Source organism: Phyllopteryx taeniolatus, chromosome 12, assembly GCF_024500385.1.
Source record: "Phyllopteryx taeniolatus isolate TA_2022b chromosome 12, UOR_Ptae_1.2, whole genome shotgun sequence".
In the NCBI taxonomy this organism is placed as follows: Eukaryota; Metazoa; Chordata; class Actinopteri; order Syngnathiformes; family Syngnathidae; genus Phyllopteryx; species Phyllopteryx taeniolatus.
Window position 1 is genome coordinate 19,997,704 of NC_084513.1, and position 129,560 is coordinate 20,127,263.

General features: G+C 42.6%; 3 protein-coding genes across 3 annotated transcripts; 2 read left to right on the plus strand and 1 right to left on the minus strand.

The window, feature by feature from the left end:
• Positions 1–3,673: 3,673 nt before the first annotated feature.
• Positions 3,674–84,377, minus strand: LOC133486909 (NALCN channel auxiliary factor 1). Its single transcript, XM_061792745.1, has 3 exons — positions 83,093–84,377; positions 11,230–11,401; positions 3,674–9,580 (listed from the first exon to the last, which is right to left on the minus strand). The coding sequence occupies exons 1-3, from the start codon at positions 83,816–83,818 to the stop codon at positions 9,279–9,281; spliced, it is 1,200 nt and encodes a 399-aa protein (XP_061648729.1). The 5' UTR covers positions 83,819–84,377; the 3' UTR covers positions 3,674–9,278.
• Positions 84,378–102,619: 18,242 nt separating this feature from the next.
• On the plus strand, positions 102,620–109,358 carry abhd13 (abhydrolase domain containing 13). The gene is made up of 2 exons (XM_061792393.1): positions 102,620–102,850; positions 104,429–109,358. Exon 2 carries the CDS (start codon positions 104,462–104,464, stop codon positions 105,512–105,514), a length of 1,053 nt encoding a protein of 350 aa, XP_061648377.1. The 5' UTR covers positions 102,620–102,850; positions 104,429–104,461; the 3' UTR covers positions 105,515–109,358.
• Positions 109,359–110,007: 649 nt separating this feature from the next.
• Positions 110,008–116,331, plus strand: tnfsf13b (TNF superfamily member 13b). The gene is made up of 6 exons (XM_061792394.1): positions 110,008–111,035; positions 112,676–112,769; positions 112,872–112,928; positions 113,620–113,744; positions 115,738–115,888; positions 116,019–116,331. Exons 1-6 carry the CDS (start codon positions 110,811–110,813, stop codon positions 116,129–116,131), a joined length of 765 nt encoding a protein of 254 aa, XP_061648378.1. The 5' UTR covers positions 110,008–110,810; the 3' UTR covers positions 116,132–116,331.
• Positions 116,332–129,560: the final 13,229 nt, after the last annotated feature.

The window sequence follows — 129,560 nt, forward strand, 5'->3', positions numbered from 1 at the left end:
AGTTTTTGTTATTTGGATTTGTAATTAAAAAAAAAAAAAAAATCTCTTTTATCTATATCTCACTGTTACGGACTGAAATAAAGCGATTTATACTGTAATTCAATTGAGATTGGCACGAAACCAATATTTATATAACCTCTCAACTAAGAAGCTACCTTTCATTTCAAATTAGAAACCAATTTGGGGGCTGTTAAAGATACGATTGGGGGGTGTTTAGATCAGGGGATGCCGCTGACCTTTGTCAACTGTGGGCCAGTGAAAGCATAGATGTCTACTCTCTGAAAGCATAGATGTCTAATGCATGTTTTTATCATAACAATAATCATAATAATAATATGAATAAGTTCTCCACACCTGCGGGCCAATGCGGAAGCACCAGTAGGGGTCAGTGTCTGCATGTCTATACATATTCTGTATATGCACTGCCTTTCTCGTTCATTTTTGTCTCTCGACATAATCTGAGTCACTTTGGCATCAGGCCCAGCTACTAAATCTATTCTACAAGGGCATAGTAACCAATAAATTGATTGTTGAGAATGCTATGGTTTGTGTGGAATTGATTGACATGAGGATTTGCCATTGTAAATACTGAGCAGGTTTGACATTTACGATTGTCGGCCCCTGACCGTTTTCTTAGTAGATCGGACAGGAAAAATAACTCCTATCACATCCCACACCGCAGGCTAATCATTCAAGATATCTTTCAGAAACATTTGACGATCAGGCCTTTGCTGAATTTAATCAGAGGAGAGGGAAAATGCTCAAATTATGCCCAATTATCGGCGTCCATGTACCTCGTTTACTGGACGACATGTCATAGATGGGAAGTTGAGCTTACACCCACGCAGACCTCCTGCCTGGTATTACGCGCAGTTGGATAACTACGCACTGCCGGGCACTATAAGAGGAAATACAGCAATTATTTTTTCCTACAATGTACATATTTTTGTTCTTTAATGTGAGCTTATGTGTTGGATCATCCTCATTAGAGCATTGACATCTTTGACCATCTGTGGTGTTCGTTAAGAAAAAACAAAACAATGTGCTACTGTCATTTTATGGGCCAGATTCCCTCTGGCTGATGATGGTTCATTACTTTGTTCATGAAAGAGAAACTTACAAAAAAACTACTAACATGACATCTCCAGGTAGATTGTGGGGTCACTTCTAATCAACCCCCGCAAAAAGTCCATCATTTCTACTGACCAATGAATTTAAAGGATGGAGTTGCACAATATTTGAAAAACGCCGTGATTACTTCTTTTTGCCAAGTCTACGACTGGAAAATAAATAAATAAAAAAGTCAAAACTGCTGAATTTCTGTCAAATTAATGCCAAGTTAAAGATAAACGCATTTATCGGGGCAGAACAGTGGAATAGCCTCACAGTTCTGAATCTCAGCTTGGCTTTCCTGTGTGGAGTTTCCTGGAGTATGTTGTCCCGGTGCTTGCGTGGCTTTTCTCTGGGTACGCTAGCTTCCGTCAACATATTCACTCCCCGCCCCTTGGCGTCTCTGCCCAAACAAACACCCCAGCTCACTAACACGCGTGCACATGCTAGCATGATTTATTCACGAGGGAGTATTGACAAACATGATATGTTACCGTTTTTTTTGGTATAGAAATGTAATGAATAATATAAGAGAGGTCATCAACTTACTTGATGACCTGGTGAGAACGGTGACATTGCCGGCGGTCTCCCAAACTCTGCATATAGGACGTCAGGTTTTTTATTTGTTTAACAGCAAACTTGGAATATGAGTGTGAATTGGCTAGTGACCAGTCCAGGGTGCCCAAAGTCAGCTGGTATCGATACAGCTCACCCGTGACTCGGATGAGGATATAGAAAATCGGTTGATGGAGGACTGAGTATAATATCTGACCATTTCACGCTCCATTTTCTTCCAAACTATATCACTTGAAGCAGCACACAGTTAGCAGCCTTGAGCCATACGTTGACTTTTGCATGCTGACTATTGGCAGGCTAGTTGAGGATTAGTCAGATGAGCGCTTCATCCATCCCAACAAACAGCAACAGAAATGAGGGCTTTAATCCGAGTCGGAACAGCGGAAGGCGAATCCCAATGTGCAATTTTGCATTATTATACTTCCGGTTTATAATCTTACTGGAACTAGTGTGCAAAGCAAACCGAACCAGAGCGAACCACTGCAGAGGCAGCCCATCTCGGTGACACATGGTATTTAGAACAGAAGAGCGCCGATGGACTGATTGATTATTGGGCTGGAAAAAGTGTGGCCTGGCTTCATTAACATGCAAACTCATTGGCTCACTGGTGCGTGTCCCTTATGCTGCATATAAAAGGCATAAGCGCAAAGTCATATAAAACCTCACATTATATTTTTGGGACTGATTTAAACATGACGTGGTCATACTTACCGAGGAAAACAATCACCAGAATTAATTGCTCCATTCATTCATTCGTGATCACTTCACCGTTACATGCAGTGCTTCTTTTGTGCAGCTGCATTGTGATTTATATTTATATTTATAGGGTAATGCAACACATAATCCAGGTAAAGAGTTGAGGCTGCCATCTCCTGGTATATATAGAAATGACATGCACCCTGCTTTCGAGCACAGGTGCCACAACTTGTCAAACAGCTTGCTCTTGTGGCAATTTTTATGCATTGCAGTGTATAGATAAAACATGATCTTGCATTGTTATGTTTCCACTTGTATGAGGCAGGTCAGAAAAGTAAAAAAAAAAAAAAAAAAAAAGGCTTATTTCACACCCAAACTCCAAGTTTTCACCTTCACTTTTTCCAGCTTTCTCTGCCTCGGCATCATACATTGCTGGAAGTATTCTTCCGGGATCCTCCACAGCTCCATCAGCTCTTGACGCTGTCCTTTATGGCCCCCTCTGAGATTGGCAAGGGGAATCACACGGCGGCAGGTCGATTGAGTACAGAGCTCGGGTGATGTTCCTCTCCGACCTTTTCACACTGAACTTGCTCAGTAGGAAAGGTCGGCGCAGCAACGTGCAAGGGCAACTTTTTGAATTGAACTACAGAAATCATCTTACATCTTCCACAGTATTCTGATGACTGTGTTACACTATATGACTCCCCTTTTGCCTTGTGAAAAAGAAGGTGCAGCGTTTCAAGTGGATTGACAAACTCCACACATTTATTGCACGGGTGTCAAACCCGAGGCCCGTGGGCCAGATTCGGCCCCCAGCAAGTCGTGTGTGTCGACTTCCATGATTCTTGTTAAAATCTGCACCAACATTTTCAAATTGGCATGTCATAAATAATAACACAGAGTTATTGCAAGCATTGTATTTTGTTATCTTACCCCTTTTTACATTAACTTGAAGAAAAGAGGAACAAACTATTATCCTTGCCTTCTGATTTCAAAACTAGTTACCCATAAATGTTCTGTGTATGTGTAAAAATATGATGAGGTGATTCAACATTATTGAGATTTCATAGTCATAACGGCAATCTGAGTAAAAAAAAAAAGTAACTACATCGTGGCCCACGACCAAAATGAGCTCGACATCCTGAAAAAACAAAACAAAACAAAACAAAAAAACATCGTTCAACATCAGTAGACAATAGCGTACAAAAAGCAAAAGAGTTCTTGGAGGGACCGATCCCTCGAAGTACATTTCTTCCGTACTGTTCACAAAAGACATGAAAAGACAGCAGAGGAACAGATAATATGTCTGTATTTATTTTCATCGGAACACAGTTTTTTAATCATTGTAGCAGTTGTTTTTCATACTTCTCGAAAAGATCGTGACTTGTCAGACTTGTTTTTATAAATCATTTCATCAAAGTCGTTTGTAAAAAAATTAAAGAAGTTAGTCCAACTAAAGCATCTATAATATTACAATATACTGGTAGTGTAATAGTAATCATAATAATCATAATCGCAATGATACTTCTATATGCCTCCCCCCCCCCCCCCCCTCCCGATCTCCATTTCTAAAGTCGATAAAATCTTTTCCGCATTCACACGCGCACACGGAACCACAACCTTTCTCGTTTTCTTGACAAAGCTGAGGACTAAACACATTCTCTTTAACATGAATGATTTCAGGTGCTTGAAATAACAATAATAATAATAAATACAAAAAGAAATCAGAAATACAATAAAAACAAAACAAACAAAAACAACCCGACATCTTGACATCAACTGAATACACACAAAGAGGAGGCGAGGACACACATTGTTCGGCATACCAGGGAACATATTTACAACCAAAACAAAAGCAAAAAACATGAATGGGCTTCTGCATAGATCCACAGGAGAGAGAAGAGAACAAGTGCGAGACACGTGGGCAATAATTGAGGTACTTGCACAATACAAACCTGCAAGTCAAAAAACCAAAAACATTGTTTTTTTTCCGTGTGTTATGGTGTGAAATAGTGGAAAACGAGCGTTAGCTACAACTGCTACAGGCCTCAATCATCATCTGAGCTTGAAACTGAATTAAAAGGGCCGTACACAGCTAGTTGTTTGCACACACACAAAAAAAAAAACATGTCCATCCATGACACACACGTCTTCGACACTTCCAAACATATTTTCAATGTGCTTCTGGTGAGGTTTGTTGATGTTTATGAGGTGAGAGCCAAAGGTTCAAAGACCCTGACCGACCCTGTTTACTTCCTGTCGCTCTTTACACTTTCAACACCTTGTGCCAATTCAGCAAATGGCACTGCGTGGAGGCGGGGGGGGGGGAATAAGTGTTTTTATGCCATATATCAGTGCTGTCCAATGGAAAAGCACATATATTCGAATATTGCAATAAAAAAGTTTGCGTGTGTGTGTGTGTATATATATACACACACACAGATTCATTGTAAAATAAAATAAGTGTTATAGTAACAATATAATAAATAATAGAGATTATTATCACATTAGTTGTATGTAGCACTTTTCTTTTGTACAAAGACTGATAGAAAATAAAAGAGAAAACAGTAATCAATAAAAATAAAAAAAAACTTGGAGGTACATGCTTTACACTGGACAGCAATGATATGTATTATGTATTTAACACAGACTAGGAAGTAAACATAAATGCATATAAATAAATGTCAATAAATAAATGTGTCAACCTTTTGACGCTCTGTGTTCTCCCTGTCCTTTCTCTGGTTTTTGGTGCTAGTCCTCATTAAACAACGCCCATCCCTACGCTTTTTGAAAACTTTCCCCCGTACGTTTTACAATGTAAGTAGTGACCATGAATAGGAATCTAAGAAAGTGTGTTGATCTGGGTTGCTGCGTCTACTCGCTCACTCCAATTTCATTTTATGTGACAATTTGTTGTCTGTGTGGCTTGAAGCTTACATCGAGGCAAGAGTGAGTGTCAATTCAATGGAGGTGGGGGGGGGGGGGGGTCTTCCCTGTCTCTCAAAATGATGTCACCCAATAGAATGCACACACAAAAAGCACATGTTATGTATCTGATATAGATACATATTCCCTCATCAGCAGCAGGGACAACAGCAAAGAGGATCAACACTACCATCTAGTGGTTGCTAAATGATTAGCAGCTTTTTTTGGGGGGGGGGGGGGGCTGTCTTTTTTTTGTCTTGCAGGGAGTGGAGGGATTTAAAATGGGTGGGTCATTTTTTATTTTTTTTAAATAATCTTTCTAGTGTAAGCTGCTTCTTAGGATGGTAGACATCAGTTATCGGATCGGACATCTCTGAATCTCTGAATGAATGTTGTATTATTATTATTATTATTATTTTTAATACCTGATCCCTTAAGTTGTGGAGCGAATTAGAAATCAATGAACACATTGTGAGTAACGTGAAATAAAATGAGGTCAGCCCTTCCTGTGGTCAACATTTACGTCTACACGACACTAATGTCTGCTGGCTGACATGATTATCCAGCTTAGACATGTTTTATCTGGTGGATGACGTGGTTTCTGTTAATTAACACGGTATATATAATAGCTGTGACTGAATGAGAAAATAATCATGAGGTGCATTTTGGAAAAGCCCTTTACTTAATGAAATTTTCTGTCTTCAAGAGAAAAATAACAAAAAAACGGTCAGCAGGCTGTGGCTGCCGATTCTGGGTTGCGGTGTTTCAAACACATACGCTACAAAAAAAAAAAATGACATTGAATATATGATCCAGTGGTGGAGTTTGGCAATTCATCTTTTGAAGGGTGACATTTTCCTTCACACAATTTTTTTGACACCCCCCCCAACCCCACCCCTTTGGATGATTGACAGTTAATGTTTAGCATAACCACACAAAGCTAACAGCTTACAGAGAATCAGAGAGAAAACCCAGTCATTAGGTCGCCTGTGAATGAAAAGGCCTGAGTTACATTACTAATATAGTTTTGGTTCAGGTGTGAACAGAAAACAACATTTTGAGACATTGTGACAAAATGGACACGAATCAAAGCTCACAGGGGTGGGAATAAAGCGATAAGAGACAGAAGCGATGGAATGTGAGACTGCAGGCATACTGGACTGGCTGGTACCTTTTTAAAAATAAATATATATATGAAAAGATGACTTCAACACATTCGTATAGATCAGTGTTGGAATTCCAAAAACAAACAGAACCTGAATGGTCGTTAAATGAGTCCGATCGCATCTTTGGTTAAGACGGGGCTTTGTTCTGTGAGATATAATAATAATAATAATAATAATAATAATAATAATAAGTGCAGCAGCAAGTGGTTTTGCAAATACAAATATACACTTGCTTACCCAAATCCGAATCACAATTTTAGCTTTAACGTTAAGTTACAAGATCAATCTGTCGGACTGTGTTCTCTTTTGGACATCGTTCGCAACTATTTGCTGTCGTTGAAATTTTGATCATTTTGGCTCACGTTGAAAGGATAACTCTCGCCTTACAACTCTCCCTGTTTGTTTTTTTTTGTAAACTGTAAGCTGTGATGATGGCAAAGTCGTTTAAGTAGAATAGATTGTAAAATGGGATTTCACAAACAAGAAGTTCATGTATTTAAACAAGTCAGAATGGATGCAACCAAAACTCATTGCATAAATTGTGCACACGAACACAATCTTAATGCAATGCGGGTAATTGTTGTTTCCAACCACAATTTATGTCATTTTGAGAAGAAAGCAAAAGTACTGTGTAAACATCTGATGTCGAAAAGCATCCAGACTGGTTTTTTTCCCCCCTTGATAAGAAGTAATTGAAATATGTGTCCGGGTCAAACTGTAGTCATCATAAAACCATTTTAAGTAATGTTTTAGGTAACAGTTTAACTGTCTTAACTGTCCATACAAGTGTAAAAAAAAAAAAAACCCAAACAAACGTATAATAATGCAAGATAGTACAAATGGCTTAAAAATGAGACTTGAGTTGTAATAAGCAGGATTTATCCTTCCTGAACATTATATAAATGCAGTGATCCGTGAGAAGGCGTTAGTTTTTTTGTTAAATATCTCACAAAACAAAGAGAGAGAAGAAGCATAAATCTGTGTTTAAACACTGAGGCCCTTCGATGACGACATTTCTTTGGTGGTGTGATCACGTGACACTTCCCATTTTCCCGCTATTTGTGCGCAGTGGGAGAGAGCAATCAGCTGTATGTATTGCCATGTTGTTGCAGTGGATATAAAAAGTCTATATACACCTGTTAAATGTTGTTCTTTAATTTTGTATATTTTTTTTGTGATCGAAAAAAAATGAGACCAAGATACAGCAAATTATTTCAAAACGTCATCCACCAGTACTGTAACCGATTACCTGTACAACTCATTTCAATTTTTAAATCAGTTCAAGGTGGGAAATAAAAAGGAAAAAAAAAGAATTAACCAGTCGTCAAACTCAGGTTCAATGGGAGTCAGCACACGGTTGTCACCATTTAGAGCCGCCATTTACATATATATATATATATATATATATATATGTATTACTTTCTTGCAAGAGGCAGAATGCTATTTCAAACTTTTCATATTTTTAGCCACCTGTCGAAGGCCCCAGTTCCAATTGGAGGAGAAAAAAAACAAAACAAAACAAACAAAAAACAAAAAAAAAACAACAGCCCCAAAACATGATGCGGCCGCCACCACCATAACAAAAATCTCCCAAACCAAAATGTGGGAAAATGTGTTATGGTCCGATGAAACCGAGGTTCAACTTATTGGCCATAATTCCAACACTACTCATCGCCAAACAATAAATAATCCAAAATCTATTTTAAAAAATATCTACAATGATGCGTGGTGGTGGTGCAGCGTGTCGCTGAGTTGGAACTAGGGCCTTAGAAAAGGGGGATGGAATTATGAAAAGGAAGCATAATGTAAGGGAAAGCCTACTAGAACAGCTGAACGTTTGGGAGGGGATAAGCAGAGGCACTTTTTTCCTCCTATTTAACATGAGTTTGAATGCGACTTATTTCATTTTTTTTTCTTTGCCTCCCAAATAGAAAAAAAAGTTCTATAGGTAAGAGTGGGAAAAAGGCTTGAAATGATTTGTCATGGTCTCATTATTCTTCTTTTTTTTTTTTGGACCACAAAGACCTGGCATTTGAACAGGGATGTGTAGACTTTTTCTATCGACTGTACCTGTACAACATTGGGCAATAAAAGCCCCTTTTACACTGCGCGAAAGGGTTTGCGATCAGATCACCAAAGATGGAGTCCTAAAGCGGGCCGGGAGCTTGCTCACTGAATTTGAATACCCTGTGTTGTTTAACAGACTGTCAGCGAAATAGAATATAATCAAGTCATAAAACAAACAAACAACAAAACAAAGAAAAAACATCACACATGACTCTTTTTGTTTGTACACGTCATCTCTCTCAGTACTTTTTTTGCTGTACGCCAAACAAACACAAAAGATGAGGAATATGACTGTGGTGGTTCATTTTCAGGCAGTGCAACCGAAAAGCGTGAATGGGAACACAGTGTAAGAAAGCTTCGGTGAGAGAAACTCAGCCAGCAGGAAGCTGAACGTTCCCACTCCAAGGCTGCGGCATTGTCCCCCCGTTCCTACCTACCCGGCTCAACGAGACCCTTCCCGCTTTTTATTTGTGTGTCTTGATTGGGTTTGTGTGTCTCTTGTGTCAAAGCGTCCCAATGTTTGTTTGGTTTTTTTTTTCTTTTCCATTTGGCTAGGAAGTGTTGCCGCACAGGCGCACAGCTCCAGCAGAAAAAAACAAAAAAAAGAAAAAAAACAACTGTGGCTGTATTTTTCCATAGTGGTGGTTGCCATGGTGAGGGAATCCCAACGCCCCTTTTTCTTTGATCCCCCTCTCCACCGCGCCACCTCCACAACCTCACCTCCTCCTGGCAGCTCCGTCACTCCTCATTGGCAGGGCTCTCCTCCAGAGGCGCGATGGTGGGGAGGCCCAAGCCCGTTGCATTGTGGGATGCGGTGAGGCTGGCGACAGTGTGTAGGAGGACGAGCACCAGCAGGCAGAGTTTGAGGCGGCTGTTGCACAGTCTGCACGCCGCCGAGGAGCCGAGGGAGGTTCGGTGCTGGCACGGCGGGTGAGTTCTTTTCAGCGTCCCCCGGGAGCGGTTGTCCGCTTTCAAGTCCCACCGCACGTCGCAGCACTCTGCGTCCGGGTCCACGCCTGACGGGCGCTCCTCCAGCAACCCTGTCCGCCGGGGTGGGCGCCAGAGAAACACATTCAACGTTAATCCGCTGCACTCGCTCCGTCAGGTACAGTAGGTACAATGCACATCTTTCAACAGGAAATACTCTATGTGTCGCTTTTTCTCTGAACGTTTCCCCTCGCGGTCCTCTTTATGCGGACGGACTGTACATACTGGAAATCAAGAAACAATACATCTATGTTTCGAATCTACTTCAAGGCATGTACAAGGTCTGTCCCTTGACAACTCTTAATGGCTCACAATTTACAATCAATCCTCTTCAAACCTTAAGGGATGATTATTCCGTGTCCGAGCAAGAAACTTATCGATCTTTTATCGTCGACTGGTCGAAAAGCAGCGTTATTATTTGTGTACAGGCTCGGATCGCATTCAATTGTGCGGGTGTGCCCTCACGTGCAGCAATACAGCGAAAACGTCTCGCGTGCAACGGGACCGGTCGCATTTGTCACAGCGCAGTATGACTAATTGCAGCGCCATTTTTTTTTTTTTGCACGTTTCTCTATGACAAGTGACAACATGACAACACGCACGCACGCACGCGTCCTGTTGATGCAAAAACACTCGGAGCTGTGACAACTGTCGCGACTTCACTCACTGTACTTGCCTCCCTAGAACCAAAAAAATAATAATTTATAGAATTATTATATTATATTAGCCTCAGCTACATGTTTAATTTTTGATGTAACTACTGCTACTACTTCTACTGATGATAAGACTCAATCAATCAATAAATCCCAATTATTATAATAAAAATGACTGTTATATTACAATGGTAATCAATGTTACGATAGTTACCTGATCACATAATAATAATAATAATTTCATATTATTAAATAAATAAATGAACAATGGAAATCGTTGTTGTTGTTGTTGTTGTTGTTATTATTATTAAAATCCATCCCATGCCTGTTACTCTCTAAGGTTGAGTAAATAAATGCCCGCTAGCCACTAAATGAAGAAATATGAGATTAGAAGCAATTAGACAATTAGATCCGCACAAAATATAACTAAGTGGAAAATTCAATATAAAAAAGGCTTTTAAAACGTCAGAAAAATATCAAAATGTATACAATGTAATATGATCAAAAACTGTATTTGTGCAAATAAAAGTTTCCGCCTCTTAATAAATGCCTTTGCCCTATTCCGCAATTGAGTAAACACAGTCCCCTGGCCACATACAGTGTCTATACAAAATTACAGCATACAAAGCATGGTCCGCAAAAAACACACCTTTTCAAATTTCCAGCTGTCCAAGGAACTAATTGAGCCCAAACACTTAATACAAAAAAAAAAAAATCTTATACCATAATGTGTCAGTACTTTACTGTGCTGCAAAAAAACCAAACCCCGCATGATTGTCTTTCTGTCCACCAGAGGGCGTCACGCTATGGCTGCTATACAGTATTTACAGCAAACGTGTCTGGTCGTACCCAACACACAGTGGGAGCAATAAACATTCAAGTCATTCTCTAACATGGAAGATTGTATAGCTCTTGTAATGGACTTGAAATGGTGCGAGTGTCGCTAATGAAGTGTCTGGAAAATAGAATATATGTTGCTCATCTGTCATACAGTACTTTTGATTTTATTTATTTATTTTTTTTCCCTAAAAGATAAGCGAGAAGCATACCTGTACATATAAAACTGGGGCTGCCTCCGTGAATGAGATCATCATTGTCGGGCAGGACAAAGGGGCACCGCTGCTGCACCTCCAGGCAGTGTTGCCCACAGGGGATTCTCTTCGTGCAGTGCAACTGGGTGGTCTGGAAGTACTGAGAACACAGCCACGGCTTGTACGCCAACTACAGACACAGAGAAAAGATCAATGACTTACAGTTTGATTTTGACAGGCCTCATCCAGATTTTGTTTCCTATTCAAGATAGCAAAATGTAGCAAGATGTTCAACAGATGATTAATGGGCTTTTCCATGAAATGTAAGTTGGAGTGAAAGGCTTGGCTTGATATTACAACTACTGAATCCGCACATGCATCGCAAATGCTGCTCAAATGGGATGTTACATCATTTGACTGAGAAATGATCATGGGTATTGTCAGCAAAATGTAATGGGAGCATCCTCGAAATATGAATACAAATCCAGGTTCATTCGCAGTAATCATCGGATGATTATTTTCTGCAACAGAAACGCAAAATAATACGTATACACTAGTTAGCGTTTTACAAATGGGAGACAATAGACTCTGCCTATTGCTCGATAAAATGCGTCATTTTCGGGATACATCGAATACTGAATATTACAGCAAGATGCTAGAGGCGCTGATATTCTCAATCAGCATTGTGTAGAGTGAAAAATGACTTTTTTTTTTTTTTTTTTTAAACAAAAAAGTTACACATTTCAACTTTAAAAATAAAACTGAACGTTACTTAAAAAAATACTGTACTTGAAAGAAAAGATTTTAGGGTACTGGAGTTTAAAAAAAAAAATCAAACAGGCTTATGCAAAGCTACAAGCTTCATTCAAATATGTTTGACAGTATTTCATATTTTAATTTACATTTTATTGAATTCAGTGATTCGTTCACTTACCACTGGAGGGAGCACGCTTACCACTAGTAGTACTTGTACCACACTTACAATCACTGCAGTAAAACATTATTGAAACAAACCCAAAAAAACATAATCACAACAAAATCAATGAAATGAAATTAAAACTACATCCAAATAATAATAAATAAATACATTTGTAATTGTCCACAACGGCATTGACTAAGAAGAGCCATTGAACCAAATAAGGGTAACGTTCAATTCTCAACAAAATCACCTCAATGTAACCCTCCACGACAGTCAAACTAACCTGCGTCTGATGTCGATGATAATTCAAACAACATTACAGCACAGCAAAACATATGTAATCACAACATGACATCATTCATACTTTTTTTCAAATGTTTTTTTCCCCTCACCTACAATTTGAATACCGTGGTGCTATTCTTTTCCTCACGCAACACACTATGTGGTATTATCCTCACCTGCAGCAATTAGCTGCTATTTCCTGTGATTCACCGTCTGCAAGTTAAGAAAGCGCGCGCTGGGAGTTCATCGTCGCGCCTAAAACGCGAAACCGAACGCACCCCTGCCAACACGGACGGTGTGAATGTGTTTACGTATGTGCGATACAGAAAGCAGGTTACCTCCTGGTTTATGGTGGATGATGCAAGAAAACAGGACCGTACCACTTTTGCATCCAAAATCAATTGTGGACTTTTTTTTTTCTTTCTCCTACGCCAAACCGACCGACAACTGACAATCTGAACAACGCCTCTCGCCTTTGCACATTTGTGCAAAGGCGCAGGTAACGAAAGCAACATCGGCACGGCTGTATAATCATCCCATATGCTGCGTGCCTTTTTCAACGACATCATTATTTAAATGCGGCTTTCGAGAAACACAGTTCGGCGTCGCTGTGTGCATGACCGATCATGTCGACGCGAGGACGCATTTACACGCGGGGTAAAATGCCACGCGGTGATAATAATTACGTTTGATATCAAAAGATAAGCTTGACTGCGCAGTGCACAAACACAAATACACACACACACACACACATTGGCCTTCTGCCTCATCTGATAGCACAGTGTGAATGTCAGATGTCACAGGTGCATTAGGCTAACAGCCTTAAATGATTGCATGCATGTGATCGTCAGCCACATCTTTTGCTCCCTGCATTGACATTTTCCATTTCATCTCGGCTGTTAGCGATAAAGACTCTCACGCTCTCATTACTAACCTCACTGTAAATCTGTCGAGTTGTTTTCACGGCGACTCAGCAGATTTCTCTGTTCGACAGACCTCCAGAAGGGTGGGGGGGGGGGGGGGGGGGGCGCAAACCCCCATAGAAATGCAAATCCTAGACATGTCATACGTGACACAGCGGACAACTGTTGCACGTAGCGTTTTCGCAAATTTTGCGGCGTGTTGCAATGCTTCCCTGTGCGGTCGCACATCACGCGCATGCCAGAAACCGCCACTGGCTGTCATGCAAGACCACCTCGGTGTACCTTGCTAAATCGCAAATCAGCAAGCATCAAAGGGCAAACTTTGTGTGTGCTTTGCTTTTGATTTTACGTTTAGTGACTTCTTTTTAAAACACACAAACCGAAAGATGACGCATCATCTTGCATGACGTCATGCAAAATAAACTCAGTCGACCTCGCTGAACCTCCGTTCAACGACCATCAAATGATTAATTGAGGTTTTTATTTATATTAATATTTTTATTTTGTCCCCAAACCAAGGTGCTGCCTCACTCGCTCGTTCTGGGTTTCAATATCGGGCCTTCCTGGATGTTATGTAAAAAAAAAAAATTGGAATATTGGAATGAAAGTGTGGGCTACACCTTTTTCATAACCTCTAGGTGGCGGCATATTAGAATGAAAGTGTACACCTTTCTAATAACCTCGAGGTGGCGGTGGCATTTTGTATTGAAAGTGTACAGCTTTTTCATAACCACTAGATGGCGGCATACATTTACAAAATGTGAAAGCTTTTTCATTTTCCCCCTATCGCTATGTATAATGCGCACTATTGACCTTTGACAATTTTGGGGGGAAACGCTTTATTATGCTTTATTCCTTTGTGTATAATGAAGGCGTGTCAATCAAATATGTGTGAATATCGCCTCAGGTCAGCCTGTCAATAACTGTGCATTGATCAGGCCAAACTGCTGTGCCACTGTTGTGTGTAGAAATTGTATGTTGAGTACGTTTAAATGGATCGTGTTCTACCACAGCAAAGTACAAAGATAATGATACGGATGCGATGGTTTGAAATGAATAGCTCTCTGACAGCGTCAATCAAAAGTGAGCATTGCAATCTTGCTGCTGTCATTCCACAGTGCAGGCGTCCCTAATAAAGTGTCTGGAGAAGTAACCCTTTTTACTTTGAGTCCCACTTAGAGCGGCTCTTCAAGCATCGCTCTACTGTTGAAGGACCGCTGATCCATCATGCCGCTGTCGTTTCTCCAAGACGCTAATGGAGACGGCCAGCGAGAGAGATAAAAATGGCTTGGAAATCTTGTCGGGATGGAACCAAATCGCTCATAACTTCTCTCCACTCGATTCATCTTTTTCTTTCTTTTCTTTTCTTTTTACTGCTTTCTCCTCAATTTCAAAGTAAGGGAGTTTGAGGTCAGCCAACTAGCGTGCTGCCATATTTGCTGCCGCACATCTTTCACACTGTCAGATGGCCGGAGCACGCTCTCAAACTCACAGGTTTGTTTGGCCAACAGCGCCTCTTGTCACGTATTGAGCGCCTTTGAAAAAAAATGCCCAACTTTTCCGATACCTTCGATTGTTGTGAAGCCATTGTAAAGGTCATCCACTTCGCTCGTGTTTGAAATCCAAGTCGCACGGAGAAAGAAAGGGATTTTAATTAAGGCCCTGCTGAGAGGCTTTATAGAGGGAAACGTTTTAAAAGCCTCATTAGTGGACACTCATTCTCTGTTAAAAAAGAAATAAAATAAAGACGAATGCAGCAGTGAGTGCATTGTGCTACTCATGGAATGAAGGATGGAATTATTAAGGCATGAGTGGCGTTTATATTCATCGCAAAATGACACGAATCAGACACATTTAATATAAAGCTGTCTAATATATTGCTGCTGGGCGTATAAGAAGAGACATGAATAGAAATGAAAGAACATTTACAAAAAAAACCAAAAACTTAAAACAAAGAAACTTGTTTCTTGAGGAATTGAGGACGCGTTATGCAGAATGTCACGTGACCAAACCTGAAAACAGGTTGACATGCTATCCACATGCGTTGCCTCACGCGAGTACTGTAGGTATTGACGTGAAAATATGGTAAAAGGTCCACTGTATGAATGTACGTTCTTGGGATGCACTTGTTGTGGCTTCAGATGTGCATCTCATCCGTGCTCTGCGCTTTGCTCACCCGCTCTGCGGGGATGAGACTCTACGATTGGATTATTTCATTACGATTAGCTTAATAAGATTGTAATTGATGGAAGACCTTTACTCTGCCCTGTGGTATTGGTCTTAAGTGGCCCTGCATGCTTCTGCCCTGTCAGCAGTTAGGGATTATGAAACTTGTTTTATTTATTTTCTTAGAGCAGTTACCGTAGCAGCTAGCAACCTTTAGTAGTGTGCAGGATTGTCAATGACATGTCATTCAAACCATTTGCATTTGCACTCTTTTAGTTTAATGGGAATAATGGCCATCCTATAGTTCTACATTGAGGCATGTAATCAGAAACGAAAGATCATATACTGACTTTGCGGCGGTTTGCATATTGCTTTGAAATGGATTATTGACCCAATTGATTATTATTATTTTTTTTCTTTTTACAGCTTTTAGAGTGAACAAGCGAGTCTATTAAAATCACCACAAAGAGAAAACAGCACATTCCCTTCAGGACGCTCCTCTTTGAAATATCCCTCCTTTGTTTTTGACACAAATCAGCCAAAGGAGAGGGGCCATTTTGGTATTTACTTTAATCACAAGATTAATCAGTGAAGACGCCGCCCGCTGCAGGCGAATGCAATTACCTTCAGATGCAGTCAGACATTATGATGATGATGATGATGATGATGATTATCTTTGTGGTTATTATTCGGCGAGGCCTCTCTCTTTTCGGCGTTTGATGAAATGAGCTGACCGCTAAAGCGGCGAAATGTCGCGGGGCATATAGAAGGTGTTATGTAGTTGTAGCCAACACACACACACACACACGTTTCCACTGGCGCCGCAGAAAGCCCCCACCGGGATTTCCGGTGGGGGCATGGTCGAATAGCAAAGGTTACGCGACTGTAATGTTAATTCAAACATTGGTAAACATAGAGTAAAGCTAAGAAATGGACTCACTGCTGTTAGTCACTCTGACTTTGGTCCATTTTGAAGCTGTTAACAGAAAAGAAAAAGAAAACACCTGCATGATTCAGTTGTTGTTAAATGTACATTTTTTGTACGTGGGCAGATTCTATGGGCTGAAATACGTGCGACCGGGAATTGAATTTGAATTCACAAACTGAATTTGAAAAACATAATTTGAATTTGTATTAACTGAAGTCCAATAAACAAATGTAACACTCCACAATGTTTGGTGCGTCAATGTCTGTGTTCCGACCCCTTTTTAAAAAAAAAAGATTTATTTTATTTTTACTATCCCCAAAATGCGTGACTCAATCGTTGTGTCGCAGGGCTATGATGTTACGCTATTTACGTAGCTAATGCAGCTATCGTCATCCTGTCATAATGGAAAGCCATATCAGAGTCTATATCGTGACATTTTTACGAATCACGCTTCAACTCGCATAACTTGAAACTCTTCACAATCACATAGTTATGATTAACAGCCCGACCAAAAAAATGTCATCTGATGTTGTTTCTGCTATTCGGATTCTGCTATCAAAATGCAAAAGACGCAACTCCACAGTGGGCATAAAAGGCATCAATGTGTGCTACAGCCACACGCTATCACATAAACGTATTATAAAACCACCAAAGCTGGCGTTTTAACAGGGATTTCTAGCTATACTCTGAATTTCCACCGTACACACACACACCACCGAGTCAATAAACGCAAACCAAGCGTCAACGTAGACGTCAACGTAAAACAAACTATTCGTTCGTGTTGGATTGTTGCATCCAGTTCATATCATTGTGGCGGATGTAAGTGGTTGTGATGCTTACGCGTGGATGCTCGTGTGTGTCATTTTTAATGACTGACTGCTGTGCGTGTATCGCGTGCATGAACAATCGTGGGGCATCAGCACATGTAGAGCATGCCAACTGTGTCACCAGCATATAAAAACATACAGTCCCGTAAATGGTGATAGTGTGAAACACAGACGTGAGCGCGTTAAGAAACAGGATTAGCAAAGACGTTGTAGATGCTGACGATAACGCTGATGCATAATTGTAAAAATACAAGTCATGCAGTTTAAATGACAAACAGGGCTGACAGAGCAGTATGGCGGTGTACAAGCGCCGCATTGAAAATAGTAATTGTAATAAACATTATGTGGGAACAGTTCATGTTATGAGAACAAAATAATAAGGGTTAGTATCACGGTGCTCATGTGCATGTATGTTGTTTATGCTCGTAATAGGACAACTTCTAATCTCGTAATATAATGACTTCATTCTCGTAAAGTTATTCTTATCGTAATATTCAAAATGTATTTTCGTAAAATGATTTACAATATTCTTCTTGCAAAATACACACTTTTTTCTAATAAGATTTGGACTATTTTTCTAGTAATGTTATGATTTTTGAGAGCAATTTTTCAGCCTTTTTCATCATCATGTCTCAACATTTCAATAATGACATCCTCATAAGCATACTAATGTTTTTTTGTTTTGTTTGTTTTTTTAAATATTTGAGTATTCCAAACTTTTTCTTCCTTCGGAGTCATCACTTGCATATTACAACTTGTAACTTTTGACAGTATTCTTGGGCAATTATGAATTTTCTTCTCATAAATATATAATAATAAAGATTTTTTTCCCTCATAATACTCCAGCTTTATTATATTACCGCTTTCTTCTCATAAAAGTTTTTTTTTGGTGCTAAAATCTAGAATTATAACTACAATTATTCAAATTATGAATATTAAATTCATTCATTGAAAATATTTGACATACGATCAAACTTTCCTGTAGTGATATCACCGGTATCAAACTCAAGGCACACGGACCCCGTCTGTCACATCGTTTTACAGTATCTGGCCCACTTAAGCAAATCATTTAAGCAGGTAATCTGTACCAAAATGTCCAATTTTCTTCACTTAGAAGGCTCGATTCGGGGACTGAGCTATCTTGGGGCCTCTGACGTGCCTGGTTATTTGAAATAGAATCTCTTCTCCCTTTTGAAAAAGTCAAACTGCGCGAAAGAATGAAGAAGACTGGAAAAAGAAAGAAAAACTGAAAGAAGATGTTTGTGGCCAGCGTGCTTTGTGAGCGGAGACCGGAGCTTTGTGCCATGTCGAAATGACGTCTGGTCATTGGTGAGCGGGAACCTTATGAGCAGTGAATTGGAGCAGCGGCCAGGATGGACATGAAACATGAAAGAACAGAATATGTGCTCATGGCGGTGTGTTCATTATTAATGACAGGATGTCGCTCCGACCAACACAATGGACTAGTGAAGGAAGTCCTCAACCCGGACTTGAACCCCTAACCTCACAACTATGAGGCATATGTGCTAACCACTTATGCACTGTGCAGCCCCACACACTCATACTTATTATGAAATGACAGCAAATTGACTCTTGCAATAAAACCATTGCGTGACTAATAATCAGGGCTTGGGTTAAACCCTTTACATTAATTTAATGTCATACTGGCCACGTCTGATCATTAGAGAAGTCAGAAAAAAATAAATCATACAAAAACTAGAGATGCTTGGTTGTAGATGACCGCTGTATATCCCACCACCAGAGCGTCTTGACTGTGAAGCACAGATTCTATATTGTCAAAATCAACAGGGTGCTTGCTTTGACATACAGAAATTTACCCGACGTGTGTCATCCTCAGCTTGGGCTATTCTGTTGAAGGGAATCCAAACAAACCTTGTACGGCTACTATACAGTAGGTAGGGGTTGTAAGACTATATACTGTTTATATATATCATTGAAGCAAAATGGGGTCTACAGTAACTATATTTTCAAGCCAACGGCTCTCCTGGAGCGGGACAGAGAGCTTAGCATAAATCAATGGGAAGGTGGGAGTGGACAAAGTGAATGAAAAGTGTACTCTTCTGGGGGAAAATAGGGCACAAAATAAAGAGCAGATGATTGAGGCGTCTCTAAAAAGCAGGGAGAAGGGGATAGCATCTGTACAAGAACCACTGTGTGACTTGTGAGCTGTAACAGAAGCGACATGAACGACAAATAAAGATAGGAACAAGCGTTCCTTGTTTTTCTTTTAAAGCTCATCGTTGAGTCATAATGTATCTGTATTTACTGTATCTTACTAGCGGTTTTAAAACGGCAAACATTTACTTTCATTTTACATTTCAGACTCCTTTTTTTTTTTAAACATTTACTTACAGTAAAAGAGTGTGAGTGCTTTTGCCACCTCTGGTAGCCAATTGTAAAATACCGAAGAACTTGGAGGACAAGGTTGCCTTGAAAGTCGGCGTAAGATGCAAGGGTCACGAGGAGGCCTCGCTACTCGACAAGCCCGCGAGCGTCGTCGTTTGACCTCACAGGATGTGTGGGAATCTGCAAAGGAACAGGGGAGCCTTCACTTTTAGTTAGACGGTGATAGAAAGATCAATGAAGTGCTGAAACGGGCGTGGAGGAGAACAAATCCAATATCCGCAAAAGTGGCTGGAAACCCGGGCTAATTCCCCATAAAAAACCGTTAATGATATACGGAGGTCACGTGACTTTCTGTACAGAGAGTATGATGGAATACTTTCCCTGGAAATTAATCTATCTTTCTCCTGCTGTTAAATATAGCCGTTAAGGGGATATGCTGGAGCTTCCAAAGGCACCAGACACGCACACAAAAGCAGAAGAGACCAAAGATGCATCGCACATGCACCGGACCATAAATGTTAAGTTAATCAGCCCTGAACACCAAAAAGAAAAATGTCACACAAAAGCTTGTGTACAGCATTTCATAATGGAGCTTATAGCTTACAAAATAAGTACGTTGTCAGCATACAGCGCCGATGATTGCGTCCAATGTAAGATGGCATACTTACCGATCAACAGCATTTTCACACATTCCTCAATCCGATGACACTATGGATTATATTAAAGTGATGCATAAACATGTACGAACAAATGTGACTTAGTCGTCACCCTCTAAGGTTAGCACATTTGCGGCTATCAGCGCAGAGGCAGGGGTGTTAATGGGGATCTTGTCCGGGCCTGTTCAGGGAACCATGAAAAAGCCACGACCCCACAAGGCCAGGAAAACATGAACGCACATACACATGTACAGGACCCACTGAATCGCTGATCCACCATCAAATCTTGCTGCTATTTAGGCATCCATCCATCCATCCATTTTCTGAGCCGCTTCTCCTAGGGTCGCGGGCGTGCTGGTGCCTATCCGGGCATGCTGGAGCCTATCCCAGCTATCATCGGGCAGGAGGCGGGGTACACCCTGACCTGGTTGCCAGCCAATCGCAGGGCACATAGAAATTAACAACCATTCGCACTCACATTCACACCTACGGGCAATTTAGAGCCAATTCATGCATGTTTTTGGGATGTGGGAGGAAACCGGAGTGTCCGGAGAAAACCCACGCAGGCACGGGCAGAACATGCAAACTCCACACTGGTGGGGCCGGGGATTGAACCCCGGTCCTTAGAACTGTGAGGCTGACGCTCTAAGCAGTCCGCCACCATGGCGCCGCTATTTTGGCATAATATATATATTATATCTTGGCTGTATTTTTAACCCCCTTCATAATTTAGAAAATATACGATTTCTTTTATTGATCCCCACAGGGGAAATTAATGTGTAATACAGCAGAAAAGATACAATAAAATCATTTGAAAAAATATATTCTTCTTTAAAAACCATTCGGTAACATTGAAACACTGGCTGAATAGATAGATACTTTATTCATTGAATGTATAGATCCTTGTCTCACTATAAGGCAGTAAAACCATTTCATATCATCATATTGATTCAGTCTCAATGCAGTTCACTGTCATTGCTTTACGTTACAACTCCAAACATAACAGTTTAACAGCATTTACAAATGAAAGACTCTCCTGATTACAATTGACATTTACTCATGAGCAAAAGAGAAACATCTTTCTTGGCATCGATTATGTAAACTCGGCGCTGCGCTTCATTGAATGCCGCTTTCTGCACCATCTCGTGGACTTTACAGTGTGTAATGGGAATTTGCCTGCCGCATGCTGGCTACACATGGTCAAGCGGCATGCAGCAGAGATGGGGGGATTTGACTCGGGTTGCCACTTTTATGACTTCCAACTTGCTTGCTAAACACTCAATAATAAAGAATAGAAAGACTCGACTTTAGACTTGGTAGGCAAGAGACTTGACTTTGACTTCAACTACATGACTTGACAAGTCATCTCGTTTAGAGTCGCAAATCTGTATTTTAATTAAGAGATGTTGGCTTTTTTGAAAGACGTGAATGGTTGTTTGTTTCTATGTGCCCTGCGATTGGCTGGCGACCGGTTTCAGGGTGTACCCTGCCTCTTGCCCGAAGCTAGCCGGGAAAATGGATGGATGGATGTGATTGTCAATGTTTTAGTACAGCTAAGTAACATAACTAGGGATGGGACGCTTTATGATCATTGTCTGAAGCTTTTGCTTGAGTTCATAGGCACGCACAACTCTTATCTTTTTATTTTTCCTCTCAAAATGTCATGTGTTGTGCTGGTTCTGTGATAAAGCTGTCTGCACTATGTTTTTAATATCGAGACCATAGCATATGAAACCTAACCTTTAATGTAATGATAATTGTCCCGAGTCGGTGCTTTTAAATAAATAAACAAAGCCGAGTGAGCGATTGAATTAGCGGACTCAGGAGGAATCCACATTTTGTTCACATTAATTGTTTTTTTTTGAAGGATGGCAACATTTTTATGTCATGTATTATTCCCTTAATTACGAATCTCTTTCATTCCCCATTACCCCATTAGGTACAAGTCTAATTATATTTCACCAACAGAAAACAGTCTTGGCTTTTGTTGCATGGTGTTCTCTTAAGAACCGTAGGAGTTACAAGGCTATCACCACCAAGTGCACAGCATAGTCTGTTCAGAAATTCAATTGAGTTAAAATTGACTTTGCAAAACAACTTTAAAACAATTCAGAGCAATACATTCAATCAATCTTAATCTCAGTTGTTGTTCATTTAACTATTCTAATGTGTGAATACTTTTTCTAGTGTTATGATTCATGGGGGGTGGGGGGGGGGGGGGGGATTGTTAGAAAACATTTTATTACCAATCCAATATATGCTGCGACTGGAGAAGGATTGACTTGACTTGCGACTTGCTTAAACCAAATAATGACTCAACTAGTAATGAAATAATGAAATTTAGTGGCAACTTGACTGATTCTTTTTATTTTCCCACAGTGACATGTGACTTGCAAATATGTGATTTACTCCCACCTCCGGCATGCAGCTCCTTACCCAAGGTTATTTCAAAGGTCTTGTTCCAAGTGCCACACTGAACAGCACTGTGCTATGCGACTTCTTTTCTTTTGAGGGCATTTGACAATGTTGATTTACAGTATTACGGTGTTGAAAATATTCCCAAGGCTAGGTTCGGACTGCGGCTGGGGTAATCTTTGGAGCCAGTCGTGGCAGATGACAGCAAGCGTGACATCTCAGTGAAAAATGCAAGTTTTAAAGTCAAAACCCAGTGCGCATGCAGCCTGCTAGGACTGATAACAAGTAATTACTATACAGTAGGACATGGGGTGTAGAGAATTATTATACAGTAGGACATGGAGTGTAGAGACATGCATGTGAGTCACAAACTAATTCCTTTTTGTAAACATTAACGAAACAGTCTTAGCCAAAAGGGGCAATGGTGGCGAATATGGTAGCTATAAGAATATGTTCCCTCGATGCAACACCGCTTCCTGATGTACATGCTGTATATAAAAGTTTGGATGGGATCAAAGAACACACTGGAAACGGTGGGGAGCGTGTGACGGTTTTTGATCAAAGGCAAGACAAAGAACAAGAGCTGCAATGACTCCACTCCCGTCAGCCGAGCCCCTCTTCTAACCTACTTTTGCTCTCGAGCTGAGAGACTTTGTTGTACAACGAGGTAAACAGCTCAGAGGCCACGATGTTTTTTGCAGCAAGTAATGGTGCAGCTGGTGTATTATAGACCCTCTAAAGCAAAAAGATACGAGTGACCAGGGTTATGAATTGTTTGAGAGACGACGAGTCGTTCTGTCAATTCTCTTTGCTATGACTTGTGAGGAAAATTTTGGGATACAAGCGCTGTATGGTGGCAGTGAACTCGTCTCAGCTCACTTCATAAAAAGCAGCATTTTGCCAGATAGTGACCAATCCTTCACAAAAGAGGCTTCCAGCTGTTCATTGCCACTCCGAGTTGAAGTTTACTTTCAAGCTAAACATACAAACCCCAATTCCAATGAAGTTGGGATGTTGATTAAAATGTAAATAAAAACAGAAAACAATGATTTGCAAATCCTTATTACCCTATATTCTATAAAGACAAGATATGTAATGGTCAAACTGATACTCTATTGCTTTTAATTTGAATTTGATGCCTGCAACACATTCCAAAAAAGCTGGGACAGGGGCATCCTTACCACTGTGTTACATCACCTTTCCTTATAAAAATACTCAATAAGCGTTTGGGAACTGCGGACGCGAATAGGTGAAACTTTGTTGTTGAATTTTTTACCCCCATTCTTGTTGATGTACAAGTTGCTCAATACGACTCTCTCCGTTGTCGTATTTTGCGCTTCATAATGTGAAACACAATGTGGTTAGAGCGTCAGCCTCACAGTTCTGAGGACCGGGGTTCAATCCCGTGCCAGCGTGGGTTTTCTCCGGGCACTCCGGTTTCCTCCCACAACCCAAACACATGCATGAATTGGGGACTCTTAATTGCCCGTAGGTGTGAATGTGAGTGTGAATGGTTGTTTGTTTGTATGTGCCCTGCGATTGGCTGGCAACCAGTTCAGGGTGCACCCCGCCTCCTGCCCGATGACAGCTGGGATAGGCTCCAGCACGCCCGCGACCCTAGTGAGGAGAAGCGGCTCAGAAAATGGATGGATGGATAATGTGAAACACATTTTCAACGGGAGACAGGTCTAGTACCCGCACTCTTTTACTACAAAGCCTCGCTGTTGCAACACGTGCAGAATGTGGCTTGGAGTTCTCTGGCTGAAACAAGCAGGGACGTCCCTGAAAAAGATCTTGCTTGGATGGCAGCATGTTGCCCCAAAACACGTATGTACCTTTCAGCATTAATGGTGCCTTCACAGATGTGCAAGTTACTCATGCCATGGGCGCTAATGCATACCATCACAGATGCTGGCTTTAGAGCTTTGCGCTCATAACAATCCGAACGATCCTTTTCGTCTTTGGACCGGAGGACACGACATACATCATTTCCCAAAAATATTTGAAATGTGGATTCGTCAGACCGCAGCTCTTTTTTCAGATATTTGGGATGAAGGAACATCAGACAAAATGCAACAACAGGTTTACATAGTAATGGCCGAGCTTAGCTGCCCCCCCTCACCCCCAAAAAAACAGTCAGACTGAGACATTCAAACAGGCCACATTCTGTCCTGCAATCTATCTGTCAGTGGGCGAATGAGGAGGAGGGAGGGAGGGGGGATGGGAGATGCAAACATTAGAAGAGGAGAGACTGGAAATAAATTGTTCATCCCTCCCATCCGTCCCTCTTTCTGCCTCACTCGCTCTCTCGGGACGGCTATGCGCCCGTGTATACGTGTGTGTGTGAGACTGCAGATAGATTCTGATGTTCTCATTTATGTCTTAATGATTGGGTTAGTATGCAGTTTGTGCTCTGCAACGCTGCGCTTGGACAGAAAGCAAGATCACAGAGGCGCATACGCCGCCAGATGAAATGATTAAAACACGCACAAACACATAGAGACATCTGTGTCCTGACAGTATAGCTTGCAAAGCACACACTTCGGCGCAGGATGAAGTACGCACACAGTATGTATGTTAGGCATATGTACGACTCGCTTAAAGCGGGACGGGGATGTGATGACAAATGCCATTACCACGGGTGGTTAACGCTTCAAAGTCCACGATGAGTGTCGTTTCACCAGTTGAATATTTCATTCGGTGTCAATTACAAGCTTGTTTACTTTTTAATCTGATTGCCGCTGCCAGAATGACATCAAGCGCTGTATCAGGGAGGGGACAGGGAGAGCAAAGCAGCCCCCACACTGCCGGTAGGCCTGCTGTCGGGAGAAAGAATTTGATTTTGCTAAATAGCAATAATGTAGCTTTGAAGTCATCATTATCATGTGAATGTCCAAGAGGGATGAAGCGACTTGCGTGAAGAGTGACAGTAAAGCTACCACAAAAAAACAAAACAAAAAGACCTCAATTGGTGACCATTAGCTAAAATCCTTTAACAAACGGGTTGAAATTATTGTAGCTTAGCAACTGTAACTAGGCATGGCAGGCCTCCGAAGCGGTGGAGTTCCGTGGCGCAGAGGTGTTACTGTATGGAGCTCTGGAGAGTCATACTCCAAGCACAGCAGCGGCTTAGTGACAGAGAAATCTAAAAATGGGTTATGGGTTAAGAAAATATTTTGGTCAAAGAAAGTCACAATGGAGAGGGTATTATAAAGCGTTCATGTCATAAACCGTAAGGGGGATTACAAAGAAAGAAAAGCCAATATGAGTCCAAAGCATACCACATCTCTGGAATGCTTGATGCCACCAGTTGCACAACATCGTCATTTATCAGCCTGCATGCTTGTCATTGCCGTTATAGTTTTAGTACAAGGCAATCTCTATTAATGTCCTTCATGTTGTATCTTCATTTTCTTCCTTGTCCCCTCAAGTTAAATGATCCATTAAAGAGTGTACAGCAGTCACCGAACTCCCATTATTTCAACGTTGCTGCCAAGCACCCCTCCTACAGTGAAGCCCACATCGTAGTTTTGCACTAATACACTCATTGATTACAAGGTTAGCTTCTTATGAGAGTCAATACAAATGTTTGGCCTCCACAAGGAAATAATGCTTGGTTTCAATTATAATACAGTCACAGAGGTATTCAGCTAACAATATCTTTATGGTTGTGGTGGTTTGCAGAGGGGCAAGGGGCGCGGTGGCCAGTGGTTAGCGCCGTTGCATCATAGCCTTAAGGGTTACATAATTATGATGATTTACCTCTCTCGTGTGGGTAAATAAAATTACCAATACAGTGGACCCCAACTATTATATTTTGATACTATTATAATTTACAGATTTGGCCGGTCTGCAACTCACGAAAATTCGCAGATAATTGACGTCTATAATAATCGTATAGATTTTTTGAAAAGTGTTTTCTGGGTTGGTTTCCCAACAAAAAATAAAAAAATAAATAAACATAAACATTTGGGTTTTTTTGACAAAAATTCTGTGACTAGATGAATCTGAACGGCGAGTATGTGTGCTCCGCTTCACTGTGGTGCCTTGAGTTATGAGTTTTATTCATTCGCTGAACACGCTCAACAACTTGACAACTGATTGATTTTAAGAGCTCTGAACAGTGGCTAGCTTCTTCGCTAACATCTCCGATTTTTCAGAAGGAAAACATGCATCCCCCTTTATTCCCAAAATTGTTTTGCCGAGTTTGAGAACCGCTCAACACAAGCATTTGCATTTGCAGATTTCGTTTCTTTTTTTTTTTTTTTTTTTTTTGTCATTTACCTGCTGAAATGTGTGTTCGTTTGTTTTTTAAAAAGACGTATGTGCACTTAAACGTCAATCGCGGTTCGTCCGGCCAAGGAGGCTCAGCTTGCTGTTTGCGGCGAACAACGGCGACTGTATTCATACTCCAGTACAAGTGGATAAATATTTCCTTTTTTTTTCACCCACCCTGGGAGCTTGAGTCGCGACCCTAGTGAGGACAAGACGTATGTTTGGGATGAGGATGTGCCCTTTCAAGGCTCCCCTCGTCTCATGCAATATTCTGTGGCTGTAATTCTCTTGGGCTGTGATGACAAAAGGAGCATATAATAGCCAAGTAGGCTAAAAAAGAGCTGGCCTCGAGGCCCCTGCTACTCGCTACTGCTTAGGGGAGTTGATATATGAGAGGATGAGAGGAGATCAGGAGGGAGGAGAGCCGCGGGTGGCGGTAGGGGATTCTGCGAATAGTAACAATACAGTACAGTATAGGTTTAGCAATACAAAAGTCATGTGTTTCGAGCGTGTACACAGGCACAGGTGATTTTTGTTGGAACGAGCTGGAATTGTGTTGATGTGCCGACACGTGTGTGTGTGTGTGTGCGTGTGTATATATACTGTATGTGTGTGTCTGTGTTGATCTCCCCGGGTCAGGCTCTTGATAATCCGCCCATTTTCCACTTTGCTGCCTCCATTGTGAGCAGGAGGGAACACAGGAACTCTTGGTGCACTCTGCTCCACTTGCAAACACATGCTCCACATAACAAAAGCTAATACGCCAATTCAGCCTCATCAAGTGCATTTTGTCCCATTTGCCGCTAATCACTGTCACCCACTCATATACGGCGAGCTTAATGAGCAGCGCCTCCCGCCAACTGTCTGCACTGGAAGGAAGAGCGAGTGCCTCCTCTGTGCTTTGGAATGATAGATAACACTCAGTTTAGGCCAATTACTTTCTTGGATGTAGAGCCATTACAGCACCTCCCTCTCTTTAGTTCCACAGATAGGTAAACAGATTAGTGGATGTGGAGATGAGTAGACAGACAGACGGTAGGAAAATAGATGATAAGCAGGTTGAGAGACAAATGGTAGCTGGGTAAAAAGCTAGATCGGAAGACAGATCGACGGGTAAACGGTAGACATGACGTGGCTGCGTAGAGAGATGAATTGGCAGATGGGTAGACACGTAAACCAGGAGACAAATATTTGGGTAGGCAAATCAATGGAAAGATGGGTAGACAGTTAATAGACCAAGAGGTTGAGATGTGAGTAAACATAGATTGGTAGTTACTGTAGGTAACTAAATAGAAAGCTTCTGTTGACATGATGGTAGTCCGTTAACAGGTGACAGATGGCTCGAATGGCAGGCAAATTGATTAGTACACGGAGAGACAGGTAACTGGTAGACAGATAGGTGTGTAGAGAGATGGATGGGTAGATAGGTGTAGAGAAAGATACAGCAGATGGGAAGACGCAGAGATGGGTTGGCCAGACGCAGGCGCGCAGATACCAGACGTGTGGACAAGTAGACGGGTAGACAGTTAACAGGTAGACGGAAGACAGGTAGACCACCATACGTGTAGACAGCTGCCGGGGTAGTCGGTTTACCGGTAGATTATGGATGGGTAAAGGGGTAGACAAATACATGGCTAGGCAGACCTAGGCGGAGAGACTGACGTGTAGGTGGGCAGAGAGATGGAAGGGTAGGTGGGAAAACAGGAAGCGGTGTCAAAGGTTAAGCAAGTAGATGCGCAATTATGTAGATTGTAGCTTAATATACAAGTAGATCAATAGATGGGTAGAGAGACCAGTGGACAGATTGATTGATATTGGGTAGACAAAGAAATGGGCAGATAGTAGGTGGGTAGATAGACAGGTAGTTAGTTGCGTTGACGCGGGCAGCGTTTAAACTAATCACAAGTGTGTGTGCAGACCGCTTGTTATTCTTGAGTGTGCTTGCGGTTGCAGTTGATTGCATACAGTACATTGTGTTTGTGTGTGACAGGGAGAAAAATCTCGAGTACGCAGAGCTTCCCGATACAATAAGTTCTTGCTCAGACACATGCGTGAAAATAAAAGGAAGCCAATACTCTCATCAGGAAACTGGAGATTAAAAAATGAGATTTTCTGTCCTGATCAAGAAAAAAACACGACAGCTTAGAGAGAAAAAGATATATTCCAAAACACAGCATTTTCTTAATGAAATGTCAACGTGATAAATGATTCATAAAGCTAGTGTATAGAATGGGTATAAGATAACACAATGTTACATGGCTGGCAGTAATGATTTGCAGTACGGCATGACTCAGTGATCCCGGTGAGATAAGCCCTCTGCAGGTGACCCACTCTGCTGGCTTATCTGCATGGGATCAGCGAGCCGGACAATTGATGGTGATTGCATCTTGAGTAACGCTTAATGCAGCCAAATTATGATTACTGTATGTATTAAATAAAACGGGCAGCCGAGACACAGTTCTGAGTATGACTAAAATGAAAGAACTGGAAATGGAACTTGGAATTGTGATAGAGGAAGGTCGAATATACATCTATGTTCTGGTTGCATAGTAGAATGAGGCTGAAGCGACGACGGGCCAACAATAACAACCCAAGACAAAGAAGGAAATTCAGTCAATTGTGTCTTTGTCATGTGACTCGCCTCCCGAGCAGTAGCAGTAATCTGCCTGTGTGCGTCATCAAAATGTACACTTTTGTGAGAATTAGAGATATTAAATCCCACTGAAAACACGGTCATAATGGAAATGTAAGCGATCGTGTCGATGTCTTACACTCTGTTCAAGAGTTTGGAAATATAGGAACCTTATCTCGATATCTCTCTGCATTGAGATTGACTCCAATGATGAGAAACCTCCTTTTTCTGGTGAGGGAGACCCTGCCCCACACCATCACACTGCCTACAACAAAAGATGTTATTTTAGCAGTGCAGCTGTCAGCATAGCGTTTTCTATGTCTTCTCCACACTCTGACCCCACGAGCCGACCGCCGTTGATACAATCTGGACTCATCACTGAACATAACCTTCTTCCACATGTTCAGGTTCCAATCTTGACTAGAAGAGAGCATACAGTAACTGAGTGCTGCCGCGGTGAGGAAGCTGTCTTTTTGGGATGTCATATTCTTGGGAAATCCATCTTTATATGGAATTTGGCTTTGGATTTGGCGAATGCCAACTTGAAGTTGCCCTATCGCAGGGGCCCTGTCCAGATCGGGCAAGTGTGGCATTGCCCATACCTGGAGCGGACATGTACTTTGCATTGTAGCGGGGCCAATGCTCATGGGTGCAGGGGGCAGCGGAAGCTCAAAACTAGAGTAAATGGCAACGGCAAAATAAACTGTTTGACATTGGCAGAGAAGATTTGGCAAATTATTCTTGTCTGCAACCCACATACTCAGCTTTGCTCCTCATCCCGCAAATGTGCGTTCCTTATAAATGCATCCATATTTAATAGGGAAAAAAAACAGACCTTCCAAAAATATAAGATTTATTGTCAAGAAGCATGGTTGGTAACAACAAAAATAATCCACCAAATGAAAATGTCCTTATTTTTTCTGCTACGTTTAGAAAAACAATACCTGTATAGCGTTTTTTTTTTTAGGTTTACGACCCAGTTGTGTTCCTTCAGCGGCAACATAACCCACATTTGTACGTATGTCAGAATTTGCCATAGTCCATCGTAGTCAGAATTACATTAAAAATTAGGATGAAAATTTGAACAATCAAAGGAAAAGCTGTAAGTAAAGCGCACGAGCATGTAACTGAGCAACCTTGTGTGTCAGGACCATCGACCCCCTGTAAAGGTTTTTTTTTTTTTTTTTTTTATGGCAACAATTTGACCCTGGAATGGATTAGTTGTATTTTTTTTTAATTTATTTGTATTTTATAGCGCTTGTCCTCATTAGAGTTGCAGGGGAGCTGGAACCTACCCCAGCTGACTTCGGCCAAGAGGCGTGGTACACCTTCAAGTTGTTGCCAACCAATCACAGGGCACATTCACACTCACATTCACACCTATGGACAATTTTGTCTTTAATAAACCTAACAAATTCCACACAACAGAAAGCCTTAGAACCTTGAAACTCAGGACTCCATGGCAGACATGCTAAACCACACATTCACAACGCTGCCCTATATTATTTCTTATAGGTTCAATTGAAGTCTTAATCTGAACAGTGTTCCTGAAAGATTTGTTTAACAGCTGCCAAAGTCTGTGTAAAAATCTGCTCTATATTTAAATGATTCCCTCGCATGTATGTTCTCACCGTCTTCATGTTGATCATTTCCTCCGTCTACTTCAATAATTCCGCGAGTCGAAAACGAGACAAAGCGCAACCCACTGGGCGGACCAGAGAAATATTAGAGTATAGCTACATTGCTTTGCGGAGCCATTTATCAGCATATTTCTGCACAGTCACAATTCCAAGCGCGCCATTCCATTATGCAAATTAGCCTCCAAGAGAAACTCCTGGGAAGAGATGAAAGCAGGGCAGACGTTTATGAAGAGTACATATGTGAGAGACACAAGCCGGTCGGCAAGGAGGCTCACACATTTGCTGTCGCTGCAACCGCCGCGCTGACCCTGAAATTGTTCCTGTAGCAACAATAATGGCTCTCTGGGTTCTTGGCATTGGCAGCCAATCACGAGCAGCATGCTGGGAAGGCGTCGAAACATCTCCCATTGCACATACATTGACCACATCTTGTCCTTTCGCATTCCCAACATTTGCATTTAAATTGAAAACAAGCCAAGTAAATCCTTAATTCCCCGAATATCCATCCACAGTCCCGCGTGACCCCACTCCACTGTGTCCTCCCACGTAGCTGTACAAGAACAGAACAATCTTTTCCTGGATACCAACTGTGTGCGCCACACCATCTCCCCCCTACTCCTTCCTCCTCCTCCTCCTCCTCCTACCCTTCCTCCCCCGCATACATGCGCTGATGCACATACATGATGCTGAAAAGGCAAGCAAGTGACGACCTGTTCTGTCATTAAAGTGGACACAATGACTCGAGCGCCGCCGGGAGCTCTTCGCTTGCTTATTGACGACTCTATTACGTGAGGTCTGAGTGTGTGCGTGTGCGTGTGTGTGTGTGTGTGTGGATACGGGCTTCCATCAGACGAGGTAATGGTGCTTGGGGGGTCTGAATGAAGTGACACATCATGTACAGACGCCTGCTTCCTTTCAACACGTGTATTGTAGATCAAGACTCACTCATTTAAGTGAGGGCACAGTTACCCCATGTTGTTAGCACATCTGTTTTGCCGTCGAGGTTGTTCGAACCCTGAATCTCGCTAACACTAGGGCGCCAAGTTGCCCTCTACTCAAGGTTAGAACTAGAAAACGCTGGAGACGCAAGAAGTGAACGAGAAGTGAGGTAAATCCATCGATTCGCTTTCAATAGCACTTAACCTTTACAGGTCACAGCAGAGGCTGTAGCCTATCCCAGCTGACTCAATCAGTAAGTATGGGGTATTGAATGGGAATTTATCCTACGCGAGTTGCACAGAAGTCAGCTTTGTGAACCACTACATAGCCAACGATCATTCAAAATCATTTCAATCGGGGAGTTTTTGCTTTCATACGAAGTTATAACAACACACAAATGCCTGATTATACAGTAGATGACTATAATTAATACCATATACAGTATGTACTGGGTTCTTCAAGTTCTTGAACACAACTATCAGGTTTCCATAAAGACAGTCTTCCACGGGTCTTTTGTTCCTCTATGTGGAAAATAAATGTCACAAGTTCATCAATGTTCTTGGCCATGTTGTATGTTAAACTAATCAAAACCGATGAGGTTCTTTTTAACGAGTAGCAGCACCTTCAAGCTTGAACATTGCTCGAGTGTTAATACGGTCCTGATATCATTCAAAACTGGTTTTTCGCTTCAATCTTACAAGAAATATTGCATCAGAATTAGGTGGAGCACTGTAGCACATTTCGACAAACGATCACTTATATTCACATTGAAAACAAAATACATATGTGAATGGTGTAGAAATACATTTTCAGCTAATTTATGTGTGTAAAATGTGTGTTATGCAATTTCACAAGAATACGATTCCGATTCTTCCGCAACTTTGTAGGCAAACAAGCAGCATTTATTTCATGCCGGAGACTTCTCATATACTGTACAACAGTGGTGAGTAGGACTATTTGTGGGACTAGATCAGAGCTGAGAGGAACACCATTGATTAGAAATCAAACTCCGTAGCCCTCAGTTGATTTGTGTGAGAATGAAATGCCAGGATATGATTGCCGTCTACCATAACAGTTAGGAGCACATCATTCACCTATTAACTGAGTCGCCCTCCATCACGTAATCGGAAACGACAACAAGTGTAAATAGACTGCAGAATACAGAAAGGTCTTTGCAAAGAGAGGAAGAGGTACAAGTCTTACGAGTTGTCACCCCTTACTGAAGCCCAGCCTATAATCCCCCTTGTTATATCGAAGTGAGAGAGGCAGAGAAAGAAAACCAAACAATTATCTGCAACAAATATGACGCACACAGAACAACATATCAGTAAAGCATGTGAAGGTTTTTGACATACGTGGCAAAATCAAGATGATTCTGATTCTGATTTTGATTCTGAATGGTTGTTTGTCTATATGTGCCCTGATATTTACCAGCTACCAGTCCAGGCTTTTACCCCACCTCTTGTCAAAGGTCAGCTGGAATAAGCAACTCACCAGCTCACACGCAACCCAAAATGAGGAAAGTGTTATGGAAAATGAAAGAATGGAAGTCATTTAAAGAGGCTGCTTGTCTGTTCCATACTGTGGAGAACTTCTGTCCTCTTGGCATCCAACATTCCTCACACTTGTCCACCAAGAGACTCTTCTTCCTCTTGCCCTTTCTTCTCTGAGATGCACAAGTTCCCCCAAAACCAAATGAAGCACCTTTTAACTCCGCAACACTAACTCCCCCCCCCCCGCCCCAGCCTTATTAAAGTTCCTATTCCCCACAGTGACCAAAGCAAATTAGCTTTTCTTCCTTCACTTTATTTTTCTGTCAGGAAAAATCAAGAGCGCAGCTTGCACAACAGGTTGAACTTTGACTTTGTCCCCGGAGGAACGGGGGAAGAAGTTAAAGACGGATGGCGCTCACAATGGGAGAGCAAGTCATTTGGAATTGAAGGAACAAAATAGATGAGCTCATATTGCAATTAGTTTTATGCAACTCCTACTTGTAATGCAGTTGGTAACAAAGGGAAAAATGGGTTCCAAAATGGTCAATTTTGTGCCAAATGAGCATTTAAAAAAAACCAAGTTAAAATAGCAGCAAATAGAGCGCATACGTCTGCCAAGGTTGAACTGTGAACAATACTGTTAAAAATTATCATATTACCGGGAAATAAACTCGTCTTAACTTTAAGGTGTGAAAGTCAAAATTCCCACATAAACCTAAATGTATCCGTTTGTGACCAGCAGCTGCTTTCTTTTTCTCAAGACCTGGCATATACTGTAATATAGTAATATATTATAGATAGTAAATAATATAGTTAAACGCAGGTTAAAAACACTTTGTTGTTAATGATAGAATGACTACTTAATCTTCATAAAATTATGAGATATCATTTAAAAGTGGAAATGCTCTAAAAAAACATGGGAAAAAACAAGTGTTTTGAATTGCAACTTTTTTCTTGTAACATTGTCTTTTATTCCTGTAATTTTTGTAAATTCTTTCCAGCAATATAATCGGAATATGAATTTTCCACATTACGAGTTTATTCTCGTAACATTGCAACATTATAACTGTAACATTGTGGCTGTTTTTCATAACATTAGGACATTGTTATGTCTTTAGTTCTGCAATATTTTTACTGTTTTTTTTTCCCACCATGTAATATTATTATATTAATATTAATTTTCCACATTACAGCTTTTTTTGGGGGGGGAAAAGGTGACTCAAATATAGTAACATTACGTATTATTATGTATTATTCGGGGCATTATTCTTTTTCTCAGAACATTACCTTTTTTTCTTTTTTTCTTTTCAGTGTGGCGCTAATACGCTTTCATAATAATATACCCCGTGTTTTTCCATTTCAAACCTTTTCAGTCCATACTCTGTTGGACGAATATGATGACAAATATTAGTTGACTACCTCGCAGGCTTCGGATTTATCTAGGCGAGTAAAGCGTCTGTTTACAGCGCCAGCTTGTGAGGTCACAGAAGCTCAGATCTCATTTAGCAAATAACTCCATGTTGCTTATCTTCATTCCCAAAAACATTTTTTGCTGCATAAGGTGCAGTTGCATGTGTCGATATGTATTGCGATGCACTTTATTCACTGCACACTCAAACTGCCAAGTGGGATGGAACACGAGCAACACTGGTACATATGTACCATCTTACGCTGTATTGTACATTGTATCATTCCGAAAAATTGTAAGAATGCTTACTACAGTGAATTACGTTATGTTTAAAGCCCAGAAAATGTGGTAAACACATGATCGGAAGGCGACGATGTCAAGGCAATTTGTGCACATGCTAACCATGCTAAGAGAACTTGCTTGTGGTATAAATTCATTTTAGTAAATGTCCATTGTCTGAACATTTTGGTGCATTTTAGTTGGTAGAGTGGTAATAGAAGAAGGGTACAGAACATGAGTCGTAGTTATTTGCTAATGACAAAAACATACATTATTCGATTATATGATTTTCAACTGGTTGTTTAAAGTTGGTGTTTGCAATTAAAAAAAACAAAAACAAAAAAAAAAACACTTTTTGTCATGTTTGTTAAAACTCTCAGTATGAGCTGACAAAAGTACAAGAGTAAAATGATCTGTGATTAAAAAAAAAAAAAATCTCAGGCCCTATCTTATACCTCTAATTTGAGTTATAAGAAACCACCACAGCTGAGGAAAAACAATATATCAGAGACAGAAGGCATGACTGATGATTTGTTCATAATTTGCTGTGCGCTTGTGGGCACACTCATAGCGGGCACACCCCTGCAGCCTCGTGCTGACCTTGGGATTCAGGAGATTTGGTGAACCTATTGTGCATATCCACCAGTATAAAACAATGCCCATTCCTCAGGCAGCTGAGAGTATTCAGAACTGCTCTAAGTGCATCTTTTTGCACAATTGTCAAAAAAAATCAAATAAATTGTACCGGCATTACCAGATAACTAGCAACCCTTTATTGCTCAGTGACTGTTTTTTGTCAACGTCCTTCTGTCTCCAAAGTGTTCTCTGTCAATGGACTGTCTGTTGTCGTACTAGAGCGGCTCCAATCACCGGAGACAAATTGGCAAATAAAGATGATTCTGATTGTTTTTAGACGTGGCGAAGTAGCATATGGCTCATTATCCAAGGCTGTTTGGGAATATTGTAAGTGTAACTTTTGTATGTTTGTTATCACAAGGATGCTCAATGTCGTGTATGAGTGGGAGAGCACCTGCCATGCTAGTCAGCAGACCTTATACAAATGCATTGTCATTTTCCAAATCCTTGCAAGTAATAAACTAGAAAGATGATTTTTGGTGTATTTAGTCGAGTAACAGAAAATATCCCAACCGCAGTGCTGTAGAAATAAAGACTTGTCAAAGGGCAGAGCTAAAGTGGCGCAAATCCATTGGAATCTTTAGGATCAATAAATCAACAATGAATGAAAAGTATGACACTGGCGAATTGATTTGGACTTCCTGACGTGCACTCCGTGCTAGATTCTGATTGGCTGATGGGCACCTGACTGGATGGACTGGCATATGGACAAATCAGTACACCAGTCACAGGGTCAGTCGATCAATACGTCTTTCCGATGTCGTCAGTAATCGCTGTTTGTGTATGCGCATGCGTTTGGCCGGATTTGTTACGGCGCTGAGAGCGGGGATAATAAATGTCAACGAGTCGCTCCCTCTCATCACGGCCGCCCGTCAATTACACAAACTCGGTTAGTGGCCAAAATGCTCGATGGCGCCCTTTTGCCTCCAGCGTAAACTATGCAACTATGATGTGTAAGACTGCTACCGTCTCCCCGTAGCTAGACTGGGTGTGTGCCACCGTAACCATGGCAACTCAGCCAAATGGCGAAGGAACTTCGCCAACTACTGGTCTGGCTTGCATATTACAGCTTTTTTTGTGGTTTTTTTGGTCGTTTTTGGCGGTGGGAGAGCTAACGAACATGTTAGGTTCAAAGAAGACTCGAAATTGTCGATAGGTGTGAATGTTTATGGTTGTTTGTCTGCATTTGCTCTGTGGCTGACTGGCTACCAGTCCAGGTTGTACATCGCCTCTCATCCAAAATCAGTAAAATGTAAAAATAAAAAAGCAGTTTTTCTCAACCTTAATTGAGCCAATGAACCCACTCTACATTAGATACGTTTGACAGCACACCACCTACATGATCTCAATTTACTCACAAATTTACTTACTCAGTGTGAAATGCGGCCGCGTGAACACAAAGCTGCTAGACTTGCAGGAAGACTTATTTTGTTGGATGGATTACGACAGGTGGATACGCAGGTTTATTGTACCTTCTGCCATCTAATGGAAGAGTATTTAATTCTCCTGCCTGTCACTATACGTTGCTGGCATAGACAGATGAACAGATAACGGATTTTAAAAAGCAAATTATTTTCAGACAAATTAAGTAAGGGAATTGGATAATTTACCATAGCAGGCCTGATGCTGTGGAACGGTATGGAAAATAGATGGAGGGGAACTTCAAAACAGGACATAAATGGGTGACGTCAAAGTTCCAGATGGATTTCAGACAAAAAATCATTGCATCACTGACAAAAACTTGCGTGTCTGAGGAGTTGGGAAAACGCGAGCAGGTCAGGGAGAGGAAGAAATGAGTGGCGTAGCTTTCGCAGAATACACAATGGAAGGAGCATGAGGCAGGAATGTCAATACATCCCGGCAGCCATGCCTGGAATACTTAATGACGCAGCCAAGTGGAGAGGACTGGCTCAGCCTTGAGGTGCTCTGTGTGTACGTGTGTTTGTATGTGTGTGTATATTTTGCAATAGTGTATCCTCTGTAAGTGTGTGTACATTAGCAGCTCCTGCACACACACTCACACACACACACACACACACACACACACATCCCTAAAATCACCTGAAAGTGCACACACTTTCATCATGAGAGGCACATTTAAGCGCTCAAGGTCACTTTATAATACGTCCATTTTTTTTCAAAAAATACAATTGATTTGAACTTCAAGCAAGACAAGAGTAAATAGTGATGCGCACGCACACAAAAACACACACACACACACACACACACGCGGGGGTCTGTGTGTGATGATTGAATGAGGGAGGCAGATGGTGAGTCATAGCCGTGCTTTCGATTGCCAGGACTGCATTTCCCATGAGGCCACTCGGAACACCCGCTGTCAGAGGCAATGTTTTTTTTCCCTTTTTCCTCCGTGATTGGAGCGCGCCCTCACGGGGAAGGTCACATGTCAGACTGCGAGAGGGCGGCGGCGAACGTCATGTCAGACTGAGAAGATGACAGAGAGCAACAATTAGTTGACGACGCGGGAGGGGGTGGGGGGGTTTGGGTGGGGGTCGGGGGTGGTTGCGCATTTACTTTGTATATAATTCATTTGACCTGCCCGTTTATTTCCTGCGTTTCCCACAGTGACTTTCAGCAACCTCTACGCTCACTTTGCGGTCTGTGTGCATGCTGTTGGCATTATTACACACAGGGTTGTATTTTCGTGACTAACGCAAATCCAGCGCCGGACCGCCGTATCCTCAGCGCAATTTAGAAGCGGGACGTCTTTCAATCCTGTCCAATTGAAGCGGCTTCTCTCATTCCCTTTAAAAGAGGTGCAATAGTATGGAGCACGGAAACGACTATATGCGGAAGAGGACGCAGCGATACGCGCTTGACTGGAGCATTCAACGTTAGCGGGGACCCTTATTCAATACGGTTCGTGCTGTCATACGTCATGCCATATGACCGCTGACTACGCCCTGAAAAACAGCGAAGGTCGCGACTATTACATAACACACGACGTCGTCATGATTTTTCCACGGAGGTTGCCATTAGTCAACGCCGCTGTCACAACCGGAGAGAGAGCCGATAAAGACATCCTTGTATCCAGCTTTTTTACTCAGTCTGAAAGTGACACTTTTTAATTGCATTTCTACGCTCACAAGGCATTTCATTTCATCACGATATCAGCGTTTGATGAATCAGTATTCTCGGTGAGTCATTTGTGACATTTATTAGCCGGACGGGATGATCATTTTGATACGTCCAAGTCCATCTTGCCTGGTCAAAGCTTTAATTTGAGACTCCCATAATTGCATTTCCACTGGTCCAAGCTCTCATTTGTTTTTATTTTTATTTTATTTTATTTTTTATTTTTTACTAGAAGTGGGTCAAACTACTTCTGTGTCTATCATGCATTTTGAAAACACATTTGCCAGGCTTACATGAAGGTTTTATATCATTCTAGCCTTAGATATCAATCAATTGTGCAGTTCAAAGTCAACAAAAGTACAAATGACGCGACTTAATTGAATTAGTTAATTCGATTGCACAAATTGTCTGTCAAGATGCGTAGCGTAGATTTAATTACAGATAGACCTTCGTTGAGCCAAGATCCCGGAGATTGAGTTTGTCTAACTCCGCCTGCAGCAATGCTTTGCCTTTACGGCTACAACACGACACTGCAGCGCTTTTAAATGGAGTGAAAGTTAGTATTATTAGTATTACAGTATGTAATACAGATGTATGACTTGTTTGTTGTGGGGTTTACGGAATTACGGAAAGCAAAACGATAATTATAACTAGTAATTATAACAGTAACTTGTGACTTACTTGTCACAAACTTGCTCTGACGTAGACCAAAACAAATTTGAAGACTATCCGTAGACATTTGTGGCAAGCAACATGCCGCTAGTGCCCTGATCATTGATTTATATATATTTGTAAATCAACAGGTGACTTATATGACCTGACTTTTGTTATTGCCTTGGAAAATCTACAGGTATCTTGCTACGACAGAAAACAAACGCTTGAAGACAACCTGTAAGTGTGAATACGGTAGATGTAGCCACTGATGGTAGGCTGAGAGTTTTTTTTTTTTTTTTTTTATATAAACGTCACACCCTCAGGCAATGGCTTTAGGCTCACCAGAAGAAAAATGTACGCAAACACACGTCGAGTCAGTCTACTGGCCGGAGGAGAACATCAGGCCGCCTCAACAGAACAAAGTCATTCCAAAAAGTTGGAATGACAACAGCACCCCGTCAACCACTGTGCACTACATCCGTGTCTGATTTTTAAGCAAAAGAGCCAATTTCGCTGTTTGAGTAAAGAGACCAACAGAAACATGAATAGAAATGGATCATGCCATTCACAACCACATGACTTTTTAGGGAAGAACTCAACAAATGGATGACACCACTACACAATGAAAGGTTTATGCACTGAAATTACCAGCAGCAGTATGTAGAAAATCTTACACGTAAATTATATTTCTTATGGGCATCACTCTGGACTAGTGGTTAGCACATTTGCTTCAATTGGCAGTAAACATAACTAGCTGGTTTTAATTGAATGTCATTAATACACTGTGTGAAGCTGTTTAGGGATCAAAAGCTATTGTCGCGAATTTGAATTTAATTTAAGTTTACTCTCCACGTGCATGGACAAGTGTAGTGCTATATAATGATGCCATTCGTATTTCAAATCATACAGTGGGATGATTAAAATCCGGGTTAACTCCTATACTAAAACGGGCGCCAGTAATAAGAGCACCCTGAGGAAAGGTTTATTATTAACGTGGTATAAAGCCTTAATAAACGGCTATATGTCAATGATAAAGGAGAACAATGAGAGCGCTTGCCAAATTGTGAGCCCACGTTTGGCTCTACTGCTTTAGACCAGAAATAGTTGTAAATGGAAGCAGCTCATTAGAAATATAGTTGCGACTTATAAATGGTAGCAGCTCTGCAGGTTGAACACAATAGACTACAAAGTGCAGACTTTTATTGTCAAAGAATTTGTAACTTAAGGATTTACGAGCAGTTCATGATATTTATTTTCTAACCCTAACCCTTTATAAATTGGTACCCTTATGGTTAAAGTGGGACCCGTTTAAAGTTAGTTACTTGCACTGTAGTCAGAGTTGCATTGTGCCAGAATCAACACGCCCCAGATAACTTATTACAATAAAACACTGAAATAAACAAAAATGAAAGAATAGCTGATTAGAAGGTTTAATTTGAAGCTGCCAACTAAGCTGCCAAGTGGAGGAAATAAACTGTGCTGGTTTTTGTATTAGCGCAGCACCTCCTGATGAGCTTTTGTCTCCACTTGACAGTTGTTTTCAGCAGCTCTGTTGATTGGAGTAAAAAAAATCCTGCAGCGTGTTGCTGCGTCGCGGTCCAAGCTGGGATGCAAACGTTTCACTGTCGGTCTTTTAAAAACTACTCGAGCACGTTAACCCTTAAAAATAGTTTACTTCAGCCTGAAATATACATGACATAAGAAATGTGAATTATATGGAGGGTAACATCAAAAGCTAACTCAGGTGGTTGTTGTGACTTTCTGCTTGTCCCATCACAAACCACTCGCACGATTGCTTGGCACAGTTTTTACACCGGATGCCCTTCCTGACACAAACCACCCATTCTTACCCGGGCTTGGGAGCAACACGCCCACTCATGTATTAGTTGGCTAAAGTTAGTACTGACCATGAATGAACTCATAAGAGAAGTTTGACTGAATTCTGAAGCAATTAGTGGTGCAAAATTGTACGTCAGTATCTGTTACTGACACTAAGATCATCGATTGCCAGACGGGGTCGGCCGCAAAAGGGCAGAAATGCAAACGTGTCATGTTTGCCGATGATTAAACATCAAGAAGACGACAGACACCGGGATGAAAAGGCATCAAACAGACAAAATGAGCGGCTCAGAGAAATCACTTCGCCGCCACATCAAACCAATGTTCGCCTTGGAGATGTCTATCAAGAGGCGGGATACATGTCATCGCTCGGTTTCAGGAGAGAGAAAAAAAATCACTTCCATTGATTGCTCTCTTGGGCACGTTGGAGCTTCATTGAGTGAGAACATTTCAACTGCAGCTGATGAGAAATGCAATATCTATTATGACTGATATTACTCCATTGCATTTTTCAACTGAAGCCATAAATGCAGTTTTATCAGAATCAGACACCATAGCTTTATGAAGAAGTGCATAGAGCAGAGCTGAATAGTTTCCTTAATGGAAAGGACACTGGCTACTAAGTTAGTGCTAAACTGCAGAATACTTTCCCAATCCCAATAGTTAGTAATCAGTTTTCCACTTAAAAACTGTACTGTGAAAAACAGACTGCTTTGAAGGCATCAACTTTAAAACTCCTGTATGTATGTATGTTACCATTAGTTTTTGTTTTTGTAATTTCAACCCACGTATTGTATCGTAAAATGATGACAGATCAGTTCGACCGCTGAGCAACCAGCAGTGGTTTACTTCACCCATTTGGTATCAGCTCAATACGCTTGCAGCCCCAGCTGACCAGGTTCTAGAAACAATGGAAACGCATCAACAGCAAGTATCGGGCAGTACTTTACCTTTTCCAAAGAGTTTCTATCAGCTCGTGGGTAGTGGACCCTAGCACCTTCACGAAATGTGTTTTCTTTAAAGATCTCCGATTAGGTATCCATCTTCCACACGATCAATTCATCCATCCACTTTCTATTTCACGTCTCTCGAGTTTATGCATTTAGAAGTTTTAGTCTGGGTCGATGCGGGCAACTGTGGGAAGGTGTTACGGCTCCGTCAAGAGACCATTTAAGGCTCCGACGCCTCACGAATAAGACGGAATATTCTCTTTCATTCATTTGAGAAGTTAGCTCAGGTAGCTCACCGTCTTTGGCTCTTAGAAACGCAATAAATTAACTTCTCGTTTTAGGGAGGATTGAGCATCTTCCAGGTGACCAGGAGCGGGGCGGAACTGAACCAAGCTCTGAATTGAGAAAAACAAGAGGGTTTAAGACAACAACTCATTCTGCTTTTATTTCCCATTGAATGTTAACAATAAGAAATAAGAACTCGAAGCTCATCATCTCACACTCCGGGGGGATTTTCTTCAAGTTGTAACACGGAGACTGACTTCAGTCTAATCAGAAAATGAGGTGTTTCTTGAAGGCAAAAATACACACACACACACACACACTAACGAGTGGCACGTTGACAACAACACAGGCGTACACAAGTGCTCTAACTGGCAACTAATTGAATTTAAGCCTGGTGAGCGGAGACCAGAGAGCATCCACGGCATGTGTTTCGAGCTCCCCGAGGACTATTAAATCACAACAGAGTGGATCAGGAAGTCATTTCCATGGCGACAGGGAAAAGCCCGGATCTGATTTACGAGTGCACCTCCCCACTGCACCACCACCCAGACGCTGTAAATACTGTACATCGCGCAACTGCGTTCAATCGCGCACAAAAACGTCACTCCTCCCCTCGCCGGCTTTCATCTCGGGGGGTTGATGGTTTGAAGTCGCCTGTCGTGCTCTGGCTGCTGAGGAAATCACACTTGACCCAAAGGCACTCAGCCTGCTCAGACATCCTGTCACACAGGAGACTTTGCTCAATTTGGCACCACTGGAGTAGCACTCGCTGGCCTACTTAACCTCATTGCACTTTTTTTTTTTTTTTTTTTTTTTTTCCCCTGCTGCTTTGCTTTCTGTACAACAATACAGTTGTGTTCTGAATAATAGTTGTGTGTTTCAAAAAAAAAAAAAAAAAAAGAGTAACGCTCACAATCCCTCTATTATACTGGATTAAATTAGCTTCTATATCCATGAATGCAAATGCATTGAGAATGTGCTAGAGGACTCTGCATCTTTTTGCACAATTGTCCCAAAAAAATATGGACCGGCATTACCAGATAACTAGCAACCCTTTACTGCTCAGTGACTGTTTTTTTTTCTCAATGTCTTTCTGTCTCCAAAGTGTTCTGTAAATTGACCGTCTGTTGTCGTACTCGAGCGGCTCCAACTACCGGAGACAAATTCCTTGTGTGTTTTTTGGACATACTTGGCAAATAAAGGTGATTCTGATTCTGATTCTGATGACCCTGTGAACTGCTATTCTGGTGGGTTTAGTGGTTGCCGTCTTGTTAAAACACCCTTTACAAATACTTTTATTCTTGGGTATTAGGTAACGTGACCTCTTCAAGTATTGTGATGTATTCAAAGTGACAAAAGCGGCATCTGTGCAAATTGACGATATTACCTTAATGGAGTGGATAGCCTAATCCCCGGACCTAAATCCAATAAAGAAATTTTAGGTTGGGGGTTAGGTTTAGGCAGTTAGGATAGGGTTATGTTTAGGGGGTTAGGGTGTTAGGGTTTAGTTTAGGGGGTTAGGGTTCAGAGGTTAGGGGATTGGGGCGAGAGTTAGGGTTTAGCGTTGGCTTGTTTGGATTTGGAATACAATATGCAGTGTTCCCGATGCGTTTGCGTATATGGAAATACAAGCTGTTACTCTGAACGTAACTGTATGTTACAACATTGTCAAGACTTTAACATCAACACTGGCATCTGGGCAATAGACGAGAAGGAAACCAACGGTGTAATCACATTGACCGACGTGCTGTGTTTGCGTTGGCATTTATTTGTCCATGCTCAGTGTCAGCTAGAACAGGCTGCAGCTGCACACTGCGCAGGATAAGGTGTGTAGATAATAACCGAATGCATGAATGACTGTGTGTGTGTGTGCAGTGTGCAGTGTCTAGTGAAGCCTCTTTATCCAAAAACCTAATCTTGCCACGCGTCTGCAGTCATAAGAATACAGGTCAATTCTATGGACAAACATATACGGATTGACTAGAAGTTAAGCAAGTAGCCTTTGCAGCTGTAAGTGCTTCCACTTTTTCTTTGGAAGACCAGATTTGGGAGTGTCCGTGGAAATATTTGTCCAGTATTTTTTTATGCAAAATATGTCTTGATAAGATGAAAAAAGGTGAATCAGAGGCATCTTAGGGGTCTTTTTCAACATCGATTGATGAACAGTGAGCCTTCCCTAATCTGTTGTGTGCATTTTGTTTATGAGTTGAAGTCAATATCAACGTTTTACTCTCCGAACGTATTTGATTTTGAAAATGTATGTTTTAAAAGAAAGCTATTAGGCGCAACCGAACATTTTCACTGCAGAAATTGTGGGCTCTTTGTAATTTCACGTTTAAAGGCACTGACAATGTAGTGGGACTATTTTTTTTTAACAAACTGCACTGGCAACATCAAACATAATTCACCGAACAATTTACACAGGGTTTTCTTCCATATTACCATCCATTATGTTACATTTTGAGATGTTTCCTTAATAGGATAATTTTCTCTTAAAGAAAAAATACTTTTTTCGTAGACCTCGTTTCAGACCACTTGTCAAATTCAAGACTATTCTTCAGATTATTAACGAGTAAATATTATAAGGAGTGGGAAATATGGGCTTATATAACAATATTTGAAGAAACTTAGCCAGAAAATAAGAAACAAGAAGAAAATAAAGCAAGAAAATAAAGCAATTTTTATTGTGTCCGTGGCATTTATAAGAACTTTGCCTCGCAGATTGAATTGAAGGTTTTTATCTTGGAAAACCTAATGTAAGGTTTTTAAAGACGTTTGAAAGACCCTGTTAAGACATACAGTCAAAAGCAATAATAACAATAATCATTTTTTTGTAATGCTGCAGCAGCCATTTTAATAAAAAGAACGGACTCATTTTCTGTCTTCGCTGTCGTCCTATTGCCTTTAGTATTGCTAAGTTTAGTGTAGCAGGTTAAAAAAAATTCTCAAGCTGTTCTACGTCTGCTTAGTTAAATTGCTTTGCAATCGTTGCTGCTTTGGAACGACACATTATTTAGTTACCGGCATTATTTAGTTTGTTTTAGTGTCAACATATAGTGTTTTTCTCGTTACATTGCTGGAAAATCACATAGTTTGAACATTGTATTGCGCTTACATTTGATCACAAAATTGCTTTAGGCAGCGATTATGAAAAGAGTGACGCGTTCGGGCCGTATCGGTTCAGATGAGGTAAACACAATATGAGGCTAGCATTCATTTTCACCGCGGCGTGCGTAGGCGGGAATAACGTCACGATGGCGAGACGCCATGCAACTTGGCAATGAATTCAGTAAAGAAAATAAACACAATACCACAACACAGCTTTTGCACCCTCATTCCGTTGTCATCCACAGAATTTCTATACACCGTGTTTTCTTCCCATTTCACACCACTCATCAAAAGTTAGAGATATTAGGCTGTCGGATGAAATTCAAGGAAAAAATCTGAAATGCACGATAAACTTTACATGTGAATTTATTGATGGCCGTCTCTTCCTGGTTAGAGAACAGAACAAGTTGTGCAAAAAGCACTGAAACCTTGAACATTTGGACATGCACATTCAAACGTTTAGCAAAGGTCAAATTAAATTCACCTGTAAAGGTTACAGTGCGTTTTATTTTTTCCCCCCTGAAATTTCACACAAAGGCTGAATATCCCTAACTTTTGGAAGTTGTGCAAAGACCAATCAACGGACAGCGGTGTGTCGAGCTCCAGGGACTGATATTTTCAAACCCCAGCATGCAATTCTTGTGACAACAAGTTGTATACAAAGTCATTTGTGCCTAATATGTCCCCATTAACTTAATAAGATCTCTCATAGATATAGTTATGTATGGACATGGACCCGAAAACCCACCGATTTGAATGTTTCTGGAGAATTTAGGTAAAAAAAAAAAAAAAGAAAAATTGAAGTAGCCTTGACAACCCCTGGACACACCATGTGTTTGTATTTCTGAGTGATGAGCGAGGAGGGATTATCAGCTTTCATTTGCCTTGGAGTCGGCCCACACCTGAGCACACACGTGAACAAATCCCTGCAGTGTTTACCCAGCGAGAGAGCGGGACAGACGGAAGTGTGTGTGTGTGTGTGTGTGCGTATGTGTGTATGGGGGTGGGGGTGGGGTGGGGCGATGGGACTGAAGAAACATGACTCTATAGGACAGAAGGAGATATTAAGTTGAAGGAGAAATAAGTGGTGCAATGCAGGTGAATGAAGAAGAGCTTTCGCGGGGGTAGAGTGGCGAGGGAGGCCTCTGCAGTGTTTTGCCGAAGGAGAACATCAATCCAGATCCCACTTAGCTGCCATCGGTGCCTTCTCGTTCCAACGGGAGGCCTCAACGCTGAGAAGCGCGAGGACACGAGCTGCAAACATCGCGCGAGTGCATTGCAGCATTCTTTTCTTTCGGCGCCTCTTCGCTGGACCAAAAAAACGCCGTAAACTGCGTATTTCTGGAACGCGAACGGCGGCAACACATTGCACGAGGGTAGCCGCTCGATATTGTATTTGTTCGCTTTTTGAAACTTTTTTTTTTGCATTGAAAATAATGCAAATAGGAACAACCCAATTCCAAGATCAAACTGTGGCCATGATACAACCTTTATTAACTGAGCTATCCATTGAACCCTTTATACAAAATATGACAGCTCCGACGAGGATATTGAGCCACGCGGATTAGTTCCGCCTTTTGTGTCGGAGCTTTAGCACAAATTTTCACAGCAGGGTCCGGACTCAGATTTACAGGGGGCACTGGTGCTAGTTCCAAAAAAAGGCTTCAAGACACAGGAAGAGCTTCTTTCTTGGCAAACAGACGTCAGACGCAAATATCATGTTAGCTCAAAATGCTGGCCTGCTACGTAGCTACCCGGTTCGTAGTCGTTGTACGTTGTATAGTCGTGTGGCCGTCCCTCTGGCTTGTTTGCTGTGCCTCCCAATAGAGTGTTGACAGACAGTGGATGCTCCATGCTGTGGCGATGCAGAGCGCGTGGGCGTTGATGGCCGGGTTTATGACACGTAGCACAGCGGCGGCCCGCTCACGTTTAACCATTAAACAAAGAGCCTGCGGTCGGCAAAAAATTTTAAAAAGCTATTCCGGCTTTGTTTTTTTTCCCCACATTGCGCAATCCAGTGCATCCAATTGTCTGTGTTTGATCTCATATTTAGCCTTTAATACAGTTTCCTAAAGCCGTCAATTAAAAGGGTGAATTTTCCGTTTTTTAGCGTTTACAGTCTCTCTTCCACTCTGCATCTCGGTGAAAAGGGTAAACTGTGATTACAACTATCAAACAGAAATTAGAATTTATCAAGACATACTGTAACCGAGAGGGGTGCGATTAATAAATGAATATTCGCATACACTGTTAAAATACACTGAGCAGATGCTAACACGTAGCCTGCGGATGAACACAAACGTGCAGTAACAAAAGTTAACGTTGACGATCAATTTCTACACTGAGAAACGTAAACAGAACAGGCTAGTTTCAAATGTACATGTGAGATGTGAGATTCGTCATAATCTCCAACAATGCAGATTAATACCACTTTTATTCATCTCCATTTCTCTCCCCACTTTTTTCTCTTAAACACTTCACTGGATTGACTCAACTATTGACAAATCGAACATTTAAAGGCTGCTAAATAAAGGGAAGTCCACTTCTAACAGACAATCCTCTAAAACATGGTTTGCAAAGCTAGCGTCACATTCTTCTCCCTTTGTGCGGAGTAAATGGCGGGATTAACGCAGTTAACCATGTAATTACATTATTTCTCTCAATTGCCTGCTAATAGACAATCGCTACATTTTCCGACGTGTTAGCGTCCCATGCTAATCCGGGCGGTGAGCATTATTTGTGGGAATCAAGCTTCAGTTGCTAGTAATACCCAATGAGCAATAATAACTGTGTTCGGCTTGTGTGCACTTTTCCACGTGCTACAGAGCGTGTTAGACAGTATCCACGGTAACGACAAGGAGGAAGACAGCTGTCTCCTTAAACATATACAATTCAAGCCATGTTTTCATTGTTGTTCCAAATACACTTTGAGCGATATTCTCCCATGTGAGTAAAAGGGAAAAGGTGTGTAGCTGCAAGCTGTTCTGGTTTTGCAACTCTAAAATGTGGGTGTTACCTGTCAAATCTATTTTTTGGCATATTCCCCTTTTTTTTTTCTCTTATTCTTCTAGAACAGGGATGTCAAACTTTTTTTTTTTCACGGGCCACATCGTAGTTATGACGTCCCTCGGAGGGCTGCTACAACTGTGAACCCATATAAGTGAAAGATTACCTCCTATACTGTAATTACATACAGTATACACAACACATTGATGAATAGCCAGTTTTGAAATCAGAAGCCTATAAAAACATGTTTTTCAACTATTACATTTCTTTTCAAAGGGGGATTGGTAACAAAAAAAATGCTTGCAAATATCTCGATGGTATTTCACCAGAACACAATGAGCAATTTTGATTTGCTTTCGCGGGCCACATAAAATAATGTGGCGGGGCCCGAATCTGGCCCCCGGGCCACCAGTTTGACACCCGTGTTCTCGAACATGGCCCTAAGTGAATTGACTTCCGTTTTATTTACAAAATACAAAACAACAAAATTGAAAGCCAGCTGTCCAAAAGCCAGCTATGTGAATCACTACAATATCAACGGCGGTAATCAAACAGTGAAGACGATACGTCAGCTGGCTCACGCCATCTTTCCGTCTTTATCAAAACATGTCCAGATTTCCTTCTCCTAACTGGATTATCAGTAATCAGTGGTGATTATGGGCTGGAGATGCCAGGGGCTAATGGGACACAATAAGTGTGTGCGTGTGTGTACGTGCCGATGTCAGATGGCGCTGACACGGCAGTCACCCCCGCCCCCTCCTATAAATAAATAAATAAATACATACATACATACATTTGTACATACATAAATTAATATATACAGAGAGAGAGAGAGAGAGAGAGAGAGAACGCGAGAGACTTGGAATCTCGCCCTAAATCCCGATTCGTTATTCGTGTTGACGGCAACAAAAGCCTTCCGAATCAGTATCAAATCGGTACTCCTTGTACTATTCCGAAATAAAGAGATGTCATTGCCCAATAAATGAAAAATCCACTTTTACTATTTGAAAACTAACTCATGAACCGTGAGCTGGTGTGTTTCGGCTGTCGCTTGGTTTGAAATGGCCTACTTTAACCAGGATCCAACATCGTACTGTGGCCAAAGGTAGAACCTATCTTGTTTTTGCACCTGTCTTGTTACTGCAAATCCTCGCTGGCTGGGTCCAGCTGCTTCCTTTTCAGCTAGCTAGCTAGCGAGCTAACTGGATAGATAGCTGCTATTGTCATCTGCCACGCTGTGTTGGATGCTGCTCAACCTTCTCCCATTCATTCTGCCACGGTCGCCATCCACCTCCAGCGATGGCTTCTTTGGGGTTTCGGTTGTGGCGATGCCATGAAAATCCGTGCAGCTCCTCGGGCTTGGCTATCGGAAGCCTCTTTGGTTGGAGCTCATCGTTTCCGTGGAGGGCTGTGGCTTTTTGCATCCGTCGGCCATGATCAATTGCAAGAACGAACTACAACTGTAAAACAGACCGGTCCCCACTAAGGAAGCACAGAAACTATGTGCAATTAGTCAAAATGGCGTGGGCCATAAACACAGGCAAAATATTGTGAAATTGTTGTTTTTTTTTTTTTTTTTAAAGTAAATGTGGCGTGGCAGCAGTTGCAGCTCTTTTCAGAATGAAATAAGTAGAATGATATACCAAGATTCGTTCTGATTCGAGTCTGAAAATGTCATGATCTTTGTTTTTGCATTTGAGATTTTATTCAGTTTTGTTTCATGTTATGACTTCTTTTCTTGTGACTCACATTCATGTCTTGTCTTGCTGGTGAGGTTTTCATTTCCACCTGTTGCCGATGCCCTTTTGTCTACCAATTAGCTAACCTCCAGCCATTCGTGTCTAATCCAGGTGTTCCTCGTTGTCTCGTCAATTTGTTTGTATTTAGTTCCCTGCTTTCGTGCTGGTGCATTGTTGTCAGATGTCATGTTTCTTTGTGTTTCTTTGTTATTGAATTCATTTTGGGTCCACCTTTTGCCTCAATACCACAATAACCTGCAACTATGACAGAACATTCTGATTCGTTGATGGCTTTTGAGGCCCGTTTGAATCCCAATTTGAGTCACCACAGATTCAGTGTGCTCATGGGAAGACTCCCTGATTCTCTGCGTCTCATTTTCATGACCTCCATCTACCTGTATCCCAACCACACCAGTTCAGGCAGGACTATTCTCCCACTTTGTGCACCGCAGTTCAGGCATTACATCCACCGACAATTTAAAAAAACATTTGTAATAATGATGCGTGTTAGGGGAAATGTATTCGAATAAAGGTATGTATTTTAATTAAGACGTAGTAGATTATAGTGAAAATTGCCAGAAATATAAATAAAGTACACATACATGAAACTTCAAAAGTATTTGTACTCGGCCACATTCCAAGATTGTGTAACGGGGAATGAGAGGCATTAAAATGAGGAGATAAGCTCACTTTAATTTTCCTGAAAGCATGTATTGTGTTACTTAGTGTCCTGTCTGCTATGGAAAAATATGGCTAAACGTGAGCATGAAAAGGGCAATCAAAACATACCCGGAGTGGAAGCTATGGACGACTTACAAACACATTAAGTTATCATCTGGGGTTATTTTGCGAGACCCCGGAGGATGCCTTCATGCCACAGAGACAATTAGTATTCCTGAGTCATCATCAGCATCGGCTGGAAGCAGGAGTGAAAGCTGCTAAAAATAGCGACGACAACAACGTGAAGCTGATGTGAGAGTGAAAGCCGCTGCACGACTTGACAATGTGGAAAAAAAAAAACTACTGTTGAAAGTTTGCAGCAAGTGGAAAGAGACGACAGGCTTGTACGATTGAAAATGTACAGTAAGATGCGTGAGCCAAAAACATGGATGGATTGAGACTCATTTTCTGAAGATCAAACATACGCTTTTTCTTTGGCTTTTGTGAACACTTATGGAGAGCCATCATGCAGACATCGACTCGAAACCTCAGCAGTCCTCCCGGGAGCTCAGTTGAGCGAGCATTAAAGGATTGATTCTACACGTTGTGCTTAAAATCTCAACAAGTTGTGTTTTAAAAAAGAACATCTGTTTTACAACACTTATTACAAAACGCTTAACTCCATGTGTTTCTAGTTTTTTCTTTGGCTTTTTTGTTACACTTGTTCTGGGTGCACCCCGCCTCTCGCCCGAAGTTAGCTGGGATAGGCTCCAGCACGCCCGCGACCCGTTGTGAGGATAAGCGGAACGGAAGATGAATGCAGAAAAATAAAAGAAATGGGTCAATTTGAAACCGGGGGATTTTAGGATGCTGACGGTTTAACCTTGGAACACGTTATTTCTATTTCCATTATTTCATATGGGAAAAATATGGAAAATGTGCGTGTGTAACACAAGGAAAAGTCAAGAAGTCCTCTCTCAGTATCGCTCTCTCCATATAATGCCTTTTCATAGTGAGAGCATCTTTCCCTCCACATGCACACACAGAAACATTCTCTCTGTCTGTATGACTCATCTGTGAGACAGCGGTCGCTTTTTTTGGATCAAGAGTGATAAACTCCCATCAAAACAATCTCCACCTTGACATCTCCGCCTGAAATAGCACTGACACGTACTGTATAATTAACAACTGGCAAATAAGTCAATGTTCTGCAAACAGGAGATGATCCTATTGACACACACACAATTGAAAACCCAGTCATTCGAATCCTAGGAATTGCTTGCCTAATGATTCCACTTATCGATTACTCTAACGCATAGGTGTCAAACTGGTGGCCCGGGGGCCATATCCGGCCTGCCGCATCATTTTATGTGGCCCGCAAAAGCAAATCAAAATCGCTAATTGTGTACTGGTGTAATACCATTGAGATATTTGCAAGCATTTTTTTATTTTTTTTGCCAATCCCCCTTTGAAAAGAAATGTAATAGTTGAAAAGCGTGTATTTATAGGCTTCTGATTTCAAAAAACTGATTTAAAAAAATTCATCAATCAGAATCTGAATCAGAATCATCTTTATTTGCCAAGTATGTCCAAAAAACACACAAGGAATTTGTCTCCGGTAGTCACTGGGCAATAAAGGGTTGCTAGTTATCTGGTAATGCCGGTACAATTGTGCAAAAAGATGCAGAGTCCTCTAGCACTTAGAGCACTTTGAATGACTAATTTCGCAATAGTCCGGTGCAATGACCACTGTGCAAAGGGTGCCAAGACTTCAAGGAGTGTATGCAGTTTAAAGTGACGAGTAGCGCGATAATCTGGGACAATGTCGATTGTGCAAATGTTGCAGATACTCCTCAGTCAGTGTGCAAGTGGGGCAGATGCTAGTCTGGCATGAGTGGCCAGTATTGGTCAACAACAGATATGCAAATAGTGCAGCGTGGCGAGACTACTACAGTGAGTGCACGAGTATGTATAATTGGCCCGACAGAAATGTGACAACAAACTCAAGACAAAAAAACATTGGCAGCATGTTGCAATGGAATTGTAGGTTAGCTGTTTAAGAAGTTGATTTCAAGAGGGAAGAAGCTGTTGGAATGTCTGCTAGTTCTAATTTGCATTGATCGGTAGGGCCTACCTGAGGGAAGGAGCCGGAAGAGCCGGTGACCGGGATGTGGTGGTTCCGAGAGGATTTTGCACGTTCTTGTCTTAGTTCTGGCAGCGTGCAAGTCCTCAAGGGTGGGTAGGGGGGGTACCAACAATGTGTTGTGTATACTGTAATTACACTATGTGAGGTAAACGTTCATTTATATGGGTCCAAGGTCGTAGCGGCCCTCCGAGGGAAGTCATAACTGCGATGTGGCCCGTGACAAAAATGAATTTGACACCCCTGCTCTAACGTCACAAATGAGTGATGATGTCATATGCAAGAAGTGTATTTTGGTTCTGAACTTTTCCGAAAAGCTACAATTACATCCAAGGGGGCAATACTTCCAATATGCAGAAGCATCTTTTGTATTATAAAATCAATAAAATGTACATAATTATAATGACATCAATGATATCATACATAATTTGTATTATTTCATTGCAATCAATCGGTAAGAGAATCGACAAGGAATCAGCTCAATAAACTATCGATAATGAAATGGAAATTGCTTAGTTTGATAATTCAATTCTCATCCTGAGCATGTAACGCTGTTCCTGCTCCTGGGAGGCATGAGGTAACTCGTGGCATTTCCGAGGTTTCTTTCCAAGCGACACCAAAGCCCCCACCCGCCCGCTTCTGATTGGTTTTGGAAGAACACGCAGGCATAATGATGCTAACTTCAGTATTTATGGTCGAATTCAATATGTTTTCAGTCATTCGAAACAGCTGGAATTGATCTTTTATTGGCTTGATCTTTTTATTTGAATGAATTACGAAACTCGGTCTTTTGACACTATAAGACTTAAATACTACATCTCGTTCTTTTGTCTTGTCCAGTCTATTGTCTCGTCTCTAGTCGCCAGTCTGTAGTCGCTAGTCTCTAGTCTAGTATAGTCTCGTCTGGTGTGCGTAGGCTAGTCTAGCCCATTGATTCCCAACTAGTGTGCCATGAGAGATGATCATGGGTGCTGCTTAGTTTCACTTCATTTGCCTTATTATCGATCTTTGTCCATCTATTTATGGCAGCGATGTATTGTCAATTAAATGTTATTTCCACTAAATGAAACAAGGTACAATCATAATTTTTTTCAGTGTTCATACTTTCTTTGTCATTTTTATTTGGTGGTGTGCCTTGACTCAACAAAAGCTGGGAAACTATGGTTCTAGACCAGACTCTAGTCTCGTTGGTAGACTCTCCAGTCGTGTCTCTCGTCTCTCATATCTCGTCTCGTCTATTTTATTCTACTCTTGTCTGGTGTCTGTATTCCAGTCTTTTCGTGTCAGACGAAGTTCAATCTTGGTGAAGGTTCGTCGTTGTCTTTTCAGAACCGCTATCATGTCAAAACCAATAGCAAATTGCCTGCTTCGAACCGGGCAGAGGATGTTGTATTTCTTGTTTCTTGGGGTATACAGATATGAAAACACCTGGGAAGTGTTTTAATTTGTGAGGGGAAATGGCATAATACATCTCCTTTAATGTTTAGTAAGAACTAGGAAAAGGTTTGCACTTGATGGTGCCTTCCCCCTGAGGGGTCTTCTCCTGCAGAGAGCTGAAAGAGTGCGCAAGCCTACTTCCTGCAGCTCTTCATCCAACAGCTCGCTGTGGCTGCAAGGCAAAGCCATTCCAGTGCTGTCATTTCTCACCCCCCCCCCCTGGTCATTCACGCTCACTTGGAAAAGTGACATGTTCCTCCTTCTTCGTTTGCAGTCACATGAAGTGAAATGTGCTTTTTTGTGCAGTGTGCGTGTGTATGTGTGTGTTTGCTCTTTAAATGATTCCCATGCCGAGCCTTCTGGCCACATCATCTCCCCTCGCTCCCAATATAGATCGGGAACCTGGGAGAACCGCATGGGGTCCCGGCCCTCTGGCCTGTTCCGGAGCTTTATTGATTGGCACCGAGCCGAGCTGCCAATATCGCAGCGGCACGCGGGGTCTGTTGGTTAGTGTGGTGTTGTGGTGCTGCTCTCTATTCTGATGCTTCTCCCTTCAACTTGTTTCTTTTTTTTTTTAAAGACATTTTGAAGGCATGTCACAAAAAAAGAGGGGTTTTAGCTTTTTTAGACAGAGGAATGGGGGATGCGGGGGGAGATAGAGGTGGCCTCTCCACATGGAACAGTAGAGAAAAATGGACGGGTAATAAGGAAAAAAAGTGCAGACAGAAAAGAAAGAGAATGAAGAGGTGGTTAATATTTGATTAGTTAATTAGAGAGTGTGCTGTGTTCTGAGCGAGTGTGCCGTTGCTCTAGGCTCCCGGATGTCATTGCGGTGGGCACACTCATCACTTACTGTACAGGTCCATTTCCTATGGCCTTCGCCGCACGATAAATACGCTCCCGAGAATATTCTCGAGAGCACATGCAGAAAGGTGAATGGGATTTTTATTTTTTTATTTTTTTTTTTGAATTTGCAGCATACAGTCAGGAGAGACAAAAGAGCAGAGACATTAGTGAAAAGGATCCTAAGAATCATATGAGAGGTGACACTATTTGACTGGACTGGACAGTTTTAGGATCGCTACTCTGTAACAGATTATTTCAACTTTCATCCGTCCATTTTCTATAGAGCTCGTCATCATTAGGTCATGATTGCTGGTTAATTAATCGCATCTTGGAGCAAAATGGAGTGTACAACTAGTTTGCTGTCTAAAGGAGGCCAACATCATGACAGCAGTGGGAAATGGAGTGACATCCGTGCCAATGTCACAACTCCTCTGGGCTGCGTTATTCTGCTTCGCTCGCGCGACACTGAATCGGAAACACTCATTGGGGGTTTAAAAATATATATTTAGCTTTTCCCTATGCAATTATAATTATGAATTCATATTATCCACGGATTTTCACTATTCGTGGTCAGGCCCGGTCCCTATCCCAGTCGGGTCCACCGGACTAGTTTTCCTCATTGACACCTATTGACAATTAAGAGTCTTCACTTAACCAAACATGCATGTTTTTTTGGGGTTTTTTTTACTGCGGAGAACACGCAAACTCCACACAAGAACGTCGGACCAGAGAGTCAAAAACAGGCAGGCATGCTCATCAAGCGTTCATCATGATGCGCCGTGCCATATATTTCAAGAATAACAGCCTGCATCACTTTTCGTCATTGATCATTTCAACTTTGTAGTTCAAAAATATTTGAAAATCCAAACAGTTCGACCTGTTACAGTCCACTGTATCGCCTTTAACTAAAGACGATCCTAATAAAGGTGAAGCTCACTCTATGTACTGCATATCCCAGACTGTGGATGTAATTAGATATTCTATGCCATGTTGAAGCAATTTCGCCAATTAGCTCTACATTACTAAATAATCAGTGACAAGGTAGTCCATTATCATGGTTTCTGTTCACTACACTGTTGGGAGACTATGCAAAGAAAAACGGCGATGAGAAACCCACGGGGATGTTAAATTTCCTTTCGGAGTTTGAAATTCAACGCTGATTTGCATGAAGTGGAGTGGCCCGATCATAAATATTCAGGTTCGCTCGTGGAGGACTCGGTAGTGCCCTCATTCTCTGTGGACACCTGGAAAGGACAAAATCCACCTTTCATCAGCAGAGGTTGATAGCGTCGGGCTTTGAGGGGCCACGTTGGCACAGGACAAAACCTTTGCAGGTGCACGCCTGACGCACACACCCTAAGCCTCGCAAAAAAAATAAAATACGTCCCTACAGCCAAAAGGAGGTGTGGGGGGCACTGTATAGTCGCCACAGGTGTGATCTGCCAGCTGCACTCGTATTGTCCTTATCCCTGCAAACAGTGTGGTACTGCATTATAGTGCATACTGGTATGACTGCTTTGCTCAAAAGTCCATATTTATGTACTATTATGTATTATTAGGATGCTATTATGGGTTGAATGAGTTTTTGGAGGAGACTGTAGTTTTATAGATCCATCCATCCACTTTCTTTACCGCTTCTCCTCACGAGGATCGCGGGCTACTGGAGCCTATCCCAGCTATCTTCGGGCGGGAGGCGGGGTACACCCTGAACTGGTCGCCAGCCAATCGCGGGGCACATCGAAACAAACACATTCACACCTACGGGCAATTTAGAGTCTTCAATCAAACTACCACGCATGTTTTTGGGATGTGGGAGGAAATCGGAGTGCCCGGAGAAATCCCACCCAGGCATGGGGATTTGAACCCCGGTCCCCAGAACTGTGAGGCAGATGTGCTAACCAGTCACCCACCGTGCCGGCTAGTTGAAAATAGTATGTTTAGATTTTACTGTATATCAAATTTGCTGAAAAAGGGTATTGTGGCCGAGCAAAGGGGCACATCACACACAGAGGGGTACATAGGGTGAAAAGTATCAAATGTGTTCTTCCTTTACAGATAGTTAAAGGCTGTAAAAAAAAAAAAAAATGTGCATTTTTATTTACAAATTCAAACATCTACTGGATAAAGATTTCACTGTCCCGTGAATCATTTGAACAAATATTTAGCTGTTTCAACAAACGGAGCCAGACACAGCGGATTCGTCAAGTCGTAAATTGCCTTGGTCATAAATCAATGACTGCCGGTAGTGTAGAATTTACAGTGGTTCGCACCAAAAATCACTTTGCTGCATCTGCAAGATGTTCTTATCTTCCTCTATGCCACAGCCCACACTGCAATTCTTTTTTTATTTTTTTTTTTGTAACAGTTGGGGTCTCAACGTAAGTTTGACAAAGTGCACTTTCTCGAGTCACGCATACGAAATGTAATTTAGGCGGCAAAGGGTCCATTTGCAAATGAGGGTGAACATTTGTTTATCCTGAGCTGAATGACTCACTTCATCATCTTCATGCGGAAAAAACAACAGTAAGAGAATCTGAGCGAGAGATAAGAAATGTGCGTACAAACATGTAGCGGCAGGCTAATTCCGTTAAGTGCACTGCTCAATCCATGTGTAGATGCAGGTTACATGATTGCAAGAACCCGTCGGCGAGCCGGCTAGTCTCGTTGGGAGTGCTTGTAAACATTGCGGAAACAGGTGGTGCCATAAGCGGCAGTTTTATCAGAACTTCAACAAGCAAAGGACAGGACTTGAAGGCGTGTTGATTTCACTTCTGTTAGCTGGATTCCGTGTCAGTCAGTCAGGCAATTACGAAGTAAATTACATTTTTTTTTCTGTAGCCAATTGAAATTCATAAATTGAAGTCCTAGTTCTTACTGATTTGGCACGGTTAGTGTAGGGGTTTCTTTACTTAATTAACTGTTTGAATACATTTCACCCATCAGAGTAGTTTTAATGCAACATTTTAACTTTTTACTTGAGTATTTTTGTTTGGAGGAAACACTGACCCTTACCCTCTTAAAAAAGAGCTACAATCTGCTCGCTACTTTTATTCGTATCCATCTAATGCTGCTAGCGTGAACTATTGGATTTGGCGTGTCAGAGAGACTTGTGCCTCGGGCGCTGTCACATGACTATTTCGCCAATCCACAACCACTCATCATCCATCGCGCACAATATTAACCCGGGTCAACTTTTTGGAGCTACAATATTTGGACCATTAAAATGTTAAAACACAGCAAGAGAGTTGACAACACCTCACATCATTTCCAGATATTTCCGCCTTTGCGGTACAATTTTTATAACCCCTTGAGACTTGGCAGAGTGCCTTATGATTTTCTTTTTAATTAATATTCATTTCCATTGGGTGAATGCAAATATTTGTTTCAACAGTTTTTGCCAAGAATCCTTTGTGTTGATTCCCTCTCCCCCAAACTGTCTATTATGAAGGATTTAGGAGACAAACTGTTATCAAGTAAATCATCTGGCTTTTCAACTTATTTTCACTCTCTTAATTTGGATTTTTAAAAACAATCGTGCAAAGAATTTTCCCTCCACTGGCATCACTAATTCAGCATATAAACCCACGCACGCTTCGTAGTTGCCACAAAAGGCCAGAGACTGAGACAACTTCCTGAGAAATCAGATCTCTTTTGTCATGAATGTGAACATTCAGTCAAATGCCCTTTTATTGCGCCACATACAATGTCACATGCATTAACCTTGATTGATTAGGCTGCTCTTTTTAGAGGGACATGATGATGGTGACCTAAAAGGACGAGAGAAGGCATACTATCACTTAGACTGGTGATCAGTGCGCTCGTCAAAGATATATTCCTCCCAGCAGAAGACATAAATGGGTCCTTTAGATGCACTGAATACATTTGTAGGAAAATGCCTGTGTATACAGTGAAAACTCTCAAGTCATATGCCTGAACAGAACGTTTAACATACACGACCGGCTTCCTCCCACATTTCAAAAACATGCATGTAAGGTCAATAGAAGACTTTAAATTGTCCATAGGTGTGAATGTGAATGTTTGTTTGTCTCCATGTGCCCTGGCAACCAGTCTAGGGTGGACCCTGTCGGGGTCGAATAACTCGGCGAAGCCGACTTCGAAAAATTTCTGCCAGGACCCCACAAAAATATGACCAAAAAAATAATAATGTTCCATGTGCAAACACTGCAGACCCCATGTCTGCAGTAGGACGCAGTGCTGGGTCAATGATAAACTTGACCAAAAACGACAAAGGAGCCTTTGTAATTTTTAAGACACTCTTAGATTTGTAATGTACGTATGTATCGCATGATAAGTATGAGTGAGCTGAATGCTAGTTAGTGTTTTTTACCTACAATGGTAATAGCTAGCGCGCTAATGCTAATCATGAATGCTAACCATTTAGCATTTCTTTCTCAAATTCTCTACACCAAATTTATACCATACACTCAATACCAACACATGTAGCATAAGGATTTAAATCCATCCCTAATAAATGAGAATAAAATGCATGCTAGTAGTTTTCAAAAAAGGGGGCGATTATTATTATACAATTATTCGATCAATAGGAGAATCGATTCTAAAAAGATTCGATAGTGACAGCCCTAGGTGAGTCCATTCTCATTTGAATAGTGTACTATATATGTTTGTATGGAGTATTTAAGCATATGTTTATCTGCAGTCTCCAAAGTATTGAATGCTGCAACCACGAATGTTAACGACGGGGACGGCCAACTCTCGCCACAGACGGGATGCCATGAAGCTGAGTGTGAGGGGGGTCACGGTGGGCTTGAAACCCAGCTGGCCGACACAAATGCTCGTGCTGTGAACATGTGATTACATCCTGTATGTGCTGCTCTCCCCCTGTGAAGCCCTCTCTCGTGCTTTCTATTTTGGGTCGCCACAATGCAAAAAATAGCAGTTTTGCTGTAAAAATCCATTTTATGTTTTGCCTCATCCAAAAACATTCTCCATAATTGGACAAAATTGCTGCACCACCAAGCCAAGTAAAACCAAATTGTTTTGCCTCATTCAAAACTCACAACTGCACCAATAATTGGCCACGGCAACTACGGAAACTGCCAGTATAAGTGAACACCTGCATGCAAGTACAGTAAAAGTGTTGACATAAAAGTCTACTTGCAGGTACGGTTCGAATAATAGGTGCATGTTGAAAAAAGAAAAGCTCAAAATCCTCATTACAGCTTTTATTTTCATGTTCAAATGCATTGACAACATCACTCATTTTCAAATGGGGGGGGGGAAAAAAATATCAAATGTGTTATTTCTTTACAGAACGTGAAGAACGTTATTGTCGGACTGTAGCGCAACGGTCCTGCGCTAGAATAGCAAGAATAGCCGTTCACAGGTGCAACACATATGTGACGCAGTTCTCAGAAACAATACAATGCAACTACAGTAATTGTTTAACGGGAAAGCTAAATCTTTAGTTTTATTTTATACCTGAAAATGATTGAGGAAGAATGCAGATAGTGCCTATGTTCATTTTCCTCACTTTCTGTAAATAAACAACAGACTTGACACTTTTTTCTTTTCTCTCTCTCGTTTCGATATGAAATCAAATGTGCAGTGCTCTCGATACATTTGCATATATGGAAACAAACGCTAGTATAAATATTTTGAGCTTCACTCCCCTTTTGTATATAATTTTCTTATTCTGAACACAACAGTGTTTCAACATCAATGGAGGTTCTAAATGAGCTGTAGATGTTGCAGCGAGAGACCCAATTTCCTGAAAAAATGTGAATACGATAGTTTAAAGTCTCACTGCAGGTGCTGAGCAGCCACTTGATAGGCTTCAGTGTTTGTCAGCGAGCCTCGGATGACCCCCAAAACGAATTTGTTATTCTGTTTTTCTTTCTGCAGAGACATTGAAGGTGTCACCAAGGACACGAGAGACAAAGTGTGTTTGGATGTGCCCGCCTTGTCCCTTTTATTTGTCTGCAGTCAGACCCTGTGAAATGGAATGGAACGCAACGGAATGAAATTTCGAAGAAAAGTATTGTGCAAAAAGTCACACAAAAAAATAAAAAGCTGCAAAATGAAAATGAAAAAGCATGCAATACTTAACATTAGCAGAAGGTGTAATTTATAATTTCATTTTGCACTCATGATTTTTCACGACGCTGAAACGTTGATTTTTTTTTTTTTTTTTTTGGTTTACTATGCATTAGTATTTTCGCTATTGTTTCTAGCACGGATTGTTGATGATGTTGATGATGTCGCTGGTTGTTTGTCTTTATGGCATTGCGCAAAGACAAACAAGTTGCCTTTGTGTCCAGCGATTGTCTTGTGACCAGTCCAGGGTGTACTCTGGCCAAAAGTCATCGGGGATTCATCTCCAGCTCAACCTCGACCATGACGAAAGGACCGATGGACAAATGAAGCATGTTCCTTGCACATTAGCATTCAGGAGCAGGCGCGATGCTAGATTAGCGCGTATCAGACAGAAATGGTCATCTCGAATCCTGAAACACATTCCTTCTTTTAAACTTTGGACAAATAATCCAAACTATGTTGCTTTATGTTTATTCATGAGGCATGTAAGTTTTGAGACATAAGTTTCTTACAAAGTGGCCATCGAAACCAGATGGGATGGAATTGCTCACTGGTTTTTGCTAGAAATCCAGCCGATTGCTCAACCCACGAGTATCCAAGCACATAAGCAGACATTTGAAATGACTGATGCATATAATATTCTGAAGCATTTCCAAATGGAATTAACTTTTTTGCTCCCACTGCGACCCATCTATGACTTTTCCCTCACGTTCTCTTCCTCCATCCTCTTCTTTGCTCTCATTTATCCTTCCTAAACTGCGGTATATGTTACACACTCTTAAATTATTTAAATGGAAATATGGCGAGAGGCGACATGATTTATCCGGGTGCGCTGCATTACTCATGGTCCGCCAAACTTTTTAATAGTGCGTGCTAGTTAACGGATGGCTCCGGCAAGAGCTGTTTTGCCCTAATTTTGCCGCGCGTGAGTAATGACATCGACGGCATGTTAACGACTATGAGAAGGAAAATGAGAAGAACACTGGGAACATGCTTCAAACTTAAGTTTCTCATCTCTTTGTGGGGCCTGTCCGTCTCACACACACACACACATACGTGCAGACGTGGTGGGATGTGGACGTTGGTGTGTTCACAGCATCACTGGTGAGTTACAGTGCTAATGAGAACTTGACTGTGACCCACACACAGCTGACAGATGACGAGAACACAATGACACACACATAATTCATAGCAAACACACACAGGAGTGAACTTTCACAAGCAATTTACAGCGTCGTGCTGTACAGTTACATTCAGGGGTGAGGGACATGCGCACAGAATGGGAGCGACAGGGAGGAAGTCTGCATCGGAGATGAGAGGAAAAAATGTTGACTTTTTATGAGGAAGATAACAACCAGCTGTCAATCCACCATCAGCCAATGACGCTTAGCCACTTCCTGCTCCTCTATAAATGGCTTTTTTTTTAATGAGCGTAATTGATCACCTAAGCTCAGCTTTTCTTTTTTTTTTTTTTTTAAACAGCAGCAGTTTTATCGAAGTCACTTTCAGGACTTTGTAGAAGTTTGCAATTTACGACGACTCCGATAAAAGGCAATGATGCTCAATGGCAATGAGGAGGCGAGCGCAGCATTGCAGTGCCCCCCCCCGATCCCACACGGCTCATAGCAGCCCATTCATCTCCATTATAGCAGCTATACAGCACGTGACTGGGAGGCCCAGGGGAGAAAAAGGTGCAGCTGATGGAACACGTGGAGAGGAGGAGGAGGAGGAGGAGGAGGAGAGGACAGCTGGGTGGGCTGATGAAGGTGGAGATGTTCTGTTGTATGCTTGCGGGAGTCTTGTGAAACCTGCGAATTGTGACCGATTACACTCTGCGCTGGCAAGGTCTGACCAAAGAGAATAAATTCCCTAATCTGCATGGCAATGGGTCTGGATTCATTCAAGAATTTGTAATTAAGCAATCACACTGTAATTGAATATATATATATATATATAATTTTTTTTTAATTATTCAAATACAGTACATTTCGGTCTACCCACCTTTGCGCTCACCTCAGTAACTCAGTACTTGTGTAGCTTTTCATTGAATACTTACTCAAGTAATTATTTGGAGGACTACTTTTTACCTGAGCCATATTATTCAAAATTCACAGTACAATTTTATGCTACTCTACCCAACTCTGCTCTTCTTGCCTTCGCACCTTTGTACTTTGACTGACTGTCGACTATAACAAGCTAGTACTTTGAGACCTGTTTGTGTTAAATGTTGAGGCCTATTACAATCAAGAACTATAAATAAATATAGCGCAGGTGCACTGCAAAAGTCTAAGGACACCATTAGAGTTTGTTGTTTTAGCACAAATGCTAGAGGTATACAGTATAAAACAAGAATGTAACTTATTCAAGCACAGATTTCCACCAAGGTTATCAAAAGGGGGGGGGGGGGATGTGGTGCATAGTACGTGTGTTTGTCCTCTCAAAATTGGCTAACTCAGCGAAAAAATGGGTCGACGCAAATATTTCTGCCTCGAGGAAATAAAAAAATATTAATAAAAGCATATTTTGCGAAGGCCGGCCAGAATTAGCGTCATCCGGAACCATCTGGCCACTGTCCGTGTTTACCGCATGGACTTTAGTTGTCGAACGAACGCACTGTTGGATAAGTGAAAAACATTGACAAAAACATCTGTAAGTGCTTTTTAAGACACTATTAGTAATGTAATGTACATATAACATGATGTATGAGTGAGTGAATGGTAGTTAGCAGGGTTTTTTTTTGTTTTACTTACTTAAATGGTAATCGCTTGCGCGCTAATGCTAATCGCGAATGCTAACCATTTAGCAAAGGCTGATTTTGTCTCAAATTCTGTACAGAGTTTGTAGCAAACACTAAGGATTTAAGTCCAACCCTCATAAATGAGAATAAAATGCATATTAGTAGTGTAAAAAATAATAATATTAAGGGGCGTGGGGGGGGGGGGGATTACTTGAGTACTTGACAAAATATCTATAGGTTAATCGATTTTAAAAAGATTCGATGGTGACAGCCCCAGTTAGCAGACTACTTGTAGGCTACGGATGTGTCGTACCATTCAGATTCACACCATAACTGCATTGCTATCCAGTCCTTCCTTGACATTCATCCCATTGACTGCAACTCAAGATTGTTATTCTTTCGTGCCCTTCTACGTATTTGCTAGTTTTGTACTGTGTTAAAATGAAAAAGTCATAAAAACAAAGCTTCCGGCTTGATGTGTTGGGATTCAAACTTTGACGAGGAAAAGTGCAATAGAGGTATGAAATGTCCAAAGTGTTTTCCCCAAAACACAGCACTATTTCCCGAACAATCAATCCCCATTGTTTCCTGTGCTAGCGTTCCACAGTCGCAGCATCTGCGGTGCAATCGCTCTCCTTAAGGGGTGGCACTGGTGGGTGAACTGGTGGGTGGGTGAGGTCAAGCCTCTGTCGAGAAGCACCTGTTTTTCTGCAGTCAATCTTCAAGCCAGCCCCCTTTTTGCCTATTTGTGTCATCATTTTTCACTCGACAACTCCACCACCCACTCTCACCCAACAAAACCTCTCACTTTTGGAACGAGGAGCCTGCAAGCCAAGGAGCGTCACTCTTGTTTGTGAAATGGGGAGGGGGGAAAAAAATAGAAGGAAGAATCTATTAGGAAAGTTAAGAATTTGGCTACTTGTGTGGAATTGATTATTCATGTCTCGTCGCAAATGAAGCTAAACGGTTTACGTTGGTCGCGACATACGACGTTTTGCGCTTACTAACGTAATGAATTACTGCAGTTTGCGCAACGTCGTAACACGTCCTCACTGGCGCAAGAATGTGCGCTCGGTTACTGACTTGCTGTTACTTTTGAGATATAAAAACATAAAACACAGTTCGGAGAGTCACTGAGGAGTGAAAGTTTACGGGTAATGTGGTAATGCCGATACATTTTTTATTTGGACAATTGTGCAAATGTTCATCTAATAAATACTACTACTACTGCTCAACTTCTCAAGGCACTTTCACGCAACATTCCCGGTAAAAAAAATAGTATCCGTGTAAATGTACAGTGGACACCCGCTTTTTGCGGGGTATAGGAATCAGCCCGGACCGTAAATAGTGAAAATCTGCAAAAAATTGACGCCCATTGTAATTGCACTGGAATTGTTTTTTGTTTTTTACCCCCCCCCCAAATAAAAATCAGTGGCACGGTGGCCGACTGGTTAGAGCGTCAGCCTCACAGTTCTGAGGTGCGGGGTTCCCGTCCCCGCCTGTGTGGAGTTTGCATGTTCTCCCCGTGCCTGCGTGGGTTTTCTCCGGGCACTCCGGTTTCCTCCCACATCCCAAAAACATGCATTAATTGGAGACTCTAAATTGCCCGTAGGCATGACTGTGAGTGCGAATGGTTGTTTGTTTCTATGTGCCGTGCGATTGGCTGGCAACCAGTTCAGGGTGTACCCCGCCTCCTGCCCGATGACAGCTGGGATAGGCTCCAGCACGCCCGCGACCCTAGTGAGGAGAAGCGGCTCAGATAATGGATGGATGGATGGATGGATGGGGAAAAAAATCATGGCTAGATAAATTTGTGGGTGCCAAACCGCGAATATGCATGGGTCCACTGTATTTCAAATCTTCAGGGAGACTCAGGACGCTGGGCGGATATTGTGGCAATAGCTGTATCTGAACTGAAACTTGCTAGCTCAATTGTTGGCTTGCATCACAAAGCAAAAAGAAAAAAATCAACCAAGGCTTAGAACTCCTAAATTGGGGCACTCGTATTTCAAGTTACTCAGGTAGGTGTATATGCATGTCGCTTTCAGACAGAACTCTGTGAAGCGAAACATCGTTGTGTCCGAACTGGGTGTACACACTGCCGACGCGGCTTGTCTCATTAACATAATTAGATGTGAGGCACCAACATAAAGTTGCATGCACGGTGAGTCTTGGGTGTTAAATTAAACTCTCTGGTCGCGGTTGGTGGTGTGTTCTGATTTAAGGACAAAAATTCGGGTTGTGTCGTTGCCATAGGAACGGAACTCTTTTGTAATCCTCAACGAGTGTAGTTTGCTTCTGAAGGAAGTCCTCACAACTTCGGCTACTGGAAGTTAAACTACTTTACATCCACACAATGACAACTCTTCCATTATACTGATCAATCCAACTGTGACACGGAGTTCATAACATTCCTGTTAAATATGAAATATTTTGTAAATAATAATAATAATAATAATAATGGATAGATGAATTGATGGTTAATTTTCCTCACAGTCAATCAAGGATACTCATCCCGATAAGAGACTGTGTCTACATGTCATCTCACCTGCTGATTTGAAAAACCAACACTGATCCATACATACTTATTCTTATTTTGGATCACATTATCCGGTGCAGGTGTACCTGATAAACTGTCCAGCGAGTGCATTCTGTTGCGCTGACAATCTTTCCTGCAGGGTAAATCGAAGACCAGACACAATGTGACACCCACCCGGCCGCCAGTGTTTGCTCACATGCTAAACATGAATGACTGTGGTGGCACGCATATGCTTCCCGTGTGCGCGGATGTGTGCGCATACCACGAGTCGCACAGGAGAGGGGATGTCACAGTTCCTCCTCAGTGCCTTTGAAAAAGCCTCTGGCAGATGAATAATTTACAGAGAGTCTGAGAGGGGGCTGCCAGCGCCACTGTACAGTTTTCCCCTGTAAAAATGCAGCCGGAGGAGACAAAGTACGACAGTGAAATCCATGTTTAAAGGTCATAAATAAACTTAGGTCACATCCTCGGAATTTTAACCACTTAACGGAGGCAATTGATTCCGTTGTTTCCCAAAATGAGCTAGTCGCCTTTTAAAGGGCATGCAACAATATTTGGTAACTTCAAAATGGATGCCACTTGCCTAATAGAGAGGCAGTTAAATCATGCGATTTCTCTCAGGTGTCAGTGAAAATTGTCCACCCATCCATGCATTTTCGATAGGACTAGACCTCATTTAGGTCAGAGGAGAACTGGAGCCTATCCCAGCCGGCTTTGGGCCACAGAGTTGGGCCACACTGTGGACTGGTCGGCAGCCAGTCGCAGGTCATATATGGACAATCATTCGCAATCACAGTGACACTTAAGGACAATTTAGAGTCTCGAATTTCCCAGCATGCATGGGAGAGAATGCAACCTCCACACAGGAAGGCCAGAACCCAAGATCGGAACCCCAAATCTCAAAACTATGAGGCAGACCAAAAGGCTAGACCATGCTGCTATTATTATAAATGTAATGATAAAACATTTTCAAGCCTTATAATATACTACATGTTAGAAATTATGAGTATTTATGTCAAGCTCTATAAAGAGTTAAAGACTGGGGAGCTGCCATTATTTTGAGCTGCATGTTTTGCAGACAGTTGTGTGATAAAATTACACTCGAAATGCTGCACTGTATTCCAAAAGCCTTCCAAATCACAGAAAATAAGTCACAAATTGTCCCATTGGGAGCACTCCTGAAAGGAGGAAAATGAACAAGCAACACAACCTACTGCCGTCATAAATGTACTGTATGTCAGGCCTTTATGTCTTCAAACCAAACACCAAAACACCAGACACCAAAACGGACAGTGAAACTTCTACTTCTGAGCTTGGCCTATTTGTGATACATCAGCTCTTGACTACACAGCTAAGTTTTGCTTTTTTGTTTGGATGTTTTGTGGGACACCATCAGGTTGGCCAAAATCCCAAAACTGATTCTATTTGACCTGAGAGGTTTCGCTGTAATTTTACTCGATTTGACGCTTTTCATTATAATAACTACAATAAGATGAATTCCCAACCACAACTGGGGGTGAGATTCATTAATATGAATATTGGACGAAGCTTGTACAACCTATCAAATATACAATTATGACGGACTTTTTATTTGGTTTGAGTTTTTGACACAGATTGCTTTATTTGTGATCCAAGTTGGCCGATTGTGAGGATTTGCACGTTGATATGGCTTAAAGTAAAACGGGGTGCATTACTTGGTATAGGCCACCAGAGGCGCTGTTGCTTCACTCAACTAGTTTGCCGTCTAAAGTCCGGTATTACCTCAGCTATGGGAAGGTGAGGAATTTTGATGCCTTGTCACAACGTATCTGTTTGGAAACAGGCATCCGGAACATTCACACAGTATGACGCACCCGTAGAAAACCCACGCAAGCACAGGGAGAACATGCAAACTCCACACAGGAAGGCTGGATCTGAGATTCGACCCTAAATCTCCAGACTGTAAGGCAAACATCCTAATCCTAATCCCAAATCCACCGTGCTTCCAAGCGAAATTTTCCCATCCATTAAAAAAAATAATAAAAAATCACCCTCATTGGATAAAGTAAATTCCTAGACTTAAGGTTGAATGAGAATCAACGTCCCAGAAAGTCTCATTCCCAAGTCGCACTTTTGGTCAGTGACCCCTCAAATTACACCACGCTACCACCCTACCGTCTGCACTGGCAGTACTCGTACTACTACTGCACATTTGCCTTCAAGAGTGCATTTCCGGATGTTCGAACACAGCTTATGCTTGAAAACACTCAGTGTAGGGTCAGATAGACAAATGAAGCCTCTTTTGCAGAGGTGATCAAAAGAAGCACGTAGAAAAGGAAGTCAGGTGGAGTAAAAAACAAAACAAAACAAAAAACAGGTGATGAAAAAAATCAGCAACAGAGGATGTGGTATTTGTAATAAAGGTGAAAAAGCCAACTGACTCAATTCGCCTTCTATCCCTTCACACATGGGGAAAAGAGCAAGAGGAAGAGATGATGATGATGATGATAAGACTGTAATCATCAAGTCCATTCCTCTCCTCCCTCGCTTTTGTTACTTTACCGTGAGCTATTTGTGCCGTCAGTAACCGTGCCGTCCCCCCACCCCCACCCCTCCACCTCCCTACTGGTTCCACAATCAAATTACTGTCAGAATAGAGGTGGATGTTGGGTGGTACGGCATATATACAGTAAGCAGAAGGGTGGACGTGTGTAGTGGTGGTGTTGGCGTTCAGCGCATCCCACTCTTAAAAACTCTCAGCCTGGCTCGTCAAACGATGCTTTCTCTCTCACACACACACACACACACACTTGAAGGCCATATCAGCCCTCTGAGGTGGTTGCTAGGTGCTGCCCAAGTAATGATGTGAATAATCAGCCTCTCAGGCTTTGTAATGACGGTGCCGAGGAGGCCACCGTTTGCATTAGCTGAAAAAAAAAGAGGTATTTAGCTTATAAGACCCAGAGCTCAAGACTAGCAAGTGGGAGAAAACTGTGTGCAAACTCCCAGTGAGGTAAAAAGTAAATGGAAACAAAAGAACACAAAAACAAACACCATTGAGACCAGATATCAAGCATCTTGGCTCGGATGGCATCCAAAAGTCTTTGAAACCACTAAAGGTCTGAGCAAGGTAGCTCAAAGTTTCTGTCATTAATGAAAAGGTCCCATTTAAGACAATTTTAACCTTTTAACTGTTGGAGTGATTTTTTTTGGTTTGTTTTGTTACAACTTTATTTTGTTAATGTTAAATGTAATCCATGTACTTTATTTAGTTACGCATGCATAAAGAGTACGGGGATTGACTGATTGCTTGAATTATGCAAGTGAGGGGCAGTCATTGGTATGAGGGATCAATGAACATTCCATTGTGGTGAGAAGATTATATCCGGTCTTAAAAGACAGTGGGGGTCGGCGTATCTGTCCATGGGCAGGATACGTTTGTTTGCAAGAGCAGAGGTTAAGGAAGGAGCCCTTTTTGCCCCACTCGTACAGGATGTGATGATGTCACCGGAAAATAGGTATGCGTGGGCAAATGAGACAGGAGAAAATAGGAAAGCAGAAGAATGTTCCTCAGTCCCCGACTGAAGCCAGACCAGCCGCAGACTCCATTCCCGAGATCGTTTTGTAATTATTATGTTAGTTAATAAATCAAGGACAGTGAGTCCGACCAGGCGCCGCAGTCATTACTGGCCTTCAAAGACGCGTGCCTTCTGATTTAGAGAAATGCTTATCCCCATTTTTAGGTGACGACATAACTTAATCAGACTATCTGTGGGCAGCATGGTGTTAAAGTGGTTAGTAGAGCTTGCTAGCGGTTTTGGAGTCTGGTTATCAAATCTCAGCCACAGCCTTCCTGTGTGAAGTTTGCATGTTCTTCCTGTGCTTGCGTGTTTTCTCTCTGGGTACTCCTGCTTCCTCCCACATTCCAAAAACATGCATGTTCGGCTAGCTGAAGACTAAATTGTCCATTTGGATTCATTTTGTTTTCAAGACTCACAAGAACGGCAAGAGAGGAACCAGCGAGTGCCCTTCCTTTGTTTTAATAAACTCCTGCAACCTAGATGACTGAACGTAGTATTGTCAGCAGATGATTGACAAACATATTTGTCCTTAATCAGGTCAGACTGATACATACAGGTCAAAATTAGGTGGGAAAATTTGTCATTAAAACTGCAAATTTAAATGTAAAATCCTCATCAGTGCTTTGATGACATTTTCTGCTTTGTGCAAACATGTAATTTTACCGTGTTACATTGTTACGAGCTGATGGACATCATTACTCCAATTCCAATATGGACATGCCAAACAAGTAAGCTTACACATTTCAAAGCATTGACCCTACAATATACGAAGATACATTTGCTTCTGACGATGAAGTGTTCGTGATGCCTTTTTATAAAATATTTTTCTTTCCCCGGGAAAAAAAAAAAAAAAAACAAGAATCAGATAACCAGTTGTCATCAGACAACTACCTTAAGCTAAAGGCCAAAGCTAGCTTAACATCAAAATCAAGAGGGCTCTTTCCTTAACAAAGAACAAGGATCCCCAAAAGATTGTCAGAAGACTGTTTGTTACACGTTTTAGAGCACTGATGGGACAAAACCACAATGAACTGATCTGACGTTTGAACTCTACTACCTCATACATCTAAGGTCATGCATCTTTTAAAATGAATGCGCTTGGAGCATTGACGCGTAGGCTAATAAACCCTGAAAGTTTCAACATGATCGATTGAGAATTGCAACTGGAAGTGAGCCAGTCGCATACATTCAGAGGACAGCAGCCTGAAGTTAGGTCTCTTCAAAATCAATCACGTCACTTCTTTTGATCGAGATGGTAGGTATGACATAATGCCCTGTGGTTTGCCTTTTGCCTAATGTGACTGTGGTTTGCCTTTTGCCCAAAGTCAGCTGGGATAGGCTAATGCTAATGCTAGTACAACATGAAGTGTCCAAGCTGGTCCACCTATATACTCGAGCCCTGAATACTGGACTGCCATAGCAATGACAGCGCCGGTATAAATGGAGTGGCATACTTGACTGTAACCAGCAGAGGCGCTGTTGACTTGGTCTCAACTACTTTACTGTCTAAAGTGGGGAACACATGTACCCATAATCAGCCTGATTTTGAGCCAATTCTTCCCCCACTGATCAAAGTCAGCAAAGATTCCGGTGGTGTGGAGTGTGTTAAGAGTGATTTTTCCGTCTCCATCTGGTCAGACAACGGTCTAGGCCGACAATCGTAAAATGTTAAACCTATCCAATGTTTCCAAATCCTTACGTGTCTGGTTCAGCTGAGCGACAGACCCCGTGATTGTTATTAACAGCACTAAAAATGATGACAAGAGTATGCAACCAAAATGTAGATAACACATAAGCTACAGTTAGCCTATCTTCTTCAACTACCACCAGCACCACCACAACAACCTTTCTTCTTCTTTGTATTTTTCAGCAGTCTGGATGCCCTTTTGCACCATTCTGCCTATCACAGGTCAGTTTTGGTACTACAACAGACATCTGGCATTGGAGTGACTCGTGATTGTCAGTGACTATATCGTAATATGCAGACCCTTGAGATTTTTTTCTCATGTGTATTGTCTTCTCACATTTCGAAAACCATTTGAGATGTTTAAAAGCTGTACACGAGTACCCCGCTTTAACGTCAGCTATGGGAAGTTGAGCTCCATTCACACAGACTTCTGCTGTCACACCCCCTATGGGCAGCGTTGCACTAGAATAGAAACGGGAGTCCAAAAGATTTACAGACATTTTCCCATCCCATCCATCCATCCATCCATTTTCTGAGCCGCTTCTCCTCACTAGGGTCGCGGGCGTGCTGGAGCCTATACCAGCTGTCATCGGGCAGGAGGCGGGGTACACCCTGAACTGGTTGCCAGCCAATCGCAGGGCACATAGAAACTAACAACCATTCGCACTCACAGTCATGCCTACGGGCAATTTAGAGTCTCCAATTAATGCATGTTTTTGGGATGTGGGAGGAAACCGGAGTGCCCGGAGAAAACCCACGCAGGCACGGGGAGAACATGCAAACTCCACACAGGCGGGGACGGGGATTGAACCCCGCACCTCAGAACTGTGAGGCTGACGCTCTAACCAGTCGGCCACCGTGCCGCCATTTTCCCATCCCATTAAATATTTTTTAATTAATTTATTAGGTGGTCATTAATTTTTCCCAGAGTCAATAAATGACATTTGATCAAATGCCCATCCCAAATAAATACGAATCTAAAAGTCATATAGTAGACTGCTGCTTGAAAACCTCTTTTCACTCATGTGTCACACACACAACTCTGGAAAACCATTTCCAACATCTCACAATGCCACACACTCATGCAGGTGCATGTGTGCGCTTTCATCCATTGACAGAAAGGCTGATTAAATGGGAGAGGATTATATATCAGGCCAGGTGCTCAAATGAATTGTTCTCGCCCACCCCAATTGCCTCCCAGAAAAATAAATGGAATAAAACCTAGAGAAAATTACAACATGTCTGGGGATATGGCACATATTGTCAGATCCTGTCTGCACACATCGCTGGGTATTCCCTCTAATCTTTAGCATTTGCTATTGTCTGCGCCAATCCCGCCCCCCTTTCTGCCTCCAGGCCTTGTTGGCTTCATGCTACACTGGTGTACGTGCTAAGTTGCACAGTGGGTAAAAGTCTTTGCTGTGGTCATTAATGACACTATAAAAACGAATCAGCCATTAGATTAGCTGCAGTAACCAATACAAGAGATGTAGCCAAATAAGGTAACTTGAAATATTATAAATGGCTCTCATGATACCGAAATACAGTAGGACACCACTGAGAAGTACTTTTTTTTTTTTTTTTTTTACCTGATTAGATTGCACAGCTGTATCTTGCAAATTATCTAGTGAGTGTATGTAACATTTTTTAACGTCAACTAAGGAGAATGTGCATCTTTGCTTGTTTTTTAAGAATAAGAGTAACAAAAAATGATTTAACGCTTTATAGAAAACAGTGTGGAAATTCTAGATGTTTTTATTTAAATAATATGCAATCATTAGCATTTTATTTAGAATAAAGATACTGTTGTATCTTTGTTATTATGATCTTTATTGTCTTATCTCATCTTTATTATTATTATTATTATTATCCTTAACCAAAAAATGAAAATATTAACAAATAGACTCAGACTTAAATATAATAATTTTAATTTGAAGCTGAACACAAAATTGCTTGACCCTTTTTTTTTTTTTTTTTTTTTTTTTTTAGGAAATGCTTATTTTATTAATAATTATGCATTTGTAGAATGCAGTATTTCAAAGGGGATTGTATTATATTTTGCACCACATCAAGCTTATTTCTTTTACATTGTAAGATGAACAAAATTGCTGAACCCTTTATCGCATGGCTGTCAAACTCATTTTTGCCACGGGCCACATTGTAGTTATGGCTTCCCTCGGAGGGCCGTTATGATTGTGAATCCATATAAATTAATTATCGCCTCATATAATTATATATACGCAACAAATTGATGGATAACTAGTTTTGAAAACAGAAGCCAATTTAAAAAATGTTCAAGTATTATTACAGTTCTTTTAAAAGGTGGACTTGGTAACAAAAAAATGAGGACAATTTGCATTTTTGGTATTTTCACAAGTAACATGACATCGACACACATGATTTGCTTTCCCAGGCCATATAAAATGATGTGGCCATGAGTTTGAATAGGCTTTATAGACTCCTTTTTATGTTTAATATTCTTACAAAATGTCGGATACTTAAATCGTAATTATACAGTTGTTCACTATTTACCTGTATTTTTATTTATTTATTTTTTTATTGTATTCAGAATTGAATTTGACATCGCAAAAAAAAAATGGTTCGGTGCCTTACAAATGGCTACCTACTGTACGGAGAGGAGCGCTATGAAGGAACTTGGTGAGGCTACAGGAGTTAAAGGGATTTTTTTAAAATTCATGTTTACATCATTTTTAGAGCTTTTTCCTAACTATCAGATGGTGAAATGATAGCACATTCAAAAAGTGAGTATTGAGGTGATTTGGCCTTGCCGGAGGTGCGCACGCCACCGTTTAGTTGTGCAGATTATTGCATTGTGCTTCTTCTGAGAATTAGTCCGGTACGCCCGTGATCATGTGACGTTAACGACGGCGACAGCTAGCATGTAGATGAGCTCGAACGTTCATATTCTGTCTGTAACAGGACATGCTGTGAGCGGACGATGATGATGATGATGATGATGATGACTCAGTGATGTGAGAATGTCACCAGAGCGTCTGGGAGCTCTGGGAACTGTGACTGGTTTTGTAAGCGTGCATGTGCGTGCGCGTGTGTGTCAGTGATGTCGAGCATGACTGGCTGCTCTCACAGCAACGTTGTTAGTGGAATCTTTCTTTCCGTTCCTCCAGGCTGTCCCTTTTCTATTATACCTTGGTTCAATTGCCAGAAAAAAAGTGCTTTATTGTACCTTTAGGGTTATAATGACTTGTCACTCTGGTGGTACTGCTTTTTTTTTGTGTGCCCTTGACTCTTGATTTTCACATCTTGGTACCCTACCTGTAACCCTTTTGGAGCAGGAAAAGATACAAGCATGAATGTTGGAGACCAATAAAATAAATAAATAAATAAGACCAATTTAAAAAAAAAAAAAAAAAAACAACTATAGGGTACATTACTGTCAATTGTATCTTGGAGGACAGAAATCGACTCCAACTCAACCCTTATTTCTGACTAAATGGTGTTTAAATGAATCGTGTTGAACAACTACAAAACAAAGAAGCAAGAAAGAAATAATCCCTCAATAAGAATTAACAGGCAGTGGAGCAACAATTTGACTTCAAGATTGTCTTTTGCCTTTCAAAACCAAGCGTGAAACGTCAACAGGTTTGTTAGAAGAAGGACAGATTGAAAATTGTGGCTGCTAGACTTATGAAAGCAATGATGTATTAGCTTTACCTCAGCTATCAGATATTTTTCAATAGGGGGAAAACAAACAGCAGCGAGCAGCTTCAGCCATTTGTTGTTTGCTCAAGCGTTGCTTTAATATGAGCGAAAGGAGCTCAAAACAGGAAGTGCTTGTCAAGTCTGATATATAGCTGAAACGTTTGTTTGATTTGATTATGCTCTGTTGAGTGAACCGTTGCAACGACACACAGGAAGTCAGGGATATTGGCAGAAAAGAGTTACATCAAGTATCATTTATTGGCAGAGGTGGCAAAAGTACTCATTGTGTAAGTATATTGACCAAAAATAGAAATGTGACACTTGCGTTTGTAGCCTGATTATTGCACAGGTGTTTCTTAGGCTACCAACAATAAAAGGTCACTCTAAAATGAGCAGTTTTACCGTATTGGAACTTGCGACATCTGTGGCAATGTGCTGTGTGCTAAAACTTTAGAGTGGCCTTCTATCGTGGGCAGCCTAAGGCACACCTGTGCTATAACCATGCAGTCTAATGACCATTTTGATATGCCACACCAGCAAGGTGGATGGATTACATGGCATTTACGGGTTTTAAGCAAGCTAACACAAATACAGTCCATAAAGTATACATTTGTTGTGTTTTACAACAATACTTAACTGTATTTATAATGTAATTGTGTATGAAATTGAGACTAAGCTCAAAATATCCCACTCTTTTTTTTCCAGCTTCTTCCAGCTAACGTCACCTGTTAGTGGGCCAACAAGCCAACGCTTGGTGTATTTTGCTTCACAATGATGGTAAGACGATTCACGACGATCCAAGACGGCGCTATCGCCAAGGAGCAATCAGAGCAAAGCTTTTTTTCCCCATATTTAAATTAAGAATAACGGAGATCCAATCTGAGCAAAGCTTATTTACATATCAAATATTAATGATAAATCCGGCTGTCCCAAATGCCAGGCGGAAAAAAACAACTACTTAGAATAGTCGGAAAAAGTGCCGTCTGGGCATTTTCAACCGAAATGATCTTGTAAATCCAATTAAACGATTATGTATATTTTAATTGACGGCATGGGACCTTTAAACTGGTATTTAAAAGTTTTTGTAACAAATTGGATTTTCCAGATGTTGAAGCAAAAGGAGAACCCAAGCGCGTTGAAGCACAGAAGCAGGCAAAAGTTGAGGATTTACTCAAAAAAATAAAATATTTTCAAAAAGACAAACAAAGCCCAAAAATGTAAATGCAAAATACCCCCCAAAAAAAACAAAAAAAACAAAGAAACAAAACACTCACCACTAAAAGAATCATGACAGGACTGAGGAAACATGACCTATGACAACAAACCACCAACACAGACTGAAAGAAAGCAGGGAACTAAATACGAACAGACTGACGAGACAACGAGGCACACCTGGACGAGACACAAGTGGCTGGAGGGAGCTGATTGGTCGACACAAGGAACTGGGCTGTCGAGAACATTTGAAACGAAACCCTAACGAGCAAAACAAAGACATGAACATGGGACAAAAGAAAACAAGACATAACATGAAGCAAAACAAAATGTAATCCACAAAAACACAGATCATGACATGTTTGGTAACACATTCAAGATTTATACACTTCTTTGACCTGTTGTGACTGTACAAGGCGGAGCTGGCATCACTAATAATAGCATTTAACAACATTGGAGCCTTACTGCTGAGTTGCTTTAGTGAGGTTCAGACTTAATGGAATTCTATTTTGGAATCAATGAGTCAGTTCACTTAAAAGAACAAACGCCTTCCCAGACGTACGCGCGCACGAGAGCTGTACAAACACAGTCCCGAGCGGCCACTGTACGTACTGCATAAGCGTCTACATCTGTTCCATCACAAAGGTGCGCGTTGTTGCTGCCCAAAAAGGTGTGAGGATGCAGATGCTCTCATACGTAAATACAAACTTTCCACATTTTCCGTCCCAGTGCTCGGCGCGTTTGTGTGTGAGGAGTGAAGTTTTGAACAGCGGGCCATTTCCGTTGCGGCGAGACCCCCACCAACACACACACACACACACACACACACAAAACCCTCTTCTCGCTTCTCATCTTGTCAGAGAAAAATCAAAGCTAACACATCACCCACTCATCAAATCATTCAACTAAGCATAACAGTGAGACTGTGTTATTTCCGTTCGTCACAGAGTGAAAACAGTGATTTTCTTAATACAGTAATATGGAAAATGGGCTTTTAAATGGCTTGTACAAATAGTTGACTTGTGGAGTTACCGCCGATCTATTAAGTGTGAAATTAAGCAACTAAGTAAATCTGCCCGTTTTTCTATTAGTTACATTCCCTATAATATATATATATATATATATATATATATATATATATATATATATTTCGAACGTTTCTATCTAGCTAGCTAGCTAACAGGCTAGCTATCTAATCTATATAATATATCGAAACTATCTAGCTCTAAGATTTTCTTCAAATTGTTAGGTGTGGTTAGAAATGGAAGGAAAATACCACAACGAAAATAGTTTTGTTCTAAACCTCTTAAATAGCGAGATATACGCTAAAAAAAACTTGCGGCTTGTTAGAGATAGGTCTACCTATTACTTTCATAGTCCTACAAAATGGTTACAGACCTTCTCTTATTTACTCAAACGTAGTTTAAAGTTTTCCCAACTCGAAACTTCAAAGGTAAGTAAAAAAAAAAAGTATATATATATATATATATTGAAATTCTTCCTCAAAATAACATTGTAGATGCTTCATGATGTGGAGAAGCTTCTTTGTCAGTATTGTGATGGGCACTCGAAACGTTTTTGAAAAATGAGTAAATGCAATGTCAAAGACAGGGGACTGCTTTCATTTGTGAATAAAATCCATAATATGTCTCCTTAAAGCATTTGCAGCAGAAATTAATAGAGAAAACAGGGTGACGCGCCTTTATACTATCGAGCAAAATATGGACACAAGTAGTGCGGTGATGAGAGTTGTGGTTCAGGTTGGCCGCTGTCATCGTGTTGTATGGAGAAGGACTGGAGCACAGAGAGAGGAGGTGTTTCCATGGGAGTGCTGCTGTGTTCTTTTCCAACACACACACGCGCGCGCGCACATTCCCTTATCTACTGCTTGGAAGGGAGCAAGCAAACACTGGCAGCTCATTTGAAAGAGGACTTTCCCAGCATCTATTTGAACTGGGCCCAGAGGCAACGTAATTGAATTTGAGGAAGAACTAGTAGCCAGCAAGTTTTGCAATTGGGATTTGTATAATTCACAGGAAATAAGGACTGTAGCGTCTTCTATTTCAAATATACAGCCAAACACCACTTGCATATCACTTTTGCCGTCTAAATTTGCTCTTTATACTGCATGTTTGGCAGAGCCGGCTTGTTTGTGCGGCAATATGGGCACATGCTAAGGGCGCCGTGGCGTCCATTTCACCTTCTATATCATTATATTAAAGTTAGTTATCACAATTAATGCTTGTAATGGAAAAAAATAACAGATTCAAAAGTAAAGCAATTTCCAATTAATATTTACAATAAATGACAATACCAAATTACTTGCGGACTTTTTGTGTGTGTGTGGGGGGGCGGACAACGACCACCAAGAACTTAGTAAACATGCCAAAACGACCTTTTTTGATCTCACTGCGTGGTTATTTAAATTCGATGTTTGAGGTTGATTTCTGTATTGCTAATTTGTAACTATTATTATTATTATTATTAATTTTAATTCAGTATTAAAAGTTACAGGATTTTGTTTTTATTTAGTGGTCAGGTTATATTGATTGTATTTCAGATCTTTTTGTATTCATTTGTAATTTGTTAAGCATGTAAATTGAGTGACATGTTATAAATTGAGACATTGGTTAAACCAATGCTATTCGATTTGGCGTCGTATAAAATATCCTACGCGCATCCACACATCCATTTGTTCAAAATCATTCATTTCTTTAGTGTCATTTTACAAGCTGCATATTTCCACCGAGCATGGGGGTAGACCAAGGCCCCTTACAGGAAGTGAGTGCGTGAAGAAGAAGAGGAGAAGGAAGGAGAGCGATACAGTACAAACAGACCACGTGGACATGTGACGCCCGTCCCTCGTCGCTCTTGACACAGATGGGAGGAAGACAAAGAGGCAGAGGATGCAAAAGTAACCAAGAGACAATGATGAATAGACGGAGGAAGAGGATCGACATGCCGCGGAGCGGCCCTGGAGAGGCAGCCACCAGAGAAGCAGAGAATTATGGGAGTGCAAATTAAATTACACCGGAAGGGACGCTCAGGTCTGGACCTGCAGGAAAGACAGGGCACGGGGGAGGGAGGGGGTTGCCCTGTGTGTGCGTGCGCGTGTGCGTGTAGATCAGAAGGTGTAAAGATCACAAAAAGGATTAAGATGGTGAAAAAACAACGTAAATAAGACCATGCAGGGGATCAGGGAGCTGCAGTCGCATGTCAAATGGCCGTTGTTCCTCTTGAACTTAACACTCACACACAAGCCACAATGTTATGTACACTTGATACGAAGAGATATGCAATAAATGCATCCCTGTTCATATGAGGGGGAAAAAATGCCATTTAAAAAAATAATAATACATTGCTTGGATTGAAGCTGTGGCAGTTTGCGGTGGTGAAGACGAGAACTGCATCGTGCTGTTGCGACATTTCTGATATGTTGGCTACATTTAACAGTGCAGTTATCATGAGAGAGCACGGTTGTGCCTAATTAAGTGTCAGGTGAGTGAATGTCATTGTTAGCATCTCCAACAAGGGGGCTTTCCGAAGAATCGGTGACAGGCAGTGCATTTGCTATGCGGATTTCCAATGGGGTCTTCGCAAACTTAAGCACCCGAGCGCAGTTTACACATATGTCCCCCTCCCTTTTATAAACCGCCGTATGTATCACATGGACCCAGTAGCGCTCGCTACTGCTAATTTAGCAGGAACCCACTTGTCTAATGGCCTCAAGTCATCATCTCAATGCAGAAAGTTTCTTCGCCACTCTTTGACACTCTGCCTGCCTCGCGGGGTTTCAGAAGACATTCATTCAAAGGTATATATATGAATCAATAAATAACATCTCACTCATGATGTAACGGTTCATTTTGAACAAGGGCAAAGTCATTGCCTGCTCGGAATGGCAGTCCAGTTTTGAACAAACTTCTCTTCCCAACTGCAGTAAGCAGCGTGTTTGATGGGGAACTATTGTCAGCTGCAGCAACAATGATTTCCTTCGGATTATCCATTTTCTATACCGTCCTCATTCGGGTGGCGGGTATGGTGGAACTCAACCTAGTTCAGGGTGTACCCCGCCTCCTGCCCGTTGATAGCTGAGGTAGGCTCCAGCACTCCCGCGACCCTTGTGAGGAGAAGCGGCTCAGAAAATGGATGGATGGAGATGGGGATGGGGAGAGCATGCAAACACCACACAGGGAGACCGGAACTGGATTTAAACCCTGAAGCACAGAACTGTGAGGCAGAAGTGCTTACCACATGACCACAGTGCTAACCCTTCTTCAGATTGATTCCAGAACAAAAAATAAACACGACATATGGTAAGTAAGGCTTCTCTCCAATGGACGCTTCTTTCAAATAAACACGCTTTACTCGCTGGAGTTGGGTGAATAAAATCCCCCATAGACTGTTTGTGGGAATATTATCAAGGTTTCCAAATCAGAGGTCATGGATAATAGTTTGTTCAACTATTGTTCAAGCTACTGCATAAGGTGTTTGGTAACAAAAAAATACTTATATTTATTATATATCCATCCATCCATCCATTTTCTGAGTCTTCTCCTCAAAACCGGAGTGCCCGGAGAAAAGCCACGCAGGTACAGGGAGAACAGGCGGGGCCAGGGATTGAACTGGGGTTCAGAACTGTGAGGCAGACGCTCTAACCAGTCGTCCACCGTGCCGCCATTTATTATATATGATATGAATTCTGGTACATAGTTTGGCAAGAATCTCGGAAGTTTCCGCACATGATTTGCTTTCGCGGGCCACATAAAGTCATGTGGCGAGCCAGATCTGGCCCCCGGGCCTTGAGTTTGACACCTGTGTCGTAGTCTCTGCAGTTGAGTGAATGTACTGTAAGACCCTAGCAACTATATGAGAAAATACATTATAGGACTGCCCTACAATGCTCACCTCCTTCCAAAAAATGTCTTTGGATTTGAGTACATCAAAGCCCCCCCCCCCCCCCCCCCCAACCCCCCACGCTCTATTTGAAGAAATATAGTCAAGACAAGTCTCAAAGTTAGAAGTCGTACGTCATAAGTTTGCAACCTCGTGGATTCCAGTGTAACTAACAGGCTCGAGAATAGGCCTTTAGCCATTTGTTGACAGCATTCGAGATGGCACGAGGCGGCCAGCGTCGAGAGAACTATTCCGAATGGGATTGAATAGCTATAATTATCATATCAAGAGGCGTAATGTATTTATTCCCTGGCAGAGTGCTTGTTGAAAGGAGCAGCGGTTTGTCATGCAGTCCCGGGGCGCCGCGATTTCTCAAAGGTCACTCGGACACCGAGGCCCGATTAGCAATTCAGATTGGGCAAAAAAGGGGCTAAAAGGCGGTCGTGGCACTGCCGGAAACTTATTGCATTAGCAAAGGGCTCGCGGTGCTGATTAGATGACACGAAGAGGAAGCGGCAAAAGGGCTCGTTATAGGAAATAGATTTGTGTGCGTGCACGTCGCACCAGATAACGCAAAGGTAACGCCGCAGCATCGACTTAAGTGTGTCCATCTATTGAAAAACCAGCAAGGGCCTCTTGTGGGGCCTATAGTTTTGCAGAACCATGGACAGCGTGAAGGCCACAAAGGCGACGCGCATGTGGGCTTCCAAAGGTTTTGTGTGCAAGGCAAAGTGTGTCTTAGATGAACAAATACACCCCAAATGCAACGCGTCACAAGGTGCTCCAAGTGTGCAGCTTCATTTCTTGAAAGGAAAGCCCCCCCCCCCCCCCCCAAAAAAAAAACATATCCTGACATGCCCACCGGTTGCCATGACGACCGTGGACCCACCCCCTCAAGTTCACTTGCGTGTGCGTGCGCGCGCCCGCGCGCGTGCGCGTGCCCTACCTTGCATTCCTCCATGCACGTCCGAACCGAGTACGCGTCTGTCTCGTATTTGCGCACCAGGAGCTCGAAATCCCGGTAGTTGTCCTCCGCCTGCCGGTCGAGGAGCTGGTAAGCCCGGACGCACTCGCCGCATCCCGGCGCGTCCGGCCCCATGGCCATATCCAGGGTGCAATTCATGTCGCGTGGACTCGTAAACCCGTAAAACAAATCCAAAAGTGAGTAGGAATTACAAAAAGAAAGGTACAAATCGCTCAGGTTCACGTACGCCGACTGCGTCCCATCTCCGCCTCCGAGGCCCAGGCACACGGCGTCCGCGTCCGTGAAAGTGAAGCAGTCTTTGGACACGCTGTGCGGGTGGCAGGTGTCCATCCGCCACAGAGGTTCGGTAGAATTCCCTAGAAAAATAGCATCTCGCGCTCTGGCGTGGTGGGGGTCGGGGTGGGGGTCAGGCGGCGGTGACAGCCAGCGCAGCCGGGAGGGAGGCTCTCGAATCCCGAGCCCGCCCGGGCCCGAGCGCCGCTTGTCCCTGGTGCGGGCGAGCGTGGCCTCGGCGCAGAACCACAGGTGATCCGAGAGCAGGACGGTGATGAAGAGGAGCGAGGCCAGCGACAGTCGCCATCTCTGGGCCCGCTCCGACTCGGCGGATGGCTTGTCGGTCCCTCGGGGCGCGAAGCGGTATTTGACGCCTTCGTCATGCTGTCGACGCGTCCGAGCACCCCTGCTCATGTTTTAGGAGAGTGCTGCCCTGGCCGACTCCACCGCGGGGGCTGCTCTGTCTCAATACTCATTGACTTGGGCGGACTCGGCTCGGTTCTCCTCGGGGTGCCGTTGCCTCCGCCGGTGCAGGGCGCCGCTCGATCGCTGCTATTCCGGTCCACTAAGACCGCCCGCGCGGATTAACTTTGCCGCATCCTCCGTAACTCCCCGCGGGGGGACGGCGTCCTCTTCGACCGCATGCCGCGTCCGTCCGTCCGTCCCTTCCTGCCTCCCTTCCTCCCTTCCTCCCTTCCTTCCTTCTTTCCCCGTACCCTCCCTTCGTTTCTCTCTCGTCTTCCGCTGATCTTTCTGCTTGTGCTGGGGCGTCTGCCGCAGATTGGGGGGGCGGGAATGGGAGGGGGGGGGGGGGGGGGTTCTCCCTCGTCGTGCAGCCTTCAATCCCGTCTCCGGCTGGCCGTTGTCATCTTGGAGCGCGCCTAAGTTGCCGCCATGTTCGCCTGGAATCACTTTTTCGGAGAGCACAGGCTGTTTGCGTCATCTCCATCGCTGCGAGAGCTCCATCGTTGCGCAGTGGCAGAGCAGCTTATTGCCTATATGCACACACAGAGAGAGAGAGGAGAGAGAGAGGGGGGAGAGAGAGAGAGAGAGGGGGGGGGGGAGGCGGATGAGTGCACAGGTACACATTTGGACAAAAACGTGCATCTTCTGTTTTCATGCAGGATTGTCAAAGGTCTGAGACACATTTCGGCATCTGATAACTGCGCGGAATAAGCAGGAGTCCATTTGTGTCCCCCGCTCGACTCAAATGTTGCCCTTTTATTGAACTTTTCCACAGCAGTCGTTCTTCACCCGCATCTCTATGAATTACAGCAGTGCTCGTCAAAGTTTGTACACCGAGTACCACCTAATCTATACTTTCCCGCTCTGCAAGCGCCATCAGCGAAATAAATACAAAACAAAACAGAGGTTCATTCCCTAAAAAAAGTATATTTCTTTGTATTGTAAGCCACTGTGACATTATGCAGTTTTGAGCAGGAACATTGCTCTCGGAAACCAAAACTAAATAATAATCATAATCATAATGAGTCAATTCAAATGCATTGCATATCAGCTAAATACAAATAAAAGTACTTCATGAAAGTTTAAAAACAGTTCTTCAAAATTGATTGGAAATACAACCCCAATTCAAATGAAGTTGGGACGTTGTGTTAAACATAAATCAAAAACATAATACAATGATTTTGAAATCCTGTTCAACCTATATTTAAGGCAAGATATTTCATGTTCAAACTGATAAACTTGCTTGTTTTTTAGCAAATAATCATTCATTTGGAATTTTATGGCTGCAACACGTTCCATGTTTTCTGTGGGTACGCCGGCTTCCTCGTACATTCCAAAAAACGTTCACGTTAGCTTCATTGAAGACTCAAAATGGTCCCGATAAGTGCGAATGTGAGTGTAAATGCTTTGTCTTATTTGTGTCTTTGGAAATAGCAAAAGCAATACATTTGAGGTACCGTTCGGGTCATTGTTAACCTCAAGGTAATAGAAATCTAAACTCAAATTACAATCAGAATCATCTGTCCCCCCAAAAAATCCACACAAGGAATTTGTCTGCGGTCGTTGGAGCCGTTCTAGTATGACAACAGAGAACACGGCTCGCTTCCCTCTGTGGCGTCGCCTCCGCCTCCATGCGCCGAAGACCGCAGTCGCTGCTCCGGTGAGTAACTCGGGGGGGAAAAACTGAGCGGATTTCCGAAAGTTGGTGAAAGAAAGTCCGGAGTAGCCTCCTTGATGCTGAGCAAGTCTCCCCTTGCGTAAGTGAAAAACACAAAAAACAAAAGCAATACCAGAGAGCGCGTAACCGAGGCGACCACACGGGTAGGCGCCATCTTGCTGGCAGCATTGGCTTCAGTGGACCTCGGCAAAGCGTGTATGTCTGGAACTCCTCTGGCGGAATCAACGGCAGTCTTCCAAAAGAGAAGAGCACTCAATTTGTGTTCTTGTGGGGGGAGGCCGGCAGGGGCGACTAAAGCCAGCCAGCGTTAAGTTGCAGGTTAGGAGCGGAGTAACCAGTAAGATTCAAAACACTTTCAAATGAGGGAATCTACTGGATGCAGACACCATTGACAGAATGCTGTCTTCATTTTTAAAAAAAACATGCAAAAAATGCAAATTTCTCATTGACGCTGTCCGAGAGGGATTCAACACATTTTGCATTATGTCGATTATGTGTGCAGTGGTGTTGAAATGCATTGCAGCCTCTCTGAAATGTCATATTTGTGGTCGCTTTTCTCCGAACCTCTCGCACTGTAGCTTTCTGCTACGCCGGCACCGCAGCAACTTGTTAGCCCCCTGCAAGCAGTTCTATCATTTCTGAGGATTACCCAGAATGTTGCTAAAGCACCCAGCCCGAGTGGACAAAGTATCGATCAGGTCGGGTCGACGCAGCAAGAGAAGCTGGCTACATGCTAAGCTAAAGGCTAAATCTACTGAACAACTAATACTTGCTAGTCTCTGCCATCCAGCTACCCAGCTACAGATTGTGTGTGTGTGTGGGGGGGGGGGGTTGGTGGACATTCCAGTGATGTAGTGCTGATACTAAGACCTTTTTATCTTCCAAGGGAGTTCAGTGTTGTGTTCGTGCCGGCTGCTTCCATCCCACCGCGGGCTGACAAGACTGCAGCGCTAGCTCTACGGCACGACATCGTAAATAAACACGAGACTGCACACTCAGCCGCTGTGTTTGCTGCAGCAACACGTGACAGAAAATCGCAAATAGGTAAGTTACTTCAGCGAATAGACGAATTTGCAACAGCTGAGGGTCAACTGTGTATCATAATATCTTAGTGTCTTTGTACTGATCAGTGAGCCAAACCAAGACAACAAACACCGTGGCCTGAACGAAGCACTGAACGCCACGCCGCACGAGTGAAAATGTGTCTGGGAAAGACTCACCTGATCGTAACTCTTTCGGGTCCAGCGGCTTTGTCGCGTGTGCAGCTGAGCCGTCAAATGCGCGCTCGCTCCGTAGCGAGGAGGTTTATGGACTGCACGTGTGCCGCATTGACATTCCCAGTCACCCGTTACACATCACATCAATGCGCAAGCTTCACAGTCAACACGTGGAAGAAATCCGTACATGAACCAGCTATTTTCCCACAGATCTGAATGCACATTAAGAAATAAATAAAGCTTCTTTGATGGTCACCGGGTTTTATAATGGACGTCTTTTATCAATTGTTTGGGTTGATGGAGCACACCCACTGTATGTGGAAGCGTTTTTTAGTGCTTGTTGAACAAAGAGTTAGGTTTAGAGCAAGATGACGGAAGATTATTTGTTCTGAAGTGAGGAGCTTCACGTCCCTCCAGCCGTTTTGTATATATCGCTTGTCCTTGTACAGTTGCAAGTGAGCTGGAGCTGGAGTACACAAATCAAATCTGCGCAAGCATGAATAGAACAAGCAAACAACACAAGAAGGCTAGAGATGAGATTTGAACCCTAAACCTCAGAATTGTGAGGCAGACGTGCTATCAAAGGATTGATTTTTTTTTTGGGGGGGGGGGGGGGGGGTAAAAGCAAAGGACAAGACCAGAGTGGAACATTATGTTGTATAACATTTATTTTAAGTAAAAAAAAAAAAAAATTCCATCCTTTTACTCTTGCTGCGAAGAATTTGGCCTTGGCAGGAGTCTAGTGCGCTCGGATTTCGGTGTTGTCGAAGACTCTAAACCAGTGGTCACCAAAGTTTTTGAAAGTGAGAGCTACTTAGGTACGGATTCATGCGAAGGGGCTTCCAGTTTGGTACACACTTTTAAATCCCCAAATTGAACACGAGAATCGTCAACTTGAGACGCAAACTCATCCATGTCAAATTTTGTCTCACCAGGGGTCCACCGTCATGCCTCATGCAGACCGTCCTCACTGGATGGATGTTCTAGAGCAGGATTTCCCAAACTTTATCGAATCAAGGCACATATTTTACACCACAAAAATCTCACTGCACACCACCAAACGAAAATTTCAGCGAAAGTATATGCAGTATATTACTGAAATAATGCGTTGTCTCAATTTACCTCCCAATTTACCATATGTCGCTGGCATTGATAGAAAGAACAGGCGCACCTGATGATCTCTCACCACTGCGCTGTGGCACACTGGTTGGAAATGACTATTTGAGTGTGCCGTGAAGTGAAACGTGTGTGTGCTCGACCTGAGTTACATCATACAGTATAGCGTGCACATCTACTGTTCAAACGGGACGCTTTATTTCCATTAGCACCTGACAGGTGGCCAATTAACACATCGAGTGTGAGTGAATGTGTCTGTGTGTGTGTGTGTGTGTGTGTGTGTGTGTTTGGGTGTGTTAGTACAATAGAGGTAGTGGAAGGGCAAAAAGAGAGAATGAGAGAAAGAGAGAGAGAGAGAGAGAGAGTGCTGCGAATGCAAATAGCTGGCCATCACAGCAACTGTAAGCGCTGGCAGACATGACTCATCCACTATGGATGCCATGATGCCATGGGCGTGCGGTGTGTGTGTGTAATGTGTGTGTATGCACTTTCGAACAGCCTCCGATGGAATCCTCGTATGGCTCAATGATGTTTGGTAAAAAAAAAAAAAAAAAAAAAAAATGAAGATGTAGCATGGTCAGCAAACACCAGAACCTTGAACCGAACACTTTATCGACAGGGCGCTTGTTTCGACAAAACATTTGGACTCAGCGCAGTGTTAGAGCTCAGTGAGAAGCGCACCAAAGGCAAAATACAATTATCACAATGCAATGCAGACACTGAAAAGCCCAACACAAAAGGAACACATCCTTTTTCAACTTCCAGCTAACTAAGTGCTAGTTTAACATTCACCAAGCAAACCACTCCACTGTGACACAGTAAAACTGTTCCGACATAAAAGGGATACAGATTTTCCATTCTGCTTGACCTAACAGCCGAACAGGACCAAAAAAAATAAAATAAAATAATAATCATCTTAACTTTTCATTTATAACAACAAGTCCATGACTAATTATTATAAAAATTAAAGCTGCTTTCATGGTGAATCCTTGAAATGATCATCGTAGTTTAACGCTATGTTCCGCCTGGAAAAACAAAAAAGTTCATTCCAAAAATGTCACCGAAAATGTCTCCTTCAAAACAATACTGTATACATTACTTCCTGTTTTATTTCAAGCATGGGTTTTTGAGACATTTTCGTGCATCCTTTTATGACAGACATGCCCACTGATTTTTGTCTTGAATGGTGAAATTAGTGTCAGCATCTGGCCTCAACAAAAATGTCTAACCCCTGCGACCATAATCGTGCTACCCACCATCCATGAGCCAGGAATTGGCGCAGCAACACGCAATCAAATACAAATAAATACAAAACTTTAATGATGTTGAGTCCTAGGAGCCCATACTGCTGATTGCTGAGATGCACTCCCACTGCTTGCTCAGTTGGTCACTGAAATCAAGAGGGATTAGAGCAATGATCCAGATAGCATCACGCAGTTCAATCAAACCACCCACCCATCACCGGCCCCGCTCCGCCTCAGGGTTTTAGTCTCCGGATCGATCGACTCGCCTCATTTCCATTCCAGGAAATTCCTTAGCGGGCGACACATTGACACGGCTCGCTATCTCGATGCATTTTCCCATACCCTCGGTCTCGCACGCCCCAGCACTATATATCTCCCTGTCGGGCCAACTCGATCTCAGATTTTCCAGAGCTTCAAAGGAAATGTGCCTGATGGGTGAGGAAAGATCAGGAATATGACAGTCAAGGACAGAAGGTCTCAAGGTTGTGTTGGGTGTTTGTGCATCATACAGTCAAATATGTCTTGACAAATGCGTAACACCATTCAGTCGTTGTGAATTTGTGTTTGTCTTCATCGCCTCTTGCCCTGATGTTGCATCATTAATGGCCCAGGACTGAATCTTGATGCTCCACACAAGCTAATTCATGAGGGAAGGCTCCAAAGGTACCGGGAGATGCTCGGATGGTGATCAAAATTCTACAAGCGGAATGGAAAATAAGAGCCCATGCGTCTTTAAGCTTTGAGAAAAATGCTTTTATCTTAGGCAGAATTTAACATAAAGCTTTGTGTTTAATATGAAACGTCGGGCAGTATCCCATCAGGTAGCACTGTTTTGTTTTTTTTGTGCTACCCAATAAAGTGGAACCTCTAAAGTAGTTCGCCCCTGAAGTCATACAATTCCCCAAAAAAAAAAAAAATTTCCAGTCTATTTCAGGCAGAGCTTGACCGAGTTATCAGCGGGCCGATTATAGCGTATCACCGATTCACACCAGTTCACATGTAATCGATGTATTCACTTTTTTTGCTGCGCAGAGATTTTGTCATGCCGGTAAGCTGTGACTTTGTAAAACAATAAAACAGTGCACTTTAGCGCCCCAAGACAATAATGTCCTCGACTCCTTGCAGAAACTTCCTGTTAAGCACGTCAAGGAGTTTCAAGTTTTAGAGCGCGTACTACCAGGGGCGGAGCTACAGGGTGGCCAGACAGAAAGCCGGCCACCTTACCGGCGGGCGCGGCCACCCCACAAATGCCCCCAATAGTGTTTTTCAAGGCAGAAAATGCCACCCCACTGCCATCAATTAATCTTGGCAGGTGACGGATCAGATTATTTTTGGTACACGCCAGTAACATCAACTTTCGCCTAAGTGTAAACAGCAGACGGAAGGATTTACAAGAACTCCAGGACTCAGAGTGACGTTCCACACTCCTGCAGGGAGACCTGAAGCGCAGCCAAAAGGAGTTTTTACGGCCATCTAAAATCCATTCGACATTGAAGCTGCACTTTAACCCGTGTATATCTGTTGGTATTAGTTAGAATGTTTCATGCCTTGATAGCTTATGCGAGACAAGAGAGAAGGTGAACCCGTATGAACTATTTATTAAAGCAAAGCAGCAAGATTAGCCTGCATGGCATTTCAAAATGCCTTTAACTCCCGCTAATCTGTGCTGACAGAGAAAAAGCACCTCCTGGTGAAAAGTGCACCTGCATCCAGCGGGGAAGTCAAAAGACATCCATGAATATATTGAAGCCTTTGAAGGGCTGGGAATGAAGTCACATCTCGGCTGTGGAATCTGAACCGTATCCAATAGTGAGATCCAGTCTTTTCTCCCGCTTAAGCGGCGGCGTGCTCGCTAGAATAAACATGCAGCGACTCTCCAGACTGTGCCCGGGACGAGGGTGGAGGAAGGCCAATGGAGCGCCGCTCGCGCCGGTCACCAATCGCTTTTCCAGTTTGGATTGGTGCTCCGCTTGAGTTTTGGAACCTTCCAGCAGGCGCTTTCCTAATTATCAGCACGCGCTGACAAGCCCAAAAGGTTAATCCCAGCAGGCTGTAGCATTATCTTCTACTCATTTGATTCCCAGTCAACTTTGCAACGGTACATACAGCAATAAATACTTGAAAGGTTCTTTATTGGTAGTTTTTGAAGGGATGTTACGTTCATGTCTACCGTGTATATGGCAAACTGTATTTACAAAGCCTCGCACAGAATGTCAGAAAAGAAGTAGTCCAATCGAGTAAAAAATGTGAATCCTGGAGGTCACGAAAGTGCGTATTGTGTGTTTATTGCGTCAAAGGAGGGAAGCGGTAAAGCTGAGCTACAACAGGCCGACACCATTATCATCAAAAATGCATGCGCTTTTACAACACTAACAAAGAAAAACCGTTTGCGGGAGAGACTCCGCCAGCCGGCAGCCATTACAGCGCCGCCAAATTGTGCCACTGCAGTACATCGTTGGCGTCGGGCCGAAATCTCCTATGTCCAAATTCGGTCAACGTCATGCTATAATAATGCCATATTGATAAATTCATGCGTAAGCATCTCTGTCGCTGAAATGCACAGGTGCAGTCATTGAATAGGGCGATCGAATACGGCCAACGGCATTGTTACTTTCTTGGTGTGAAGAGTCGGCAACTGTCATTCTTTTGCGACGGTCCAGTTCAGTCCCATTCGGCCGCGTCGTTCGGCGTGGGGGGGGGGGCACAAAGCGGCTTACACGCATCCTGATTTTGTTAACACCTTCACCTGATTTTGAAAATGGGAGAGACCCCACGCGTGACGAAGAAAAACTTCCACAGGTGTGTGCTTACTGCTCTTATAGTGTGAGTGGCGTACTGCTGCTGTGGTACCAAGACCGAGCTGTGAGAGGCACGTTGGTGCCATAACGCATCCAGACTGCCAGAAAATGAAAAAAGAAGGAACAGTAGTAGAGAAGAAAAAAAGAAATACAAGAAGCTAGGCTATGGTTAGCTCGTCAGCTAACAACATTGTGATTTTTTGTTGTAGTGACTGATTTGTTTTCAACATTATTTATCTTTTTGTGTCCGACGACCGCGCAAGCTTCAGGCCCTTTCCTAATTGGCCATTGTTCCGTTTTACATCACAATCACGGAGGCCGTGGCTCGGCCAAGCTTTGTGTTGACCGCACACAGAAGGATTCATCATTGTAAATATTGAACAGGTTTAACATTTAAGATTGTCAGCCCTGACCTTTCTCCGAGCAAATTGGAGACTGTCGGGCCTTTGCTGACTTTAATCGCAAGGGATGGGAATATGCTCAAAAATAAGAATACCCAGTGTAACACAATTTCAGTTTCAATTAACAGCGGTGCGTCTGCGTACAGCGGCTAACTGATGAGACTTTGCATTGTTTGCTAGATTGTCGATGTTCAGGGGAAACACACGGCAGATGTGCACTATGATCCAGACTGGAGGCACAGAAGGGGGAGTCGACGGGGGAGGCGTGCGCACAAACGGTCGACCTCAGAGCGTGTCTGCAAAGTCATCTGAGGTCGTCCGCTCTATGTGATCAGATACTGTAGGCGAGGTACAGTCAGGGCCACACCGGCACAGGACGCAACTCAACACCTTGCATGCTAAATTAGCTACTGGGAGGGAGGAGGGGGGGGGGGAGGTGTTGTACAGGAACAAGCACCCCGAGGGTGGAGAGTGAAGTTCACTGAGTCGTTTAATCTGCACCAGATGAAAATGTGAACGTGTTGATGGTTTGCACGTCAAATGTTTTGAGTTTTGGCTCTTGTAGTGGAGCATAATTGCCGGCTTCCCATTCGCAAAATGGCATTTCACGCAAACGGGGCTCCTGGGAGAGTCACTCTTAGGCCATGCCCATGCAAACATGTTTTGCTTTTGTTTTTTTAAATCGGGATTGCTCTTTCGTTTGTTCTGCTAGCCAAACTTCGGAAGGGCATTTGCATGTACAGTAGCACCTCAAAAGTGGGACATAATCGGTTCCAAGATGCTCTGATTTCAAAGCTAACGGAAATAACCCAGTACAGGTTCAAACTCTTGCCATCATAAAACCATTACAAACTGCGACTGTATCATTTCAGCATTCTTAACATCCTCCATCCATCCATCCATTTATGCTGAATAAACGATTCACAGAGTTTGAGCGGCGCCATCTAATTACGCATGTGTCAGCGGCTGTATTTTTGAGGTCACAGCGGGGTCACGGCTGCAGCCACAGTCATGCGCTGTAATCAAGCGGGCGAGTTGGCGGCGTATAAATCAACGGCGCGATCTGCCACGAAATAGCAAAGTGCTATGTGGAGGCGCGGGACCGATAAGCAATAAGTCGGCGAGCCAGGTATCCTACGCCGGCATCAGCATGTACATGTCCACAGGCTGATACACTACCCGCTGCTCTCTGCTAATTCCCGACATTAACAGTGACATTTAAAGAGATATCTCCCCAGTGAACAGCCGCCTGTGTAAAGTACCTTTTCATTAAGCGCTTATGTGTGGGCCTCGAGGGGCGAGCAGGGGAAGTGGCTCCGAGTGTGTGCGTCTACGTGTGTGCGCGTCAGACTATGACAGACGGAGAAAGGGTCGGGAAGAGACAGCGACTAAGAGCCGAGCGCGCAGATAAAGAGGAGAGGATGAGGAGGCGAGGCAGTGATTTATTCCCATTTGCAGCTTGGAAGCCTGGCGTGTAAATCACGAGGATCCCTGAGCAATTGCTATTGCGCTGACTTACTACAGGGTCACGGGACTCAAGCGGCGCGGCCACAGCGTGTGACGCCCGTCCCGTAAAATACAGCGCGGGCTTCCTCTTCATCGCTTACTATATCTCTGTTTAATCATGTTAAAGCAGAGGGATGATTGCGTTTGGGTATTTGTCATAGTCAAATATAGTTGAACAAAAACTTTGGGAGATACTTTGTAATTCATTCATGAGTCAATAAGGAATTGCACTTGTATTTACTGTAATTCCCCCCGAAATGTTGTTACAACACCTTTCAAAGACAATTCCAAACTATGTGGATGAACTCGAAAAGAGCTGATGAGCCATCAGAAACGCTTTGGAGAGAGTCCTCATCTTGTCCTCGTAATATGCGCTAACATGAACCTACAAAAAGTCATTCACTTAATAACAAATGTATTGTATTGATTGATTTCCTATTACATTTTCAAGCAAACTCAAATATAATTGTCAGTTTGACATTAAATGTAACCTTCTAATAAGCCATCATTGTAATGATAGATTATTAGGGCCACACTGAAAAGAAACAAAGTATGATAACAAAGAATTGTTGCAATATATTTATTATGAGACAAAATTCTGGTTATTCCAAGAAATCTTATTCTCACAAGAATAAGAAAAATCTATTTACGTTCATGATAGTAATATTACTTGTACTTTAGGCATGTAAAATGATAATGTTTTTATGTTGAATTTTTTTTCTTTTATGATGGAGCATTAGGGCCACATTGAAAATACAAATAATAGTTTGAGTGTGAGATTAAAGTTGTAATATTGTAGGGGGAGAAAAAATGTCACAATGTTGCATGCATTTTTATTGACCCTTATTATCAATTTCCTCTCAAAAATGGATTAGTTTATTGGCATAAAATTACAACTTTTTTTCTTATAATAGTTCTGCTTTATTCTGGCGATGGTATGACTTTTGTAATTTAGGACTTCATTCTTGCAACAGAACTTGTTTTTCATAAATTCTTAACTGTTCCTATAACACTGTGACTCCTTCATACTTGATGGCTTATATTTTATGTTCAGTGAGGCCATCAAGCTTGAATGTGGTATAGATAAATGTTTCATTCTCGTATAAAGGGCTAAACAATATTTGTCTACAGCCTACAAGCTGTTTTGGGGTTTTCTGCATTCTGAATGAATGAATAGAGGCGATGACTTCAGCAATACTAAGAGGCCAGAAAGTGCAGAACGAGGACCAAGGTGAGGAATTACATTAAAGTAATGTCAAAGAACAACCGCTGAATATTTATATATATTTTTTTTTATTTTATATTTTGCGACTGAGGCAAATATGTTTTGGAGGTTGATAGGACTACTGTTTGTAGTGTGACTTTGCGGTCCAGTAAATATTTTTAGGATTCAAACGCGGTTTCCGTGGCAACCCCACAACCGGGCTGAATCGTCAATGTGGTGGAAGGGTGAGCAGACTGTTGACCCATTTTGAGGTTGTGTTCGTTTCTCATCTACAGTGTAAGAGGTCAGAAAAACACAAACACAATGTCGTGTTTCACTTTGGCCTTAATAATTAGCGCATAAACTGGATTATAGTAGTTCTAAGATCATTAGTTATTACCCTCCCACATGCAAAAAACATACACCTTTCAAGGACTATACCAGGGAAATTGGACTTTTTCAAATCGTTGGGTCTTTGGATTGCCTGTCCACCCATCAAGTGTGAAATCAGACATCATACTGTGGTGCCTTGCGATACGAGCGATCCGACTCACAAGTCTTTTTTAGATACGTGCCGTCGCTGGGCCGATTTTTTGCTTTGACTTGCGAGCAAACGTTTGAGATGCAAGCAATGTAGGGTGGCAGAGAACTGAACTCCGCAGGCTTCTATCTGTTCAATGCCACTCCCAGTTAACCTTTACTGTCAAATCAAACACAAAGAGAATTATACCTTGTGTATTTAAAAAAAAAAACCACTATCTTAATGCTAACACATAATGGGGAAACCCATAGGCAGGCTAACAAATAGCATCTACTATGTTGCGGCGTTATAATGCTTTAAGCAACGGATGTTTGAACACAAACGTTGCAGCAACACGTAGACAGATGACAATAACAATACTCACAGGCATATATTCTTTATCCTCTCTGACAAACAACTAAAATGACTTGAGCTTACTGTCTCCCTTACAGTAGTTGTGAAACTCTTTTTCATTTGTGTCTGCATGACTGTGTTATATTTCCCCTCGGTAGCGAAGTCATGCACACCGGAAGGATCATGCTGCACAAATGCTTAAATTCTTGATTTGCTACAGTATTTCGAGATGTCATTACTGTATGTTTTATAAAGCACAATATCAGAGTGCTGTTTTCCTTATTGAAAACACGTTACAACATTTCATGCACGGGCCTATTTCCACATGGCAAGAAAAAGGTAGTACAAATATGTCTACAATTCAAAAGGCTCAGTTTTATGTCTACAGACATTTGAGCAGCACAATATGTGCTCAATTCTTGATCCTTGCTGTATTTTGACTCAACCATGCAACAGCCATAGGAAAAGGTGAATGACAAATGCGTCGTACAATATGTGTCCTTTAAAGATGTAACTTTTAACTACAAAAGGCTCAAACAGCAAATCTGGACAAATCTCGCTCTGTTGGGTGTTATGACACTGATAATATTCTGGCTGACCTTCACGGCGCGACATAACTTTTTCCTTTAAATTGGGCGCATTTGCTATTAAGCGCAGAGTAGCTTGACCTAGCTCAAATTCCAACATTTTCCCCATCTTTACAAAGGTCTCCACTATACTCGAACAATATAACCGCAATTTAAAGGAAAGCGTTGTCATGTCATTACAGTATGTCCTTGCACTTTTTTTTGGGGGGGGGGGGGGGGGGGGGGGCGAGGAGGGCATTCAAACTGTGCGGGGCGCTGACTTGCTTTTATGATGGCGCCTCTGCCCCAGAAACAAGGCCTTTTCGGTTATATATGAAAAACATCAGCGGCACTTGACTTAAGAGGTTGCACTTGATCAATATACATCCTATGCCACATCATTTGCATAATTTTGGTTGCTTCAAACCCATTTGGTCCGACTGTGGACAGAATGGCGGCTCTTTGGTTTTCCTTTCTCAGTGAAAAAGAAAACAGGCATTTGGATCCAAGTTGACGAGCGCTTGATTTAGCAGCTCTGGCACGTTAACATTCCCACTGAGGAGGTTGCTCGAGTGTCTGGAGACACAAAAGGGAGCCCGCTTTGAAAGTTTATCTTTTCATCTTTATTTTTGGCACAATGGCAAAACGCGCTAATTATCCATCTATCTATCTGTGTCATCACAAGAGGAGCTGGAGGCACCGGAGGGGAACAATTGGTTATTTACATTGTTCACATGCTGAGCAGTGTATATATTCAGAGATATTTGAAAGATTAATACCAGTGTGTAATAAGGCTTCCCTTGTAAAGGGTTCATAAGTTGTATATCACTAGATTCGTGACAAGAGGTTTTTTAGAGACGGGGGGAACAAAAAAATATTTAGCAAGCAGGTGATCCCTCTTGTTATTTGTATTTCGGAACTTTTACAGCGGAACCTAGAAAATCAAATGTCATACAAATGAAAATCCAAACGTCAGTTTGAACATGAGAAGTCAGCTTACCTCACTTGATCTCGGCTTAGTGACCACCAAAGAATTCATTGTTTTTCTTTCGGCTTTTTGCAGCTTTATTTCTGTCAAACTTTCTCACTCACTCAATGCAGTTAGAATCCAGTGTTGCATACCCGTATCAAAGGTCATCGAGTCATTTATCGTTATTTATGTTTTACTGTTAACAGTGGTGAACGAACTTTCACATTCAGATATAACAGTAGGCTGATTTGCAAGGGGAATGAGGGAGATTGTGGATTTGAGTAAACGTGGGCTTCTTCGCTACGGGAGTACGCCTAATTACTGCCGGAGACGTACAGCAGAGGGCACCCTTTACTGCAGACACGAGCGGCCTTTTTTACCACAGCTGACTGAGCCGTCACTATACGTGCAATGTCATTAAACCTTGACTCACACTAAGACAGAGACACAGGAGCTGGAAGTACTGATTTAATCAGCACGATTGTACTGGAGTGACAGGTAATATGTGTTGAAATGTTCGCAACCCTAATGGCCTTTTACTTGGGTTTAAAGTGTAAAGGTAAAATAATTACAGTGGAACTTCTGAAGTGAAACACCGTAAAGGTTACACTAGCTCAAGAATTTACTGGAAAATTATAAGTCCCAAACCAAACCAAACCGTCATTGTGTAAGAAGTCAAAAAGTCTAATGAGGCTCCAGCTCTGTGTGGATCTTAAAGGATTACCTCCATAACGGTATTTTGCTTTTTCTGTGACGATTTATGTTTTGGTGATGTCACTACAATGGCGTAACAGTGATGGAAACGTGGAAAGGTTTGACAATAACCAAACAACAAGGAATAAAGCTTTCTGCAAAATAGCAAGGGTTATGGCTCCTCCGTACAATGTGAGCAATACAATGAATTAAAAAGCAAGTTCCTACACAAATGAACTCAATTACCAAGCAGATCCTAATAACATGCAGCTGAAATTATAGTGGCTAATGTCAATCAAGTACATGACTTTTGTTTCCTCTGCAGGCTACTTTAAAAGGCCTTAAAGACGTTTATATTTTGTTTTCTTTTACCATACGGGGGGGGGGGGGGGGGGGGGATTCAATTGTGTACAGTGTGGCCAAATTCAACATAAAGGCAATTGCATATTGTGTGTTTAAAACAACCACACAACTGCCTTGGAAAATTATGTTAGCTTAATGCTAACACACGATGCAAAACTCCATTGACAAGCTAGCATCAGTGTTGCCGTGCTACATTGTACTTAGTCAAACAGTCATACTAAAATAATACTTGAAATATTCCCTATGGATTCCACTTCTCTTCGTACGCCGACTTCCTCTCACGTTAAAGTTATTGATGACTGAATTGTCCATGGGTGTGAATGGGAGTGTGAATGTTTGTTTGTCAATATGCAATTGGCTGACAACCAGTCCAGGGTGAACCCCACCCGCCCGCCTTGTCAGGTGTCTTCAAAGGTCAAGTAGTTTTACTTCATTTGATTAAAGAGTGGTTAAAACGTATTTTATTTTTCGCTTTACATTGTTCCCAAAAGGAAAAAAAAAAAAAATGGTGTTGCAATTCGAACAAGTTGGTGCTCAAGCAAAATGGATTATCTTCGACTTCCACTATATCAGGTCGAAGCTGTCCTCTGTGACTCAAAGCTCTCGTCGCCAAGGTGATAACACATTTACATTGTAACCATGGACACCGAATCTATCAATTTTGTGCATGGCATTTAGTTACATGCAGATCAGATCATGTCAGACGAGCTCAAGCGTGTCTTTCACAAACGCAGCAAAAAAAAATAAATAAATAAATAAGAATCAGATCAACTCCTACACACGAGCAGATAAGGTTGCGGCTTTAGTTGTAAAATGCTGACTAGCAATCATTGTGTATCGATAGCTCCCATCTTAAGCGTACAGGATGATAACGTGCACGCTATTGGGTGCAGTGCAGCCTCTAATTCGGTCAATGGGTGCCTTCCACTTGCACAGTGTTGCTAGCAGGGTGCTGAGTGGCTGGCGTGAGGAGAATGATAAGCATGTCCCTCGGCATGATGATATGATATTCCCAGCCAGGTCATCAAATCACTGCTCGTCCTACAGCAGCTCCCACTTTATTGAGCCGCGGCCCTCCGGCGCTTTAGAGGCATACATTTGGAGTAATTGAAGTGACAGTGTGCGCCTGTGTATGTACTGGCTTCGTGCGCGTGCGCGTGCATGTGTGTGTTTGGTTGTGTTTGTTTAGACGATTTGTCAAAAGGAATCGAGGTGTAGTTTAGAGCGAGTGAAGTAGCCGGCTGTCAGTCTCTTACAAGCTGAATCCATCAGCGATCACCACTCACGTAAGAGACACGCTGTGTGATTTTGTCAAGTCAATGTTGGAGCCGCTTACACAAAAATCGCTTTAAACTGACAACTGTGTCGGTTTCGAATTTGCAAACTCCACAATTGAGTGCGCCGTCTGGATGCGAGCAGCACACGCTGTCGATTCACTCGCGACTGGTTTTCTGCAGAAGCGCAGCACGACACCAGCTATCTGTAGTTACGCTACATCCATGCTAGTGGGGGCAGCGTTAGTCCGCTCAGTATTGCCCTGGCATTGAATCAGGACGTCAGAACATTCAGAGAGAGATTCTGATTTCTCATTATTCATTTATTTATTTTATTTTTCATTATAAAAATTAACTGACTAATTAAGGGCAGCATAATGGTTAGCAGGTCTTGCCGCACGGTCAAAGACGCCACAATGGGTCAGGCCACCGAGGCAATTGGCTACGGCCACGATCTGAAGGGGGCCCCTAGAAACGGCTGACATTGGCCCATACCAATGACAAAGCACACCTTTAACACTGAAAAAGAGCATGAGATGAAAAAGAAAACATTTAAGTGAGTGTATGTAAGTGAGAATGGGAGAAAAGTAGTGATGCCAGTTAGTCCCAGTCCCACTGAACATTATTAGCTAACATTAGTTAACAGCAGACCAACTAGTTGAGACATACAGTCAGAACATCTGTTTTGTTTTCTTTTATCAAGCGCTCTGCAAACCTACTGAGGACAAACATTATAGAAAATGGATGGATGAGCGATTAATTTTTCCCAATACCCTGGTCGATACTACCGTTGTTGTTGTTTTTTAATTACGCTCATTTTTACACTTGCGTTACAGTTACAAATGTTAAAATGGTGCATAAAACATTGTATGGCTAGTAAACGTTTTATGAAGGCCACAGTTTGACACTGTAACAGATCATTCCTTTTTACATTGTTTCCTATTGAGAAAATGGTTTTGAAATCTGAACAAACTGCGTCAGCCGTAGAGTTTTTTTTTTTTTTTCAATTACAGCAATCGATGTCTTCTTATTCAGTGGTTGGTCGACATTTCATTTCACGTATTCCTAGTTGTTCGAGCGTCACAACAGATATGTAGGTAGGTAGGCTAGTAAGTAGTGGAAACTACAACCACTTATCAAAGTGAATCTGGATCTTTTTCCATTCTAAATTTAGGCTACAAAGCTAATGCTGCAGCCTGCAACGCTTCCACTGACTTCAGCCTACTGTGACATCATGCAGCAAACGCCGATCATGTGACCTACTTCCCTTTTGCCGCGATGCTGCAGCTTAAGGTTCGATACTGTCAGATACTATCAGAGCCCTCTCTCCAGCCGCAATTAGCATTAAGCCCTTCGAGCTTTGAATTTTGAGCTTCTGTGAGAATGTCACTCTTATGTTTTCTAACATTTAACTGTTGGATTGAACGGCGCAACACTATACTGCATCAAAAGCCTTTTTGTTTCCTTTTGTGTTGACTGTGACAACCCAGGAAATCAAATCAGTGAAACCTCAAGGACAGAGCTGAATGGCCAACAGCTGTGCTAGCCTGCACATCATCTGTCTGCCACCCACCCCAAGGTCACATGATGGAGTGTGAGCGAGATGCTCAACGCCAGCAGGGAAAAGAAAGCGTAAAAATCCATAATGGAGATTTATGTATGTACCCAATCGTGATTTTGCCAGTAAAATAGATTGATATTGGTGTATGTAAAGTCATTGTCACTCAGCAGGTCTCCCATTTCTGTAAACCGTGGCAATGAACTTGCTGTGTAGGTTGACAGGTTGTCTGCACGTATTCTTTTGATATAGGGATTTAAACTCAAGAATATTTCTTTCAGCAACGTCTCTTTAATTATAGTCACGCAACCTAACCCACCTTTGGAGCCTGTGAGAGAGGTATAAACTGTCTCCATGTTTAGGGTTAAAACACAAATTGGCGTGCATCACCTGTCAGCTTTTTAAAAAAAAATTTTTTTTTGTACTCATTATTGAGCAGACACAAATTTGGGGCAAAATACCTTTATTATTCATGTTTCTTGTAGTAAATGTATTTCTTTATCATTGGTTTATGTACAGTATTATGGCAAAACATTACATTTTTCGTAAGCTTGGATCACAAGGAAGAACCACATTTTCAGAATCAAGGTCTTGAGCTGTGGAAAAAAAAATGGAAACCATGAACATACACATTGAAAGTAAGAGTATAATCTTTATTACCAGAAAGTCAATATAGACCTACTAATAAGTAATTCAATCAATTCATTGAATTAATCAGAATATGAAGTTGAATAATCGTTTATTTCACCCCGAGGGGTACTGTTACAGCAGTACAAGGTAAAGCAGCATACAAGACAGCAAAGAAAAATATTTTAAAATGAAAAAGAATTTGAAAAAATAAATAAATATCTTGAAAATATGTAGAATTTAACAACTACTTTAAAAATAGGATAAAGTGAAAATTCCAAAATTCACCATGCCGGTGTATAAGAATTGAAATAAATAGATTTTTGACCATATTATAATTTATTGAGATGTACCTGTAATAGATTAAACCTGTATTTTCAGTGTATCCTGTATGAATGGAAGCGGCAATTATATTCATAACTGTATTTCCTGTGCAATCTTGTTTGAGCACCTCTGAAAATGATAGGAGAGCGACCTCACGTGGTGTGTTGAATTTAAACTACGTCAAGTGGCTGCATTTTTTTTTTTTTTTACCCAGTTTTAAAATAGTCACAATAAATATTTTTGCTTTCATATGACTAGTCTTATCACACAATTACACATTATTTAAGGCAAGGATATTACGCACTGTTTATTGCCTAGGAACTGATTTTAATGCGGAACGTAGTTCTGGGTTTCAGTTAAGCCCGGAAGCCAAAAACGGCGAATGCTAAGCAGCTGTGTAGCAAAGCGAGCCCCGCCGGTTTACTGTCGGCTGCCACCTCAGCTTACGTCTAGGGAAAACTTGAGTTCAGCTCGTTGTCACGGAGCTGCATGACAGCGTCCGCGCTGCTGTCGTGCGAGCGAGTTGGCGACACTTCACGCGACCGATGCAGGAAAAAATGAGACGAGGGTGAGTAAGAAGCACACGGCCGGCAGCCTGGTTCACGACGACGAGTTAACGCTTGTTCCCGATAGCCTTTAGCACGCTAAAGGCTCAAAAGAACGCTCCAGTAGTCAGTTACCACAGCAATCGCCCGATTTCGTTTGTTTCCTAGTATTAAACCAAAGACGTTTACCGTAGTTAATAAAGATCATTTGTTCCACGTCGAATTTGACACTTTGTGTGGCAGGTCGACGTGAAATGACAGTTAGCACTAGCGTACCTTGACACTGCCATCGCTGGTGCAGTATTGTGCTGTCGACAAATATTTTCACTCTTAAATATTTGGGTGTGACGAACAACTCGTTGTTGTTAAAGGGACGCTTAACATGGGCGTTAGCTTCTGAAGCCTGTGTACTGTTCCATACTTGCTGGTAAATGTCCTTTTCTTAAAGAATATACCATTTTTCACATTAGGGAGAACGCCCATATATGATGCGGTGATCGGTTATTGCAATTCAGTGAGCCCTCGTTTTTCGCGGTTAATGGGGACCAGAAACCCCCCGCGAAAGGTGAAAAACCGCCAAGTAGGATTTGTTGTCTTTGTTTTTTTTCCTTTTGCTTCAAAATTCCCCTGTGCAAGGACATAACCCCGTGTCTTATTACGCGGAGTTACCACACATTTCGCTTCCTTATTGTTGCAGTTTTGCGGATGTTTGCTTCCTCTTTCTAGATGTACGCCATAATGGCGTGCCACAGATGCATAATTTCTGCCCTCTTTGATAGTATCTAAAAGTTTCACTTTTTGGATGATGGTCCTCATCATCATCTTCCTCTTGGGCGCCCCGGAGGAAGGTTGCGCAGGGGCACAGCGCTTAGGCGGCATTGTAAGGGCTTAACTAATCCGAAAAAGTTATCGTTTAAACAAAAAACGTTATCACGAACACAACACCAAGATACAGTATGCGAGACAGTCAACAGCGTGGATGAGACTGGCGAGACACAACAATGGAAGATGCTGGGTGAGGCTGCGATGATGCGCAGCCAATCAGCTCACGGGATAAATCCACTCGTGCTCTCATTGGTCGATGTCGCGCCGGGAACCAATCACGCGCCTTGTGCCCGTGGCATGTACAGTACAGTACAGGCATGTACAAAGCCTCAGAGTCAACTCATCTCTTTGTTTGGCATGCAGGGAAACCTTCTCTCTCATGCATCAACACAAAACAACGCGTCTTTCCGCAATATGGCTTCTGATATGGCTGTATTTTTTTCATTTTTATTTTTTGCTGAATTCTTGTTTTTTTTTTTGATGAATATTTTTGGAAAAACCCGCGAAGCACTGAAGCTGCAAAACGTGAAGCGCGTAGCGGTGAGGGAACACTGTATTGTCAAAATATATTACGTAGGTAGTGTATGTTAAATTGTAATAGAATGTATGACTCATGTCGGCATGCAGTGTATGTTAAGTGTAGCTGAACTGATGTTCTGTAAAGTATGCTATTTTTACTTATTTAGTTAAAATTACAACTTGTTCAACCTCCACTGCATTTGTTTTCATATCATGTTTTGCCCATGTGCTGTGAGTGGTGTTCTCTGTTTTTTCAGGCTGTTGTTATTGTGACTAAGCTCTGTGTTGCCATGGAGAAGCCGTGGAGGTTGTGGGGCGCAGTGGAGCGTTGTACCCTCACTTTAGTCTCCTGGTCCTGGGGCACCTGCCGCGTGTCCCTGCTGGCTCTGATCCTCACCTTCCACCTGTACGGGGGTTTCATCCTCCTGGCTCTCATCCTGGCCTCCGTGGCGGGCATCCTTTACAAATTCCAGGACGCGCTCCTCTACTTCCCCGACCAGCCGTCGTCGTCACGCCTCTACGTTCCCGTGCCGACGGGAATCCCGCACGAGAACGTCTACATTCGCACTAAGGACGGCGTGAAGCTCAACCTCATCCTGTTGCGATACACGGGGGACTCACCTGCCGGAGTCTCGGGTGCCAATCAGAGCGGCACCGCTTCCTCGGCGCCGCCCACCATTCTCTACTTCCACGGCAACGCGGGCAATATCGGCCACAGGGTGCCCAACGCGCTGCTGATGCTGGTCAACCTGAAAGCCAACGTGGTGCTCGTGGACTACCGCGGCTACGGGAAGAGCGACGGCGAGCCCGGCGAGGAGGGCCTCTACCTGGACGCCGAGGCCACGCTGGACTACGTGATGACCCGGCCCGATTTGGACAAGACCAAAGTGATACTGTTCGGCCGCTCGCTGGGGGGCGCCGTGGTCATCCGCTTGGCGTCTGCCAACCCGCACCGCGTGGCGGCCATTATGGTGGAAAACACCTTCCTCAGTATCCCGCACATGGCAGCGACGCTCTTCTCCTTCCTGCCCATGCGCCTGCTGCCCCTGTGGTGCTACAGGAATCAGTTCCTGTCTTATAGGAAGGTGGCGCTGTGCCGCATGCCCTCGCTGTTCGTCTCGGGCCTGTCAGACCAGCTCATACCGCCGGTCATGATGAAGCAACTATACGAGATGTCACCGTCGCGGACTAAACGCCTGGCCATCTTCCCCGAGGGCACGCACAATGACACGTGGCAGTGTCAGGGCTACTTTGCAGCTTTGGAGCAGTTCATTAACGAGCTGCTCAAAAGCCACGCCCACGAGGAGAGCGCGCAGACGTCCTCGAGTGTCACCATCATCTGAGCGAACTTTTTTACTCTTTCTCTTATTTAATTTCACTCACCAATGTGGAAATGACCTTTGTTCAGGGTGGGGGAACATTACTCATTTTCTTGTGTTTCAGCCATGAATGCATGCATATGTGACTCTTAAAACAGTGTTTCCCAACCTGTTTTGAGCCAAGGCACATATTTTTCATCGGGAAAAAAATCTTATGGGACAGCACCTAACAAAAATGTCACAAAAAGTTGATACACTGATTAATTATATACCTTCTGCCATCTTGTGGGAGAGTGTTTAATTGTTCTGTCAATAAACCTCGCTGGCATAGATACCGATAGTTGAAATTGGCTAATTTCCAGTGACACGCCAAATGATATTTCCCTGCGCATTGGATGGGAATCAGTGTCTTCATAAATTAGGTCACTCGTGAAAGATGATGCTGACTGAAATGTTTTACAGCTACTGACGTAATTTGGCGTGGTGCGATTACTGAGCGACACGGATGAGCGCTGCAACATCACGGCAGCGTTTTAGTACACACCGCAAGACTTGAAGTCTGACTAACACGAAATCGTGCACATTGATGTAAATATAACTGGATTATTTCATTCGCATCCTTAGTTCATTGCCAATGAAAACATGAAGGAGTACTGGGGCCAAAGCGAGAAGAATGTATGTAAGAATGTAACATTTTTGTAACATTATTTTTGAAAGAAATAACTATTTTTTGAATGTTCTAGGAAAAATGCAAAAATTTTTTTTTTTTTGGTGGTAATCAAAAAAGTATTACAGCTGCTGTTTGGATAAAATATAATCTAATTCTTGTAATATAACATTTTAGTTAATATCCAGCCATCCATTTTCTTCTGCTTTTCCGAGGTCGGGTCGTGGGGGCAGCAGCTTGAGAAGCGAAGCCCAGACTTCCCTCTCCCGAGCCACTTCGTCCAGCTCTTCCAGGGGGATCCGGCGGCGTTCCCAGGCCAACCGAGAGCCGTAGTCTCTCCAGCGAGTCCTGGGTCGTCCCTGGGGCCTCGTCCCTGTGGGACGTGCCCGGACTTTACAGGCGTAAAGGAGGCATCCGAAGCAGATGCCCGAGCCGCCTCATCTGGCTCCTCTTGATGCGGAGGAGCAGCAGCTCGACTCTGAGCCCCTCCGGGATGACCGAGATTATCACCCTATCTCTTAAGAGAGAGTCCGGACACCCTGCGGAGGAAACGAATTTCGGTCGCTTCTATCTAGGATTTTGTTCCTTCGGTTATGACCTACAGCTTGTGACCGACCATACGTGAGGGTAGGAATGTAGATCAACCGGTAAATTGAGAGCTTTGCCTTTCGGCTCAGCTCCTTCTTCACCACGACAGATCGATACAGTGTCTGCATCACTGCAGAGTCTGCACCGCTCCGCCTGTCGATCTCCTGCTCCATTCTTCCCTCACTCGTGAACAAGACCCCAAGCTGCATGAACTCCTCCACTCACCGCAGGATCTCCTCCCTTACCCAGAGAGGGCACTCCGGCCTTTGTCCAGATGATGTTGCAGAGGTGTGTCAACCAGGACAGCCTCACAACATTCAGAGCCTTTAGGAACTCAGGGCAGATCTCATCCACCCCCTGGGCCTTGCCACCGTGGAGCTTTTTAACCACCTCGGTGACATCAATCCTAGAGATAGAAGAACCCACCTCAGAGTCCCCAGACTCTGCTTCCTCATGGGAAGGCGTGTTGGTAGAATTGAGGAGGTCTTCAAAGTATTTGTCCCAGCGGCCATAACGTCCTGAGTTGAGGTCAGGAGCGCACTGTCCCCACTATACACAGTTTTGATGTTGCACTGCTTCCCCCTCCTGAGATGCCGGACTGCGGACCAGAATTTCCTCAAAGCCGTCCGGAAGTCATGTTCCGTGGCCTCATCGAACTCCTCACACAAATGAGTTTTTGCCTCAGCGACCACCAAAGCTCTGTTCCGCTTGGTCAGCCGGTACCCATCAGACCCTCACAATACGTTTGCGTCTGCCAGGTCAGACCGGCATCTTCCCCCGCTATCGGGGCCAACTCACCATCAGGTGCTGATCATTTGACAGCTCCGCCCCTCTCTTCACCCGAGTGTCCAAGACATGCAGGTTCAAATCCGATGACACGACCGCAAAGTCGATCATCGGACTGCGGCCTGGGGCGTCCTAGTGCCAATGTACACGTGTACACCTTTCTGTAGAGCCGGAGCCCAAACTGTGTGTGGAGGTGAGCCCGACTATCTAGTCAGAATTTACTACTAACATGTAGGTTAGGTTGATTGAAAACTCCCAAATTTTCAATAGGCGTGACTAAGTGTTTTTTTTTTAAGTTTGTCTATGTGCCCTGTGATTGGCCGGTGATGAACCCCGCCCAAAGTCAGCTGGGACAGGCTCCAGCACACCGAGGAGGATAAGCGCTATAGAAGACGGATGGATAAGGAACTTTTTTTTTTGTTTTTTTTTTTTTAATCTTGAAATTATGCAACTGTTACTTGGGCTAAAAAAATAACATCTTGAATGAATGAAATATAATTATTTGAAAAAAATACAACCTTGTTGAAAGGTTAAGACTGTTCTCTTCAACATAACCATGTTTTCTCTTTGAAAAATGTGACTTTTTAATCAAAACGTAAAAAAAAAAAACTTTTTCCCCCCCCCCCCTTCTTCCTTTTCGGTGTGGCCCTAATACTCCTCCGTAAAATAGCAACTTTCCTTCTTGGAAAAGAATAAAAAGATCACCCCTTTTGATTGCCAGAATGAATTTTTTAAAGCCTAATAATCCTCAAAAGATTTTCTTTTGAAATTGTCATGTTTGTCAGAACTATATCCATCCGTTGGAATAGCAATAGGAAGCCAGGCTGTGCTGGGAGAGTAATTATTGTCAACTGTTCTTTCAACATTGAGTATGATCTCTGGCAAGAGAGTCTATCTTTTGTTAGTCTTTACAATCTTAGCTCGCATTGTGTTGCACTTCAGTTTTCTTTGAGGTTCTTGTCACCCTCCCACGATCGTGCCAAAATGGCGGTACTCATTTGGAGGGCCAATTAACGAGCTAATTAACCGTTCCCCGACGTGTTCCAACGGGGTCCGGCGGAGTTTGACGATCGCAAACCCTGCTGTCTGCTCTCGCTTTCAAAGCGCAAAACGACGAAGCCATTCGAGTACACAGCGGAAGCTCTTTAGCCATATTTGGTACTGTTTATAAAACCAACCCTTGGCAAGAAAAAGAGCGATGAATGTAATTACGAGTGTTCAATTAGCGTGTGAGCTTGTTTATTTGTTCATTTTCCCCTCGATGTAGCTGAGGTTTTGTCATTTTTCTGCAACGTAATGTTGACACTTGCACTTAAAGCAACTCTTTTTGTTTTCTTTCCGCTTGATTCCAGTTTGCATTGCAAGAGATGTTTGCGCTCAGCTTTTTGGGTTGCCACGGTTACTAGCCTTTTCGCAAAATTAAGAAATGGGGTTCTATGGGAGTCCAATGCATCGTTACAGCTGCAAAGCCGGTCTGAATGTGTTTGTTTTTAGAAATGTTTGCGCAAGGGGTGAAGGCACCATGAATCAGCTTTCACTGATGCGTGTTTCATTCAGGAGCTGGCATGTGATTGTTTCTGTAACAAACTTGCACAGTGTTGACTTTTTGTATCAAGACTTGACAAAGATACATTTCCTAAGCAGACATTTGAATGAATTCTCTTCATCTTTAGCTTGGAGAAGTCACTGAATGACTATTTTATTTTATTTTTTCCCCCACCCCCGTCACCATTTCTGGGTTTTTATGCACTCTTGGCTTTTGTAAGCACGCATTTTTCTCAGTCTATTCTGTGCCGTAACATGCATTAAAATTGATATATGAAAGAAGCATTGTGACACTTTAAAATGAATATTCATCTTAACGACTTGTGTGACGGTTGATGCCACTTCACTTTTTATACTTGGGCAACTTTGTCACTGTCATGTTTCAGCACAATGGTTAAATTTGTTACTTCCTTTTTTTTTTTTTTTTTCTCTCCTCTTTATCTGTGGCTCTAACCTATATTAGACTTCAATAACAAATACAGTAGTCAGGTCAACAACAATGTTAGGAAAAAAAAGTCAATTTTACACAACTTTACACTGGAATTTTAAGAGAATAACTGTAGTGTTACAATAATGTGGAAGAAAGTCGTATTTTATGTGAGCCTTAACTACATAAGCTGTAATGTTTTAAGCATGGATTTTAAGAACAATGATCATTTTGAGACGCACAAATGTTACAAAGTAATTTTATGAACAAAAGTATAATGCTGGAATTATGAGTCTAAAGCTGTTATGTGAAAAAAGTTGTACTTTTGCCAGACTAAAGCTGTAATGTTAAAAGGAAAAAAAGTGAATTCTATGTGAAACAAAGTTGTAATTTTATGTCAATATTTTAAGAGTATGTAAAAAAAAAAAAAAGTCAATTTTACTTATATGAGCCGTTTCAAGTACATCTGAATTTTATGACGTGTAATTTTGAGAGACAAATTGGAATGTGATGAAAAATCTATTTTCAACGATAGAAAATGAGAATAATCTGTTATCATTTGATCATGTTGGACTTCCAAGAGAATACAGCCATAATGTGTCAGACGATACATACTTTTACGTGACTAAAGCTGTGATGTTACGATTTAAGACAAAAACAAAACAAAAAAACTAACCAGAGTAATGTAATTTCGAGACCAAGTCCAAATAAGAGAATTATCAGAAAGTTGTAATATTACATGCATAACTGTGCGCAGTGGCGTCGCTAGGCTGGGGCTTCAGCCCCCCCTAAAATGTTCTTCAGCCCCCACCCCCCAAAAAAAGGACTTGGTTGTTTGTGGTTAGGCCAATCTTAGCCCCTGCAAAAAAAAAAATTCTCAAGCCCCCCAAATGATTTGTTTTTGTTGTTGTTGTTGTTGTTTTTTTGGGTTTTTTTTTTGAAATCCTCATAACTTTATAACCGTTTTCTCGTACCCTTGCATTTTTCCTCCCTTTCCCACGTGGCCTTAGGACTTCTTTGTCCTACTCAGTCAGTTGAATTAACATAATGTAAATAGTGGAAATGTATCATTTTATAGGAGCCTAATGAGTATTGAATGAGGTCAGTGCCGCTGTTGAGGCAGGAAGTTGATGCGGTTAGCCAAGCAGAACAAGGAGGGGAAGCGGCTCGCTTTTCTTTTTCTTTTTTTTTTTTCCTCCAGTTACTGTATTCATTGGACTGAAATCCGCTGGAAAACGAATGTGAAAGCAAAGAGCATCTCGTCAGTCAGGAATCGGCTTCCGACGCCAGCGTGAGCCAACTCGACGATGGCGGTTGGCTCGCGTTTGGATCCCGGGACGGGCCAGAAGGCGGGTGAGGCCCGGGGATCGTCCCGGCCGGTCCTCCTGCTCGCGCTGGCGGTCATCACCTCGTCCTCTCTGTCGGCGCTGTCCTTGTACCAGCTGGCGGTTCTCAGAGAGGAGGTCGAGGGCCTGAAGTCTGAGGCGTGTCGCAGGAGGGACGAAAGGCAGGAGGCCAAACATGGAGAGCAGGTGAGACAGCTAACATTTAAAAAGAATTTTTTGTTGTCCCGCTTTCCTCCCTGTGTGTACCCTTTCAACTTTTGTCTGTTTTTGTCTCTTGTTGTCTTGTCACCATCTGTGCCCTCTCTAAGTAATTGTTAAAAGTGCACACACCCCTGTGCAAATGGCAGGTTTTTGTGACCTATAAAAAAAGAGACTATGATTAATAATTTCAAAACCACCATTATTGCATTAATGTGACCTGTAGAACAACTCTCAATTGAAATAATGTGGTTCCTCTTATAACTGGGATGTGGCTGTGTTCAGAATTCAACAACCGCATTCAAACTCACGTTAAATGGGAGTCGGCACACACCTGCCGCCATTTAAAGTGTCTCTGATTAACACCAAATGAATTTCAGATGTTCAAGTCGGCTTTTCCTGACATTTGCTTTCAGGCCGAAGCCTTCTGCAAACACTGACTCATAAAGAACTGTTTGTAATTCTTTCCACGTCGACTAAGGCCCCGGTTCCAGTTGAAGAAAAACTGCATCAAAAAGGTTTGAAACCCAAGATTGAACTTTTCGGCCATGATTCCAAAGGTTATATTTGGCACAAACAAATCACCCAAAAATAAAAACACCAAAAGAACAACATGGCAGCAGCATCTTTAGAGTTGTTGTTCTTCAGGTGGAATAGCAGCCTTAGTCGAGGTGGAGTGAATTTGGAACAGTTCTTAATACCGGTCAGTGTCAGCACAAAACTTTCCCGAAGTTAGGAAAAGCCGACTAGAACATCTGAGCTTTATTTGGGCTTAATCAGAGGCACTTTCAATTATACAACAACAGTTGTCTCTCTCTTACATGTCAATTTAGTACCACAAAATGTTGTTATTTTTATGATGATGCTGTTTTTTTTTGGACTCATCCGTCTGTCCCAGCTCAAGAATGAGCAGGTGTGGTTATTTTTTTACCTCTGTTTCTTCTTTCTTTTGTTCCCTTTTTTTCTGTCCCCTCCGAAAACACATTTCCGCAGGTGCCGTTGCTTTTTCTTGACTCGGTTTCTTGTTTTGTTTTGCTTTTCGTGACCTTGCCCTCTCAAAACGGCACACTTGCAGGTGCTGTCACGTCTTTTGTCGCTGCTGTATGTTTTCCCTTCTCTCTATTGGCTAAGTGTTATCGTCATCGCCTTTTGTTGTCTTAGCCTCTGATATTTAGTACCAGAAGGTGTTGTTAATGCAATTGTTGTCATTTGTTTTTGCTTTGACGCAGCACTCTTCTCTGTGCGTATCGCCTTTCAAACGAAGTACCGCGATGTGTTGTTGCTGTTGGTGTTGTTCTCTTTTGTTATTTCTGCATGCCTGCCCTCTCTCAATTATGATTATGTCTTTTTTTTTTTTTTTCTGCGTCTGTCCCCTCCAATTTCATTAGCAGGTGTTGATGCCGTTTCTTCTGTCTGACGCAAGGAACCATTCTGGGCGTTCAACCAAATTATGTACAGTGGAATTCCCCCCCAAAATAGCCCCCCCACCAACTCTGCACAATAAGACAAACCAACCGCACTGGATAATTAAGCTGGCGAACAGGACCGGTTATAACTGTAAATAAAAACCTCATCTCCACAAGACGTAGGCTCGCTTCTTACATGTCGGTTCCCTTTTCTGTCTGTAGAATATTAGTGACGGGAGAGGCAGCCAGACAGATTCGCAACACACATTCAGCCTGATGAGGAGGAGGAGGACGGTCTCTGGACCAGACGCATCAGGTGAGCCATGGAAGCCTTTGTGTCAGGAGATTCTTTTTAGATTGAGAAATCGGGTGTCTATATTGCTGGCAGACATGTCACGTGTGGGTCTTTTCCGCACAGTTTCGCAGTCTTGTCTCCAGCTGTTGGCGAACAAGAGCAGGAAAATCTTCAGGAAAGGTAAAGAAGAAAAAGTCTTCTCAAATGGAGCATCTCTCAAGACATTTGGGGGGGGGGGGAATAAATCAGCTCTAAAGTTTTATGTGACGCTACTCGCATTTGCAAGCAAGGAACCATTCTGGGCGTTTAGCTTTTTCTTTGGCTTTTTACCCCTTACACTTCTTTGAAAAGAACGCGCAGTTTCAACAAGGGGGCGTTAAGAGCGTAAACATTGGCGATTCTGTGATCCAAGCGGAGTCATAATCTCCGTCCATCCAAAGCATTTGCGTCGCCATTCGGGTCATCGCCTGTATGACAGTTAATGTCAACATGTTACTTTACTTTCTGCAGTACCGCGTACTTCCATTACTTCCTAAGAGAGAAGTTGTATCACTGTGTTTCTCAAGACGCCGCTGTACTTTGAATCATTGGCGTTTCTCGCCCATTTTCGGCGGAAACTGGAATGTATCCCAGCACCCTTAAACCTCTCGTCCTAGAACCGCCCCTGCATTACATTGCTGTTTTCAATTTTTTGCGCACGTCTTCACACTCGACTTATGTACACACCTAACCTGTCAAGGGTGTACACATAAATCAATGAATCAAAGCTACAGGTAGTACTGTCTGCAGACCTTTTACAAATCACTTCAACAGTGCCAGTAGCACAATTCTATGTCGAAATCAATATGATAAGTATGTCTCCTTGCACGAGATTTTGCCCTGGAGCCGTACACGGGCATCCCCTGGCAGACTGGCCTGAGGAGAGGGTCTGCCCTGGAGGCGGTCGGAGACAACATACTGATCCGAGAGGAGGGCTTCTACTTTGTCTACAGTCAGGTTAGCAAGCGCATTGTTCATTCATTGTTATTTCTTAGTTTGGCCACAGGGAGGCGCTGACGGCCTGCGTGCAAACTGGTGAACTCCACTAAGACCACATCTGCATTCGGTGCAGAAAACGATCTATGCCAATTGATGCATGCTTGTAAAATGAATATTTAATGATTCAACATTGCTAATGCATGAATTATGAAAAACAGGTAATCGGCCAAGCTCATGCACAGAGCACTTCATTAGTTATATTTGTACTATTGTCTATTGAAATCAAATACAGGAGCTGTATCAGAAATTCCACCTCTATAAGATACTAACTCATTTTCGATTGACACTTTGGCATTTTTACATTTTAATTTACAACTTACTTTTTACTTTTCTAGCATATCGGAATACTTTGCATCCAGCACAAAGCTACTGTATGTGTGTGCAGACTAGAGGCTATTTATAGTACAAAGTCCTTGAGATCAACACGTCTTCCATTTCCAGTACCGCTTGTCCTCATTAGGGTCACGGCTGACTTCGGAGGGTTTGCCAGCAAATCGCAGCACACGTCGACAAACATGCGACCATTCACAATTCAGCAATTTCGTCTTCAACTCACATAACATGCATGTTTTTGGAATATGGGAGGAAGCCGCCAACGTGAACGTGCAAACCCTACACAGGAACTGAAAGCGGTTTTTAATATTTGGGGTTACCTTATTTAGTGTATCCACGGCAGGCGGGAATCGATTTTCAACTTCCACAGAAATCATGGAAATAAAAAAAAAAGATGAACATTACATTAACGCCATAAATGTTCAAGAATTTAACACCCTAAAACGAGCCATCAAAGTGCACGGCTTGGCCGTCGGCGGAGAGGAAGCCCGCAACCTCTGCAGCCGTCTCGCATTCTTTTCTCATTTTGAGTTGTACAGGTGAGGCAAGGCGACCTCAGCAAGATATTTGCAGCGTGGGACCGCATATCTCGGGTCCAAAGTTTCTTCTAATGCCTAGACAAGACTACAGGATTTGAGCCCCGATATCGGCCAGATCGGGCCCGACATATTTTGTCGGGAAGGACAAAACGTCTTGGAGTGTGACATAATCCACGACCAACGATTTTGGCCCTACGACGCCAAAATGAAAAGTCTAGCATGTTTCATTTTTTTTTTTGGGGGGGGGATATCTTTCATGCAGTGTGACATATCAACGACAACTCTCCGACAGCGCACCTTCACATGGACCAATAGGATTGCGTATTGCGACCGGCGCATTGCCTCGCCGTGCTTGCCGTTGTCAACATACTTGGTCGCCATTGTCAACATTTATTCACGCGCACAAAGCAATGTTTACCGAAGCTTTAGAGCCTGATTTGACAGAACGCCGGCATGTTTACGTACAACCGTTAGTGCTAGCACTAGCTTGATAGGCGACATAACGTATTGTTGCCAGCTCGCGAGCTGTATCGTATTCAAAATACGTGAATGTACCTCAAGCAATCCTAGAATGAACTTCCTTTCCCGAGCGCCACACATTTTTCCTCATTTTTTTCTCCCCCCCCCCCCCCCCCACACAAAATACATTGGCGCAGCGCATTGTTGTGGCCGTCGCCATGGTAACGAGCGTATCCAGTCACGTTGACGGGTGACACTTTTCCTGGTTCCGCCTCTCCAACAGTGTTTGATTTGACAAGACAAAGCCCAGTGATCGTCAAAGACGGGATTGCGGTGGTGTCGGAATACATGTCTGCCCGAGACACGGCGAGATTCGATGGCAGTAGTCTGACCAAATTTGTCTTGTAGTCTGATCCAGGCATAACATGTCGATAAATCTCAGGGTGTGCAAGCACATAATTGGGCACCGTGTCTTTAGGCGATGTTAAACACCCCTGACACTGTGATCACCTTCCAGCGGGCTCCTTATTGTCATTCGCAAAACAATGTCAAAATGATTGCACTCATGTTACCTCCGTTGTTGCCAGTGGGTGTTAATTTCACCCTTTCCTCGTGGTCAGGTCTATTACATGGACAGCAGGTTTGCAATGGGCCACGTTGTGATCCGCAGGAAGAGGACGGTGGTGGGCGACGAGGCTCAGCACGTGATCCTGTTCCGCTGCATCCAGAGCATGGACAGCGTGTACCCTTACAACACGTGTTACACAGGAGGTGCGTTATCATGATTTACTACGCACTACGCACGCCATCTTTTCAGCGGCAGTGCGTCGCGCGCTAAGCGGCAACAGCGACACAAAGGGACGCCAGTTCGAGGCGTGAAGTGTGCTGACGCTTCCCTCAGGTGTCGTGAAGCTGGAGGTCGGTGACCAGTTGGAGCTGCTGATCCCCAGGTCCGCTGCCAACGTGTCCCTGGATGGAGACGCCACATTCGTGGGCGCCGTCAAGCTGGTTTAAAGCCTGTCGCCTCACGCGAGAGCAGAGGGAGCTGTATCCTGGCGACTTTCGATGCTGGAAGAGACAATTTTGCACTCCATAAATGACGGACTCCGACTATTTCGCCGCAAACTACGACGGTGGCTCGTCTCTGAAATATATTATGTATCTGTATTGCGCCTATCATTATTTACCATTAAAAGTCAGAAGCTTTTTCTCTACAGGTAATCACCACAAGTGCAACTTCCTTCCATCCATTTTATACATTATATAAATTATTTTATACATTATATAGGATCGCAGGTGATCTGGAGCCAATGCCGGCTGACTTTGGGTGAGAGTCAGGGTCGGTCACCTGCTAATCGTAGCCGGGCAAACTGTAAGGGCTGTCTTTGTTTTTTTTCTTCGTAGACTGCGCATCTGTGTGTCAATTTCTGGCGTATCTTGATTTTCATGCAAGCCTCGCAATGCGTTTGCCAATTTGGCAGACCGGTATGCAACAAACCGGGCGTTTCGGCGCGGCGAGGGTGCGTCCCCTGACATGCGCCCATCGAAGTGGCAATTTGTCAGGAGAAAGTTCTTCTGAACTTGCGCCTGCTGTGACCACGTCTAAGTCCGGTGCAGCAGTTAGACCCCTGGTCTATCGCGATTTTGGTGAATTTGATCGGGGCACGGGCAAACGGATTCTGAGATTCATGAATATGTGAACAGTGTAAAACGCTCTGACTCGTTGCAGAAATCAATTCATTGAACACATTATTATTATTATTATATAATGATATTAATGATAATAATACTGAATCTATCAATATTTCAACATTAAAATAAGATAATTCAAAATCGTCACTTAACTTACACAATCAGATTTATTAATTTATGATTCAATAAATAGTCATTGCAACAACTTTTTTTTCTTATTTTAATGCATTCACATAAGTTTATCCTGCCCGACACGCTGCATTAAATGTCCCCCCCCCCCCCCCAAAAGGAGCACAAAGTTAGACAAAGCCCAGTGGGTGGTCGCCTCCTCACTATGGCACCGCGCCCTGGGAGTCATGGCTCCATTTGGCAAATTGAGAGACTTGTGATGGAGGAGTGGGAGAAGAAAGTCCAAAATAGAAGGCACAGGAAGAGTGATTCTAAATGGCCTTAATGGATAAATGGATACAGAGCTGCAGCCATTAGAGGAAAGAGGTTCTGCGATGCTGCAACGCAGCAGACAAGGCCCGGGGTCAGAAGCCATTCTTCACCAAATGGTAAGAAGGAAGCGGCTGTACAGGAGAAGACTTTGCAGGCTAAATGTGTCCAACATGATATCAAAATGCTCCAGCCCATCCCCGCCTTTCTCTGTGTCTTTGTGTGATTCCATGGCGACGGCTGGCATGTTTGGCGGAAGCTCGTGTCATTGTGGACCCGGCACACAAAAGAGACATCAGCATCTGACCGGGGGATCAGGAAATGAGACCTGCTGAGCACACATGCTGCCACTGAGGATGCATTCAACACAACACAAATCTGGTTCAAAAAGTTCAGAATGTTCTTTTTGAAAGATATATATGTCATCAAATATGTGCTAAAGTGAATCATGTCTGTCTCTCTATGTCCTTGAAACGTTTAATCACTAAATACATTGATGACGCGTCACTCAATTAGTAGGCCAGGACTATCGTAAATAAGACAACATGGTGAGCATTTACTGTACGTGTTTGATTTCCACAGGTTATTTAAAACAAAAGGGGAAGAGGGGTCCTGGCTGGTCCACTAATATGGTTGATCACTAAAGTAGCCCATGAATGAATGTGGTTGGATGTTTGGCGGCGGCCAGAGGGGCCGTAGGCGCAGAATGGCAGCCGCGCTTCGCTCAGACTGCCCCGGCCGGGGCAGCTGTGGCTTCACAGTCCTGGCCGGTCTTCCGATGTTCGAGACGAGATCAAACGACGACATATTCCCGCTTTCAAGTTTAAAGGGAAAACGTCGAAAAGGTTATCCGTTAGCTTTGTCAGTTGGAAGCAGATATGAATGCTAACCCAAAACGTAGCAACAACATCGCCGCCTCGCTATGCATGCGTGTACGTCACAGTTGTTGCGTGTACATACAGTACTCGTATTTGGGGATTACTTTGATGTGCTGCAAAGCAGCCCAACGTAATCACGTTGATCCCGACAAGCTCGCCAGTCGAACTGGCAGCATCAATGTTTGGGTTTATCACTGAAGGACCGGCTGAGGATTCAGTTGAGCAACAAAACGCTACATTGCGAGCTCGCCGTTAGGTAAAAGAATTTTTAACCGACCCGGCCGCTAATTATTTTGGATCTGGAAAAACGGGAGCCGAGTGAGGGTTTTTTTTTTTTTTTTTTTTTCTTCATTTGTTTTTAACAGCTTTATTAATCTCTCCTCGGGCCTGAATATAAGATGATCTATAATGGAGACGGTTGAGCCTCGTCTTGCGTCTGCGTCGGAAGAAATTAAAAGCAGATTGAAAAGCTCTTCATGTGTCTCGTCTTATCATGTTACAACTTTGCATCAATTCATCCTCTGACTTGAGTTTAAATTCGTTTCGTGGTCGCACCTGTAACTCAAAACACTATTTCAAATCATCTTTCCACAAATGAAATGAAAGGAAAACGTTTCAGCCCCTCAAAGAACACCAATGAAAATGTTGAAAAAAATCTTTAGTATAACAGTACAATACATACAGTATAATACATACATAGATATAATACACTTTACATTAGATGGTATAGCATGAACGTCATAACTAAGCTGCAGCAATACTATTCGTCAATTACTTCCAATTTTTGATGAAGGCACAGTGAACCCGCGCCTATTCCCAATTTGCTATTCACAAATTCAACCAATCACATTTTTTCCCCCGTGGACTATATTTTGTGCTCTTTCTGCAACACCATAAGATGCCACAAGATGGCGCCAAAGCCATGTCTTATAGTAAAGTAGTAATTGATGTCTACGAAGAGTTGTGACTCGCGAGCCATAGCTTCCTGACCCCTGGTTTAAACTATTCTAAATATATATCATTAGGGAGGGGCGGTGCTATTCACAGCAGGGTTTGGTCCCTATCTTAGTTTGCTGTAGTATGGCCATCTTTGGACTTTATAAAAAGTGAAATGTTCTCTCATTGGAAAATGGTTCCCCTGCAGGACATGAATGAGAGCCACTTGTCAAGCTCTCCGTCTTGCACTTTACTCTGTTTTACGGCTCCAGGATGGAGCAGACCACGCACGCACGCACACCCACTTGAAGGCTGAAGGAGTGTGTGCGGTGTCTCAGTAAATATTGACCGCATCTCATCCCATGCCCTCCAACTCACGGAAACAACAGCACTCTGTCTTTCCGATGCACTTTTTTTTTTAGAAGTCGCTTTTGTTTTCCCAACGGCAATATCCTGAAACAAAAAAGTCTGCGTTAGTCATTATAGAACTTCACAATTGGAATTTGAACATAATAGAGCAAGGAAGAAAACTAATATGAAAGAAAATTGAGTTTTTAATCGCTTGTATAGGTATCTGGAGTTCCTGCCCGTGCGAGTAACTCCACAGAGAGCAGCGCGCTGAGGCACAACTATCTGTAGCATCATATACCATCTATATTATTTACTGTATTCATACAAATATATGATGAATGTTAACACAAACAAAGGCTAAACATCAGAGATTGTCCTCTTTGGTAGATCTCGTAGACATCTTGCTGAAAACAAAAGACATTTTCGATTACAACTGTCTGTAACGGTAACTCGACAAATACGTACGAGAATGCCCCCTGTTGGTTAGGAGATTTATAACTTTTTCTAGTATTTGGGATGTTATATTGGCTCTACGGTGCCTGAGTAAACATGCGAAATATGTATTCAAATCGTCCCAGACGCTTTTCTGCCGAGAGGCCTGAACTCAGGTCATTCGAATGTCTCAAGTTTATCTACGTCACTAGCGAAGATTTCCGCCTTCCCTTTCCGCTCCCGAGGCAGCGCTGTCATCATCACAAACTCTCACAATTGGGTCTTCTACACGGAGGCAACCAATCAGAGGAAAGGGGGCGTTCTTCGCCAAATATGGACAAAGCGTAGAGAAAACTGGGTCAAACAGAAGTAACCGTCATAGGTGCTTTTTCTGGACACTCGTGTAATGTGTTTTTTGATATGAACTTGACACTTTTATACTAAGTCCATGTTAGACAGTCACTCTGTGGAGGTTTAAATAGCCCAAATATGGGACCTTTAAAGGTAGTAAAAATGAGTGTTGGTGACTCTGTATTTTAGTTTCTTCTTAAAATCACTTGAATTCTCCATAGTTGAAAAATGATCATGTGAATGCTCCTCCTCCATTTTGACCGTGGCCTTGCTCATGGCTATGTTTGTCCTACTGATGACCAACAGATGCGGTTATAGGGAGTAGCAATGGAGACAGGTCTTAAGGGGATTAGAGGAGTGGGCAAGGGAGGCTAACGCTGTGGTGGTTTGAGGGGGGGGGGGGGGGGGTTCGCTTTGGTTTGGACTTGTGTTGGCCCTCTGCACATCTGCTCCTCGCTGCTCCTTTATTTGGCCTTTCTGTTTTAACTACACGCTTTTCCTTTCACTCTATTGTCCGACAGTTTGTTTGACTCCCCTCCCACCGTCTGTGTCTCGCACATGCGCACACATTGGGTCCCGTTTCACGCATTGCCACGGCGCACCGGCAAGATTTGAACCTCCTCCTTCCAACAAAGGGGTTTCAGGCCACCAGTGTAAAGAATCGAAGCTGTAAAATGAGTCGCACTATTTGGAGGATTATCTTATCTCTAGCGGTCATTTCATTGTGTGTACACTAGTTGCTTATCAGGAACATTCAAACATTGACTTAGTGGATCTAAAAAGTCTACACACCCCTGTTGAAATGCCAGGTTTTTGTCATCTAACAAATGAGACCATAGGTTTTTGTTCTCTGAAACTTCTTACTTTATTGATGTTGTGTTATATAATTTTTTTTCAACCCGGCCAGTCCCAGTATTTTGTATTTTTTTATACAGTAAAGACTTTTCCCTCATAAAAAAAAAGACTCTCTTGTAATATTCAGTCTTGACGCTTTTAAAATTGTCTTTTTTCATCCAACTTGATTCGTGTTGTGTTACAAATGTTTCTTTGTAGAACTATGACTTTCTTTTTTTTTCCTTTTTCTTTTCACTGCGGCCTCCTTGGTACATATCAACATACATCCGCTGACACACTTGCTCCTACTCTCGCTCCTTTCTTTTCACTCTGAACTTTATAAATCAACCCCCTCCCCTCCATCGCTCATCCAAACTGGCACACTCGCCCCTTCCCTTAATCTACTCCCCGTCTCTGTGGGTCTCTCTGACGGGATGTCAGTAGAGGATTGGAGCTCATGAGTGTGGCTGTTGGAGGGAGCTGGAGAGTTTTCATTCACACTCGCTGCGTGTCAAAGTGGTTCAGGTCTTTTTTTTTGTTTTTTTTTTTCCTGCTGAGGCCTCTCGGATGTTATCACTTGTCGGGAGGGAGCTCATCAAGAACTGAAGGATGCTGTCACTTTGAGGTCAGTTTGTGTAATTTTAATACGTATATTAAATAGGAAAACTTGTACATTCATTGATCTCAAATGCTTGCCAATGAAGAGATGTGATTAAATGGCCATTGTCTACCAACTGGTCCTCCCCCCCCACCCCTCTTTGTCTCACTCAGTCTTGCATGCTGTTGTTTGCCTCGAGATATTGCTGGCAGCATTATTTAAAAAAAAAAAAAGAAAAAAAAGCAAAGCAGGTTTTCCTGTGCACACAAACACACCAAAAAGCCCGCGAGGCTGTCTGTGAATGCCACCTGGGGAAATCATCCCGCTCTCAGAGGAATCTCGTCAGTCTGCGCTTGGATGATGCTGGCAGTCGTGTGTGAGGAGGCGCGCAGGGAAACGAGAAATAGAAACTAAACATGGGGCCCATAGGATAAAGGGTTTGGTTTTTTTAGACACAATGTTGGAGAGGAATATACTGTAACTCCAACTCTTTGGTCTCACGGGCGCTCGCAGATGGCCTCATTCAGACAGCAGGCCTACACACACCAGTGTGTGCGTGTGTGTGTGTGTGTGTGTGTGGGTGGGTACACTTGTTATGTAGAGAAACACTCAATAAACACTCTGGGTTCACCTGCGTAATCTCATGTAATACAACATTAGAGCTGTATGGGGGAAAAAATGATGAAAAAAAGTCAAACTACAAACTATCAGTACATCATACTGAGAGCCGTTTTCAAATAGTCCCAAAATGTCTTCCAAACTGTTGAGCTTGATGGCCAAGTAGCACGCACATCTGCTTTACAGTTCTAAGGTTTGCGGTGCCAACCTTTTGAAGACTCTAAAACAGGCAAGTCAATAAATGATTTAGATGACTACATCAGAGAGAAAGATCAACACTTTTCAATTGTTATTCTGGAAAATGCTGCTGCGGTCAGCTGTTGAGCCACACGGTCTCCACCCCAAGTTGATTTATGACAAAAGAGAAGACGACAACAAAGAGTGCTTGATGTCATAGCAAACGCCCTTTTTAATGAATGTTCAAAACCCATAGTGACCCTGCAGCTTGGGCAAATGTGCTCCAACCTCCTGTGCTTGCATGATTTTCTATTTCCCCCGGTGAGGACCTGGTATGAATGCGAAGAGGTTGGCCAGTTTATTCAGTTTTCATATGGAGCCAGTCTTCTCACCCCGCCCGTTTTTCCCACTGTGACAGATAGATTTCATTTCGATAGCATTTCACGTGGTTGACATCAGAGGCAAGGCAGCTGACTGAGCAGGCGGGATTGGCGCTGGGGGGGGGGGGATTACGAGGGAAAACATAGGTTTGACTCAGCCTCCAATTGAATTGGGGCAGACTGTGATGCGCAGTGCCGGGGGAGAACGAGCAACGGTTACACGAGTTTGGTTACAATTTTCGCTTTCTCAGTCACGTCAGGCAAGCGCTTGTTTTGATCACCGTTAGATAGCTTTGATTGATCCGCGCAGGGAAATTCAATCGTTTCAGCAGCAATAGTCACACACACACACACACACACACACACACACACACAGATTCGTGTCGAGGAGGGATTTTCATCTCATCTACACAAGCATTAGATGTTGCGTATTGGTACATGGTAAGTAATAAATTGTCTAATTACACCACAGTAATATCTGTACAATTTGTGCAAGATGGAAAGAATAATAATATTGATTATTTTTGATTATATATAATGATATATTGTTAAATTACACCTGATATGTGGAGTGCATTACACATCTGTTCATATGCATAATATGTATGTGTAATAGTTCTACGGCACATTCAAACTTGAGATGCAGTTAAAAACAATAAAATAATGAAATGTGAAGGTGCGAGTAGGTTAGCAGATTTATGCAAAAAAAAAAAAAAAAAAAAAAGATTTCCAGGATTCTGAGAGAAATAAGCTTGCTGTGTGTTGGCGTCCACATTATAATGTCCATTAAAGTCATTCCTTCTACATGACTGGAATGTTTTCTTGTTGTTGTTGTTGTTTGTTTGTTTGTTTGTTTTTCAGTCCAACAGACCTGTTTAGGCTAGTTCAGCCCAAGCAAACGTTTATCAAGCATTCCTGCTGGTATTTGTATTGATCCGAGAGATGTTGAGGGTCTGCATCTGTCGGAAAAGAACCCAAGATGAGGAGGAGATCTTGGACTTGCTCCCAAGTGAGGCTCAGGAGACCAGGCATTTGTCCAGCTAAAGCCAATGACAGGTGGTAGTCGGGGGGGTCACAGCTGGTAGCAGCAATTTATTTGAGAAATGGGACACTTCCAGGAGGCCAAGATTCAATTCCAACATTTGCTCTGAGTTGATCTCCTTCTGTGAAAAAAAAAAATACAAATCTCTATATATCAGAACCAAAGAATGACCTTTGACCTTCCTCATCTGAAAGCTGGCCTGCGCTCGCTGGTGGAAGTCCAGCACAGGATTATTATTGGACACTGTGTCAAGAAGGGGCATCAGGGTCATTTGCTGGACTTGCCAAAGCTATATTTACTGGACTGTATGTGCATGTGATCATGGATTGCCACTCATCTGTTTGTTGTGGGAACCAGTATTGGACATGCTTTATGTGGCGGGCGTTTGACTAAAACAAAAGTTTCTGGATCAGCTTTGAGGGATTTCTTTAGATGAGCAAAGTTGGGTATAAATCAAAAGGACCTCTGCCGGTTGAAAGCTGAATTTTGCCTCAATTGCTTCAAGACGCAATTTATTCCCAATCAATTCCACACCGTCATCAAGATTCGGAATGATCAGTACAATAAATCAGGGACTAAACCCTGCCACAAAAAGCACTAAACCATGAGGAACCCCCCCCCCCCCCCTAAAATCTTATAATTAGCTACTGTACATTCGTAGTTTAAAGCATAAATATAACACCAACTATGATCGCAAAGCAGTTGTATATCATTTCAAACTCATCTTACAGCATTACAGTTAAAAATACATTTCATTTGATTTTGAAAAAATGCACCAGAACTGCGCATGTACATGCACATTCCATGAAGACTCTCCATAACTACCACTAACAACCCGGGCTAAACTTAGCTTCCCCTCCAATATACGAAGCTGGTATCATTTCATGATACTTCCTTGAAACTAAAGTGCTACTTTCCTATTTAGACAGGCGTCTAAATAGGAAATGAAAATGGAAATGGTTGCACGACAAATATGCGAGAATAATCGTAGAGGTATCGGGGCCGCACGATTGTGTGTTTTTCTCGGCGAGATGACGGCGAAGCAGATGACACGATCAGGTGTGTGAAATGTCATCGTTCCACTGCTGCGCTCCCATTTTTGCTATCAAACCAGGAACAAACACACAAGAAGCAAGGAGCCTCCCCCCCCCCCGCCACCCTCTTGCACACAAACACTTGCTCTCCCGCCCGCTCGTCAGAGGCCGCTCGAGCGGCGATTCCCATCGCTTGCGCGTTCTCTTCAAACTGTCGCTTTGATCCGCCAGCGATGCTGCGAGGGGAGTTTTAACTGAGATGAAAGTTGACGCCAGGTTGTGATTTCAAGCATGTCATCGCCTGTATTCCACTGTAATCAAATTAGGTCAGGGCATGATGACCCCCCCCCCCTTACCTGATGATGCTACAATAGTCTAATTAAGTGCCAAACTGGTGTCTACACCAATAGAATAAAAGATGGAGGAGATTCGTGGATGTGAAAGAAGGCGGAACCGCTTGACAAGCTAATCAATTGGCAGATGATGTGCTAATCAATCTGACACACTGAATCCACCTCCATTTTCTCAGATCCCCAACGCCCCCTGTCCTCGTTGAGGGCTTTTTACAGTTATCCGTCTTTTTGCCGTCACTTGAGACAACGTGCGCCACCCTTTAGCGTTTCGAACGGTTTCATTCAGCAGCCAATCAGGGCTGAGTTGCTCCACCACCTTTGCGGCCTTCCGACACTATTTTCTAGTTTGTCTTTTGAAGTCGGGCTTGGCATGCATTCCCAATGGCGTTGGGTGTCGTTCACATCAAGCCGAAGAATGAAGATTCGAGCAGAGTTTGTTGGTCTTGCCCAAGCGCCGATTGGCTGACTAACTGATTGTGCCCCCAGACTTATTTTGTGTATGGTCACGTGGAAAATGAAATCCATCAATCGTGTTTACCTTCCCCTTTCCCAAAGTCGATTTAGCATCCCATTAACGACAGTGGCGGTCATTAACTATTCATGCCTGTTTTTTGTTGTTGTTGTTTTGTTTTTTGTGGGGGGGGAGGGTCATGTCGACATATCAGCTCGACGCAGACAAACCCATCTGTTCGTCGGGCTCGAACACATCTTCTGTTTTTGTTGTGTGCAAAATGGGACAGCTGGCGCGTGTGTGGAAAACGGGATCTATTCCAGGCGCGACTTTTTGTCTCGCCGCTGCTCCGCCAGTTGTCTTTATCGGACACTTGTCTTGACAAAAGTGCTCTCCGTTGCAAAACTCTTCGGCTTGAGGGACTCCACGCGCCTCCTCCCTTTTTGTGTCGAGTACCCCTCTTACTTGGAAGGCGGTGGAGGGATGAGTGTGTGGATGGAGGGGGAGGAACTGTACCTCCCGACTGGAGTACGCCGGCTGGGTTCACTGGGGTCTGGAGAGTTTGGGTGGGGGGAGGAGGGACAAAGAAAGCCGGCGAGAGCGATGCGAAGGAGCGAGTGGATCAAAGCAGCCGAGTTTCCATGGTTACGGGGCGAACGCATGAATGAATGACATCACAGCGGCGGGGAGGACGGAGAGTGTGAAATTGATTTGGTAGCGGAGCGCAAGGAGAGGCGGCTGCTGTCGTCGGTTCTCCGTCAGTCGGGCGCGGGCAGGCGCGCATTTCTCCTCGGATGGACTCTCGCCGGTGAGGCTTCAAATCTCGTGCCTCTCGTCAGGCTGATTTCGCAGGTGTGATTATTCTCTCCGATGACACGTGAGGTGGAAACGGTCGGTTGTCATGGGAATCTTCGGAGCTGCCACTTGGGGAATGGGAGGCGAAGCATATTGCGATGCCTTTCAGTTGCCGCCGATCTAAATATATCCTATGTTGTAGAAGAATGTATATGTGTGTGTGTGTGTGTGTGGGGGGGGGGGGGGGGGATTTTGTTGGGAATGAACAGCTGATTGTGCAAGATTGATTTCAGCCAGCGCTCACAACAAGGTCTTTCCCGAGTTTCCCAACTTGTTACGCCGTGCTCGGCTTTGGTTTACGGCGGAGTGGATTTCGGGAAGTTTGGTGGTAACTTCTCCTCCGGGCGATCAAACCACAAGGTCAATCACTCGCCCTTGGCCGTGCCCGACGAGCTCTCTTGAATGAACTGTTGTTCCTCACCTCTGCGGCAAAGTCTGTTCTATTCATCTGGCGGTGTGATTAATGACCCAGTTGACCCACGCTGACCCCTGAGGGACAAATAGTCGGAAGAGAGGGACTAGAGGTCACTGCAAAACCGGCCGGCAGTCTTTTGTTTTTTTCCCCCACCATCTTGGCTGCCTTCCCGAATGAGGAGCGGGATTACATTAGGGATGAAAGGATCAGCATTTAGATATGGGATGCGTAATCTGTCCCCAGGACCGCCACCTGATCAACAGATCTGTTGGCTGTGACTGCGGTTGATGTATGGAAGAAGTAATGGCGGTTGATGCCGAGCGCAACGTTCAAGCCTACTGTAAGATAGCGAATGTTTTCGGCCTCCTCGGGCAAGCTCGTGTTTTCAGATCGCGTCTCGGGGAGGAAACCCAACAGCGATTCATTTGCATGAAGTCATTTATCTGCCGTCGCTCAGCACTGAATATTCTGCTTTCTCGGATGTCGTGACACTTGAATGTGCACAACCGGGTCATTTTGCGTTCACACTTCCAGCCGTGGCTTAGACTGGTTGAAGTTGAGGAGCACAAGTGAATATGAGGTCAGTCGGTGGTGGTTGGCCACAATGGCCGCCCGCGCGTTATAAACAACAAAATACTCCATCTTGACTATAATGTTGGATATTGTCAAACTGTCATCCCATTTGTTGACATTCTTGTCCCACAAGTCTTCAAACAAGTTTACCACTGACAACAGTAAAATATCAAAACCAATAAACACACGACCTCAACATGAGGAGAAGTCGTCTCACCTCAAGCTCTCCTCTTTTTCGAGGCAGTTCTTCTCCTCCTCATCTGTTGCAAAAAAAAAAAAAACACCACTAAAAGCCAAAGAAAAAGCAAAATAGACTTAGTCCTTTGCACACTGAGGTGAGCTGGCGCAATATGTCGACTTCTCACCTGAAATCTTCCATGCGGCTCTTCAAACTCAGTTTTTGTGTGACATTAAAGACATGCGAATATGTTTGAGTAGCAACGTTACAAGTGGCCGCCATCTTTGTGGAATTTTCTAAAAAAAAAAAAAAAAAAAAAAACATGGAATGAGCACACCTCTAAAGTCCTCCATAACAAATACATTTAGGGGAAAAAAAATTGATCACCAAAGTACATGACCCACATTGCTCTTCTCTTGAATAATGTTCCATTTGCGCTATTTAAGTGGCGTTTTTAAAGCAAGTGACACCTTTTGAAACGTCACGCTAATTGTGACATGTTGGCTTAGAGAATCCACGGGAATTTTGGCACGTACGAGCTTATTGGAGGATTTTTATTATTTTTTTTTTTTACTAAAATTGGCAGTCAATCGGACTCAAAAAGGCCTTTTTTTTTTTTTTTTACCCACACAAAAAACTCAAGCTCAGCGCGATGACATAAACTGAATGATGATGAGCAATGAATCCAACTCTCGTGCGTAGGCTTGCTCCCAAATTCATTTTGTGTTCGTCAGCGTGCGTCAGCGGCAGCGATCGTGCGTTTCGCTCAGATTCGTGCACAACTGCACTGCGCTTTTGTTTGATTATTGACTCTGTCCGCTACTTACAATTATTATTCGTAATTATTATTTTTTTTTTTAAATAGTCTCCTGTTGACTGTTGTGAGAAACTATGGAATAAAGGGATGAACTAAGAGAGAGGGAGGGAAAAAAAGGATTTTCCCATGAGATTGCGCTGTAATTATTATTACATTGACAATTTTATGAGGTACTTATAACATTCAGATCACTTTAACTCTCCTTTTTCTGACAGATAATTCACCCGTGCCATGATTCCTGCATGCCCTAATTTCTGCTGCCATAAACTGTTCTCGTCAAAGAAACGTGAATATAGTTGTTTGAAATGCTGTCATTGCTGCATTTCTTATTCAAGATTCAACTTTTGTAGGCGGTCTGCTACAAAAAGCGCAGTGTTGCAATAATGTGCTTTGCACGAGTGATGCAATGGATTTTTATGTTCGGTGGTATTAGTCATATCGTGTCATCATCTTTCTCCCTGCAGGCAAAGATCATTGGAAGGCCATGGATATGCAACTTTTAGAAATGATAATTGCAGCTGAACACCCCGAGGTCGTGCAATTAACTAAACTCACAAAAAAAAAAAAAAAAATGGGAGAACATAAGCTTCAGTAGTTACACCAAAGCAATAAAAGATCCCTAGACGTAGGCAAATCCTGTTGGAGGCTTTTACTGTATAAAGGACTAACACAAAAAGCAGGTTTTACTCTTCTTCTTTTTTTTTTATGTGATGCCACAACAGAAAACAGGCAGTAATGGAAAAGAGGAAACATTTGATGCCAACCATAGAACAGGATATGGCACTTTCTAATGAGCACAGCACAAACACTTATCTGTCTTGGCTACTTCGTAAAATATGTACGCTGGCCAGCTCGTCTCTAGTATTCAAAATGTTAAAAAAAAGGCCTGTATGAGGAATAACTATTTATTTGTGTAAATATGTCAAATATGATGAATAATTAATCCAAAGAGATCTCTCTTTTCATGTTTAATGCATCCACTGCAAACCCTTCTCACCCGCCTTTGGCTTTGCCGTAATTGGGGAATTTTCAGTAGCCCA

Excerpts from the sequence above, each read along its gene's own strand:
- tnfsf13b (XM_061792394.1), top strand. The coding sequence starts at position 110,811 with ATGGCGGTTGGCTCGCGTTTGGATCCCGGGACGGGCCAGAAGGCGGGT. Across the intron at positions 112,770-112,871 it reads CTCTGGACCAGACGCATCAG|TTTCGCAGTCTTGTCTCCAG; the intron begins GTGAGCCATGGA and ends TTTTCCGCACAG. Across the intron at positions 115,889-116,018 it reads CAACACGTGTTACACAGGAG|GTGTCGTGAAGCTGGAGGTC; the intron begins GTGCGTTATCAT and ends CGCTTCCCTCAG.
- abhd13 (XM_061792393.1), top strand. The coding sequence starts at position 104,462 with ATGGAGAAGCCGTGGAGGTTGTGGGGCGCAGTGGAGCGTTGTACCCTC.
- LOC133486909 (XM_061792745.1), bottom strand. The coding sequence starts at position 83,818 with ATGAGCAGGGGTGCTCGGACGCGTCGACAGCATGACGAAGGCGTCAAA. Across the intron at positions 11,402-83,092 it reads CGTGCATGGAGGAATGCAAG|TTGGCGTACAAGCCGTGGCT; the intron begins GTAGGGCACGCG and ends CTGTGTCTGTAG. Across the intron at positions 9,581-11,229 it reads CCCCAGTTTTATATGTACAG|GGTTGCTGGAGGAGCGCCCG; the intron begins GTATGCTTCTCG and ends CCCGGCGGACAG.